Raw genomic sequence first — 144179 nt, forward strand, 5'->3', positions numbered from 1 at the left:
CATTTGGGGTTTTCTTGGCAAAGATTCTGGAGTAGTTTTCCATTTCTTCTCCAATTGCTCTTACAGATGAGGAAACTGAGGCAAAAAAAAGGATTTAGTGACTTGCCCAGGGCCACCAGGTCAGTAAGCATCTGAGACTGGATTTGAGCTGAGGTCTTCCTGATGCCAGACCTGATGCTCTATCCACTGTGTGCCACCCAGCTGCCTCAGATTTTTTTGTCATGGTCCTGAGCAATTCAGAACTTAATTGTAGATCTACATAGCTTGACCTGCCATACAGGCTTCTGTTCATTTCTCCCAGTGTCTCAATAATCAAGAGGCATGCACAACCAAACCCAGAAGGAAAAGCAAAGCCTCTACACCACTCCTCCCAATGTTACTTTGACATTTGCTCATATATTTTCCAATGCATTGTGTGGTGAATGGCACCAAAGGTCATCTTGTTTGACATCTGCCCACTGGTGCTATTCTTCAGTGCTGCACCCACCTCTCTCACTCATCAGGTGCAAGAAGAAGCTTCTGATCATAATTGTGACCTTCCACACTTGTTCCTAACAGTAGATAATGTGGGTAAATTCCAAAGGTGCCTAAGGCTTAGAATTGACAAAATACAAAGCAGAGTGGCATGATTGGTACCATGCTTCTTGACTCATGGATAAAAGTGACGACTCAGAATGTGGTCATTCTTTTTTTTTTTAATGGTCATTCATTTAGAAGTCTAAATTTATAGGCCCTTACATAATAGAGATTCTCTTAGCCCAGGCATGGGCCCCAATTCCCTCACAAATACATGCAGACAAAAGGAACCTCATTCTCCGGGAAATATTAAGGGTGGCACGCACACACTCTGGACCACTGCCAAAAACCTGGACTAGGACAATAGACAGAACCAGTGAGCATAATTTACAACCCTATGGATATGGGGGCAGATCACCTGATATTATAAAGTCCAGGTACTCTGGGAAGCTTGGTTCTGCAAGTCAGCTCTCTGACAGGTCACTACTTTACAGAAAATTCCTTGGCATCTAACCATTCTGGATTAGGATGTCTTTGCTTTGTTCCATGGATGATAGTCATTATTGCCACTCATGAAACACAGTGATGCTGTCCTATATTACAGGAAGGTGAAGGGAAAATTATTTTATTTTCATATATTTATCATACTAATATTATATTTGTTATTTATTAATTCTATTGTTTATAAATTGTTTAATTAATTATATAACAGATTATACTTACATACATTTATTATATTACATATTAGATAGCTCAAGAGGACAATTTATACATGCAAAAAAAGTCTAAAATGAAACTAAAACGTTTCACTAGTTTGGCACCATAAATAACAACCCTGCCTGTTGCTATTGACAGATATGTGGGTTTGGGGCTGAGGTTAAGGATGGAGAAAGAGTCTTGAGGTAACAGGAAGAGGACCCAAATCCAGCACTATATCTCCACCAGGCCACATTACTTCTCACATGGTATTTATGTATATATGCAAATTAAAAGGCAGGGTAATTTTGAGACAAGACTTTGTGTAGTCAGCAAAGGGAACATAATGTGAGTAAATTCAGCAGTGCTTTTTCTTGTGGGCAGAAAAAGAGTAGCTTTTTCTGGTTCTTTTGCATAACAGGAAGCCCATAATATAAGGCCAGGAAAACAATATATAATCAAGCAAGAAAAAAAAAGCAATACCTAGAGCAGTGGTTCTTAGGATCAGTAAACTTGGTGATAACTTTATTTCAATATGATTGCACCTTTTTGTATTACTTTATATTTTATTTTGTGCCTGTAAAAATAATGTTCTAAGAAGTTTTTAAAATAAATTTTAAAATAGGCTTTACTGGACTGCTAAAAGAGTCTATAACATAAATAGTTAAGAACATCTGGTAAGCGTGATGACAGTGAGGACCAATTATAGTTTGAGCTTTATAGCCTCCCAAACATTTTGGGTAGAAATCCTGTGTCTCATTTGTGGGAGCACATGAGAGAGTTTTACAAATAATGAACCTGCACAGATGGGTTGTAATCTCCATAGCTAGAAGGTCTACCTACAAGATCTTATAAGATCACAGGTCCATGAATTGTTAGGATATGTGTATCTCCACCAGCAGCAAAGAGAGTAGCCTCAGGATCTTATACACTTATTGAACTGATCAAATCCATACCTCGTTAGCCAGATTCATAATTATGTTCAAGTAAGTTTTCCTAAAACTACTGTAAAGATTTGTCTCATATTAATCCTCACAAAGTGCTCTGAAGGAAGATTTTTTTCATGAAAGTGATAAAAAATACCTCCTGTAATATATGAACATGACCTGAAGTCATCTCACAAATGAGTACTGAAGTCTTAATGACATAGCCATTATTGAAATTTTGGTTAATGTTATCAGACTCATAAGGCAATGCTTTAAATTATATTTTATAATGGTATGAATTTTATCATTCAGTCATCAAGCATTTAGAAACTATCTTTCTAGGTGCCAGGCACTGTGCTAGGTGATCCCCATAAATAAAACAAAATGTCCCTGCCCTCAAGGTACTTACATTCTCTCAAGGGAAAACAGCCTTAGTAAATACAAAATGATGTTCATCCTTCCTTTTCAAAGAGGACTAATGAAACCTGGGGCCATGTCTTGCCTTGAATGTGAATTGGATCTGAGTTAGAGTTGCACAGTCATCAGCCTTACTCTCTCTTTCAGCGTCATCCAAGTCCAGACAACTGGTAATGGCTCAGGATATACTAAATAACTTTGGTGTCTTGGTTATCTGACCAAGCTCTGCCCCTCCTGGTGCCTCCTCGTCCACCCTTTGGGATCTGCTTTTCCCCCATCTCTCACCTGTGGCTTCAAGGAGCTTTGCATGATTAACAGCCACATCCCTGGAAAATCATTTTGGCAGACGGACTAAACTAAGTTCAGGGTAACCACAGGTCTCAAACCCATCAGGGAATTAGGGAGATGTCTACTCCAAGCCTGTGTAGACTTCCCCCAGGGGAAGGAGCAGGGGGGGAACAATTTGTTTCAAAAGTCATGTCAGTTGGCTGAAATAGGGACTATGGAGCACTTTGAGAGGAAGCAATAGCAAATACATTCTAATTAAATATAAGGTAATTTGGAATATAAGTGGAAGGAGATCCTAACAGCTAGAGGAAATTGGGAAAGGCCTCAAGTGAGAATTTGTAGTTGATGTGAGCTTTGCAGGAAGTTAAGGATAATAAGAAATGGAAGTAAGGAGCATTTGTGTTGTAGGCATAGAGGACAGACTCCAAAGGTACAGCAAAGGAAAAGGGAACGGCCTTTAAAGAAAAGGAAGTAGTGGGACAGTTAGTTGACCCAGGGATTACAGAGGAAGGCATAGAGATTAGATGTCTTGGGTTCAAATCTGACCTCAGACACTTCCTACCTGTGTGGCCCCAAGCAAGTCACTTAACCCCCATTGCCTAGTCCTTTATCACTCTTCTGTCTTATTTCTATGATGGAAGATAAGAGGTTTAAAAAAAAAAAGAAAGCAGCAGTTAGTACAGCTTTGCTAGAGAGTTCAGAGTATGAAGGGGAGTAATATGTAATAAGTCTGGAAAGAAAATCTGTAGCAAAATGGTGAAAGGCCTTAAATGCCAAACTGAAGATCTTTGATCCTAGAGGAAAAAGAGAGCCACTGAAACTTCTTGAGTAGGGGAGTGAGTAATATCCTAACATGGGGAAGAGGAGTTGTGTATGGGGGAAAATGAAAGGAGACTATCTGGGAACGATTTACAAGGGCTTATAATTAATACGAGGATGCCAATATGAATATTAGACACATGTTCTATAGTAAGCCATCTAATATGTATATATCATGGCCAAACTGTAGAAATCTGCCAGTTCACAAATAGGGACACCATTCAAACCATTAACTGACTGAGCATAACAGAGTCTAGCTCTTATTCCTTTTCTCTGACTTCCAAAGTCAATAAATCATTGTTCTCAAAGCCTTTACCTTTTCACTGGATCTTGGGTTGGCATATTCTGGCATTTTCATTACCAATAACCCTCTTTGAAAACATGTTGATACTTCAGACAGAACTGAATAACCTAAAATGGTTGTCCAGTAACTTGAGCAGGATTCAAGCATATTAACAGTCACATTTTAATGAGAAGGGAAAATTCAGAAATAGATTAAGTATCTTCTTAATACTTCAATTTCTATAGCTGTTTATTAGTTTCTTGCCCTTTGCCTTTTTTTTTTCTTGCTCCCTGATGTTTCTCCTATAGGCCTAAAAAGTCACTTCTGTGGACCTTGCATAATAGAGGGCCCATAATGCAAAGCCCTAAACATAATATTTTTTTAAATTGGACACTGTGTGTAAATAGTTATTCGTCACACCAAAAGTCGTTTTTATTTGGCCTATTTCCCCCTAGTATGTAATATAATGTCCTGAAATTAACAGAACTCTAATAAATGTTTGAAATTAAAATGGAAATTGACTTGAATAATATTAAATGTGTGAAATATTTTTACTTATGTATATAATTATTATATTTATGCTTGTATATTTACTTATAAATATACTTTTTCAGTATAAAGAGTTTCATTAATCAATGGCCAGAGTGGCCCATTAACTAAATAAAATAAAAACTAATTTCATAAATTTGCTTATTTTTCTTTCCTGTTCCAACATTAGCCAGATAGTGATTGATAGAGAAAGAAACAAGTAAACATTAGCAAAGATCAATAGAAACTATATCAGCTAATTGCCTATTGTTCTTCCTTAATTTTACTAATGTAATTGGCCTCTGGTCTTGGAAATTCCTTTTGTTGTTGTTATTATTTTTTTTGTTTTTCACTTTAAATATTTTCTTTTTCCCAATTAGATATAAAAATTTTTAACTTTGTTTTTTTTTTTAATTTTGAATTCTAAATTCTCTTCATTGTCCCCTATTTGCCCCCTTCTTTGAGAAGGTAAGCAATTTGATATAGGTTATAGATGTACAGTCATGCAAAACATATTTCCATATTAGTCATATGGTGAAAGAAAATACAGACTAAAGCAAATGAAGAAAAATAAATAAAAAGAGCTGCTATAAATATTTTTAACATATAGGTCCTTTTCCTTTTTTTTTAATTCTCTTTGAGATACAGACCTAGTAGTTATATTATTGAATCAAAGGATATGCACAGTTTTATAGCCCTTTGGGCATAATTTCAAATTGCTCTCCAGAATTGTTGAATTTATTCACAACTCCACCAACAGTGAAATAGTGTCCCAATTTTCTCACATCCCCACTAACATTTGTCATTTTCCTTTTCTGTCACATTAGCCAATCTTATAGGTATGAGGTGGTACCTCAGAGTTTTTAAAATTTGCATTTCTCTAATCAATAGCAAATTAAAGATTTTTTTCATATGACTATGGATAGCTTTAATGTCTCTTTCTGAAACCTGCTTGTTCATATCCTTTGACCATTTGTAGGTCATTTATCAATTGGGAAATGATTCATGTTGGAGATTTGTTGATTAGTCTTATCTTATTCAAGTGCTACATCATAAAATCAGTGGCTACAATTGTGCCCAAAAAATTAAGGAAGACTTCTCAAAATGTAACATCAAGACCCAAATATAGGCAGAAAAATCTTGGAATGCAGCTACCAGATACATTATTGTCAAGTCAACAACAACTACAATAATATCTGACCTTTGTAAAACCCTTTAAAGTTTAAAGAGCACTTGCATACTTATTCTACTTGAATCTCCCAGAAACCCTGTGGGGTAGATGCTACAAGTATTGTGCTTGTTTTACAGATGAATAAAGTGGGACTCAGAGGAGTCCAATATCTGGCCAACAAAACTTTAAATTTATTTATCTGCATTATAATTTTTCCAGCTACCTTCACTAGACATTTCAAATGAAAGAGTACAACGTGCTATAGTGATTTGTGTTATGATTATGTTACTAGATGTCTAAGAAACTTAGAGTAAAATTATAATTATGTCCATATAATTAATTATACATAATAACTCTAGGCCTCATAGTTCAATGTATCCAGAATATAATAAACAAGGGACATATATTACATAAAATACATAGGATGTGTACATGTATTGTGTCAACATGGAAATCTAGAAGTCCCCAGTTTATTTAGTTTGAGGGTAGAAACCCCAGGTTTTGACCTTGTCACAGGAGAGGTTTCCCCCTGGGGGAAGGTCCCACTTCACATATTGGTGACAATATAAATATGCATACAAATATAAAATATATATAAAAATATAAATTTTCCATGTTGACAATATAAATATGCATACGAAGAACAAAATATTCCTTTAGGAAATGATTGCCTTTCAAAGAAAATCTTTGTTCACAGATTATATTTCAAGGGGTCCATTTTCTTCACATTTTTACAGAGGTAAAAGAATTTTTGCTGCATAGAAATATAAAAAGCATATCTCATTCTTAGAATCTATTAACCTTAGAATCTGGTTTTTCCAATTCAGTACATAGCATAGTTGTCCACTGTTAGTCTTTGAATCCAAGCCATGTACAAAAGTGTTTTCTGAGGCTTTGGTATGTTTGTTAACGGATGGTCAGGGGAAGAGGCATCCCTGCCAGCTCTGAAAACCAGTGCCTTCAGCTTCTATTCACGTGGGGCTCCTTGCCTAGAGTCTAAGAAGATAGACTTCCAAAGAGAGGCCAGGACTTGCCTGTCAGCCAAAGGCCAATGTCTAGAGAACATCAGTGTGTCAGTAGTTCAAGGAGCTGCCCCATTGAACCTGCTGTTAGCTAGAGCCCTTTGAATGTGCTATTAACTGCCAGACAGTGATATCTGGCATGAGTTCAGGGGGCATCTGTCCTGTACAATTCTAGGCAAAACTCTCCTTCACTCTCTTTCTCCCTGACTGCCACCAGCCACCCACCTCTTTCTTCAAGCAAAGCCTATCCTTGATTCAAATAGAAATTTAGGGTTCAAATAGCTCAGAAAACAAAACATGCTTTTATACAGTATTAATTCATTAACTCACTTATGTATATGTCTATTCTATCCAATAGCTACTTTTCAATATAATGACTTCTGTGGATTTACATTTTTCAAGGCTGGTACTGCATTAGTTTTATGATTAAACTTGTAAATGACTAGATTTGGGTTCATTTTGAAAAACACAGTGGCAACAACAACTGAGTACCTGACTCAGCTCACAACCAAAAAGAGACAGAGCATCAAATTTCCCAGTCCACTTAATTTGAAAGCCTGCCAAAATAGGTGAAAGACCTCATAAATATGGAAAACAGGAAGTTCAAATAACACAGTCATGTAAATTTCCAGTGATTGATGCACCTTCAAACATTTTTTTAAAAGAAAGATTACCAATAAAAGCAAAAGCCTTTTTAAGTGGCCCTCATCAAAGAAGTCCCCCAGAGTCCAAGCTGTGTGTTGTACTTGTAGGATGGTGTGTAATTGGGATTTGTAAAAAAAAAAAAAATATATATATATATATACACACACATATATATATATGTATGTATACATACATACATATACTTCCTGGGGGGGGGGGAGGCACGGTGGGAGGATCTAAAAAACTCATTGCCACAGCCATTTTGTTTGTGGGCAGCATGGTAGAATTCTGTCAGTCAGTATAAGGAGGGGTTTTTAAATAGAATTTATAGACCACAGATTATTCCTGCAATTTTTATGTGCCTAGTGAAATTAGTATGATTTTCATACCTTTACAAAGTAAGTAGTTGTATTCCTTAATCACTACAAAAAAAAAAAAATTATGGACCCGAAGCTTTCCGAAAGGAGTCGTAGATTTTGTTCAGGGTCGGAGGGCTTTTTTTAGGTGGACTAACAACGGTTGAATCTAAGACTCCTACAGGATGACTTTAGAATGACCATATTTATGTTCATGATTTAACAATAAAATATACATATTTTTTAAAAAAAAACACTTCCTTAAGAAAACCACATTGTCTTGGCAAGCCCCACCGTTTAAAAAAATATATATGTATATTATATATATATATATAAATCTGTTTCTTGAGGGCATGAGGAAAGTATTTTCCTGAGCAAGCAAGCCAGTCATTGAGAGCTATTGTTTTGCAGTGTCACTTAATATCGAGCCCAGACTTTTGTCATTTGGGTGGCTGTGCTTTTAAAAGCCCAGTGTAAAATGGCACACACACTGCATTTTTTTCCCAGGCTGCAGGAGGGGGGAGCGGGGGATAGTGCAGACTGTAGGGACACTGCCCTCCTAACCAATCAGAACACGCCTGTTTGCCATTGCAAAGTTGTTAACCCCAGAGTCTTCTGGCTGCTGGCTGCCTCCTCTGCTTTTAATCTTCTGTGGATATTGCTCCGATTTTTCCCAAACGCCCACAGATCCTGGGGGAAACCACCTCATGGAGCCACTGGTCGTGGAAGAAAGTATTACTTTTTATTTACCAAATATTTCTAAGATGTTTGAAGATCCATATGCTGCATGGAGGCTGTTGTTTCTAAGGGCACAAGTATCCAGCTTATATTGTTACAATTATTTTGCAAAGACTGACTGCTTTTCTTCCTACACTTATGGTAAGTTTGTAATTTTAAACATCTCTATTGTTGAATCTTCGGAATGAGCTACTAGATGAAAAGGATTGTCATTGTGTTTTTAATGAGCAAAACCAATCTTGGTGATTTTTTTTGTTTGTTTCTTTAGCTTTGGTCTTTGCATATTCCACCCAATCCTATCTGGTTAATTTTGACAATAAAAAATAAAATAGTTATTTCTATTGTTAAAAACAAAATATTTTTAAAATGTAGGTTAGACTTCAATTACCGTGAACTGTAAAAGAACTCAAATATTTCAAGATGGACTTGTTTTGTGCCAGAAATGCTGGCAATGCCAAATATGTGCATATCCTCCTTTATAAAAAATCTTGTATTACCTAATTTGTACACGACTAAATTATCGGCATGCATTACGGTTGTAGTTTAAACAATTTCTAAAAACAATTCCGGTTCCTCTTCATGAATTACTTCGACACAAAGTACAAAAAAAGCTGCCCTTGGTATAATGAAGGTGGAAATTGACATAACAGGGTTTATATTAAGTTATGGCTGTTACTAAATAGTGGATCTTTTATTTGCAGGGCAGATCTTTTGTAAGGCTACTCCTTGAAGGCGTTATTTCTCACTAGCTCTTCATTAAGCATCTTTCTCAGATATCTTGTTTGTTTCTGAAAAGGTACATTTGGGAGACATTTTGTAATTTTTGGCATTTTTCTAGATTTTTTTTTGCACACGGTGGGAGATCTTTTTTGTTTTGCATTGATCTGTGTTGGTGGCGCTGTAGTGCTCCTCAACAATTTATGTCAGTTTTCACTAAAAGAAAAAAGGAGAAAAAAAGAAAGAGGTGGGGCAAGATGGAATCTATTATCTTTTCTTTTCTTTTATCAGAGAAAGTTCCATTTGGGCAGAGGAAATTATTCCATTGCATTAGCCAACCTGTGTTTTCTGTGAACGCTGGACGAGAGCAGACATGTCGTCACAGCCCGTCCAGGAGATAGCAAGGATAGGCGTACAGTTTGCAGCTGTGTTTTAGAAGGGGCTCAATGTGATGTGTCAGGAGATCAGATTTCTCCAGCCATAGCCATTTCGGCTCCCACTTGCCCCTTCCCAATCGGCTTCAGCATTTATCTCATAGTCGAAAAATCATGCTGCATAAAATATTCATTAAGGCACCCCCAGGCCCTTCCAACTTACCAAAATGCCTGCCTTTTTTTTTTATTTGTGTATAATGGAACAGTTGTAGAAGTTTAATTTCGTGATTTCTTTTTCTTAAGGAACTGTTTGAAGTTTTCTCCATAGAATTATCTAATAGTTTGGTAGATATAACATTTACATTATTATTCATTTTCCTGGTTTTTTTAGTGAGATTGTTATTAAGTTTAAAAGTGTTGTCTTAATATATTTACACTGCCCTTCAATATAGCAAATATTTAGAGCTGGGATGAGCTTTTAGGTTTTTATGTACAGCTGTCTCTGACTTAACTGGCACTTGGACACATTTAACTAAGGGCAAAAATAGGTCTTCTCAACCCCTGTTCTTATTGGGAATTTTGCCTGGCTGGAGAATATGAGATCAGGCCAAAGCCTACTCTGAACAAAAATATGTAAGGATAAAAGATCGATTTTACTGATCTCTGCAAACATTTCTATTGTTTACAGAAGCACTAAACAGATCCCTCCTCTGAACTGAGAAAAGGAGAAATTGCCCAGAATGACCTAAAAGTACATTACTTTGCCAAATGAAAGAATTTTAAAATGATTGAAACAAGCTTCTCAATACACTTTGAGGCGTTATTAAAAAAATTTCTTTCTAGAGAGACTGAAACCTACAATTCCAAAAATAACATTGGCATGATTGTTGAGTGATTTGATTCCCTAGAAACTATACAAGTGCTCTTTTTCACTTATTTCATTTCATCAGTTAAAACATTTGAAGAATATTTGTGAAGAATGTTTTAAAATATTATTTTTGTTTTTTCTTAGAAAATCATGTCCCTGCTACACATATGGGGCTTTTCCCTTTGACTTTAAAAATAATTTTCTTTCAATGCCTATGTTGTGTTTGCATTTTAGAATATTCATCTTTTAAATAAGCCATATCTTTTATTTTAAGACTTCTAAATAGCTACATTGAATCCTTTTTGTAGACTGCTTATGAATGAAATACTGCATATTGATGTTTAAATCTCTGACATTCTTCTGGGGAGTTTAGCCTTCTGAAAGAAGTTTATCTACAGAATAGATTATGCTTTCTTTCAAGTTTATTTTCTAAGGATTTTGGTTACTCAATTGATAATATTTTCAGGCTTTTTCATCTGTGAAAAATCTCTGTGCTTGTCTAACCTTCCACCCTTTTAAAACAAACTGATGCTGTGAACTCCATATGTAGCTATGCAATGCTCTTTGTTCTCCTACATCATTGACTGTTAGTTACATCACTGATTAGGAAGTATCCAATACAGTTGCAGATTGATTTTGATCATATTCAACAGGCATTGTATTAATTGCCTACTGTATACAGAGTGCTGTGCTAGTTACCCAGGGGGATAAGTTTAGACTAGACTGCTCTGTATTTATATTTGCTTTATATGTATAAATTTGTAAACCCTCTATTTCGACTGAATGAGGGAGGCTTAAAAGGATATACCTACATACGTGTATATGTATACCTACACCACTGCTTTGCAACTGTTAGCATTTTATAAAACCCAATAGTTCATCATGCTTTACTTTCTCTTTTGAGTCACTGGAAATTTTTTAAAAATAAATTTTTAAATTGAATATGTTCTTTTTAAAGTCATTTTAAATGCTTTATTTTTGACTTGTACTATTGTAGTATTCATTAAGTATGATGATGTGGAAAGATTGAGATTTGGAAGGCATAGAGGTTCCAATTCTGCCTTATTAGCCATATGACCTTGACCTAGTCATTCTTCCTTTTGGAGCTTGTTTCTTCTTTGTTAAAAAGAGGTCATTGAAATGTAAAGATTCTTCCAACTCCAATAGTCAGTGATTCTATAAAGGGAAGCATATATAGACACATTCTTATTAGTATTTCTTGTTATATACAGTAGGAACTTAATATGGTTTACTTAAGGCAATTGAAATAAGCAGAAAAATCCAAAAATAATATTTGCCTCTATTAAAACACCTCCCCACTTCTTCTCAGCAGTCTTTGATGAGAACAGTTAACAAGTTCTGAAATACACAGGATTGACTTTCACCTTTAATGTCTCCCAGACCATCTAACTGAAGGACTAATGAGTATAATGACACAGCAACAAAAACAATGGACTTGAAATCATAGGACCTGTATTTGAGTCCTGACCCTGCCACTTATTGCCTGTGTGGCCTTGGGCAAGTCATATATAGAGCCTCTTTAGGCCACAGTTTCTTCATCTGTAAAATAAGGGAGTTGAATTAGATGATTAATCTCCAAAGTCCCTTCCAGCTCTAAATCCATGATCCAAAGAGAGAGAAATAACATCCTACTACATGGATAATCCATGATTCAAACAATTACCTCTAACAGCTGCGAGTTAACTGCCATTAGGTGAGTTGAACTTTGGTTTAAGAGTTGGTTAGAGTAGTGTTGGTAAATCTCAGGAATAATTTGATAGAAGAAGTACTTGAGTAACTGAAAAATAATACTAAATTAGGTACTGGGAAGAAAGTATAGGAATTAGCATGGTGGGAAACTAGTGAATATTCCAAGAAAATTTGACAAAAAGCTAAAAAATGAATTATCAGAGAAACTCAAATTGCCTAATATAAAATGTGTAAAATAAGCTCGAAAACATATCTAGAACACAGTGAAATAAAATAATTTAGAAGGGAAGATACTAGAAATAGGAGAGACTAGAAATTTTCCAGAAACAATCAAAAAATAGGAATATTCCATCAGATTCTCATCATTTGTTTGAAAAATCTGATCAGATAAGAAGAGAAAAGAAATGATGAGTAGTTCTAATGATAAAGATTTCTTGGGCCTATCATTGCTATTTGGGAGATTCCTATTTTCCCCAAGAGAGAATATAGATAAATTATTACATTTGGATTTTTTTCTGAAATCATAGATTGGATTTTGAAATGGGGAAGAATTGAATAGAAGATGGAATGGAGGAAATGGTGTTTGTGTTACATGATTTAAAGACAAAAACATCTTGGTACAACAAAGGGGCTTTAAATTTTAAATGCTGGTTTATTTATTTACAGAGTTAAAAAGAACTTATTTAATTTGTATTTTTCCAAGTGGGCTTGTTTTAAAGGCATTTTAATGCTAAGAATCTTAAGTATGTTAAATTCTCAGTTTCAGTGAGATCAGTCAATTAGGCTTTTGGGAGAGAAATTATAAATTCCATCTATTTTGCTTGAAAAAAGAAATTGAGAAGAGCCCAAGGCCCAGACTTCTGGCAGTCATTGGTTCATCTTTGGAAAATCTAAATAATAGACATTTTGTTTTCAAGAGTTTGATATGGGGCTACCTTGAGCAATTTGCTCACATTTGCAGAGGGGAAATGTAGAAATAAATCTAATCTATAAAGATAAGAAACAATGAAGAAATCATCTCTAGAATACTTTTCCAATGGCTCCATTCCCAATATATGCCCATTAGAATTTGTTTTTGAGGTATCTTTGAAATGAAAAGAAGTTCAATATTTATGAAGATTGCATAATAGGAAATTTCCCTATAATGGCCAAATACATGAATGCATAGACCAGGAAAGTAGGATTAGGAATATATGGATCAATTGGTTAGAATTTAAATATTCAACAAGGTGCTGTTTGCTATGATTTCTCCACATCGTCTCACATCAGGACGTAGGTATTCCCTGTTTGTTTCATAGGTCTTAGAGCTGGAAGAGAACTTGGAAATCCGTTCCAAACCTCTCATCTTGAAGACCAAGTAATGGATGTTCAAAGGGATAGAGCTACTAGGTAGCAGGTGGCAGACATGGGATTCAGACCCATCTCCAGAATTCAAACTTACTGTTTTTGTCACGATAACAAGATGCCTTAAAGAGAAGGTGCAGTCAGAGCTTCAGCAGAATTGTAACTGGTGAACTCATATATTAGACAGGCACGTCAGCCAGCTAAAATAGAGGATTTTTGTTAAGGTGACCTCAGGAATCATCCAATGAAAATATTTTTGCCTTACACACAGAGCCAAAGGTGAGGTGATCGACTTAGCCATAACTACTCAGGCATACACTAAAAAAAGCTTTCTGGACCAACATCAGAAGATGAACCCACAGATCAATTGTGAGTGAAGTGGAGAGATCTCAGGACTTGAACTACAAGGGACTAGGGGGTAAAGGATGGTGGGGAGATCTAGAGACACTATGAAGCTGCTTTTGTAGAAGAAATAAGGTGGGACCAAGGCAAGGAAGGGAGGAATTAGACTGCCCAGTAACTTTCTTTTATTATTCTTGCTTAGTAAATGCTCAGCTCCATTTTTACCTGACAAAGAAGTACAAATGCCAGTTCCCTCCACATTTTGGGAACCCTCATCACCCTGTTCTAGTTCCTAAGGTTCCCTGCAGGGTGCTGAAACTGAAAGTGTGCTAATAATACACCTACTTCTTCAACCTAAGTTAGCCAGGAGATTAAAAATAGGAAGCAATTGTTTGCTCCCCCATTTTGTATCCTCTTTTCATTAATGTTCTCCTTGATCCAGATTCGTATCCACTTCCAGAAATGGCCTTCCCAGCAGAGGGCTCATGATGTCCTTGGCTCCCCCAAAGGGTTTTTTTGTCTTGAAGTTTGAGGTTTCTCCCCAGATCTCCCTCCTCTTCCACCTGATGAAAAAGGCAGACTGTTCCACGTGTGTTTTGTATTTCTTGCCCTGGGCACCAGAATTGCTCCTTACTTCAATGCCTAATTCTTTCACACTGAATAGACACCCTGTGTCCTGACTCTGTGCCTCTGTGCTGACTAGAATGCCCTCCTTTTTCACCTCTGCCTCTAGGCCTCCTTGACTTCCTTCAAGACAACCCCAAACCCACCTTCTTCTAGAGTTCTTTCTTAGTCCCTCATTCTGCTACTTCCTTCCCTCTACGATTACCTCCCCTCTACTTTATCTTTATATTCCAGGTACATAGTTATTTACATGTTGTATCTCCCATTGTGGGCAGCTAGGTGGCGCAGCAGATTGAGTGCCAGACTTGAAGGCAGGAAGACATCTTTCTGAGTTCAAATCTGGCCTCAGGCACTTATTAACTATGTGACTCTGGGCAAGTCACTTAACCGTGTCTGCCTCAGTTTCCCCCCCTGTAAAATGAGCTAGAGAAGGAAATGGTAAACCACCCCAGTATCTCTGCCAAGAAAAACATCAAATTGGTCATGAAGAGTCAGAAACAACCGTGTCTGCCTCAGTTTCCCCCCCCTGTAAAATGAGCTAGAGAAGGAAATGGTAAACCACCCCAGTATCTCTGCCAAGAAAAACACCAAATTGGTCATGAAGTCAGAAACTAAAATGACTGAACAGTAACAAAAATCCTCCATAAGATGTAAGCTTCTTGAAGGCAAGGACACAGTTTTCCTTTAAGTGATTATAAATGTTAATTGAGTGGTTGATGGATGAATGCATGTTTTAAGTATTTTCTCATTCTGATTTCTGTGATAAGTGACCTGCCCCAAGGGAAGTGTCAAGAAGGGTATTTGACTGGTGCCATACATTGGTCAAACTGTAAGGCAGATGTCCTTAGATGAGTGCAAGTGGGACAGAAACTTGCTGCTTGAGAAGAACAAAAATTCACTTGATGTTGATATTCAGTATGAATACAAACCAGGGAAACATGAAGAGAGGTAATGTTGCCTAGTAGACAGAGAGCCAAGGTCAACATCAGGTAGACCTGAATTCATCTGTAGCTTGTGACACCTTCTGACCTTATGATCTTGAGTAAGTCAAGTGTCTATGTGCCTCCAGACTAGGAAACTATCAGTTGCAGAATAATTGCTGATTTTTACTAGCAAGGAGATGTTTCTTCCTCTACAAGTTCATTTTATTAAGGAAATCACAGACCTGGGCCCCAAAAATTCAGACACCATAAAATAAAGATGAGTTCTTCATTTTAACAACTAATTTCTCAAATATTTTATTATCAAAATTAATACTTTAAAATTAAATGGGAATAAATAAGTGATTTACTCTGCAATTGCTTTGGACAAGCCATCCTGAGACATGACACATTTATAATCAATTATTTTTATATTAGGCTATTAGCATACCTCATTTTATATAATAAGTATGTTCACTAATGTATGTAAATATAATTACATCTAAATGCATTGGGGAGCCCTCTAAAGACATTTTATTTAATTATTTTATGAATTATATTTTGAGAAATCTTAATATTTATATATTGGGCTACTTAACTCAGTGTGCCTATACCATAACTATATTCTTCTGGAATTTTTCCTGAAATATTTAGAGACAAAAATTTGCAGAAAAGAATTGATTGTGGAAAGAGTACCAATCTCAGGACTGGGAAAATAGATTCTAGTTTCAGTTCTGCCGTTAACAAGCTGCATTACCTTGGCATAATTATTTAACTTCTTGGAGCACCAATTTTCCCATTTGTAAAATAAAGAGGTTAGAATAGATGATCTCTAAAATCTCTTTGAGACTATAAATTCTATTTTTCTGTTTTTTTAATTTTAGGACTTGATTTTCTTAGACTAGAAATTAGAAATGCACTTTGACTTTAAGTGAACTTAATGAGGTGAATGTCATAAAACTGACCCAGGAACTTAAGGAACAGCAACCTCTGATGTTAGTTGAATTATCCCAACTCAGTGAAGATTTGGCAAAAGCTTAGAGGCCATTATTGGCTAAAAGTTTTACTTTTCACACAGGAGGCAATAGTTGGAGAACTACTAAAAGCCTTTCTTGTATACCCAGTAAAGCATGGAAGTAATGAAAGCAAAATGAGACAGATATTACCTGGCTGTGGCTCTAAAAAACAACTGATGCCCTTTTGTTTTTACATCACCCTCATTTCCAAATATACCCCTGTCTCTCTCCCTGTGCAAAAAGATATCCCTGGTTAAAAAGATTAAAATACAAAAGGAAAAAAAAATAGCTGTTTGGGAAAACCAACCAATGCATCAACCACAATGTATAGTATTTTATGACCATAGTCTTCCCCTTCTACAGTGAAGGGAAGAAAGTACATTTTCTCAGTTCCTTTTCAGGGCCAAGTTGGGCTATTATAATCACACAACATTTATTTAACTATTTTCACCTTCTTTCCTTCTTTCATCTTTGGCCATGATTCTTCTTGTGTGTGGAAAGTTTTCAGTTACTGCTATTTGAAGGCAGAAATCATTGTTTCTATAATAGCTGTAGAAAGTGATAACTATAAGAGAAAATGCCACAATGACAAAGTGATGAATGTTCTACTTACCAATAGACCTGAACTGACCAGTTTAGAAAGGTAAGGAGGGAGATCCAGTAGTAAGAAAGGATCAGGGAAGGGCTACTGGTTAGGAGAGGCAGCATAATGAGACTATAGCTTGGTATTTGAACCATAGTTCAGAATATTGAAGAGTACATAGCATAAGATCAGAAGAAACGCAGTCCCAGATCAGTAACCAGCAACCAGGCCTTTGTTCAGCTCATTTTTCCAAAATAGAGTCAAAGAAAATTTTATTCCTCATAATGCTATATTCAGAAATATAGGATAGTTAATCCAGTAAAACCATTACTAGGTCCATATCCCAAAGAGACTTAAAAAAAATAAAACAAGGAAAGTACTATTTGTACAAAAATATTTATAGCAGCTCTTTTTGTGGTGGTAAAGAATTAGAAACTAAAGGGATGTCCCTCAATTGGAAGATGGCTGAACAAATTGTGGTGTATGGTGGTGATGGAATACTCTTGTGCTGTAAGAAATGAGGAAAAGGATGATTTCAGAAAGAGCTGGAAAGACCTCCATGAACTGATGCAGAATGAAATAAGCAGAACCAGAAAAATATTGTACATTGTAACAGCAGTATTATATGATGATCAACTGTGAAAGACTTAGCTACTCTCATCAATACATCCAGAACAGTATTAAGGGACAAATGACAAAGAAATCTATCCATATTCAGAAAAAGAATTGTTGGAGTCAGAATGCAGATCAAAGCATACAATTTTTAACTTTAGTTTATTTGTATCTTTATTTTGGGGTTTTGGTTTTATATAAGTATTCTCTTGCAAAAATGAACAATATGGAAATAAGTTTTGTATGATAATACATGTATAACCCAGATCAAGGTGCTTACCATCTCTGGGAAGGGGGAGAGAAGGGAGGGAAGGAGACAATTTGGATCATAACTTAAGAAAATTTATGTGGAAAATTATTACATGAAATTTATAAAATAAAACATTTTTATTTAAAAGAAAGAAATTTAGGGTAAACCCCAATAATCTTAACTTCTATTTATTAACCCATCTTTGGTTATTAAACCTAATCATCTTTAAAATGTAGAAAGGTAATATGGCACAATTGGGTCATTATAGAACATGAAGTGGAATGGAGCATTTCTTCAATCTGTATGCCCAGGGGTATGCCATTTATCTGCTGTAAGCCTTAATTTCATCATATGCAACATGAAAGGGTTGGACTTGGGCTTGATGTTCCCATCTAGCCCTACATCTCTAATATATCTTATCATTTATTTAAAGTCCTTTTAGTCCTCTAGGTGGTTCAGTGGATAAGAATCTGGATCTGGATCTGGAAGATTCATCTTCTTTTGGAAATTTTATTTAATTAATTAATTTAGAATACTTTTCCATGGTTACAAGATTCATGCTCTTTCCCTTCCCTCCCCCCATCCCATTCCTGTAGCTCACCTGTAATTCCACTGGGTTTTACATGTGTGGAAAACTCATCTTCTTGAGTACAAATCTAGCCTCAGACACGTATTAGCTGTGTGGACCCTGGGCCAGTCACTGTTTGCCTCCATTCCTCAAAACCCTCTCAGAGAGACACTGAAACTTTCTGAGGAGGGAAAAGTCTTTTCCCAAAGATCTATTTCTCTTGCTGTTTTCCTCTGGTGTTTGGGAAATAACTTGAGGAACCTTTATCTCATCTCTAGTAAAAGTGAGGATGTTTGAGAATCACTTCCTCTTCATGGTTGGCCATGTAACTAGGAAGACTAGGAAGTCAGCCCTACCTCTGACATCTCCCGACTGTATGGCCTTGGCCAGATAACTTACCTTTTACTGGTAGGTCAGCAAGGTCAAACTCAAACAGAAATGGGCCCTTATTGGCTGCATTTTTATTTATTCTGTATTTATTTTGTACTATTATTGTATTTGTTTATTTATTCTACCAATCATTTAATCTGGTCGGGGCTTCCACCACTTGGGACCCATCCATTGGACATGTCTGCCAAATCTCTAAAACTATAAGTTCCTGGGAAGGTGATGATCTGCATTGATGGAAGGAGTTCCCCATCCCTATGCAGTCACAGGCCCAAGAACCGAGTCCCTATTTCTGCCTCACTTTTAATTCTAGGACTTATTGGAAGAAAAATCTGTCCGGCGAGTGGCCTTTTGCCTTTGCTCTCAGCCTTCTGTTTCCAGAAGCCAGTTTTGTTTCAAACAATTGGCAATAGGGAAGAGATGATGGGAGGCTCCTAGCGGTACACACCTGCCTCCGTCACCCCTCAGTGCCTAGTCTGTGAAGCACCCTAGAGAGGCCATCCTAGTGGTAAAGCCACCCTGGGGTTTCCCTTATATTCTGGGGTGGACCTGGGGTTTGATTTGAGCTAGTAAGGCGGCAATGAGCCCCCTAAAATAAACCTAAAACCAGGGGAGTCCCTGCAAACCTTGTCTGAAATGTCTTTGGGTCCTTCAGAGGAGGACGAGTAGAGCATCTCCAAAGAGCAGACTGGCGATGCCCAGCCTCCAGCCAGTGTCTCTTTGGGCCCAGAGGAGAAAGAGCCCCGGACACCTTTATTCCAGACCCAGCTCTACCATGACATCACCCCAATCTTGGGCACCTTCCCCTCTTGGGGCTCGATTTCTCCATTTGTGGGATTAGACAGAATCATCGCAAACATTCCTCCCCTCCTTAACATTCTACTCCTCTGCCCCACAGTTTAACAGGCAGGCACCCAACAGCTCACTAGGACAATCTAAATGTATACCGGGGTAATGTCGGCTCAGGTAAGGGCGTCCATACCACCTTTATTTATTTATTTATTTATACTGGAAAGGTGTGGAAGCAAACATCCATTTTGTACTTAGTCCACCCAAAGGACAACCTCACCAATGCTGACTCCATTCCCAGAATTAATTCTGTGCTTTTTCTACAGTAAAGAGTAACCTTACAAGTAATCAGTGGGGCAGTACAAAGAATTGGATTCTGGGGACTTCAGTTGGAGGTGCACAGCTATTACTCACCCATCTGTGCAAGTCATTTAATCTCTTGGATGACTCAGTTTCCTCATCTGTCCCATGGGAGGGGGGATGGACTAGATGCTTTCTAAGACAGATTTCCAGGTCATCCTCTGTAAGTACAAAGAGTGATCCAGAACCCAGAAATGTCATTCTGTTTCCTTCCCCAAATGTTTATACCCCTCAGGTACTACTATTAGAGATCCTTTCCTTTGTGCTAATCAGTGCTCTCTTCACATACCCTCCATTAAGATGCAAACAGTTCTGGAAGTGGTTCTACTAAGCCAGAATTTTCTAACCTGCATTCCATAGAATCTTGATATGAATAAGAGTTCCATGAAAAAAAATGTCATTGTTAGTGATACTTTTCACTCTCTGATCTAGCATTCCTTTAAGGACTCCAGTGTTACAGAGGGACAATTCCTCAATGACATGATAGGTAATCTTCAAAAATTCCTATGGAAAAAAAACAAACAAACTTGTGATGTTTTCTTATTTTCATCATTATCATTGTCGTAGAGGGTTAAACCTGGAAGACATCTCAGAGATCATCTTGTTTAAATCTTTCATTTTACAGATGAGAAAACAGGCTTGGAGAAGGTAAGTCATTTACCCAAAGAGTTCCAGCAACCATAGCAGATCTAAGGCTAAGAACAATTTCTTAATTATAAAATCACAATGCTTAAGAATTGGAAGAGACTCCAGCGCCATCGTAATGGAAAAATAATTCCTAACACAACAAATCTTAACAAGTATTTATCCAGCCTTTAGTGAGGGTAAACCAGTTACCTCCCAAGATATCTCATTCTGCTTTTGGTTAGCTCCAATTGTTAGAAAATATCTGCTTACATCAAAGCTAAATTGCTTCTATTTACTTGCTATAACCACAATAGTATTTATATTTGATAGGATTAATATGAATGACTGTATCTTGCATAATGTAAATATAAGGGGGCAAAGGGTAAACCTCTCCCCGTCCTGGATATTTTGTTCTAATGAATAGACTATTGTTGGCCAGTCCCATTCTACACCCCCATATAAATAAGGGAATAAAGCATTAATTTTTTTAAACCACTTGTGGCTGACTATAGAAACACAAGATGACTTAATTTTTAAAATTTAACTCTTTGTTTCAATTAATAAAAATCTATTTTCTTTCCCTCTCACTTTCCCCTATTAAAAAGAAAAGAAAACTTTTGTAATAAATATTCATGATAAAACAAAATAAAGTTCCTACATTAGCCATGTCCCATAATGTAGGTCATTCTGTCTCCTGAATCCTTTGCTTTTCTGCCAGGAGATGAGAATTTTGCATTAGTTTTGGCCCCTTGGAATCATGATTGATCATTGTATCGATCAGAATTCTTAAATCTTTCAAAGTACATGACTTTTAAAGACTTCTACAATATCGTTAACCCTTTCAAGTACAAAATGATATGTGAAATTCTTTACTTTCAAGATAAAAAGACAGGATTTTTTCAATTAATAATAGAAAAAGATAAGACTAAAAGAATTTGTAAATCTTAAGTAGAAATTAAATATATACTGACAAAGAAATTGTGCTATTCAGATAAAAAAGTCTAGATTGGAGCAATACACAGATAGATCATCCAAGCTTGGTACCTACAAGGAATTAGGCTTCAGAGAGCACCTTATTTTTCTCAAATAACTTTTTTTCTTTTCCCCAGATATTTTCATTCAAAAGTCTATGGGGATCGTGTCAGCAATTAACCCCAAATCCGCCATCCCCTCAGAATAGTGCAAAATATTTCTACCAAAGGTAACTGATATATGTGCATGAATAGTTTATATAGGCACATAATATAAAATTGTTTTCAGTGTGATTTATAGGCAGCAAAATTTACATTTAGGATTGCCTTTCTTTCCAGATTTTAGGTTTGAGTTGGCACATTTTTGCTCAAGTGGGAGAGAATGTACAACTATCACCCTATCAGTTTATTGCTCAGCTAGAGTTAGGAAGTACTTTGCTTCTTGTCTGGCCTATTCAGTGACCAGTCACCATAGTTCACAGCCAGCTGGGACCTTGGGCAAGTCACTTACCCTTGTTTGCCTCAGTTTTTTCATCTATAAAATGAGCTGGAGAAGGAAATAGCAAACCCCTCCAGTTTTTGGCCAAGGAAACTCCACAAAAGGTCACAAAGTGTTGGACATGACTGAACAAAAATATGATTATCTCTATCCTTTTCAGTTCACTTCTGTTATTTTCTTTGATGGTGCAAGGATATAACCCTCAAGGAAACACATTCCTTTCTTTAATAATAGTAATAATGTGACAGGACAGTTTGGCTGATCTGATCTCTGATTAGCCAGAGCTTCAATGTTTTCAGACCATTTTAACAGTGCAAGCTTGCCAGTAGAGACTGACTCATAATAGTTCCTCTTTTAAGAGGGAAGAATAAATTCCCTGCAGGGGTAGAGTCCCAGTCCATTTCTGTAGACCATCTGAATTTCTGCCTATCTAGATATTGCTCAGACCTAAGTAATCTTGAATAGATGCCTTTATACCATTTTTACTTTATACAAATACTCATCTGATCATTGCTTGCTTGAGTTTAGTTCCAGGAAGGATTTTGTTTCTGTAGATGAATTATTACGTTATTTTTGTCATCAAGGAAAAAAAAAAAGAAAACCCTGTGACCCCTAGGGCATTTCAGAAAATTATTGGCCAAATAATCTGGTTGATTCTGGGGTCCGAAAACATCTATTCCTGTTTCCTTTAGAGGAGTTCTTTTCTCTTTTCTCTTGAATTACCTTGTCTCATATAGATAATACTTTACTTTTGTAGAGACCTTTACACCTTTTTATACTCTTTTGACATATATCATCTCAGTTATCAGATCCAGGCAGAAAATCTAGCATATGCTTGCATTGCCTAAATTAGGCTAACATCAGGAAGGAAATAGAGTTTGAGGCCTGAGTCTTACCATTATTACACCAGAAAAATTAAATTATATTTAATTAAAAGTTTTTTTTAATAGAATGTAAACTTCTTGGAGGGCTTGGACCTGCCTTATCCAACTTTGTATATTGCAAAACATATACCTAGCATGAATACCTTATATATATATAATAGTTGTTTAATAGGCATTTGAATGTGGAGACATAATTTTTAAATGATCACACAATACTTATCTACAGCCCTTCTCCGATGCCTCATCAGGAGGGAGGTTGTCTTCAGTTCCCTTAAGACTGTGCCATAAACCCAGGTGTTTCTTCTCAGACTAAAAAGATTTTGAATATGGACCTGATGAGGACCCAACTGGCTCAGTTCAAAGAAGGTCAGCCTCTGGTTGGCAAGAAGTTGATCATCTTTCCAAGTCATAGTAACATATAGTCTTTGTGTCTATCCCAGACATAGAGGGAGCACTGACAGGGAGGAAATCACAGCATCTTAAAGAATGAAAGAAAATAATTTTTAAATAATTCAAAATAATTTAAATACTATATACCAAAATGTATAACATGAGCCACACTGAATCTGCTGTCATTAAGTCATAGAATTTTAGAATCAGAATTAGTCTCGTTTTGTCATTGCAGGTCCAATGTAATGGAAAGGAATTTTTTTTTTTATCTAGAAGCTAATCATTGAACTATTAGAAGACTTGAATTTGGTTCATCACTCTTTCCAAGTCATTTCTGCAACTTAAATACCTCAAAATCTCCCCGATTGCCCCCAAAATATTCATTCTCTGTTTACAAATGGGAAGATATGGAAGAAAGAGTGCTGAATTTATTTCAGAAGATATGGGTTTGAATCTCAGGTCCATTATTTACTATCTTGTGATCTTGGAAAAACCAGTTTGCTGAGGCTCCCTAAGCCTCAGCTTCCTTGTCTATAAAATGAGAGAATTGGACTATGTGGCCCCAAAGGCCCCTGTCAGCTCTAAAGTTTGATCCTATGACAGTGGGGAAATGAATCTCATCTCTGTACTCTTCCCCCCCACCCCCAGAATCTGCCCTGAAGTCAAGTGCCAGGGGGAGTGCTTTGGCTTGTATGTAGGTGGGCACCACTCTTCATGTTGGGCCAGGTGAGTAACAAAGTGCCCTGGCAGGCAAGGAAATAGAGGAGTGGCTCCATATTCTTCTCTGTTTTTGACTGTGGATACCTGTGTACTGCTTCTATTTTTCTATGTGTTGCATTAAAATTTTTGAACCATTAATAATCAACACTTTAGTAGATAATAGCTTTGGTAATATCCATTCTCAACCTAATTTTGAATATTGTTATTATATCCCTGATGGGTATTGCCTTCACTAGGGACTTATAAATAAAAATTGAACTTCTTCAACTTGGTAAAATTTTACTTAGGTTTATAAAACAAAGTGTAGAGTGACTTAGTGGATTGAGAATCAGGCTTAAAGATGGGAGGTCCTGGATTCAAATGTGATCCCAGACATTTCCTAGCTGTGTGACTCTAAGCAATTTAATTAATCCCCATTAATACCCTACCTCTTTTCTGCCTTAGAACCAATATACTGTATTGATTCTAAGATGGAGGGTAAAGGTTAAAAAAAAAAGACTAAATGTGGGATTCTATAAATACTCCCTTTTTATGTGCTAAAGTTCCTAATGTTGAAAATGAAATAAACTAAGGCTTATGTGTAATATCCTATTTGAGACTTAATAATACCATGTAATGTAAAACCTACTTGGATGTTAATTAACAATAGTTCTTACATATGTAGGCCAAATTTCTTTATGCTAAACTTCAAAGACTTCTGCATTTTTCTTATATTGAATATCATTTGGCATAAGCGGATTTTTATTTTAATGGCATTTGTAATAATGAGATCTGATATTTAATTTTATTCTCAAAACAATCTTGTCATGGGTAGGGCTAGGACTATCTTGCCCATATTACTTAGGTGGAGCCTAGGTTTCTAGGGAGTTAATTAAAGTTTATGATTAATAATGATAATGATCCTAAGCCTACCTCTCTTTAACAGTGACAATAACCCTAGAATGTAATTATCCCATACAACTGTCAATTTAAGAAATGGAACACTGGCTCATAGACTTAACTGGGCACACATTTTTGCATTTGATTCATCCAGCATTGATGAAATATTTGCTATATATGAGACAAAAGCAAATTTGACATGAACTCTTTAGAGTCTAATGGGGGGAAACAAATGCCAATTAAAAAAGAAAAAATATGTAGCAAATAATGTTTCTTCAAGAAGAATGAGATAAGTGCAAAGGAGTAGCCCAAGTAAAATGTTCTAAGGAATTTGGCAAGAGAGGTCACTTTTTCCCCAGGTAGGGCTCAGAAAAAGCTCAGTATCTTCATATAGGAAGTGTTACTTAAGGTGGACCTTAAGAGAGAGAAGATATTTCAACAGAGACATAGTACAAAGGCTTTTCTAGTCATGAAGAACAATATAATCAAAGGTATAAAGTTGGGAGTGAGGAGGACGGGAATATAAGAGAGGAGGCTGGTTTCAGTTTTGCTTTTGCTGGCACTTTATAATACATGTTTAATACATGCTTTTGGATTGATTGATATGTTAAATTAGCCCAAATAATATTTGTAATACAAGTTCTATCTACTGCCTCCACAAATCTCTATTTTGAATGTTCTATATCTCTATTGAAAAGCTTTCCAGTAATTACCCATTGCCTGGAGTAGAAACATCTGATGGATGGCAGGACCCTGGCATAAACCTGGGAGATAAGTTGGAGTTAGAGTGTCAAAGGAAGGAAATGGGTCATAAGTAAAAGTTTTTGTAGATGTATGGAATGTTCAGAACAGAGTATTAGAAGTATTATTTGGGCACAGAAACTGGCAAGGCCATATAAGAACTGATGCAGAGCAAAGTGAGTAGAACCAAGAGAACAATTTATACTTCAACTTAACATATTGTAAAAAATGAACAATTCTGAAAGTCTTAGAAACTTTGATCAACTCAATGATCAATCCTGATTCCAGAAGACCAATGATGAAAGAATGTTGCTCACCTCATGACAGAGAAGCAATGTACCAATGTAGAGTAAGATATATACATTTTTAAACATGGCCAATATGAGAATTTGTTTTCCTTGACTATGTTTATTCATTACAAAGATTTTCTTTTTTTATTCCCAGTGGGATGGAGGAAGATGAGTGAGGGAAAAATAAATATTTCATTATTTTAAAAAATAAATTAAAAACTATTACATAGGCTAAGGTAATATATCTGTCAATCAATCAAAAAAGCATTAATTAAATGCTTCCTGTGTGCTGAGCACTATATTAAAGTGATAGAGATTCAAAGGCAAAAATGAGATTCTCTTTGCACTAATTGTATTATGGTAGACCCAAGTTCACACTTAAGTATATACAAAATCTATTAAAAAATAAATAGGAGGTAATTGGTAGGGGAGGCATAAGTAGTTGGGGAGATGAATAAAAGCCTCATATAGGTAACTGTGTCTTGAACGGACTCAGTCCCTTTGTACTTTAAAGAGCTCAAAAATCACATGTCCTTTTTCCTTTTCAGTATTTCCTATGATTAAGTGTAGATCACCAGCAGATGCTAAGACATCAGTATTTGTTTTACAAAACTTTCTAGGGAGTATTTTGGGGTCATTTTGGGAGCCAGGATGATTGGGTTGTATATAATTACTTGCTCCATTTCCATTAGATCTAGTTTTGTTATCGTAGGGACATTTGTGACATGAAAAAGGAGCAGACTGATTTTGTGTGATCATAAATGAAATTATTCTCCCCAAACTGATGCCATATGTTTTCAGAAATTCACTTTTTCTACTCAAATCAAATAAGGGGGATTCGAGTTTAAAGGATATACTGTATCTATCTTTAATAATTATATCATACTGTACCAATATTATACCAGGCTGTATCAGATTAGGCTATACTGTACTAATGATCAGTCAACACATTGCTTAAACTGGTATTAGGATAAGTAGCAGAGAGCCTTTTTCATAATTTAAACTTGCTACATTATTATAAGGAAGGTGATTTGATTCCCAAGTTCACAGAATATCGTGACACTGATTAGAAATTATTTTCCTACTTAAGCCCTAGATATCAAAATATATCATTACCGTCTTTCTCAAACCCTTTCTCCCAGTCCTAATCTTAACCCTACCTTTACTCTTCTGAAAAGGCTAGACCAAACCTTCCTCTAGGATTAGAAGATCTGGATTTGGAAGGGATCTTGGTGATGATCTAGCTCATGAATGATTAACCCCTGTTTTCATTACATAGCCATTCGATTTGCATTCTAAGTTTGTGCCTTTGCTGATGTACATCTTAGAAAAAGTAATTTGCAGGGGTTTCATGTGTATCTGTTAAAGATGTTAAGTTTCATAGGAAAATGTTATCTTTAAATGACTCATATAGCCTCATCCCTCTTCTGCCTCTGTCAGTTGTCTGGCCATCTAGAGAATGACTCTGTCTTCCTAGCTAGAATTTTCTTCTACTGATTCCCTTCTCAGGGCAAACTGGATTGCTCTTTGCCCTGTGCAGAAGCTCTCCACTTTTCCACCTCTCTTCTTTTATTCCTAATGTTCTCTATCCCCGAAATTCCCTCCCTCTTTTTTCTCTTAAACTTCATGAGTTGAAAAATCTACCTCCGATATTACCTCAGTGTGGTAGAATAGCAAAAGCCTTAGGTCTCCAGTCAAAGGAGTGGGATTTGAATCTCAGCCCCACCACTTCTTTACCCATGTGTCCATTGCTAAATCAATTTGCCTCAGTTTCCCTCATTTGCACAGCAAGGGAGATGAATTAGGGGATCCCTCCCTCAGGTGCCTGAACTCTAGCTCCTGTGATAAAGCATTCCTGAATGCCCTTCCTTTTGTAATACGTTCCCCCCATTTAGCACTGTTTTGTAACCCATCACCTCTCATATATTCATTCATTCATTCAAATATTCAATACAATATTCCTATTGTAGCGTTATGTTATAGTGCCTGGTACTTCATAAAGGCTTAATAAATGCTTATTTGATTTTTATTTGTGCTGTTGTCTTCACCCCTGCTCAAAGCACTCCAGATCCCATGAGGGCACCCTGGCATCTGCCCCTTCATCGAGCTTGGGCTGGTTCACTTAATAAATTACTTGCTGTCTTCAGCTGAAAGAGGAGTGTGATCATATCATTGCCCTGTGCGCTAGTCAGATCACATATGTAGTATTATTTTAGGTAAAAGCAAGATATCTTCAGAAGGATATGGATAAGCAGGAATGGGTCCAGAAGAATGGGACTAGATTGGATGGGGGAATGCAAAACCATACAATATAAGGATGAATTTATTAAATCTTAAGAAGTGAAGAATTAGGAGTACTGGAGAACTGTCCTTAAGCATTTAAGACCTGTCAGAGGCCTGAGGCATTGAACTTGCTTTTTTTGGTCCCAGAGGGAAGAACTGGAGTGGAATTTGTAGGGAGGTGGATTTCATGGACACGCAGCAGGAAATTACCTAATAATTAGAATATACCAAAAGTGGAATTGGTCTCTTTTCCTTTAGTCAAAGCTGCCAAAATATTCTGCCTATGGCACAGATCTGATCATGTTACTCCCCTGCTTGACAAACTTCAGTGGCTCCCTGTTACCTCTAAGATAAAGAACCCATGACCTGGCTTTTAAGGTATTCTGCAATCCAGTTTCAACATATCCTTACAGCTCCATTTTATGTTATGCTCTTTCATGTACTCTAGTTCCTGTGAAAAAGGACAATGCGAATGAGACATTGCAGCTCTTCCCCCATTGCAGCCTTCTTTCACAATCATTCTCTTCCTTCAAGGTTTACCACCTAAAACAAAGGTTCTTGATATTGATGGGGGGGGGGGAGAAGATGGACTCCCCATGGAATTCATGGACAGATTTCAGGGGAGTCTCATGAGTTTGGATGGAGAAAAATAAATCCTTATTTTCACTAACCTGCAATTGAAATTTAGTGTTTCCTTCCATCATAATTTATAAAAAAAAAATTTTAAGAATGGGTCAGTAAGCTTCACTAGATTGCCAAGGAAGATCATTCCCCAAAAAAGGTTAAAAACTTCTGATCTAGAGCTACAGCTCTGTGAAACATCCCCTTATCCCCAATTGGAAGTATTCTCTTCTCAGATTTTCCCAATTATTTTGGATCTTTCTTTTCCTACTTATTATCATGAGCTGGGGTGCATGGGAAGAATGGTGTGAGAGCTGGCCAACAGGGGGCATGTGTACCCTAGATGTGGGAAAATTTTCCCAGGCAGAATGAGAATAATTTGTTCCAACAGCCATGAAGGCAATGGAAGCAGATGCTGGGGAACACTTAGAACTTGATTGGACAATGGAAGAAGCCAAGGTGGTCCACAGCATCCCAAGCCATCACCAGCAGTCCCGATTTTGGTCTTGCCACTAAACTTGGATGACTAGAAGAGAAGGCGAGGCTGACAACTTTGTGCACTCTGCCTCGCTGAAATCCAATTTAGGAGCAAAGCAAAAGCCATCACCTGATGTCATTTGGGTCCTCTTCCAGTAAGAAGGACAACAAACTGGCAGCTAACAACATGCCATCACCTGCTGCCTGTGCACTGGCTCCATCCCTTCCTGGCTGCTCTGCCACTCCTCCGGTGAAAGGAGTTTTTTGCTCGTTGAGAATTAAATCTTGCTATACATAAAATAGGGGCTTAATAAAGATTTGTCATATCAACTTCTTGGTAGGAAGTCTGATGACCATCGCTGGCTTCAGTGATAGAATACTGTTGCTGCTCTTCCTCCTACCATTTCCATGCAGGAAATTTTTTTTCCCAGCCCTGAAGTCTATTCTGAGTTTTTGCCACCTCAAACTTAACATACTTGAATGAAGCTTCTTATCTTTCCCACTCAATGTGCTCCTCCTTTTGTTTTCACTTGGCCAATCAATTCAACAGTGTGGCATCAGCATTCTCCTAGCCTTTGATCTTTGAAAACTTTGGTTCTTCCCCTGCCCTCCCCGCTGATGTCTGGCCATGTCCTGCATCTCTCCAATTCCACCTGCACACCTTCGCCTGCTGTGCCCACAGCTACTATATGGACTCATTCATTTTCCTGGGAGTCTGTATCCAGTTCTGCCTCCCAATGGGTCTTCTCGCATCTGTGTCCTCCTCTTCTCCGATTCATGCTTTCTATTGCTGCTAGACCGATCTTTCTTGGGCCAAAAAATAAACCAGTCATGTCACTCCTCTGCTCAAAAATCTTTGGTGACTTCTCAGACCTCCGAATTTATTCAGGCGAACGCTCTTATTTATAAGTGAGGAAACCGAGGACTCGTTAGGTTAATCACCTTGGTTGGTTAAAGGCCACACTGGAAGCAAAGAAACGTGGCAGGCAGGATTTGAATCCCAACCCCCTGATCCAGGAGCTAGAATTCTTTCTATAAGCAAAGTTCATGTTTATTTTTCTGTCAGTTCAAGGACCTCCACAATCTTATCTCTACTTTTCTGTATTAATTACTCCCCGAAACACATTCCAAACTCCAGATGAAGTACATAATTCTCTGCTTCCAAACCTACCTGGCATTTTCTTGCTTTCATACTTTTATTCACACTCATCTGGAAAACTTTCCTTTGACTCTTCATCTGTGATATCCGCTCAAATCCAGATACCACCTTTTCCAAGAAACTTTTCTGATGTCCCTTTTCAACAGTAACCATCTTCTTGGACCTCTGTTTTGTGCCTCTATAATGTACTTGCTAGGTAAGTTCGATGTGTTATAGTCATTGATGTTAGCGGTTCATCCCATAGTATGCTACTAATTCTGCGAGGTCAGGGACAGTGTCTTATATGAGCTTTATCTCTCCTGTGCTAAGCATTGGGCTCTGTACAGAGTAGGTGCTTAATAAATGTGTGCTAAATGAACGACTCCTGAAGTCCCTGCCAACTCTGAGATTGAGTAAGTCTTTGATTTTTGAAAATGGAGATAGTGTCCTTCAGTTTCTTCATATTTAATGCCTGTCCAATCTAGTGGCCTGCAAACAGGAGACTCTCGATACATGTTGTCAATTGATATTAATCCAAGATAATATAATTATATATTCATTATAATATTTTTAAATGTGCCTACTAATATTCCTGATTTTGAATCATTTAGCCTTTTAGATTTATTTTTAATACATTAACCTTTGGAATTAAAAACTTTTAAAAACTCATTAAATAGCCCTTTTTTATTAAGAACCAACCAAAGCATTGCTAAGAGAGACATGGTGATGAATTTAGGGGCAAGGGATTATGACCATGAGCAAGTAAAATCATTGTTTGGCCTCAGTTTTCTCCTCTGTAAAATGAGATAATTGGCCTTAGATGGCCTCTAAGGTCCTTTTGGCTCTAAAGTTATGATCTATGACAAGTTTCAACCAAAATATCGTAATGCTCTCCTACCACCACTTAATTAATTTTTCATAAAAGTCAGCAATACTTTAAACTTTTAGTTTCACTTAGCAGACAAACAGACACGTAGGTCACAACAAAAACCAAGACTATTTTTACTAATTGAGTAATACCATCATCTCAGTCAATTTTCACTTGTGGAGTTATTTTAATGTTTCAAATTACTGACTGTATATCTCACTATTCCCTCTCTTCATCAACTACCCCTAGAAATAGCACCATTAAGCATTGCTACACTGGTCTTAGCCTCTATTAAGCTTTCTTTTCATCAGTTTCCTGCCAGTCTATTAAGACAATGATGGTCAGTTTGCCAGTTTGGGAGTTAAAGAAACGAAGTTTAGTCCTAGAAGTAGTAGAAAATACCCAGTCACTTCTGATTTATTGGTCTAAATTTTAGTGAAGCTCTTCTCACTGGTTTTTAACTTCACAGAAAACTTTAGTCTTCAAATGATACAAAAGAAAGTCCTGTGTTTTTATAGAGCTTTTTATCTTAAAGAAGCTCAAAGTATTTTATTGATATTAACAATTAATATGGATACTCGTAGCCATCCCATGTGGGAGGTAGATTTTTTTTCTTAAGAAAATTAAAAGGTGGCAGCTGGATGGCTCAGTGGATTAACAGCCAGGCCTAGAGATAGGAGATCATAGGTTCAAATCTGGCCTCAGGTACTTCCTAGCTATGTGATCCTGGGCAAGTCACTTAACCCCCATTGCCCAGCCCTTACCACACTTCTGCCTTGGAACCAATACACAGTGTTGATTCTAAGATGGAAGATAAGAAAGAATTAAAAAAAAATTTTTTTTAATGACCCAGAGAACTGAATGATTTTTCCATGGTCACATTGGAGATTTAACTGTGATTGAAATTTCTTGGACCAAAGTGATCCTTTTAATATTTTCAGGAAATTCTGGTTTGGGTACTTTTATTTGTTTTGATTTCTTTTACCACTTTATAAATAAATTGTGACACTTAATTTAACTGCCCTTCTTTAAATAAGAACTTATTATATTAGAGTCCTTTATGACTTAAGTGTTTTTTACAACTAAAGTACAATATTAACTTATTAATTTTAGGAGCATTCATTTAAGAACCTTTTTTTTGGAGGTGGGAGGGAGAAATCTTCATTTTTTACCCACTAATCTATTATGGGATTTTAAGGATGAAAGAATTTAGATTATTATTATTTTAAAAAATATATCCTAATATTTTAAGATCTTATTTTCCATCAACTAGGATTTTACCAGTGGTAATAACATTTAAGGTGTGTATATATACACATATTTATATTTATATATATGCAAACCAATCTGTTGACAATCATTTAGCAAATGGCTGGTGTGTACTCAGCATTGTGCTAGACATTTTGCTAGAATATAAAAAACAGGGAAAACACGATGCCTGCCCTCAAGAAGTCTACTAATTCTAGTTGCATAGGTAAGTCTAACCTAAAACAACTAATGAAGTTTTGTAGAACCTACTCTACAAGTAATCGGAATCCAGAGAAATAAAGGATTATCAGTCTCGTTGAATTTTTAGAGCTGAAAGAAATCTAGGAGATGCAGTCTAACCTTCTGATACAGATGGAGGGACTGAGGTCCAAGAAAAGTCATTAGTTTGCAGTAGAGGTTAGACTTGAAATGGGCAAGAAGCCTTTTGGAAGGAAACCCAGGAAGAAAGGATGGGGAATTGCCAGAGGTGAGAACGAGCATAGCCTTTGTCAAGAGCAGGGAACAGATTGTCCTGACAAGAGAGGACGGTAGCTTTGGGGAGTCATGAAACTAATGTTGGACCAAAGGGCAGGATGTCGGTGGGAAGCCCGTGGTAGGTATTTGATCTGAGAAAGGATGACAAAAAAAGTATTTGAGGAATGTTAGATTGCAACAGTGTTGTTGGATGGGTTGGCCAGAGGATACCTTAGGGATTGGGAAAACAGGCAGTCCATTCTTCACTCAGTGGGATGGCAGGGGGACAGGAGAGAATGAATTGAATTGTAGATACAGTTTCAAGAAGTAAGTGACAAGACTTGGTAACAGGTGTGTGTAGAAGTGTTGTTAGTATACTTACATGCATATATATATATATATATATAATATTCCATTCTTTAAGTTCTTTTGCTTTGATTCTTCTTGGCTTTCCTTGCTAAATGTGCATTTAATGTAAGCAGAAATCCCAAATTGGAATAGACTCCGTGTTTGAGATTTTAAAAATAATTTCATACTTTATCAGGATTATCACTTAATCATCTGACTTTTCCTGTCCATTCTCAGAGCTAGGAACTGAAAACTGACCCTTATTATCTCATGCCTGGACTATTAGTCTCCCAACTGTTTTCCCTTGAAGTCTCCCTTACCTTTGGAATCAGCCATAGATCTTCAGTGGGTTGCTCTGTGTGTGTGTGTGTGTGTGTGTGTGTGTGTGTTTTAAGGGATTTTTACCTGACTTAAAGAATTGTCACTTTTATTTTCCTAGGAGGGAGGATTTTTGTACAAAGTTCAGGAAAGCCTGTCTACATTCAGAAGTTTGTTGAATCCATACTTAATTTTGGCATTCTTGTGTTGGAGGGAAGTAGCAGATATTCCTGTCACCTGGATGGACTAGAGCTAACCCAAGCTGACAAGTATTAATTTGTCCATTTGCCTTAAGCAAAGCCTTCCCTATTCTAGTAGTTAATGATACTGATCATATTTATTTTTGTTATGTGATACGGGTTGTGGACTTTGGGGAAATGAATAAATGAAACATTTCAGGATTTTTCTGCAAACATCAATCAATTCTTCCTAGACCGGTTTTTAAAAACATCTCAGTGGAAGGAATTCTTGGAGTACCATTTCGTGTCTGGCAAGACCCTTAAATGACAAGCTTGCCTTTGGGTCCCATCTCAGTCGTTCCTGCTAATAATTAAACGCTTTGCATGTTCTTGTTCTTTTAGTTGGAGAACTTACAGTTTGCCCCAACCTCCTCACAGCTAATATTTAATGCTTATAAAATGTTTTAGAAGAAAGATGCCCAAGTAGTAAGACTATCAAACCCCAGCTACTTGGGAAGCAGCATTTTCTTCTACCACCAAGAAGATAACTGTGCTTGACAATAAAGCTTTAAGCACCAGAAAGGGGTGGGGGTGGGGGGTAGAATTGAGAGGGGGAGGCATGGTGTGAAGTTGCTTTTGCAGAGGGAAAATTCTTTCAGATTATCATTTTTTTAGGGTGACAATAATTCCTTTTCCTTCATACTGTCCCGGGGCGAGGGGGTGGAATAGCTATCTATCTATAAACGTGAAATAAAATAAAACCTTGCTATTTTGGAGCCAAGTGTTTAATATTTATGCCATAAGCCTAGTGGCTGGGGAAATGATGCTGAAGTACACTGTGCTTGGTGCAGTAACTTGTTAAAACTATCCCAATTTATTAGTATCTTCCTTGTTGGTTGTTTGCTTCTTGTTTCCCCATTCGATTGTGAGCTTCTTAAGGACGTGGTTGTTTTTGCTTTTCTCTGTAGCTCCGGGGTTTGGCATCCAGCAGGCGCTTAATACATGCTTGCAGACTTGACTGACTTCACGACCGTTTCTTTTCCGAAAAACTTAAGTGTTGGCGCGCGCGCCCGTGTGAGTGTGATCCCCGTAGGAGAGCCTGAGTGTTAGTGTATGTGTGTGTTGATCGTTTCGCCACCTGGGGACTACTAGCTTTTCTCCCCGAGGCCCCCCAAAGTTCCTCGCCGGCAGAGAGGAGCGAGCCCCAGCGCCCCGGTCGCTCGGAACATTCGAGCCTTTGGAGGCTGCCCGCCCGTGGCCCCGGCAGTCTCGCTCTCTCGCAGCCGGCGGCCGGGGAGCTCGGGGGTCGCCGGGGCTGGAGAAGCCGCCGAGATGGCAGGGAGTCCCCCGAGCCCGGCGGCGGCCCGACCGAGCGCCTCCGCCCCCGCGGCTCTCTGGGACACCCAGGCGGAGAGCGGGGAGCGGGGAGCGGAGAGCAGGGCCGTGGGTAACCGGGAGAGGGGTGTGTGGCAAGCTGGAGGCGGGGGAGCCCAGGGTCCTGGCAGCACGGTCGTCCCCTCCGGGCCGCTTCGGGAGGGAGCGGGGCCGGGGCGGGGGAGGGTTAAGGGGAGGGCTAGGCGGCAGCGGCAGCGGCAGCGGCAGCCAGGGAGCCAGGGAGCCGGAGCCGGAGTCGAAGCCGGAGCCAGAGCCGGAGCCAGCGAGGGAGCAGGGGGTTGGCGGGGGCGCGCGCAGCCCGTGCCGGCGCCCAGCCTCGAGCCCGCGCTCCCCCCCTCCGCCGCGTGCCCGCGCCGCTGCGCGATGCAGTGTGGGGAATGGCTGGGGTTGGCTGAAGAGCGCACAGTGGAGTTTTAATGTCCGCCATGTTGGCCATGGCGTATTGAAGAGAGCGAGTGAGAGCGGAGCGGAGCGGCACAGGCACCCACCCTCCCGGCTGCTGTGAGGGCCCGGACGGCGGGCTCCACGCTCCGCCCCTCAAGTCCCCGGCAGCGGCAGGCGAGGGGGAACCGAACCCCGGGTTCTCCATGATCCCGCTGGCCGGGGCCGTTTCCCCAGAGCGGAGAGGTATCTGCTGCGCCTGAGATGAGTAAATTGTCGTTTCGGGCGCGGGCGCTGGACGCCTCGAAGCCGCTGCCGGTCTTCCGCTGTGAGGATCTGCCCGATCTGCACGAATACGCCTCGATAAACCGGGCCGTGCCGCAGATGCCCACCGGAATGGAGAAGGAAGAGGAGTCGGTACGTGTAAACTCCCCTGCCCGACCCACCGCCAGGCCCCGCTCCCCCTGCTGCCTGCGGCGGCGACGGAGCAGCCAGCCCCACACAAAATGGCCGCCATCTTCTCTTCCCCGCCGACATTCAGTCGCCGGCCCGGCCCTTACCCCGACTCCCTCGGCCTCGACCCCCGGCCCGCCGCGGCCCCGCTGGGCCCGCACCAGCGCTGCCCACCACCCCCGGCCGCTTCTACCCGGGACCCTCCGAGTTCGGGGGCCCGAAAGGCACAAAGGGGGTCACGTGACGAAGCGGCCGGCAGCCATTTTGTGGTCTTTAGTTCTTGGGTTGGGCCTTGTGCAGCGAGAGGGGAACGGGTTGGGTGGGGGGGCGGTGGCGGCGGGGGGGAGCGGGGTAGGAGCGCCCGCTTGCAGGCCTCCTGGCTCGCCGCTGGGTGGCGCCGTCAGGTCGTCGGGGCCCTCGCGCCGCTGCCGGCGCTCGGGCTGCACGCTAGGGGATTTGGCTTCGCTGCTTTGACCGGGAAAGCATTTCCGTTTCTAGGCAGCTCCCACGTGGGGTCTCGCCGAGGCCCGTGTTTACTGCAGGCCACCGGAGCTCCTGTTTATTCTCAGGACCGACTGCGCCCCGCCACATCCTGTCTGTGAGAGCCCCTTGGAGAGGCCGCGGGCTAGCCTAGCCTAGCTTAGCCTGGCCGGAGGCGGTTAGGGTCGAGCTCGGGACCCCGGCCCAGGCTCACCTCTTCCCTCCCCAATTCCGGGAGCGCTGCAGCGGGTAAAAGCCTTTCCCGTCCTCCGTCGAGCCTTGAGGAGGAATGGGTCACGGGTTTGTTGGGGCCGTAGGGCTTCCTGCTCCTGCTCCTGAGCAGGGGGCTTGCCACTCCGGAGCCCCAGCTGAGGCACCCCCCGCGGGAGGGACTGGCCCAGGGGAGGAAGGACGAGGGTTTGATAATTGTGGCACCCCCCCCCCCAGGACCGCGGATGAGCTCCGTGGAGCGAATGTCTGGGTTTAGAGCCTCCTACTTTCTGCTGCCTACCTATTTTTCGTTGTTATAGGCTTAAGTTGAAGTACAGGCCGAGCAGAAACTGTTCTTGAATAAGTTGGGTTCTGATGGGAGGCCCCTTAGACTTTCCATATCTGGTCTCAACCTCTTCTTCCTCCTACTCCCCCACCCCACCCCCTTTCACCACATAATTCGATGATTTCTAATCCTAAGGAATTGCATACCTTGGTTTTCAGGTACAGCCCACTTAAAACAGGGTGCAGTGTTTTGACAATTCCAGAAAATCAACGAAGCACACATACAACAGTTTGTGGAACATTTACCCAATTAGAACACAGTGCTCTTAACAGACTTGTGTATGATTGTATTGTAATGCTTTTTTTTTTTTTGGTACTGTAATATAAAGGATTTAAATTGTATAGTAGTGATTACACATTGTAATGTTACTCAAAAAATAAAAACTGATTAAATTGTTTTGATTGCTTAGCATATTAAAGTAAACTAGTTGTCTCAGTTGAATGTTAACTTTTTTTGAAAGGAAGTAGTGTCTTAAATCCCTCAAATTTTCGTATACACTGAAGGATTCAAGTGTAGTGTAAGGCATCAAGCGCTCAGTGACTTTCAGCACCTTTTATGTGAGACAGTACCTCCTTAATTTTTACTTGTGTTAACTTTAGAGTAGAATAGTGTAATTTTTGTTTTTGATGAGTGATTTAAAAAAAATTAAAGTACTTGTGACTGCAGTATCTTGTCTTTTTGTTTTATTTTTATTTGAACGTAGGTTTTGCAAACAATCCATTGTGGGGAAAGGGTAATAGATATACACTATTTTAGATATGAGTAGCTCTGTGATGGAACTAAGAAGAGAGCGTTAATTGCTTAATTTGCTCCATAAGTAATAATGGTTTTAGGAATGTGTCATTGAGTGAAGTCTTATGAATTAAATTTAAATATTCCCAGGAGTGTCTAAATTTTGCTTGTCCCGAAGGTAATGCTTGTGAAATTGGCAAATATATTTCATTTTACATTTAAAGCTTTAGATTTGAGGGAAATGACATTGATTGCAACATAACCAATTCTGTATATTTGATGTATTTACAACATATGCAGAGTTGAAGGCAAATTTCTTTTTACCTTTTAAAATTTTTTTCCATTTTCAATTCAAAATTTGCCTGTTTTCATGAATTAGAGAATATATACTTATATATGTTTACAATTATGCTGTATAGCATATATTTATAATTAGAAGACAAAGGGAGAATAATAGCTATTAAATGAAATTGTACACTGGACAACATCTTCACATCTGAGTAGTTGGTTTCCATATTAAACCTCTAGACCAAACACTAAGTGATAAGCATTTATCAAAAGATGAAAGATTTTTTCAAGCTACAACATAATTTGCTGAAATTTCTTATACCACAGAGGACTTTTAAGTCCCTTTAAAATATGAGGAAATAAGAAAATCTCTTTTCATTGACATCTAATTTTAGGGTCTCATCCTACAGGTTGAATTGAATTGGGGCCCTCCAATTTTATGTTCGTGATATGTTAAATGAAACAATATATTAATGTATACTTGGAAGGTTTTATTTCCCAATAAGCCAATAAAAAGTCTGTATTTTACACTTGAAACATAATGCTGCTGCTGTAAATGTAAGCAAAATTATTCTAGCAAATAGAGGTCAATTAAATACACTAATATATAGAAATGCTCATTTTTAACAAGTGATATTCAGTGGGGGTAAAGGACCTGGAAATTTGTCTTAAGTTAGCCTGGTCTCTTTATCAAGAGAAATATGGTCATAGGGATTCTTCTTTTAATTATGATAGACTTGAAAAGGAGCCCCAGTTTGTAAAGGACTTGGTTTCAAAGGATGTGACTGAGTCATCAGGGGTGGACCAAAATGACAGGATTTGGAATTGGATTTATTACATAATCATCAACAGGATAGAAATATGGGAACAAATGAAGTAGTACTTTTAGGTAGGGAGTTTGGTGTGGTTTGTTTTAAAATCAATAATATGGACAGGTAAATGGTTTTGTATTTATGGGATCTTTTTTCAGTTTATAAAAACTAGTATTTTGTGTGAAAACAATAATTAAAACTGAATATTTGAACTCTAAAAAAATAAAGTTAAAAATCAAGTCTTTCATACTCTATTAAGAAGCCAACTTTATCTTCCGGAGTTTAAATAAGGACAGTAAAATTAGTACTGCAGAGGATTTGGACAGAGAATAAGAATAATTGTTTTCCCAATGAAGTTCAAGAATGCTATTTTAAAACTAAACTATTTTACAGTGGCAATTCTAATTCTAGATCATGGAGTCATAATGACATTTTAGCACAGGAAGAAACCTTAGAGATTATCTCCTAGATACTTAACATACCCTAAATCTTCCCATTTTAAAGATAGAGAAACTGAGGTCCAGAAAGATTAAATTACTTATTCAAGGTCATATAAATAGCTAATATTGTTGATTTCCTATCCAGTGCTCTTCAACATATAACAAATCTGAAAAATAAACTTCCTCACCTACAAAGTATTCTAAAAAAGTTATGCAAATTCATTCCTAGTAAGAATTAGTATGATTTGGGAAGTATAACTTTCTGAATTTTTATTTCCTTTTTAATTGGATTTTTCTCATAATCTATTGTAGCTAAGCTTAATATAGGGTCAAGAAAGAGAGAAATAACATCCCCTTGTACTGCATTGGGTCGGTTTGGGTTTGTAGGATGGCAATGGTAATGTCACTTTTGTCCTAACTAGTGCACCTTTACATAACATCTTCACTAAGATTCTTCACTAAGACAATGTCTTCACTAAGACAATTAAGTTCCAAATAATAATGTCCCCAACCTTTGGCATGCTTATAATACTCTTCTCCAGCATAAAAATTTAATTGTTTCACAAAGATCACAACTTAGAATAAGGGGAAGAAATGGAAAAAAAATCTCTCTTCTGTTAAAGTATCCTTAATTTACAAGTGGCCTGCTCTTTCATTTTTGAGAAAAAGGAGAAGAATTTTTTGAGGGTAGAAGTGAAAAGCAAGTCCTGGTCCTATGTACCTTTGCTAAAAGAAAAAACTTGTTATATGTACGTGATTACAATTTTGTAAGTAGTAACTTGGTCTGGCATTAAATACTATTCATAATCTGGAATCACCCTATATTGTCTGCTTTATCTCATACTCTTCCTATACATGAATTATATTCTTCTCACATACATACCATTTCCTGTGCCTAGAATGTTTTTCCTCCCATTTCCATATACTTGTCATCTTTAAGGTGCTCTATTTTGTTATACATATTTTAATTTATTAAAATCAAGTTCCATCAAACATTTAAAATTATTAAATTTTGGCAATTCTTAAGACTCTTGTTTTAAAAATTCTTTTTATTTGTTTTAAAAACATTTATTCTTAAGTTTTGTTCTGCCATAACAGACTCCTGAACAAGTTCCTTCTATGAAGTACATTCCCTAAAATTAGTCTTGATAAACTTGATTGACAATCATTTGGTTTTATATCACATTCCTTTTTTAATATATTCTTCCCCATTTCCTTTACCCACTCTTCTATCCCTTCTAATAAAGAATAAAAAAGAAAGGGAGGTCAGTTAAGGAAAACTAGTCAAAGCATCACTTAACAGATGAAATGTTCTACATGTCCAGTCCTTCACTTTTGCTCAGCAGAGAGCGAGGTTAGGGACCAATCTGTTTGTTATAATTTTACGGCTTTCAGTTTCTCTTTTTTTGTATGTTTAGATGATTGTAGTTGTCATATGTTGTTTTTCCTAGGTCTGCTTTACCAGTTGACAGGAATCTTCCCATGCTTCTCTGAATTTTTCATATTTATAATTTTATGGGACAGTAATATTTTGAAGTTTTAACTGTTCCCTGTTGACAAGCATCTACTATTTTGTCCAACAGTTTTATGCTGTCACAATAGCAAATATCACAAAAAGTGCTGCTGTGAATATTTTTTTATTAATGGGACCTATGTGTTTGCCCTTTTGGGGGTGTATGACTAAGCCTTGGGATCTCTAGGTAAAAAGGTAGCACATCTTGGTCACTTTCTTAGAATAATAATGTTTTCCAAAATAAAACCATTTTACACTTCTACCAACCATGCATTAGTGGTCCTGGTCTTCCCACTATCCCTCTTACATACACTATTCCCATCTTATTGGCACCTATGCAGATTTGCTGGATGTGAGGTGAAACTTCAGAGTAGTTTTATTTTTTACTTCTCAGTGATTAGGAGCACTTTTTCATATGGTTGGGTTGTTAATTTTTTGGAAGTTCTTGAGAACTGTTTATGTCTTTTGTCTACTTATCCTAGGATGAATGACTCTTGGTTTTCCATATGTGTGTTGGTTCCTTTAGGAGGTCTGTAATTTTAGATTTGTACCAGATGCTGGAGGGTGGGGGGAAACAGTTGAGAGTATTTCTTCTTGGGGCATTAAAATTGTGCAAAAGCTTTTCAATTTCTTGAAATTGAACTTACTACTATTTCATCTTTTATTCACTTCTATCCTTTGGTTAAGACATATCCTCCTAGCCACAGCTGTGAAAGGTGTTTGATCTGATTTTTTTTTTTTATGGCAGGGCTTTTTATATTGATATTAAATATCAATTTGTTGATAGCAAAGGAGGGATGTGTCCTTTATTTTTGGTGGCATCATAACATTGACATATATGTTTGTATGTGTATATGTGTGCATATGTATACACACATGTGTGTGTGTATATATATATAGTTCCCTATGTAATATATTTCATTACATCAAAATACCAGAATTTGAGCACACATTTTGTTTTTATTATTCCACATAATTCTATCATTTTTGTACTTATGGCTCTTTGTGTTATCTGTAATTTCTTTTGGCATATGTAGTTCATAGCCGTGAAATTTGAGTCTTTCATAGTTCCAAACTTTTTCAGAATGGTTGAACCAAATCGCAGTTGCAAATAGTGCTTTGACTTCTGAAAGCCCCTCCACATTGAATTTTCCGGTTCTTAATAAATTTATGACAATGAGGGATTCTCAGGGATGTTATCTGTATGTCTCTTCACATTCGTTGATTTTGGATAGTTTCAGATAATTATTGATAATAGTTTTAATTTATTTTGAAAATTTTTTATAACCTTTGATCTTGTCTATTGAAGTCTTTGTTAGATGTCAGACTTTAACTCAAATAGTTAATTCACAAGTTTTAAATTTTTATAGAATTATGATTTTATATTTTTATGACATATAAATTCTTCCCTTAACTGTTACTGTGAAAACTGAAACTCTGCATTCTTGTATTTTTTTTTTTTAGGTATGACTGCTTTACATAGTTTGTCCATTTGGACATTGCGTTGATATTTTGTATAAAAAACTGACCTGAAGCTGATTTTCTGGCAGATTGCTTTTCATTTGCTTCAGGGTTTTTAGGGGGTTTTTTTGAGGGAGGGGAATGAATCCCTTAGGTTTTTATTTGTTTGGGGGTTTGAAGAATCCATTATGCATTTGTTTCTAGGACTTGCTCATCAAGAGCTGTTTTCCAATGACAAACTTTTTTCATCTGATTGATTTGATGTTTACTGCTTTATTATATGACTTGAGATTCTCCTATACTTGTTTTAAAACTCAACTGCAATATTGCTTTCTGATTCTCAACATGGATACACCTGCTCTAAATTTCCCCTGACTCAGATCTTTCTACATTTCTTAGGTACTTATGTATTATTCTGTATTTAGTGTAGAGGTATGAAAAAAAAATAACCTTGTAGACTGGGGTAGGGGGTGGGTTGGCACTGGGCGAGGAATGTGTGTACTGTACAGATAGTTAAACAAAGTAGTATCAGTGTAGGAAGTGGGCCCTGATATAGGCTTCAAAAGAATATTAAGATTCTATGGGGCAGGTGAAATTAAAGTTGAATCCCAAATGTGGGAGAGCCCAAAGAGGCAGCATAGTGTGGGTCTTAGGGCTTTGGATTTGTAGTCATGAAAACCTTGGTTTGGATCCCACCCACCTCAGACACTTAGCAGTTGTGATATTGTGGTCAAGCCACTTAAGCTGAGCCTCAGTTTCCTCACCTGTAAAATGAGAGGACTGAACCCAGTGGCTTCATGAGGCAGCTCTCAATTAGTCAATTGCCCTTGCAAAAGATTGGAGACAGAATGTTGTCTCCTGGCCACAGTTAGCAAATTGGTGTGATGGACTAGAGTGTGAGAAGAGTAGTAATATAAAATAAAACTCCAAAGGCAGCTGTTTGAAGTCCAGTTGTGGCAGGTAATTAAGACCATATTGAAGGATTTTGTTTTATTGTAGCAAAAATTTGAGACTTTAAAATCTTTTAGTGGTGGGATTATGTTGTTAGAGAAGTGATCTAAGAACATCACTTTGGCAGATGTTTGGAGGATAGATTAGAAGCAAGGAGGTCAGTCAGAACCTAGGTGGAGATTTGTCAGTAAAGAGAAAGAGATAAATGAAAAAATAATTACAATATTTTAATTTTGTAAAGTGAGTTTGAGATTGGTAGTATGAGTCTGTAAACTTTCTCATCTAAATTTTATTATGTTCTAGTGCTTACATAGCATGGTTCTCTGCACACAGTTGGCACTTAAAAGCTTTAAAGGATTACTATCAGCATGTTTATTAACTTTATATTTTGCTGCTTTATACCAAGGATATTTAGTGATGATAATATGGCAACTGCATATTTAAAATGTAAGGATTCAGGGCATCCTTGGCATAAAGTTTTACACAAAATTTTCATCAGTGGTTCAGTGAATAGTTGGTATGTCACTAATCTTCCATTTGTGCACAAAAATTCTTACTCATAAGTTGAGTAATTAGTAAATACTAAAAGAGTAAAGCAGCAGAGGATTTATTAAAAAGAAATGTAATATTTTAATGTCAGTGAAAATAGTATACCTAAACTTAGCTTGCTTGGCTCTGAAAGACAGTTTGTTTTATTGATCTCTACAAGTTACTTAAAGCATAGCAGGAGCAATAGCACAACTCCAGTATTCAAAACCAGTAGAGTAGCTAGAATAAAAACTAACTGTAGTGTTAATTAACATGAATTCCACAAGCTTACTGATTGCTTCTCATTCTTACTTTTACACAGATGAGTAAATATAGCATATACACAATGGAGGGGGACAGAAGAAAGCATTTATTTAGTCCTTGTCAGGGACAGTAGAGTAGGAGCTCAGGATGCAAATACAAATAAGCAAAACTATCTGCCTTCAGGAAGCTTACATTCTGAATGGGGAAGGCAACATATAAAAGGGGAGGGTTTGTGGGGTTCCTATGTTAATGTCATGATCTGGAGGTGGCAAGGCCTGATTCAGGACAAAGATATGGCACATATCCAAAAGTGCATGGGGGTAAGGAGGGGGGGGAAAGGACAATGTGCAATGTATACATAGCTTGGTGTATGGAGTGAGGAAACAGATCAAGGTAGGAAACAAGCATTTATTAAGTACCTCCTATATGCCCTAACTATTTTATAAATATTTCATTTGATAACACTGTGATGATCTTTGGAAGTAGGTGCTATTGTAATCCCCATTTTATGATGGAAGAAATTGAATCCTTTTCCCAAGGCCACACTGCTACTAAGTGTCTGAGCTTAGTCCTCTTCCCTCTATTCCCTGGGACTGCCTAGAAAAAAATAGGAAAGGGGGCAGCTAGGTGGCTCAATGGATTGAGAGCCAGGCCCAAAGACCGGAGGTCCTGGGTTCAAATATGAATTCAGACACTTCTTAACTGTGTGCCTCTGGGCAATTGTTCTATTGCCTAGCCCTTACCACTCTTCTGCTTTGGAACCAGCTCGTATTATTGATTCCAAGATGAAAGGGAAGGGTTTAAAAAAAGAAAGAGAAAAAAGGAGGAAAAGCCCTATTAAGGTAGGTGGTGTGGCTTTTTTTTGACTTGAACTTTTGAAGAGAGCTAAGGGGTCTAAGAAATGAAGCTTTGGTAGATAATTCTGGGAATGGGGGGTGGGGGTTAGGAGAGGGGGGTGCAGCCTGTGTATGGACATGGTCCATACACATACAAAATGTTGTGTGCTGGGTAATAAGTAGGCTAGTTTGACTGGAGAGTAAAGTGTGTAGAGGGTTAGAAGAGTAATATGTAATTAGTTTGAAAACCCAGATTATGAAGGATTTTAAAGGCCAAAACATAGAGAATTTGTTTTATCCGGAAGGCAATGAGTATAGAGCTTCTTCCTGAGTAGGGGAGTTACAGGATTTTAGGACTATCAGGCACCTTGTGTGGTGGATAGATTGAAGAGGAAAGACACTGCCAAGGAAGACCAAATCAGACACTATTCTGGTAGTTCAGAGAAGAGGTAATGAATCCTAAAGAACTAGATGTGGTTATGTAAGTGGAGGTAAGGTGATGTATTTGAGAAATGTTGGGGAGATGGAGTTGATGTGTTAGCAGCTTATGAGATATAGAGGAAATGAGGATAACTTTTTTAAAAACCCTCATCTGTCTTGGAATCAATACTCTTGGTTCCAAAGCAGTAGAGTGGTAAGGGCTAGGCAGTGAGGGTCAAGTGACTTGTCCAGGGTCACATAGCTAGGAAGTGTCTATGGTTATATTTGAACCCAGGACTTCCCATCTCTAGGCCTGGCTCTCAATCCACTGAGCCACATAGCTGCCCCCAGGATAACTTCTAAGTTATGACTGTGGATGATCAGTGATACTCCTGACAATAAGGAAGTTAGTAGGTTTAGGGGGAAAGATGAGTTCTGTTTTGGATATGTATTTACCATGGCTATGAGGTATCCAAATGGGAGGTGCCTAATAAATAGTTGGCTATACAGGTCTGAAACCCAGGAGAGAAGTGGATGCTTAGATTCATATACTTGGGAAGTCATCTGAGATAAAAAGGATAGTTGAATTTACAGGTGCTTGATGAAATCATCAGGAGAGTAGAATATAAAGGGAACCACCTACATAGACTATGGATAATTTATTTCACTTGCAAGTGAGATCAATAAGGGCTGGTCCCTGAAAGGTAGTTTCATAAAAAGTACCAGGAGAAAAAAATAATCTTAGAACAAGACTTTCTAAGATTCCCAAATTTGTTGTTATAGGAGGAGGGGGATGATTAGAAGCATCAGATGAAGGCTCATCAGATTTAGCAATAAAAAAGAGGGAGAAGAAGGAGCAATATTAGAGGAAGTGGTGCATTGGAAGCCAAATTGGGGTGGTAAGTGACTATAGAATTTGAGGAAGTGGTAGCAAGGAGTATAGATGACTTTTTCTGTAAGTATGACTGAACAGAAATCATGGGGATGGTATTTATGGTAAAGTGCACAGTTTAAAAACTGAAGTTAAGCAAGATACTTCATTTTGTTCTTTAAAACTCAAATTCTCAAGTGTGATAATGGTTGATGACTCCTGAAATAAACCTTACTGTCAGGTCTCCAAACTTTTAATAGAAATAAATGGAGATAATATGACAACATTTAAGAGTCCTAAAACAAATGTTCAAAATGCTTTTCTTGGAAAACTAAGGTAAAATTTTCCATAACTTTTAAAGCACATTTACAAATTTAACAATTTGAAGCCCTGTAGTTCACAAGTAATACTTTAATGTTTAGTTCTTTTTCGTTCATTTTTAACTTATAATGATATGCACTGTACCTGGGGGAATAATTTACTACTATACTCGGAAAATAGATTCAACTAGTGATTTGCCATATTGTATTTTTTAAGTATAGGAAGGGAAATAAATCTATTTATTCTCTGAATAAGTAGTCTCTCCTTTTGTACGTTTTTGTGGTAGTTGGTTTTTTACATACTTGATATTTGGGTTGGTAAACTTTATTATTACAGCAGTGTTTCCATGTCTGAATTTTTATATACTTATGTAACAACTTTAAGGAAATAAAAAGTCAATTTAGTTGTCTACAATAATGAAGGTATAACAGAAGTCACTTGGTTAAGTTTTGATATGCCATTTCTACTTCTTGCAAATTAACAAATAATATTTTTGCAGCAGATTTTTAAAACTAGTGTACCTTCATTGAGTAAACATCTATAAGAAGAAAGAGGGAGCGACATTAAAAGGCATTTTTATGCCTAATTGGAAGGCATTAAAAGTAGAAATTGATACCTAGTAACTTCTTTATCTCAGTGTTGGATATATGTTTTGAATGTCCAGTTGCTTGTCAACTCATAGAGGGGAGGGAGACAATGCATATCATATAACTTTGCAAACTTATGTGTAAATTTGTTATTGAATTAAAATAAAGATAAAAATCTGTGTTGGATATATACCCTCCAGTGATACAGATCTTCTGACCTATGAGATTATTGTCCTCCATAAATACTTCCATAGAAGAATTGCCCAAAGCACTGAAAGCCATCTTTCAGAGCTTTTAAAAGAAATTATTCTATGGGAAACAAGGAAGTATTCTGGTTGTTTTTCCATGAACCTTTGTCAGTTACAGGGAGAATTACTTTTTATATAGTGTTTATTTAGGAAGAACATGTTGGAATGATTTGCAGTTTCCAGATGGAATAATAACACCAAATGTGCATTTTTCAGGAAAATGTACCATAACCACAAGACGTGAATTTTGAATACCACATGGTATATGAAACTCAACAAATATTTATTAAGACACTGCCAGAAACTAGATATGGTAACTTTCTACTGGAGGAACCTATATAATATGTATATATTGTGTTGTTCGGTTGTTTTTAACTCTTTGTGGTCCCATGGATATTTATATATAGAGAAGAAGACCTTAAACAGAACCTAGAGGGACTGACTACCCTCTGAAAGAGAATATAAAGTTATTTGTCAAGCACATGGCCCCCACACTTTCTATTGTAACCTAAAATAAGATTCAAATTTAATTGGGAAATATTTAATAAAATAAGTAAAAACATAGATAATGTTACATTTTAAAACTGTCAGCATGCATCAGCAGGGATCTTTATATACTGGTTTAGTGACTGCTCATTTCTCTTTGGGTTTGACACCATAGTTATTAGGTGATTGAGATTAAGAGAGCAAACTGATAGGAAGAGAAGTAGGAGAGAGTAGTGTCTTGGAGCACTAAAAGGGAGGGGAGAGGGTGATTAATGTGTCTGATGCAGCTCAAGCAATAGGGCACCATACTTGGAATCAAGCACAGTCTAATTCATATCCAGCCTCAGGCATGTTAGTTGAGTGGCCCTGGACAAGTCATTCAGCCTTTGTCTACTGTTTCCTTGCCTGTAAAATGAAGTTGTTAATTCCTACATCCTTACAGGGTTGTGAGGATAAAATAATATTTGTAAACCGCTTTGCAAATGTTAAAGTACCATATAAATGCTATTTATTAACAAGCATTCTGACAAAAGACAATCAGATTTGGTGATATGTCGTTGGTAACTTGAAGAGAACATTTTTAGTTCAGCCAGATTTTACAGTCTTAAGTGAGAGAGGAGACAAGTAGAGGCAGGAATTTCAAGGAGTTTGAGGAGAGGGAGGAGTGATATACTTAAGGGGATGATAGCATCTAATGAAGGTTTTCTTTAGGATTGGGAAAATTTGGTTATATTTTAAGTCCAATAGGGAAGTAGGCAATTATCTAAAGAGATAATTGAGGATACAGTCTGTTGGATAAGATTGGAGGGAGTGGGAATAAGTATACTCTAAAGGGCTTTAGCAAGAATCTATTTGTCAGAGACTAGGAGTAAGAAGAGTGAAAAATGATGACATGGGGTTCTTTATGACAGAAAAGAGCTCACATTAAATATCCTCAATTATTTTCAGTAAAGTAAGAGGTACAGTCTTCAGTAGAGGTGGTATTGGGCCTAAGAAGGTAAAAAGAGCTTGGCAGTAGCCTCTGAGGATAATGAGCTAGAGCAGTGATGGCAAATCTATGGCATGGGTGTCAAAGATGGCACAGAGAGCTGCTCCTTTTCCCCTCTCTACAGTTCCTGGTGACATTTTTTCACATCCTCCATCCCTCTGCCCAGCAGCCCAATGGGAATACACAGGGGGTGGGGGGGCCTAAGGTGGGTGGCTCACAGGTGGCAGAAGCTTGAGGGGAGAAGAGTGCTTGGGCCATTCCCCTCCTCTTCTCTACACTCACTGAGGATATTTCTCACTTCACCCACTCCTCTGACCAGCCCAATGGAAGCACTTTCTCCCTCCCCTGGGTAGGGTTAGGGGAGGGCAGGGCACCCTCCCATTCTGTCTATAAAAGGTTCACCTGAGATAGGGAATTGCTTAGGGAAGAGTAAATAGCCCTGAGGGCTTTGAGTTGAAGTTGGATAACTTTAATTTGTAATGTAGCCTGTTAGCACTGTTGTCTTTGAGGAGGTGGGTGGTGAAGTATTCTAGAATCTAACTTTGTCAAGATAAAAGATGTGATGGGACCTACTAAGTAGATAATAATAGTAGCAATAACTAAATAGAAGATAATTTTTAGGAGAAAAGAGAGCATTTATTAGTCTGGAGTGGCTGAATGAAAGAGCAGCACAGAGGAAGTAGAACCTAATTTTTGAGCCTTGAAGAAAAGCTTTAGGATCTTGGATGAAGATTCTGAGAGATGTTAATTAGGAAACTGGTGGCATTGTGAAAAGAGCCTTGGTTTTGGAATTAGGGAACCTTAATCCTAATTCTGCCTTTGCCACTAAATACTTAGGCAATTTTGGATAAAGTACTTAACCCCAAGGCCTCATTCTCCTTTTGTAAAATAGTGTAGATTCAGTAGACTCTAACTAAGGTCACTTCCAGTTCTAGATTTATGATTCTATGTAGACAGAGTATATTCCAGGTATGGAGACGGTCTACTGTGCAAATGCATGGAGGTGGGAGATGGTAGAAATGAGTGAGTTACTAGATAGTTTTTGTTGGAAGACAGTGATATGAAATAAGGCTGATAGAGGTAGGTTTGGTCATATAGATTTTTTTTAAACATAATATTATTTGGTCATTTCCAAGCATTATTCATTGGAGACAAAGATCATCCCCCCCCCCCCATCCCATAGCCCACGCGCGCGTTTCCACTGAGTATCACAAGTGTTCTTGATTCGAACCCATTTTCATGTTGTTGGTGTTTGCACCAGTGTTCATTTAGAGTGTCTCCTCAGTCATATCCCCTCAACCCCTGTAGTCTAGCAGTTGGTTTTCCTCGGTGTTTTTACTTCCACAGTTTGTCCTCTGCTTGTGGATAGTGTTTTTTCTCCTAGATCCCTGCAGATTGTTCAGGGACATTGCATTGACACTAATAGAGAAGTCCATTACGTTCGATTGTACCACAGTATGTCAGTCTCTGTGTACAATGATTTCCTGGTTCTTCTCCTTTTGCTCTGCATCACTTCCTGGAGGTTGTTCCAGTCTCCATGGAATTCCTCCACCTTATTATTCCTTTTAGCACAATAGAATTCCAATTTGTTCAGCCATTCCCCAATTGAAGGGCATCCCTTCATTTTCCAATTTTTGTCCACCACAAAGAGTGCTGCTATGAATATTCTTGTACAAGTCTTTTTCCTTATTATCTCTTTGGGGTACAAGCCCAGCAGTGCTATGGCTGGATCATAGGGCAGGCAGTCTTTTATCGCCCTTTGGGCATAGTTCCAAATTGCCCTCCAGAATGGTTGGATCAGTTCACAACCCCACCAGCAGTGAATTAGTGTCCCTACTTTGCCACATCCCCTCCAGCATTCATTACTTTCCTTTGCTGTCATGTTAGCCAATCTGCTAGGTGTGAGGTGATACCTCAGAGTTGTTTTGATTTGCATCTCTCTGATTATAAGAGATTGAGAACACTTTCTCATGTGCTTATTAATAGTTTTTATTTCTTTATCTGAAAACTGCCTATTCATGTCCCTTGCCCATTTATCAATTGGAGAATGGCTTGATTTTTTGTACAATTGATTTAGCTCTTTGTAAATTTGAGTAATTAAACCTTTTTATGAGGATTGTTTCCCAATTTATTGATTTCCTTCTGATTTTGGTTACATTGGTTTTGTTTGTACAAAAGCTTTTTAATTTGATGTAGTCGAAATTATTTATTTTGCATTTTGTGACTCTTTCTAAGTCTTGCTTGGTTTTAAGGGTCATATAGATCTTTAAATACCAGGAAATGAGGAATTTTCATTTTATCCTTAAAACAATTGGTAACCTGAAAATTCGTATTTGATTGTATCAGATGTACTTGTCCTTCAGAACTTAAGTTTTGAAAATGAGATTTGTGAACATATATGTTCTGCATTTTCATATGTATGTAGTACATTTGAGTATTGTATATTAAATTGTCTTACAGAATTATTGGCTATTTAATAAATAAAAGAAATATCTGTTAAATGATCAGCATAGAGGGCATGAAGAGTTTGGTTGCTTGGGATGGGTTTAGGTAAGCAAGGCTTTTTTGGTTGCAAGGAAAGTTCTAAGGGACTTAAGGGCTATCCCTGTATGAATTAGTTTTTAGAAAATCTTTTCCTGTTTCTGTCATTGAGAGAATGGGGAGGTAGGGGGGAGTGCATGTATAGAGAAGGGAAGAGGATTTTGATTATTAATTGTTTAAGACTAGAGAGGAATTTTGTGATTGTTCCTTTAGCCAACTGTAGCCTTTTAATGTGGGGCATGATAAAGTCCAAAGGACTTGATTTCATCCTTCTCTCTTGCAGTTGATATCTCCCTTTTCTTGAAAAATCTTCCTCCCTTCTATAAAAACCTTCATAAGATCATTCCATTTTCCTTACTGGATTAAGAATATATTTGTTTGTTTGTTAATTAAGAAGAAACCAGTTCTTTATTCCTATTTACTCTAGTTCCTGCAGATTGGAAATGTGATTTTTCTTTGAAGCCATATGATCCCTTTATCAGATTTTTATGCCAGCAAGCATTAGTAAGCTTACTATGTATGGCTGACATGGTAAAAGCTCTGGAGATCAAAGAAAAGTCAAGAACCAGTCCCTACCCAGTAGATGCTTAAAGAGACAGCATAACTAGAAACCCAGAATATATTTACAAAGTATATCAAAGGTAAAATGAGAAGGGAAGACTCTAGCATCTAAAGACCACCCTACCCAACGTGAGATTTAAAGTCTTAGGACTAGATATCACAAAATTATTCAGGTGTCCGTTTTTTATTTTACTCTTTTTTTCCCCACTGTTGTCTCTTATGATAATTCCATTGTTATGTTGTTTGAGGCACAACTTAAATATCATTATGATTTTGTTTATAGTTTAAAGATAATGCTTTGTCAAATCTTGAATAGACTTCTGATTTAAAAAATATTTTGGTTTTTCAGATAATGTTTTTGGAAAATCTATACATTAACAATTAATGTAAATTTTAATATTTTTTTTACCTGTTTCATCAGACAACATGATATTCTGGAAAGAGTTTGGATGTGAAATCAGAAGGCTTGATATAGCCTTTGTAGGCATTTAATGTTTCTGTTGAACTGTGAGTTCCAATTCAGAGGCCAGGTCTACCTGGTGTTTTCCATCATTTAATAGATACAACATTGGGCTAGTTACTTAACCCATAATCAATCAATAATTGGCAAACATTTATTAAGCATTCTACTATGTCCTAGGCAGAGGAATGCAAGGGAAAATGAAAATAGTCCTTGCCCTCAAAGAGTTTTCTAGTTTGGCTTGGAAGACACATACATATATAGGTATAGACAAGGTGATTTCCAGACTAAGTATTAAGGAAGTAAAAGGAAGAGCATTTATAGCCTGTACATGGAGACAGGAAGTAGAATGTCATGTGGGAGGAACAGCAAGAAGACTGATCTTGCCAGGGAAGAATATTATATCAATTGGGGCTAAAGGCAAACAGGAGTTTATATTTGATCCTGGTGGTTAGTAGAGTCCTTGGAGTTTTAACAAAATCATTCAATTTGTGCTTTAAGGAAAATTAGTTTGGTAGCTGTCATTGGTTGAATTAGAGAAGGAACAGAAACTTGAGATAGGGAGACCATTTAGGAAGCTGTTCCAGTGATCTAGGAGAGAAGTGATTGTGACTGAATTAAAGTGGGTTGTGTGACTGATATGATAGGACAGATGTGAGAATCAATAAAATGAGGTAAAGAATCTCCTTATCTCAAAGTGGCATTATAGAGATCAAGTAAGACTACTATATGTTATATATATATATATATATATATATATATATATATATATATAACCTAAAGTGTTCCTTGTGTTTTTTATTGCCCAGAAGTGAAATTTAAAAGTTATTAAAAATTATTAGTAAGGCCTGCTTCTAAAAGGAAATTATTTAATTTAATATTTTTAACATTTAGTTAAGCCCTTTGTTAGGTAAAGCCCCTTTCTCTTTACTTGTGTTTTGAACATTGGTATTTAGTAAATGAATACATCTAAAGTTGAATAATTTATGTTTATATATCTATAACTTAATTTTAGACCAAATATATTACATAATAACAAACCCTTTAGGAAAAATTTATAATGATTAAGTAGTGGGCTATAAGTTTTTTAAGAGGGTCTGGCAGCAGAATATAGGCTTGTAAGAGAAATGCCACTCATGTATTTTCTCAGTACATTCTCCTTGGGAATAGAATTATAGCCTCAAAATAAAAAGGCCATTAAGAAAAAATAATTTTTATTGTAGTTTTAAAACATTTTGGATTTAACAGTTAAAAACTGAAATAAATGAAATGTTATAGCTCAGAATTTGTTCTTTACACTTAGTTATTCATTGCTGTTCCTTATACAAGAAATACATCTCTGATCTCTGAGTGTTTTCAGTGACTATCCCCTAATACCTGGAATTCCTTCATTATCTACCCTCATAGTTTCCCTGAGTTTTTTCAAATTTCCCCTAAAATCATGTCTTCTACTGGAAGCCTTTCCTCCTGTCTTTTATTTCTATTGCCTTTCCACTGTTGAATATCTCCAATTTTTCTTGTCTATTTACATACTTTGTTCCCTATTGAGACTTGAGCTCCTTGGGAGTAGAGATTGCCTTTAGCCTTTTTTTTTTAATCCCTACCAGTGCTTAGCATAGGTCTTGGCACATAGTAAACACTCAGTAAATATTTATTGGCTGACAGTCTAGCTGAAGAGGAAAAAATTTCAAAATACCTTTTGGATCATTGATCTGTGAGGTCACATGTTAAGTCCAAATGAGTGTTGGAGGCTACAAGGAAAGGTTTAAGAGTAAGTATACTGTGAGCAGAAATAGTCAGTTGATGTTCAAACTGAGTTTCAAAAGAAGAGGAAGGATACTTAAACCAAAAGGGAAAAGGGAGAGGTCATTTTAGAATATCTTTGATGTTATTTCACTAGGCAAGAATGGGCTGGTGAATCTCTTTGAAAAGACTGTTTGTATAGTTAGCAAGTGTTGATTATTGAGGTTCTTGCACTGTCTGGCTTGAGTTTAGATTTCCCTATAGATAATAAAGAAACATTGGAGAATTTTGAGCATCAGTGTAATATACACAAGATATTTCTATGACACCAGGGACAGTGAATAGGAGAGATTAGAAGGAAAGGTAAAGGCAAGGGAATCCTTTTAGATTATTTCCATTAGTAAGGACCAGTAGGTCCTTAGGAATGAAAAAGCAGTAGGAATGAAAAGAAAGACATGGATTTCAGTTGTGTATAATTTAATGTCCTACTAAAGCCTTACTCTGATGCCTTATGGTATGGCATATTGGTGACCTATCCAAAACTCCTGAAAATTGTTCAAGTAGAGTAGGGCATACTGGGAGGGTTTAGGTTACATACCTGGTGATTGACTTTAATTGGTTTTACCCACAGATGACAAACATAAACCCAGAAAAGTGCTTCACCAAAGGGGATATTTTTTTACCTCTTCACTGCAGAATTCTTAACAAAATTTGGGGTGTATCATTGGAAAGAACCCCAACTCTGTAGAGTCTAAGGACCTAGATTCAATTCCGCTTCTGACTCTTCCTTACCTTATAAATGTGGGCAAATTTCTTAAACTCTTGGAATCGGTTTCCTCATCTGTAAGATTAAGGCAGGGTTGGTTTAGATAGTTTCTGAGTTCTTTTTCAATCCTACATCTGTTGTTCTTTGAAAACTGCCTAGTAAGGCATGAAGGATGTAACCCCCCCTCCATGTCAGTCTTTGGAAAGGTTGAAGTAATGCTGATAACTGGGAATAGGATTGATATCCATCTTTATGCTAACTATTTATGTGGATTTTCACTTAGGTATTCTTTCACATGCTCTTAATTTAACCATTTTAAATTTAAATTAATGTAAATCTTATTGCAGATAGGCTGTGGTATAGGGAAAGTCTAGACATGAGTGAAGATTCATGGACACAACTGCCTCTACTGCTCAATTTCTTCTTCATTTATAAAATGGGAATGATATTTGTACTGCCTACTTCAGAAGGCTGTAATGAAGAAAGAGCATAGGTAAATACAGATTTAATTTGATGTGTTTTGATACCTCAATTCCTATTAAACCTAAAATTACAGAGGAACCAAATTGCAAGTAGCCACTTGAAAATATTGATATGTTGTGTGGCAATTAATAATCATTATAATATATTATATAGAGAATAGTAAGGTAGCTGAAAATTTATGAAGGAAAGGAAAAATCAGTTTTAACTTTTGAGAAATTATGTTTTTCATGGCTAGTACAATAAGTAAATAAAGAAAAAATATTTAGCTAAACAACAAACATTGAGGTCTTTAAACTCCCAAGTGTTTGTGTATGTGCTGATGTACAAAAAGTGAATGCATATCTACATATGAATAAGTGGATAACCAGTATTTCAGCATTGCTGTGCATCATAACAGGTAAACAAACCAGTACCTTGTGTAAGGGGTAAATTTAGGGTTTTTTTTAACTGAATATAAATAGTTGGTTGCCAGGGATTAATTCAAATCCCAATAAAAATACTCAAGGCAGTTTGGGAATTTTATAGTGGTTTAATTAATATAGAGGGAAGGAATTAAGAAGAGAGAGAAAAAGAGGTATAAGAATTTTCCGGCCTAGCGTAAGCTAAGGGAAGTTCAGAGACCACAGCCACGAGGTCTCCTCCAAGATTAAAAATAACTCGGCTTCCAGCCACGAGGTCTACTCTTAGATGAGGGGCCTCCTAAGAGGATAGAGCTTTTGAAGGTAAAGGAAAAAAGGAATCAGTCTAAACTCATTCACCTAGCACACTCACGCCAAGCCTTGACAAGAGCTGCAAGCACGCCAAGATGCCCAGCACACTGCCACAAGCCACATCTCCACCACGAAAGAGAGCCAGAGCCACCTCTCCACGAAAAGAGGTTGGAGAGAGGAAGTGACACGAAATATATAGGCAGTTTTTTTACATCACTAACTGCGTCTCACATGTACCAATGGTAGCTTAAGCTTGACTTTGGACAGCCCAGGAGGCCTGTCAGTTGTTTCTGATTTGTCATTTGCTAGCACATCTGTCATAGGCCATCCTTCTCAACACTTAATCCTTAAGTAGGGGTGCATACATTCCTGATTGCTAGACTAAGCAGGGTAGAATAAATATAAAATTCACACTTGTTAATCTTTTTTGTATTCATAGGGTCAAAAATGTGGAGCTGGAATCTATAGATAGCTTGGAAGCTACATAATACAACCTTTATTTTATAGATGAGGAAACTGAGGCCCACGAAGGTTTACTATTTTGTCCAGGGCCACACTGGTAGTAAGTGGTTCATCTTCTCCGTACTTTCTACCTTGGTGATTTTATTTCTACTCTCCAGCCCTTCTAGACTTTATGTTGGGCATCATCTGGACATTCTACAGACATCTTGAACTTTTCATCTCTCTGACCCTCCAGGATTCCATATTTCTTTTGATGCTACATTGTTCTCCTAATCAATCAGGTTTGAAACCATAGAGTAAAAGGTGATTCTAACCTCTCCCTTATTCTTAATCTTCTAGGCTATTTATTCTACTCAACAACATCTGCATTTGTCCATCGCTTTGCTTCCTACTTCCAGCTGTCTCTTTTCAGGCCTGTCTTCCCCCTTTCCAGTTCTTGACTCATCTATTTTAATAGCCTCCTTGTCTATCTCTGGCTGTGTTGTCTCCCATCTACAATAGATCCTTCACACAGTTATCAAAATTACCTTGTGGAGAAATAGGTCTGACTATGTTAATCTACTGATCAAAAATCTTGATTGCTTTTGGCTCTAGGTTATAAAACAAATCTCTCCACAAATGACTGAATCTAACTTTCTGGCCTTATTTTATATTATTCCTTTAAGCTCTTCCAGCTGAATTGGACTACTAGCTCTTCACTATATTACAAATATCTCTACCATTGACATATTTATACTTACCTGAAACCTAGAATTTCCACCTTTCCAGAACCTTTTCTTCAAAGCTTGGTGCAGTTATCACTTTCTTCTGTTATTTCTCTAGTCCCCCATCTCTTCTAGAACATTTTGTTAGGATGTTAGTCATTTGTCCCTCATTACTCATTACCTTGATTTTAATATATATTTATCTTTCCCAAATTGTTTTTCTTTTTTTTAAAACATTTTGATAGCAAGGGTGATTTTCATACAGTAAGTATGTAATAAATATTGAATTAAGTTAAATGAACGGAATGAATTAGAAATTGTTACTCCGTTATGCATCCTTTGAAAAGAAAACTTATGAAAAAATGTACCTCACATTTGACTATTTAATCATATAATGACATTAAAGCAAGTCAGTTAGATTGATGGTAGCTTACATTACCTCTTTCAAAACAAAGAGTTCACACAAAGAACACATCTGAATGAAGGCATAACATTTTATGTATGCTGTTTTCTATTCATGACATTTTCTATTGCCTTTTTTACTATATAGTGTTTTATGATATGGTTTAATACCCACTTAGGCATGGAATGAGCATATTTTAAAACGTATCATAGTGATGTTGCTTTTTTTTCCCCTAGAAATCTTGACCTAAGACATGGAAACATGCTATGTTTTCTGACTTAAACAAGAGAAAATCCAATCTTTTAATGTATAAAATGAAATACAGAGTAAACCAATTATATTGAAATCTTTTTAAAAACAAGTTTACCCAATTTAAGACCTATTAAAAAAGGAAAGTGATGATTTGATTTAGTCAGGTGATCCAAATTCAATTATGGGTTGACACTTTTATTTATTATGTGTAAACTTGGGTGAGTCACTGAACCTTTTTAAGCCTCCCCTTGCAAGAGAGGTTGGACTAGCTAACCCAAGAAAACTTTCTGCTCTAAATCTATGGTTCTATGTCCTAGGGCAAGAGGCCACCATTCCCATCCTGAAAATGAGGAGGATTGGTTGAGATTATAGCTAGGAGCCATTCTAATGCCAGATCATGTTTCTGTGTCTTTGTAGAAGAGCTTGGGGCTATTGTATAGTTGCAGTTTCCATCCTATAGAAACTTAGCATTTCATACATCTGGGCTAACATTTTTTTTCCAGCTCTGCAACATAAATGCTTTAGAAGCAATGCCAGATTGTTTATTTGTAGTCTTAAGCACGGATTTTTTTTTTTAATTTTTTCCTCAACTGTGGTTTGCTATCAGAAAGCATCTCTGATTGAAAGAATAGCATTAAATTTACAGTGAAGTACTACCAAAATGGTAATTCCATTGTATGCTACCTTTAAAAAAATGCATTTCCTTTTCCTTTATAAAGTTAAAAAAAAATACCTGAAGAAGCTAATATGTTTTATTTCCTTGTTCTTATAACTGTATATATACCTTTAGTTTGGAGAAATGAAATTCCTTTTTAAATTCTGACAGGATTTTACATAGCATGTTTGTATACTTTTGTTATTAGGTTGTTATTAGGAATTGAGGAAATATTCGTTTTAAAAAAATATATTTTGGGCAAGCATTATTAATGATTTAATTCCATGAAAGTTCTGTAATCATATTTTTAAAAGCCCAAGAAAACAGAAATAGTTGTGATAATACTGCATTATATTTGAAATTCTGAAACTACTAGATATAGCATAGAATTGGTCTTTGTGAAATGTTCCCACCGTCCTCTGTCCCTACCTCTCTTCCCTATATACACATGCATAATACCAGTGAATGTTACTTTTAACTGAAAAGGTTATGATTTAAAAATTTTTAACATTATAGAAAAAAGCAATATCAGTAATAGACTGTTCAGGTCACTTTGCCAGAGATTAATTTCCCTTGGAGGGTTTTGGTTTGTTTGTTTGTTGCAAAAGTTCTGTATGTTCTTAATTCTTTTTCCAAGCTATCTGGAATGGTGACTGATCCTGGGAATGTTCTTCATTAGGTAACAACCAGGATACAATTACATGTGGCAATTACCTAGGAAAAAGAGGTCCACCTATTCTCACACTTAAGTCATTTTTACTTCCACTTCTGTTGCAGGAAGATCCTGTGAGTTTACAGATAAAAAATTAAAGGGGATTTATTAGTTGATGTGTCTATATGTTTATATTATTAGGAAATCATAATAATTAGAAAATCACTTGTAAAAACAAATGGAATAAATAGAATTGTCTTCAAGACATAAAACTGTTCTATGAAATTTTTTTTACTATGACTTTAGTAATAATGTATTTTAGAACTTTAACCATGTCATTTTGGGCATGAAATTCAATAAATATTTGTGGAATGAATAAAATTTGTCCCACTTTTTTTTGTTAAACTTTTGGTTTCTTCCTTTTTATCTTTCATTCTTTTTGTAAGATGACTTGAAGATTGATTGTCTAAAGGAAATTCTTTGAATAGATGTTATTGCTATTTGCTTCCCACCTTGTCCCTTAACTTTTTTTTTTAAATCTTGTGTATAGGTTCAAAGTCAGAAGAGTGATATGGGGCTAGGTATTGGGGATTGAGTTATTTGCCCAGGTTCACACATCTAGGAAGTATCTGAGGCCAAATTTGAACCCAGGACCTCCCATCAGTAGGCCTGGCTCCCAATCCACTGAGCTACCTAAGCTGCCTTGTCTCATAACCTCTGCTAGGTTTGACACTAATAGAAATTCATCTTGGCTCCCATCACAGTTTCCTGACTTCCCTAACTCTGACTGATTCATAAGATCCTTTTAATTTTTCTCATCTTTTAACGGGTATTCCTTCCCCAAGACTCTTTCTTACCTTTGGCTGTCTGTTCTTTCTCAACATTCCTTTTAGGAACTCCTTTTACTTTCAGCTATTATCATTTCTCCTTATGACTTATCTACAGCACTAGCCCTCAGATCTAATTCCTTATTTCTAGATGTTTACAGAATATCTTTGCTCACTTCATACTGTTTCAAAGCCAAATACTTCAGATGAAAATGTATTTATTAAATACATTCCATTGCAAAACAGTGTGCCAGTTGCCTAGGATACAAAGCAAAATAAATAAACAGCACTTGCCCACAAGGAGCTTATAATCTACTGAGGTATAGAACATTTAGGCAGGCTGGTATTATGAGAGGAATACTGGCCCTGAGGTCAAAGTCCAGCTTTGCTACTTACTATTTCTATGTCTTGAGCAAGTCAATCTCTCAGCCTTGTTTTCCTCATCTGTACAAGGAGAGGATTGAATTACAGGACCCCTGGAATCACTGAGCTCTAGAATGAAGTATAAAAAAGATGAGATCATCTCTCTCACCCCCTGAAGATATTTCTTTGCTCTACCTTGCCCATTTTCCTTTCTATGAGTAGCATCACTATTTCTTTATGTCTCTGCTTTCTCACAACACTTTCAGATTTATTTTTATTAAAACTCTTAACTTTCTTACTATCAGTTCTAAGACAGAATAGCAGCAAGGGCTAAGCAATAGGGCTTAAGTGACCTGTCCAGGGTCCTATAGCTATGAAGTATCTGACTCCAGATTTGAACCCAGGACCTCCTGACTTCAGGCCTGGCTCTCAATCCACTGTACTACCTAGCTGCCCCAAGTTTAATTTTTGAAAACTAGTTCCCCTAGTTAAGTCCAAATTCTTCAGCTTGGTGTTTCAGTTTGTTCACTGGATTCTAACTTGTCTGTTGGCCTTACCTCTCCCAAAATGTCTTCCACACATAACTTGTTTATTCCTGTTTCTATATTTTTTACCTGGAGTATACTTTATTGAAATGTGAAGCATTTATAAGTAGGTTTTAAAAATAAACCCTCCTATCAATTCAAAATTGACACTCATTATAATTGACCTAAAAGATAAAAAAAAATAAAAATAAAAAATTTAATGTTGTGCAGTATTCTAAGGGCTAGGGACACAGAAAGATAGACAGAAAAGTCCCAGTTCTTTGGGAAGCCCAGATTAAGACACTTTCCTTTAAGAAGCCATCCCTGGTTACTTGAGCCCAGACTGTCTTTATTTTTCCTAAAGTCCCATAGCATTGAGAGTTGTCATCACACAAATTCTTGATTATTTTATTCAGTCTTTTGCTATTCTTCAATTTTGAGAGTTATCACACAAACTCTTGATTATTATATTCAGTCTTTTGCTGTTCAGTTTTTTAAATATATGTAATATAGATATGTTAAAGACACACACACACACACATATATCATCTCTTTGGTTCGTAGATTTAGAGCTGGGAAAGACCTTATTTTGACTTTCATCTAGTTTAACCTTATTTTAGGAACATTTTCAGAGACTAAGTGACTGCCACAAGTTACCTAAATTTGTTGTTCATTTGTTTACATCGTGTCCAACTCTTTGTGGCCTCATTTGGGGTTTTCTTGTTAAGATATAATAGAGTGGTTTGCCATTTCCTTCTCCAACTCATTTTGTAGACAGGAATTGAGACAGATAGGGTTAGGTGACTTGCCCAGGGTCATACAACTGGCAAGTGTCTGAGAACAGATTCGAACTCGGGAAGAGAGGTCTTCCTGACTCCAAATTTGACACATTATTGTTGCTTCTATGTAGCTAATAAGTGGCAAAATTAAGATGGCAAGCACATTGAAAACAAGATCTATGTTTACCAGATGTTTTTGTATCTGTTTCACAGGGCTTAGTAGTGTTGAACACAGATATTTCATATTTGATATTAAACATTTCAAAAAACCCAGATTCTGATACATGAAAGAGTAAGCCTACTGAGTCATTATAATGGGCATAAAGAATCCCTGTAACACAGTCTTGGGATACAGCCTGAAAATACCTCAACCATATAACAAATTTAGTTCATTTAAAGCATAATTATTAAATCAGTGATGGTATGGATTTTTAGATGTTTGGAATACTTAGGTTATTAATCTTATGAAGGAAAGAAATTTAATTTTAATCCAGGGATCTCTTTAGATATTTTAGATCAAGTCTTTATTCTTTTGACATGGGAATGGGTAGCAGCTTCCCCTAGGTAATACCACCACCACCTCAAAAAGCTGCTGCTGTGTAAGTTGGCTCAGCTGTTTGCACAGGCAGAGTCAGGACCCAGGTCACAAAATACTTGGATACAGGGGAGAAGAGAATGATGAAAACTTTATTCCCCTGAAACATGCTCTATTTATTTACTCTGTGACTGAACGCTTCACTAAAGACCAGTTTTATAAACATAGTAATCCCTTACAAATCCTGTTACCTGTCATTTTATCATGATGGCTTCGTGGGACTGAGGGGAAAGAGAGGCTTTTTTCCCCTCTCTTCGTAGGATTTCTTTAAAATGGACCTACTCTTCAAAATACCTTTGTCATTTATTAAACACTATACAGGGTAGGGGCTACTCAACAAAGTAGCTATGATCCATAATGAGAACAATAGGTTGTTGGAGTAAGGCTAGAGAAAATGACCTGGGTAAGTGACTGTTCTATTAAGAGAGTAAAAAGGGGTGCAAATAAGAGGGAAATGAAAGATTGCCAAAATCAAAATTCAATTTTATATAAGGTCATGCTATATAAAATCACTTCTTACTTGGACATATGCTATAGATGGCCAATCCCTGTTAAATGACCTTGTTCAAATAGATCTAGTGACAGTATAAATAAATGGAAACAGTTACTAATTATTTCCCAGGGAAAGCATTAAAGATGAGTGGTTTTGATCAATAGACTGACAATTTTACAAATGTGAGACACTCTAGAAAAATAATTAGGATGAAAAAGTGATGTTGAGTTAGGTTTCAAATAAAACTAGGAAGAAATTATTCCTAGCTGATGACATGAAATGAATTAAACAATCCACTGGAAGTAATTTCATAACAGCTTATGATGGGAGGGGAACAGTTAGGTGGTTCAGTGAGTAAATTACCAGGCCTAGAGTTGGGAGAACCTCATTTCCTAGTTATATGACTCTGGGGCTAGTCACTTAACTCCAATAGCCTAGTCCCTTACTGTACTGCACTGGCCTCTCCATTATTCTCCATGCTTTTGCACTGACCTGTTCTCACTAGTATTGATAGAGGAGGTAATTTTCATGATTTAGAAGCCATTCATGAACCAGAACATCTTTTATTCAACTAAGCATTTGAGTATAGCAAGAGAAATAAATAACATTTGGCCCCTTTACATTTTGTTGTAGGGTTTAAATGTTTATATATAAAGTCATGACTCACTTTTTTTGTGAATACACTGACAGTCAAGACACTTAAAATAGTTGTCAATAGTCAGTGTAGGATACCATCTACTAATTAGAAGACAGATTCTTTTTTATATTTAAATTTTTTAATATAATGAAAACAAATTCATTGAGCAGTTTATAAACAATCAAAGAGAGGTTTTTAAAGTAATTTAACATATTACTTTAAAAACTGTTCTGCTTATCTTATTCCTTCCTGTTTTCCCTCTGTTCTATAGAAACATGTATATGATCCTTTTTTTAAAATATCCTCATTCCCTTACTTTCCTCTGTCTCTCACTTTGCTCCACAATTGAGAAAATAAAAATTTTAAATTCCAGTTGGCTGTGTCCAAAAACATTTGACCATTATTCTACCACCTGAGTTGATCTCCCCACTATTGGGAGATGAGTAGCATACTTCATCATAAGTCCTCTGAAATTAGTTGAAGGGCGGGCTTTCTACCCAGTCACTCAAATCCTATCCCTTTTCCTACCCATTTCCTGTCCTGTCTATACTGTCTTTGCAGTATTCCTGTAGTTCAGTCTCACTAGGTTTTCTGTTTGCCAGATCTAACATGCCTTACAGTGTACTCCACATTATTATATACTTAGAGATGGCTGTTTGACTTGCATTCATCACTGACTGAGAATCTGTCATGTTCATTTGTTCCCTTACCACAAAACACCATTTGAAGTAAAGGGAACAGAACTTTAAGCCCTTCTCTACTTCAGTCACATCTAAAGGTGTCATCAGGGAAACGAAATCTGGGAAGACTATATCATTCCAATGTTTGAATTAAAACTTTGGGACTGATTTTCCTGCAAGTTTCCATATATTTGATATTTGCTGGTAACTGGTAAACACTTAAGATTCCTACTCTCTGTTATTCAGAGCCATCATCTGCAAATCCTTTTTTCAAGCTACCTTCAAACTCATTTTCTCTCTACTCTCAGCTGTGTTGTCATTTCAGTCATATCCAATTCTTCATGACCCCATTTGAGGTTTTCTTGGAAAAGATATTGGATTGGTTTACCACCTCATCTATGTATCTTTAATTTCCTGTTCCCCTTTTAGTCATGGCAATGACTGAAACCTGGCTTTTAAAAACTGCTTCTCTTGCCTTCATCTCTAATACTAACTGTTCCTTCTTTTGTGATAGGCACAAGAGCCCTGGGAGTAGCAGCTCTTCCCAGACCACTCATGTTTCCAGCCCAACTTTCACAAGCATCTTTACCAACTCATAGGGCAAGCAAGCAGATCTAGCAGAAGCAACAACACATTCCTAAAGAAGTTAGAATGTGTCAGGCATGTCAAACCACCACTACCACCTTCTCCGCATAGATATTGATGGAGACAACTCATGATGCTGAGCCTTGGGAATAGCCATACTTCCCATATTATCCAGTGCCCCAGCCATCATCCAGGGAAATGTTAAATTTATTTGTGGTTGGACTCTGAATATATAATAGGTGGTCGCCAGGGAGTTAATTTTCTAAATCCCAAGTGAATTACTAAAGTAAAATGAATTTATGGTAGTTTATTTACAGAAGAGGGAGAGAGAGAGGGAGAGGGAGGGAGAAAAGAGAGAGAACGAGAGAACGAACGAATGAACTCTGGCTTCCTCTGAGCCAGGGAAGAGAGAGTCTCAAGACAATGGGCCTTATTTATAAATATACACTATTGAAAAAGAAAAAGGAAAAAGATATAGCCCTTGTTATATATTATGTGCTATTTCAATACCCTTGTGCAACCCATTTTTATGCAACTATTCTAACTTTGAAGTTTGTCATTTGTTGCCTGTTCACATCCTTATTTTGATCAGTTATCAACTTCTAGAACATTTTCCTACTTTCCTCAATGTCATTAGCACTCAACTTCTTACTTTGACTTTTTACTCCAATGCCAGCAATCATTCTTGGTGACTTCATTACCACTTCCATCTGCCTCTTATAGCCCCATTCCTGATAGACTAAGCACTGCTAGAGGAATTCATGAAAGCAGTCTGACAGGTCCACTAAAGAGTCATGCTGTCTGACCTCAGCTGGGCCCTCATGGTTATGTTGCATTTTAAAAATTCATTTGTGGTAGATTCCCAACATGCTCATTTTTAGGTGCCACATTTTAGAAAGTAAATTGACAGACTGGAGAGTAGAGAAGATGAAGGGACTGAACTTATTGTACTTCATGAAAATCAGTAGAGGGAAATGGAAATTATTGGGTTTAAGAAGAAATGACCTAGGATATGATAGCTGTCCTCAGGTATTTGAAGAGTTTTCAAGTGAAAGAGGAACAGACTGGTAAATTGATACTCTTTGACCACAAAGAACTAAAGAAATAGGAGCAATAAAAGGAAATTGTAGAAGGACAGATTTAGGCTTAATGTAAAGAAAAATTTTCTATTAGCACTATCCAAAAATTCTGTTATGGGACATGATGGATTTCTGCTTTCTTTGGGATCATTGAGCAAAGGCTTTGTTGGATGATTACTTGTTAGGGATATTGTAAAGGATTCTTGTTTAGGGACATGTTTAACTACATGTATCCTAAGTCTGAGTGTCTTTGATCCCTATAGAACAGTGATGGAAAAACTTTTAGAGGTGGGGAAGGAGGAAGCACTCCCATTGGGCTGCTGGTCAGGGGGATAGGTGATGAGAGGCACCTTTGGAGAGAGGGAAGAGGGTGACTGAGCTCTCCACTTCCCTCTAACTGCTCCCCTCCATCTCTGTGCCATGCTGTGAGCTATGCTCTCCTTAAACCTAGCACCTCTCCCTAAGAATCACCTTCACCACGTGAGAATCAACGGGCTGCTGCACCCTCACACAGCCTGTGAGCCCTAAGTCTCTCTGACTTTCTAGTAACAAACTCTGGCAGGCAACTATAGACAATGCCCATAGAGAAGGATCTATGTGCCCTTTTTGGCAAACGTGTCATAGGCTCACCATAACTGCTCTTGAAGATGATTGAAACCACTTTTCTCTTAAAGCCCAAAGTTCTGCCCTCATCTACTTTACTTACCTGTGGTTTTCCAAATCAACATACATTTTAATGGCCCTGTTTCTGTATGAGTTTGACAACAGTGTAGAAGTATACTAATCCATGCCTTGACAGTTGATTTTAGGTGGGAAATGAGAAAGAATGAAAAATAAAAATGAAATTTGGGGCCTAGGTGACTATGGAATGGTGGTACTTTAAACACAAATAACCAAATTTGAAGAATAGAGTTTTGGGGAAGATGACATGTCCAGTTTTGAATGTGTGGAGTTTGATGTATCAAAATATGAATTTTATCTAGCTCATATGCTGCTTCCTCTATGAAGCCTTCCCTGAGCCTTTGCTTCCCCTCCCCCCTTAAAGATGATCTTTCATTCAAATAATTTTCTTGGAGAATATTGTGTCTCTCATGCCTTTAATGATATTCTAGTTGTAGCATTCTTGTATATATGCATATCACATTCTCACATTAGATTATAATGCCCTTAAGAATAGGGACTATGCTGCTTTTCTAGTCTTGGGGCTTAGCCTACACATGATATATAAGGTTTGTTGAACTGAGAAAAAAATGAATGTTATAGGTAGGATAAGAATCATAGAAAAGAAAAACTGCAATTAAGATAAGAGTGAGGAAGTGAACAAAAAAAAAAGTGAAGTTATTGAACAGGAGAAAATTAGAGGGTAAATTGAAGATGGAGAAGTAAGCTAAGCATAGATAGCTAGGTTTGGAAGAAAGAAATGTTTAGGTGGAAGAGAGAAAATAATTTTGCTTAAGTAGAAATAGATGAGTAATGATGATGATGATGATGACGACGACGATAATAGTCACTAGCATTTTATATAGCCAGAGTGCAAATCTAGATTTGAACACAAGTTCTCCTGACTTCAGACCTAGTACTCTACCTTATGCTACATGGCTGCCTGATTAAAACAGGCCAAATGATCAATAGTAGAGGATAGGGAGATAAAAGGTGAATATGATAAGAAAGGAATTTATCAAAGGAGAAAGGAAATACAGAGAAAAAGGCTACAAAATATAACTGATGGAGCTTCCTGACCTGTTGTTAGTGCATGTAATCTTTGAAGGTTAGACTTGTAAAAGAAGTACAGCCTTCATTGTGCCTTTTATAATTATCCTTGATAATACAATCCAATATGAAGAAATATTATATCCTATTTAGGCTGTATTTTGGGTAATAATGGTGTTGAGTCTTCTTTTTTGTTTCTACCCTGATAATATTGTTAAATTTGAATTTGTTAGCAAAAGAGTCATTTAAATTGTTGTTGCCTTGATATATGTTGGGCATGGTGACTGGGCCTGTGAGTTCATTAGTGTAGAACATTCCATGATAAGGAAATTCCCTTTACCAGTGTAGGATAGCACCTTCTCTGAAATAGTTACCTAGAGCAACAAAACACAGGGGCCAGGGGGTGAGGTGGGGGTATCAACCACAATAAACTACAAGTGGGAAGTCTTTGATAAAACTAGACATACACTATTTTAAGGTGACACCACTTACCCAGGTTTACACAGTATTTATTAGAGTTTGGGATTTCAGCTCAGTGGATAGAGTACTGGGACTAGAATCAGGAAGATTCCTCTTCATTTGGCCTCAGATTACTTCCTAGCTGTGTGACCCTGGAAAAGATTCGTAATCTTTGTTTGCCTTGGTTCCTCATTTGTAAAATGAGCTGGAGAAAGAAATGGCAAGCCACACTTATATTTTTGCCAAGAAAATCTCAAACAGAGTCATAAAGAGTTGGACACAACTGAAAAACTTCTGAATCTTGGTGCCAGCTCTCTCTTAACAGCCACAATGTTAAGCTACATAAACCTTATAATATTAACTCTAAGAATCATAAACACTGTTTGTTTATGGTGCCAGAAACTAGCTTTAATAATCAAGTTAAAAATATCTTTAATTGGTCATTTTAACATAAGTTAGCTTCTTCCTAATTATGGGATACTTTTGTTGAAAATTACATGGTCTTTATTTATATTGAGTTCACATTTATAATACTGAGTGTTTTTAAAAATGGGGGAGGGGGGGCAGCTGGGTGGCTCAGTGGATTGAGAGCCAGGCCCAGAGACGGTAGACCCCAGGTTCAAATATGACCTTAGACACTTCCTAGCTGTGTGACCCTGGGCAAGTCACTTAACCTCCTTTGTCTAGCCCTTACCACCCTTCTGCCTTAGAACCAATATACAGTATTTATTCTAAGATGGAAGGTAAGGGTTTTTAAAAATAAAATAAAATTAAATAAAATACTGAGTGTTACACTAGATATGCCTGTAAACCTACCTCATCTTCATCTTAATTAGAATTAAATTGAACAACAGTTAATAACTTATTAGTAAGTTTAATTTTCCCAAATCTTAACAATAATTTTGATGGTGGAATGATTTTTCATAGAATAAGTTAGGTAGATAGTAAATCAAGCCCAGCTCTTAGGTATGGTTGGAATCTATACCTAATGAATTAATTTCCTCATCTTTTCATATATACATATTTATGTATATATATACAAGAATGGTCTTACATTTATTTTGGTTCTAGAATCATTAAGCCTAGCACATAATTCAAAGTAGAAATCCCTCCTTATATAAAAACTAAGGTTATTTCATAGAACTCCTCATCTGCTTTTATGCTTCTATCCATCCTGGCCCTGTTTGCTACCCCTGACCCCCAGTCAGCAGAATGCAGTACTTCCCCTCTACTACTTAGAACTTTTAGCTTCCTTTATGGCTCTGTTAAGGTATCAGCATCTTATTGAGAAGCCTTTCTCTTTACCCTGGTTAGTTGTTCTCAACTTTCTCCTCCCCTCTTCAAGGTAACAAGCTACTGGTTCTGATATAAAATAGAGTTTCCCTGACGCCAAACATTATCTAATGTAAGGAAAAGTAGTTTGATTCTTAAGGGCTTCCCTGTTAAGGTGGTATGTAGAAGGAAAAGTAAAACCTGGTACCAATTAAGTAATGTGAGTAATGAGAAGGTATAGTCAAGACTGTGCATGCTTTGTGCCATCAAACCTTGAGGAATCTTAGAGTATGCTCAAACTTGACAAGTAAGTCATCTTCCCTATCTGCCCAGCTCATATGAGCTACATTGTGGACAATCCCAACAGGCATTCAGAAGTTGGCTGTTCAGTTTCAAGATTCATTTTCTATATTATTATATTCCGCTCTGACTTGAACATCTTAGCTCTATTTAAAGTAGCTACCAAAATCGCAGGCTTTCGGTATGCTTTCTTCATATGTGCTTTACTTTCTATTTTTCACTTTTGCTTTTAGGAACATCATCTCCAGAGGGCTATTTCAGCACAGCAGGTATACGGAGAGAAGAGGGATAACATGGTTATTCCCGTCCCAGAGGCAGAAAGTAATATTGCTTACTATGAATCTATATATCCTGGGGAGTTTAAGATGCCAAAGCAGCTAATTCACATACAGCGTAAGTAATAATTCTGTTATGATTGCCCAAAAAAAACCTATCTGCAAAAAAATTTTCACTTATTGTTGTTGTGTTTTTGTTCCTTTTTGACATTTTTCAGTACTTGGTTCATAATTCTGATATTAAACTCATGATTGGGGGGGGGATTCATTTTCTTAAGTCATTGGAGATTTTTTCCTATACAAAGGTGGTTTTGTTGATAATTATTCCCATAACTATGTTGAAATGCTTAAAATATTTGACCACCAAGGTTAACATATAATTTTCAGTTTCTAAAGCAATTTTTCCATATTGAATAGGATGCTTATGAACAGTAACAATTTAAAGTAGTTTTAATAAAAGAAATGTTAGCCACATTGGGTTTCTGGTTATAAAATCATGGCTTTTGGCTACTTGATAAGACCAAAATGCTCTGTCTTCTGAATAATAAATTAATCATATTATAGAATGAAAGAAGCCATAGTTCTTGATCTGAGTTTATAGTATGGAAATCTTAAAAGACTTGACAAAAAGAAATTCAAAGTGATGGTGATATTAGACGTTTCAAATTCTAATGAATAGTCTTTGATTTTTGAAATAGATACATTATTTAGGTATTCTCACATATAGCAGTGAATAATTTCCTATGGTGGTTTTAACTGGAGTTATATTGTTTCTAGATAGTCTGAATATTTCTTTGGAAACTTGGAACACCTAGACAACATGGTAGGGAGCACTTTACTTTTGAAAATTGCATATAAAAGGGGGAAATGGTGATGGAAGAGCTACTGAATTTATGTAATCCGATATTGTCCTAATCTTTTTTTTTTTAAGTTGGAAAAATGTATATTACAACTTTTTTTGTATTGTAGGCTAAATAAATTTTCCGCTATTTGGCACATTAGATATTATTAGATATTATTTATCATATCTATTGTTTCTGAGCATCTGTAGGTTATGATTTAATTGGAAAAGTTGTGTATCTCATGACTAGGTAGATCAGTCTCCTAATTCCCTTTTTCCTGTCTCAGTTCAGAGGAGGCTTTCAGATTCTTCTTTGACTTTGTTTCTGGCTTTCTTTCTACTCCCACACATAACTCCTTGATTTGTCATATGTCTGTTAAGTTTTATTCACATAGACTAGCCATTCTCTTCATTTCCACTACCAACACCAACTACATAAGTAGATCCCAAGTATTAAACATAAAAACAATGCCGTGTAACAGGAAAAGTAGTAGACTTAGTGTGAGTACAGAGAGCTGGATTTGAATTCATACAGAGGATGAATTCCACCCTTTTATTTTATTTTATTTTCCTAATAAGATAATAATAGACTCCTTTTTCTAGTTAGTAAAGAATATATAATAATACTTGTATTCACTACTTCTCAGGGCTGTAGAAAAGATCAAATGAAACAATGAATAAAAAGCATGTTATAAAACCTTAAAGCGATAAATACAGGGAACTCTCTCCTACTCTAGTTTGGCCCTTAATTAGAACTAGACAGATAGAACTTGACCAGGATCATAATACTGCAGATGGAGTACTTGAACCTAAGGCCAGTGCTTTTTCCATTATTCTACGAAGCCTCTCTGTAAATCTTAAAACTAATGTTGCCTGGTACTCATGTTATGTCCACAGTCTTTAGGCTAACATATAGTAAGACCATGTGTATGTCCCTACGATTCAATCAGCAGTGATTTCCAGTTTCTTAGAGAATACAGTTCAAAATGGTAGCCCAGCATTAAGATCTCTTTATAGTATGCACCTAGCCTATCTTTCCAGCCATGACTCCTGGTGCTCTTCAATACTAACAATATGCTCAACTTTAACTGGACCATTAGCCATTCTCCAGATGTTACAGTAATCTTTCTTTTTGCCTGTGGCTGTCATATTCCTTCTGTCTGAATATCTCTCTACCAGGCTTGGCTTATTCATATTCTAACCCTTATTAAGTCCAACTCTGAGGCCTTCAAAGAACTTCTGCTTGTTACTCTTATATGTTGTTGTTATTTATTTGTTTCATTTATATCCTATTCTTTGTGACCCCATTTGGAATTTTCTTGGAATGGTTTGCCATTTCCTTCTCTAGCTCATTTTATGGATAAGGAAACTGAGGCAAATGGGTAAGTGACTTGCCCAGGGTCACAGGATGTGTCTGGGAATCAGATTTGAACCCAGGACTTTTCATACCTAGTTCTGTCTCTATCCAAGATGCCTAGCTGCCCTTGTGCATACTCTTAATCCATCTTTTCCAACAAATTGCTCCTTCTCTTATCACCCAACCTCATAGCCAGGTTGCCTTAACTCTTGAGAGAAGACAGTACAGGTTGCTTCTTTTATACATCAACAGTATATTGAAGCAAAAGGAAATAAATTAGTTTAATTATTTTGTGTCTGGCCTGTGAACTTTATTGAAAAAGCTAGGAAGAAATCTCTTCTGGCAGCCACAGTGTCTCTTTTTATCAAGAAGAGAGGAAAAGTGGCTCAGTGGATAGGAGAGCCAGGCCTGGAAATGGGAGGTCCTGTGTTCAGAAGTGGCCCAGCTTCCTAGCTGTGCCACCTTGGGCAAGTCACTTAACTTCAGATGCTTAGTGTTTACTGCAGTTTTCACTTGGAACCAATACATAATTCAATTCTAAGACAGAAGGTAATGATTTTCAAAAAAAAAGTGGCAGGAGAAAGGGGAAATTGATGAATGTATGCAGTAAGAATATTCTTGTAGATTTTTCCTCTGAGAACTGTATTGATTGGTATAATGCCTGAGAGAAAATACAAGGAAATGTCATTGAAAAAATTTTTGATGTAGAATATTTCTTTAGATCACAAATTAGAAAAATAAATAATTCAGTCTTTCCTCTTGACTTTTACCTCTCCTGCCCATACCTTTTCAATTGAATCTGATATCTGAGATTGATGAAATAATCTTGGCTCAATGAGTCCATTTTCTCATGTGTACCCAGAGTTACCTGTTAGCTCTGGCAGTGACTTAAAATGGAAACCATTTGTTATTAGATTTATAAAGAAAAGTATCAGGACCTACAATAATAATAATTCAGAAAATGCATTTGAACTTACAAAGTTTCACCAAGTTTAAATACATTTGGTATTTATGAAAGCGATATTATGAATTAAAATAGCCTCAGTTGTATTTTGACAGAGATGCATAAAAATAGTCACATTGCCGCCCAGATAGGATAGAATTGAATGATGTCCATTATGGCTCGTTATTTGAGCGTGATTTTTTTTTTAGCTTTTCTTTTTGAAGTGGCTTAAGCAATCTGCCACAAATTGGGTCCCTCCTTGTTCAGGACTTCAAGGGTCCTCAGCTAGGTGTGGCAATGAAGGCATAAGTGAGTGATGGAAGACGGCTATGTATGTCAACCTGAGGCCAAGCGTTGCATGGAACTGCTTCCCCTAGGCCCAGGGTTGGTTTTATTTTTATACCCCCAAGGATTACATACTTTTTTGGCACACAGCTACATTATTCAACATGCATTCAAATGCAGATAATTGATACATTAACTTTTAACAAATCATCTGATTAGCATTCTGTGATCTATATACTTATATTGTTATATTGTTACTATTGACAGCATAAACAAAGCTTTTGCAAAAGATAAATGGTTTCGTCACAGGCTGCTAGAGGTAGCTAGAGGTCAGTTTTTTCATTAACCTCTGAGGTGCTTGGACTTGCGTACAATCAAAAAAACATTTGTTACTTTTGGTAAAAATAAATATTCAATCAAGTTCTAGAAGACAATCGACAAACACTGCAGCCAAGTTGAGGGATCAAAGGGGTAATAGAAACACAATTTAATTTTAATATTAGACTAATCATTTTTCAGTGTTTCATGGGGAGTTTCCAAGATGAATTTCAGTTGGTAAATCAAGTCACTGAGGCATGGTGTGCTAGCCTCTCCCTAAAGTGATTGATGTACTGGCTTAGGAAAATTTGTTCTGTTCATAGGAGTGGAGAATTTCTGAGCACAGTTTTGTTAGAGGTTATATGCATAAGCAGAAGTCTTTTAGGCTTAGTTTTGTAAGTATGATCTTTTGGTGGTATTCTGGGAGGATAATGTGGAGCCATTAGTATTAGTCCTGCAAGTAATTTGCTCTCATTTTTCATAAAGCTAGGGATCATTATAACAATTCCAATAGTAAGGGATGTTAGTGAGAGAAGGAGGGGGTGGCGCGCTAAGTGGGTATCTCCATCCTTCCAAGGAGCCACTTTGTGATCTCCTGGTTTCCACAAGTGACCATTTCAAAACATTGTGGTTTGATGGCCCTCAGAAGCAATCTATGTTAAACCTTAACACTTAAGTACACACCACCAAATTAGAAAACAATAAAAGAAAATGAAGATTATTTCTTTTTGTGGCTCTATCTCAATTATAAACTGCCTTTAGCACTGGTTTTTAACCACATCATTCACAATCACTCTTGTCTTTTATAAATAAGGATGGTAGAAAAAACAACTTTGAAAAAACCTTCACTTCTCATCTACTGGCTACAGATTGGACAGGCGAGGAAGGTCTTATTATTTATATTATCATAAATTATTACTACTAATTCACATAATAATTATGTGATTTTATATTTAATCTCAGGAAACATTTAACCTCTCTAGGGCTCCTCTCTTCTTTAAGTAATCTGGTTATCTCAGTTCTCTAAGGTTCCTTCTAGCTCCATGATCACAGAATAACAGATATTTTAAATTCTAACTCATTGGCATAATGAGGAGCTCTCAGAGAGAAACTTTCTCTAGAGATTAGTACCTGCTGTGCATTTGACAGTTGTAGAGAATGTCTTGTGGCACTGACAAGTTAAATGATTGCCTAAATTCTCCCAGACCTAGTTTTAACTGGCACTCTATCCATTTCTCATACTGCCTCGTTAATGTCTTAAAATTAAAATTTTTATATTTATTGATCTTCAACTGGCAATGGCTTTTTACTTTTCAGCCCAGTTGTTCCTCTCCATTCTCTCTGAGATAGTATAATATATTTACAAAAATATAAATATTTTATAATAATGTTTTTATAACCTTGAACCCTTTTATAAAATCAAGATTCTATAAATAATGCTCAGTTTATTTGTATTATAAGTCCTGTTTCCTGGAAACAGGTTATTTATCCCTGAAAGTTTTTGCATTAATCTTATGTATACATTAAAAATGTATCATAATACTTTAAAATTGAATCTTTAATACTTTAACTTTTTTTTAATACTTTAATACTTTAAAATTGAATGCATATTGTCATCTAGATTTTTTATGGTTTCTTATGTGAAATTTTAGTCTTAAGACTGTTCACATACCTAAATAATTTTATTGTTTAAAGAGTAAATTAATGGTCACTTAAGATTTCCATTATGTTCTTAGCTTTTAGTTTGGATGCTGAGCAGCCTGATTATGATTTGGATTCTGAAGATGAAGCCTTTGTGAATAAGCTGAAAAAGAAAATGGACATCTCTCCTTTGCAGTTTGAAGAGATGATTGACCGGCTAGAAAAAGGCAGTGGCCAACAGGTACAGTTCTATAGCAAATTCAGTTTAAAAATGTAAGTACAATCAGCATATCCATGGATGTATGCACATATAAAAATGACACTGTGGATTTTACCTTTAGCCAGTCAGTCTGCAGGAGGCCAAACTGCTGCTGAAAGAAGATGATGAATTGATTAAAGAAGTGTACGAATACTGGATTAGGAAGAGGAAAAACTGTCGAGGTCCATCTCTTATCCCAACAGTAAAACAAGAGAAGAGGGATGGCTCCAGCACAAATGATCCTTATGTGGCTTTCAGAAGACGTACTGAAAAAATGCAGACTCGAAAAGTAAGTCATTTTGATAGCATCTTTGTTGAGAGGGAAAATTCTCTTATTACTGTAAGTCTGAACTACAGTATTTGTGTGTGTGTTTAACCTTTATTAAGGTTGTTTAGAAGTTGCAGAAGTAAAGCAAAATCCTACTTTATTCTTTAAAGATTATGGATATTTTTTTTCTACTTTAATTTACCTGAGAGTTATATATCAGGTTAGTTCTCTGGTAATTAGAATCCCTTTTACATTTAACAAACATAAAAATTTATGCAGTTCCAATATGTATTCTTTAAAGCACACTTTTCTTGAAATAAAACCATTTACAACTGAATGAAACTAACAAGCTGTTTCATATTTACAGAACCGTAAAAATGATGAAGCTTCATATGAAAAAATGCTTAAATTGCGTAGAGATCTGAGTCGGGCTGTTACTATTCTAGAGATGATAAAAAGAAGAGAAAAAAGTAAACGGGAACTATTACATTTAACACTGGAAATTATGGAGAAAAGGTAAAGTATTGTTTTCTGTTCTAAATTACCTTGTAATTATCCATAATTCTTTCAACTATCATTTAAATTTTCATTTGTACAATTATGTACTTGTTAATGTATTCATATATATTTCCAAAATGGCCACTTCAAGAAAAAGTACACTTGATATTTTCCTCTTGTTTTTGGAACTATGGTCTTATGCTTAAAACATAAATATTCCACTGTGTTTAATTTGACTTTAGTTACCAGTTTTAACCTTCTTCAACAGATTTTCATTACACTTGCAGGTTTAATTGATTTTAACTTCTATTTCCCTCTCATATCTATCCTTTTTTGAAGAATAAATATAGTTAAATAATAAAATAGCCAAATAAGAGAAGGATAAAAAAGATAAAAGAACTGAGTAAATTCACACTTTAAGCAATTAGCCAGTGAGTGATCAATAGTTGCTTTTAACCTTTTACATGATTCTAATGAATTAGAGTTTATTGGCTAATTTTTGCTTAATTTTACATTGATATCATGATAATGGGATGTGATGGCACTAGACCTAATATTTAGAAGTTTAGAACTTTTCTTCCAGGCTCTGTTCTTCCATGAACTTAATTGAACTTGTTTATCTATAAAACAATGATGCTAGTTGAGATGGCTCTTAAAGTCCTTTTCACTTCTAATGTCTTGCCTGTGATATATAGCCCTTCTCTGAAATTGTACTCTAACCATTTGTAAAGTGATTATCAAGTCGAGTATTTACAAAATTAACCTTCAGAAATATTTTTCTTTGTGATTATTTCAGGTATAATTTGGGTGACTACAATGGAGAGATCATGTCTGAGGTTATGGCACAAAGACAGCCAATGAAACCTACTTATGCCATCCCCATCATTCCTATTAGTAATAGCAATCAATTTAAACATCAGGAAGCAATGGATGTTAAGGAATTCAAAGTTAATAAGGTAAACTATATACCTTTATTTGTTCTTTCAACTTACACTACTAATTTTTACTTATATGCATATCTCATTCATCTCTACCAGAATGTAAGCTCCTTGGAGACAGAGGCATTATTCAGCTGACATTTTGACAAATATTACGTGTCTTCAAAGAACTTACATTGTACTGTCCCCTTTACCTAGTAGGATACTCTAACTTGTTTTTTTGTATATATTTAAATTCTTGGTTGAGTTAAAACAGATTCTATATTCTAGCATTTTGTGAACAAACTCATGATTATTTTATCTTTTCATGGTTTTATTATTTAATGGCATATATCCTTTTATCTTGAAGCTCTTGCTGTCAAATTGAAGGCTCTCACCTCTGCCCTATTCTAGAAATGTGAGCTGTCCATAGAAAATGCTTCAAATTCTTCCAAATCTAAGTCAAGATTTTGCTAACCAGATTTACTTTACTTATTTATAAGATATAAAATTATATCTCAAGTAATTCTCTTTCAAAGTACATATGTAAGACTTCACAAAATAAGACAAACCAAGCCTTTAAGTTGTGCCTGGAAAACAAAGTGTTAGAATTGATAGGAAATCAGCACTCCTCTTTCAGAATTAACTGTCTTGATATGTCTATCCATGTTGTTTCTCTATCCCTATTCTTTAAATGTTTCCCTATGACCTAACAAAGTTCACATTCAGCCCAGCATTCAAAGCCAATTTAACATTAACTTCCCTTTTGTTAAATTTAATTGTGGTTGGACTCTGAATATTTATATAGATGGTCGCCAGGAATTTTAATTTCTAATACCCAAAATGAATTACTAAAGTAAATGAAATTTATGGTAGTTTATTTACAATAGAGGGAAGATATTAAGGAAGAGAGAAAAGGGGAGAGAGAGAGTTAGAGCTCTGGCTTCCACTGATACCAGTTAGAATTTCTAAGCCCCAGCCAGGGGAAGAGAGTCTAAAGACGGTGGGCCTTTCTCAGAGGTTTAGACCTCCAAGAAAGGCAGGGTCATTAAGTCAGCTTTTCACTCATCAATGGAGACCATCTAAAATGGAAAAGCAGTCTGAGGTCTCGTGCATGAGTTCCTCCAGTCCAACTCTGAGTCAGAGAATCCTCCTTTCTGAATCTCCAATGGAATATCTTCTTCTGCCCTCTGGTCCTCTTTTTAAAGATCTTTTTCTCTTGTGTCACCTCCCCTAAATTTCACATCTACCAATCACAGCAGACGCTTTTTTCCAGGACTGCCCTTTCTTTAGTTCTTACCTTCTTTGGTTAGATTATACCTTTTTGAGTTACTTAACACCTTTTTGTTGTTAAAATGGGTAGATCTACTTAAAATACTGAGTATTAAAATCTAAAAATAGATTGTGAATTACATTTTAATCTTCACAATAAAGGAAGAGCTAAGTATCTTCATTGTTACAATCAGGAGATAGCTAAATCCAATCTTCACACTTTCCAGTTTCCTCCTTGAGCAGACCCACTCAGTGTTCTGTATTTATTTATGCTGTCCACTATATTTAGAATACTTTCTTTCTTTTGAATTCCTACCAGTCCTTTCAAGTTTAACTCAAATGTCACCTCTTCCTGATGTCTTCCTTAATCTCCAGTGTTTGGTAGTGACCTTAGTCTGTCCTTGTACCTCACACATCAGTTTTCTCATACTTTTCATACCTATTTTGTATTATTTGTGTTAGTGACTTACATTATTAGATTGAACTCTTGAACACAAGAATTGTCTTATCCAAACTTTATATATGTCTCTACCTAGAGTGGAGAGATATATTCTACACATAACAATAACAGCTCACTGGTTTTCTAAATGAATTATTGTTTAGTTTATTGAACTGTTTAGTCATAAAAATGTATTTCTCTATTTTATGTTTACATTATCATTCTCCTAGTATTCAGTTCAACCAGCATTAATTTATCCTTCATAATTCTGTTAAAAAGTCTCCTCATCTAGAAAGACATAATACTGAACAAATACTTGATTCTGGTCTCTCTTAGCCCATAATACTCAATTTTCACTGTACTGCTTTGTCCCTGTTAAATCTTTCTTATAAATTTTCTCACTCTCTCAATGACATTCTCTGAAGACAAAGACCATTTCTGTTATTTTTTTATCCTCTTCTATTTTGTAATCAAATGTAGCTGACTGTATCCTATGTTATATTTTATAAGATGGAAAATTTCATAGCACTAAACAGGATAGAGTATTATGAGTCTTATTTGTGTGACAGGCCAGACTGATCTCTTGAGACTCACTGCCATCAAATATGAGAGGCTTTCTTCAGCCAGTCTTACTTTTAGGGGATTAAAAACTACAAAATGTGTCAGTTTTCCTTTTCCAATAGACTTTTCAGAAAACTTCAGCTTAGTTAAAAATGGCTTCATTGGTTCACTTGTAACTTATGATTTTATTGTAGCAAGAAAAAGCTGATCTTATACGACCGAAAAGGAAATATGAGAAAAAGCCCAAAGTCTTAGCTTCGTCTGCTGCTGCTGCTGCTCCACAACAGACGAGCCCTGCTGCACTGCCAGTCTTTAATGCTAAAGATTTAAATCAGTATGACTTTCCCAGCTCAGATGAAGATCCTCTCTCCCAGGTAAGACTTACTAACATCTTTGTGATTAGGATCAAAGAGAAACATAGTATAGTTGTCATGGTTTGACCCCTCTTTATTTGGTGTGTTTAAAGGTTTTATCTGGTTCTTCTGAAGCTGAGGAAGAGAATGATCCTGATGGCCCTTTTGCTTTCCGTAGGAAAGCTGGCTGTCAGTACTATGCTGTAAGTGGACGACTTTTCTTTTCAGTTAATAATTTAAATCTGTCAGCATGAGCTTAAAAATACTAAGTTTGTATTATTTGTCTTTTAGCCTCACTTAGACCAAACTGGCAATTGGCCATGGACTAGCCCTAAAGATGGAGGATTAGGAGACGTGCGCTATAGATACTGCTTAACTACCCTCACTATACCCCAGAGGTGTATTGGGTTTGCACGAAGACGGGTTGGGCGTGGTGGAAGGTAAGATGCTATTGTAATTATTAATGGTTATTAATATGTTTATAGGACCATTTTAGATGATGTTAGAATGTCTATATTTCAATTTTTAAGTCATGATGCACCTAGGTATTATATTCAGTTTGTTCTCTAACTGCCTGAAATAACTATCATTTACCACCTTGTTCTTGTACTTTTATAAGTCTGCAATTTATAGCATAAGCAAAACTAGCAAGACCAGAAATAGAAGGCAGACTTTTAAAACAATTTTTTCCCCTTTTTTGGAATAAGATATCTCATTCATTTGTATTCAGTAGGTAAATAATGAGAAAAGTAAGCTAAATATAAGAACAAACCTGAGTCCAAGGCACAAATGCAAGGGAGGATAAATCATTCATAGCAGAAAGTAGATCAGTTTTTCTATAGTATAAAATTTGTAAAAGGGAATGATTATCATAAGATCACAGATTTAGAGTTAGAAGTGATATCACAGATCATCTAACCCTCTCTATATAAGGGAACCAAATTCCAAAGAAACAGAGAACCTACACAAGGTCACCTAAGGTAATAAAAGCAAAGCTGGATTTGGAGCCCAGCTCCTTTGACTCCAAATCTTAACGCACTCTATTGAACACTGGGTTAAGGAATTTAATTGCTTAGGTAGTCAGTCAAGAGCCTCTGAGTTTTTGAGTTTAGGAATGACTGGCCAGATACGTACACTAAGAAAAAAATTAAGTTAAAAGTAGTGTGAAGTCTGGATTAGAAGAGGCAAAGACTAGGTTCAACCTGCCCATGAGAAGTCTTCTAGGGACCATATTGTAATTGCTAATTTTCAAGGAAATGGCCATAATTGGATTATTTCTATCTTTATCTAGGCTAATGGAAGGGGAATCACATAGAACTGTTTTTCAGTATCCTTAGCAAACTGCATTTCTTTAACACCAGACATTCTATAAGAGAAAGTAGCATATATGAGAAACTGAGTAAAGCCTATGGAATTGTGAAATAAGCCTCTTTTCTCAATAGCAGGCTAAGAAGATATTAAGCTATTGAAGATTTATTTTGTAGTTGTAGTTATATTTCATTTAATTATATTTACTTAGGGGACATTTAAATAGAAGTGAAAGTATAAGGATTCTTTAAAATTGAATGAATTTATTTCTAGAAAACATTCTTTTTCCCTAAACGGGAAACATTTAAAACTCATAATGGCATGTCAATCCCCTGATCAGAAAATTCCAGTAATTCGTTATCGATTTTTACAGTAAAATAGCAACTGTTTTGTTTAGCATTTAAAGTCCCATACAATCTGGCCCCATTTCCTTTCCAGCTTTATTATACTTTACTCACACGCTATGTGATCCAGCCAAATTTACTTTCTTTTGTTGTTCACACAATACTCTGTCTATTACCTCCATGCCTTGCTCAGAGCCGCCGCCCCCACCCTCCCCCCCACTTCCCCACTCTCACTCCGGTTTACTCCCTCGCCTCTACTTTGTTTTCTTCAAAACTCAGAATATTGCCTTCTATAGAAGGTTCTCTTCAGCTGCTAATGCCTCCCATCTTATACCTTCCCCCCATTTATAGTGTATTTAAATATTTTTAAAAGAGCCAACTAGATGACAGTGGGTAGAGTGCCAAGCCTGCAGTCAGGAAGGCATGAGATAAATATCAGCCCCAGATGACCAACTGAGTGACTGTAGGCAAGTCATTTAACCCTGGTTTACCTCAGTTTCCCCATCTATAGACTAGAGGTAGTAATAGCACCTACCTCCAAAGGCTATTATGGAAATCAAATGTGGTCATAATTGTAAAGCACTTAGCTCAGTTCCTCAAACATACTAAGTGCTGTACAAATGTTAGGTAATATTATTTATACATAAATAGTATCTCCAATGAGAGGCCTGGAAACTCTTAGAGGGCAGGAATAATTTCAGTTTTGCTTTTGTATAATGCTTGGCACAGAATTAGGTAATTGATGATTTGTTGATGAATTGACAGTGCCAATGAGTCCTTTGTTGTGGAAACTTTTGTGTGTGTGTGGAAAATTTTTTTAAAAGTTTCTTAATTACAACATTTTGGTAATCTGAGGTAGAATCATACAGAAAGGAATCTTTTTGTTAATGTAAAATATATTTCCTAAAGCCTGGGACACAAAGTCTCCTGGCCCTCATTGCTCCCCATTTTCCATTATTTATTCCCAAGGCAACTTTCCTTCCTGCCTCCCCCTCAAATATAAAATCTTGTTTTGTTTTGGTTTTTCTAAATAAACAAGGTGGATATATTTTGAAAATGTGTTGTTGCTTTTTAATGGAAATCAGAATACAGTGGAAAATTATACATTTTAAAAAAGAAAACACTGGCCAGAAGCTGTTGTTGCCTGTGAAGTAGTTGGAGGGGTTTCATACAGTTAGGTGGGCTTTAGTGAGTTGAAAAGGCTGCTCTACTACCGTCGCCATGCCACTCTCCACTGCCTTGTTTAAAGCAAGTGAAAAACCCTTGGGGAAAATGTTGAACCAAGCAGGGAAAAGTTACACCTTCAACACCAAAAGAAGCTATTTAGAGAGAAATTGGTCTTTCTGCATTATGACCCAATTGTGAACAGACAGGTCCTATTTGTGGGAAAGAATAAAATGTGCTTCATCTAAAATGAATTTGACTGATAAATGAGGAAGACTCTTGGGGGGGAAATACTAATTCTGAAATCCAACATAGAGCAACCAAAGGAAAAGGAAGTGACTTGGAATCACTATCTCCTGTGATTTGAAGGCAATGGTGAAGGAATACAATGCATCGAAAGAAAATTCCTCACTTTAGGACATTGATTACTGCATCAACCTTTATTTTATATTTCTGGTTATTTTTACAACCCTCAATAAAAAATATCAGCAGAAAAGAAAGAAATGAAACACTGCACATGTTTTTAAATAACTTAGATTTTTGGGCCAGGTCAGAGAGTAAATACATGGAGACTCACTACTCTATAATAAGTGCTCTCTCTCTCTCTTACATATATACACACACACATGTATATTTTAATTGTGAAATTACATATACAAAAAATAAATGTTAGCATGAAGTTGAATTTTCATAAGTCAAAGAAAACTTTTACACAAGATGTAAGGAAAATTAGGACATGTACCAAGTTGCAACCAAAAAATTAAATATAACAGTTTTTGACAGTAACTTCTAAATGTGTGGTTTTTTTCATAGTTAATAAAAAGTTGTTCCCCTTTGGTTATTAAGTAGTTATTAATTTATGCTTTGATTTTAGGGTATTACTGGACAGAACTCACTCAGACTATGACAGTATGTTTCGCCAGCTGGATTTGGAAATGCTTTCTTCCCCACAACACTCTCCAATCAATCAATTTGCCAATACCTCAGAAACAAATACCTCGGACAAATCTTTCTCTAAAGACCTCAGTCAGATACTAGTCAATATCAAATCATGTAGATGGCGGCATTTTAGGCCTCGGACACCATCCCTACATGACAGTGACAATGATGAGCTCTCCTGTAGGAAATTATATAGGAGTATAAATCGGACAGGCACAGCACAACCTGGGACCCAGACCTGCAGTACCTCCACACAAAGTAAAAGTAGCAGTGCATCAGCACACTTTGGTATGTTTGTTTTAATACATGTTTCTGTTGAAATGTAAAGTTCAACGTAGACCCTTTAAAATATGCTCATCAATTTTATTATTTTTTTGTGGTCTCTGTCCAAGGTAAATCTTAGCTTTCGCTAAGCCATTGAAAAATTACTTGGGATCTAGTTTTTATTTTGAACATTTTGTATAGTTTATTTACAAAGGCAATTTGTCACTTTTTATTTTTTTATGTATAAAATTCCTCTCTAGAATGCACTTGATGGACTATGAGATAAATAAACTATTTTAATTTTATGTCAAAAGTCACCCTTCTGTGTTCTCTAAACTGTTACTCTTTATACTTGGGAAATTTTCCAGACTTTCACTGTCTAGCTGTAGGTAGAGATCAGTAATGACTTTTATAGCCTACTTTATTGAGGTTGGGCAAAAAGATAGGAATAACAGTAATTTGGAAAAGGGCAGCAATATAATTTTTAGATGATGGAATATTTCTAACCAAAAGGTTACTTCCATTTTTCTTTTCAGATTACATCTAATTTATGGCTAATAATACATCATTGTAAAATATATCTGAAACAAGTTCTCTCCTCCTAAACTATTCATTTATTCATAAATTATTTCTAAAATTTATTCATAATTTGAAACAAATAGAACATAGAAACTCAGCAAAAAGGAATGTCACCACAAATGAATTCAAATATAGAACAAAAGATGCCCAAAATTGGGCTAACTCATCCCTTTCACAACTTCCAGGATTATATTTAAACCTTCCCAGAAACATCAATATTTAGTTTTTCTTAAATCTCTCAAGAAAAATTTATTCTACAAAGTCCCCCAATAATTAATCCCAGTGTTTTTAATGACCTTTTCTGTGAAGAAGTGTGAACTTTTAGGAGAAGTTTGCTACTGTCAGCCATTAAAAACACTTTCAGGGGGCAGCTCTGTGGATTGAGAGCCAGGCCTAGAGACAGGAGGTCCCAGGTTCAAATTTGGCCTTAGACATTTTCTAGCTGTGTGACACTGGGCAAGACACTTTAACTCACATTGCCTAGCCCTTATCACTCTTCTGCCTTGGAACCATTACCAAGTATTGATTCTAAGATGGAAGGTAAGGGTTTAAAAAAACACACACACACTTTCAAAAGTCCACTAGTAATAATTGAAACCAACATTTGAAGTCACCCTGCTTCAAAGGCAATAGTTTTTCAAATCTGGCCTCAGATACTTCCTATCTGTGTGACCCTAGGCAAATCACTTAACCCCAGTTGTCTATCCCTTACTATTCTTCTGCCTTGAAACAATGCTTAGTATCTCTTCTAAGACAGAAAGTAAGATGTTTTTGTTTTTTTAAAGGAGGGTGTATTTATATCATTTCAGTCTTGACCTAACAGTCCCACTTTTAATTTGCCAGTAAATGTTTATTTGCTTGTACAATTCTATTCAATTTAACATTGATACTACTGAACTATTTTGCTTCCTCTTTAGTTCAAAAATTAAATTGGGATCATTTGTAGAATGAGTTACACTGTAGGTTAAGTCCCTTTTCATATTTTTCCTGAGATGACAAATCCATTATTATTTTTCTTGATTATTAGTATTTCTAATTTTTTAAAGATATATATTTTTAGATTACTCTGTTTTTTGTTTTGTTTTTACAAAAAAGTCACATATATCATGTGAAAGAAAACCTTCCTCATCAAGATAGAAGAATTAAAATTGGTAGTTGTGTCCCTTGTAATATTGTATTTGGTGTAAACAGTTTTTAACATGCTACTAAAGTAGCATTAGTGTTCTATAAATAATCTACTGGATAATTCTTTTGTGCTTTTCTGGTAAATATTGAAAAGGTTAGCACTAGGTTATTGTATCAAAAAGAGACTATAAAATCTTTAGTAGTTGCCTTAAAAATGAAGATTAGAGTCCTCTTTTTAGGAGTGTGCTTCATTTACATATATAATTTTAAGGGACTAGCTAGCAATAACATTTTTTCTTCTGTATTTTCATCTGTGTTGTATATGGCTGTATTATATATTCTTTAACTCTTGCCTAGGGCTCATAGTATATTTAAAACAATTATGTCATGGGTATCAATTCTACAATAATGCTTCATTTGTCTGGTATTATTTAGGAATGAATTGTTCTAAAAATAAATATTCTAACTACCTGGGGCTTTACTCCTTTCACAATGAAACTATCATTTCAATCATATTTGATGGAAATCTTTTACAACTATTAGAGACACTCCCCTTGTCTTCTTAAAATATAGGGAAGATAATTTCATTTCCCATATATTTGTGTGAAAAACTCCTAGGGAATGTCATACTGTTTACTCCTTTACTAAAAGACCCCAAACTGCTTTTTGAGGTTTTTCTTTCCTTCCCTTGCTATGAAAATGAAATGTCACTTCTTGCTGCTGTCTAAATGCCTTATTTGTATGTGTACCACTCACCTACCCTCACCCCATCCCATTTGTGTTGTTACTAATCAGTGGGCTGACAAACTGGATAATCTTTTTTAGAACATATAGGTAATAAAAGGGGGAAAATAAGTATCTGAAGGTCTCTCCTGTGACCAAGGTACATAGTCTTGTCTGTTTTAGCTTCTTAGCATTTTTCCTCCTAGGTAATAATTCCTGGTATCTTTATTTTTCTGCATAGGTGAGACTGCCAGATAAGTGAACTGTGGATAAGCAAGGTGTTACTATTTTTATTTATATGATGCCATAATTTTAACTAGTATTAAAGGAAATTGGAGAAAGGCTTATTTGGTCTGTATCCAGAACTATTGAGAGAGAACTGTTAGTTCCTCATAGATGAGGGATAACTTTGGTCTCTTTAAGTTAAAAGCTTGATGTAGGTTTCTTTGTAACTATCCAGGGGGTTTTGTTATCTTGTCAGTGGTATAAAATCACTGATTTAAATTAGTTTCTAATAGTAGTCTGACTATCAATGTGTATCTGTAAACTCGGCTCAAACTTTTACAAGATTACCGATATTGAGATTCTAGCCTATAATCCCCAAAGAAGTCTTCCAGATTATATTTTCATCATCCTCAAAACAACAAATGTTAAACTATATTCTGTAGGGGAAAGGAAATGGATATCCCATTATTAATAATATTTACTTCAATATCTTGCTGGCATAGGTAGCAAGCAATCTTTACTGAGAAGTATTTATAGAATTATTATTATTTTTTTTTTTACTTTTTAAAAAACCTTTACCTTCTGTTTTGGAATCAATACTGTGTATTGGTTCCAAGGCAGAAGTGTGGTAAGGGCTAGGCAATGGAGGTTAAGTGACTTGCCCAGGGTCACACAACTGAGAAGTGTCTGAGGCCAGATTTGAACCAAGGACCTCCTGTCTCTAGGCCTGGCTCTCAATTCACTGAGTTGTCCCTCTGCTTATAGAAAATTAGTGTGTTTTCTTTTGAACTCTGAAATAGATTTTGATTTATATTCACAGTATGTGTCTGTATATAGACATATATTAGCTTGTCATGTACCACTGTGTAATAAATCTCTTTCGAGACTGGATTACCCTCTCTTGCTCAAGTTGAGGAAGTTTGGTGGCCTTTTCTGTTCCTAAACCCACTACCAGTAGGCACAGAAGCTTTGACCTGTGCCATTTCCAAATTGGGCTGGTTCACTCCTCTTGAGGCAGCCTGATAAACTCCCTGCTCTAAGGCTTATTTTACATTATTGGTGCCAGATTTGGTATAGATACCTGATTGGCTTTAGCTCTGCCAGAATTCATAGCTTCTGATGTCTAGCAGCCCACCAACCAGCCTCAGCTTACTCTGGTACCAAAGATTACAGGTGCTTTCACAGCCAGCAAAATCAATCTTATTTTAGGTGATATTTTATGTAGAAATCACAAAATGCATTAGGAGGGTGGCAAGAAAGCATTTATAATAGAATAATGACTTTTAGAAGATATGGGTTCTTGATTTCATCATCATTTTAGATATATGTACTCTAAGCTTCATATCTTGATTAAAGTTTTGATTGTTTTCATGAAATAATAAAATTTGTGACTGGAATGATGTATTCCAAATCTGAATTGCTGGAGACTTAATATCTAACCACTGATGGAAATGTCTTCATTTTCAGTGATGGGATTTTATATTTATGGAAATTAATGAGTAGACTTAGACAAAATTAGGTCAAACAGGTCATGGAAATTTAAATTTAAAATAGAATTTAATATTAAAAAAAATAGACATTTTGACCCCTGACCTCACCTTAATATACTATGTTGGCTTTGCCTAATTCTTCATTATAGAGTTTCGTAATTTTATATTATTTGGTTGTATTTGGTTCATTCCTAATTATAAATCTTAGTAATATTTCTAACTAGCTTTAAAACAAAAAACTATATGAATAACAGTCTAGACTCATGTTAGGACATAGCATATGATTGCACTATATCTTATGGTCATAAAGGGAGGGACTAGGTAGTGTTATCTGAAATTGTAAACCACATAACAGTGATCCACAAGTGGTCATTCTAATACTATAAGAAAGCATAACTAAACTTATATTCAAATTAATTAAATTTTAATTGGTGCCATTAACAGAATTTTCTGAATAACCCAAGAAGCCTAGAGCTTTCTAGGTGTCATGTCAGCGTGGATCAATTTGAACCATTATAGCAAAGTAGTAGTATACTTTACATTTTATGTCACCTAGACTAGATTTCTGTTTTGGGAGTTCATGAAGCCCAAAACATTGTAACATAAAATGTTAATTGGGAAAAATAATTCCAAAAAGCACTGACTTTTTTTTAGTAGCCATATTCTTTGAGCATGTGTCCCTAAAGCAAAAGTTTTGGCATAACAACTCCCCCCCCCCCCCAATTAAATAGAAGCTAAAAACATTTTGGTAAATTATCTTTTAAAATCTTTTGTTTTAAACTTCCTAAAAATTTTTTTATTCTTTTTTTTTTAATTTATAAGTTCCTAGGATATAGATAGAGAGCCAAAAGTCCCTGGATTCAGATGAGACCTCTGTCTGGCGCTTCCTAATTTGCGACCCTGGACAAATCACTTAACTCCAATTACCTGTCCCTTATTGCTCTTCTGCCTTGGAACTGATACCTGGTATCAATTCTCAGACAGAAGGTAAGGGTGTGTATGTGTGTGTGTATTGTTTAAAATCTGTAAGTGCTTACAAAAAGCATTCTGGTTCAGAAGTACTTTCTCCTGCTTGGTTTTTGCCTCGAGTAACAGCTGTTGGTGCTTTAGCTGCAAATCTCTTCTTGGCAATGATTTTTAAATCTTTTTTTAAATAAACATTTAATATTAAAACATTGAATCAGGCCTTGGTGCATCTAGCCCAAGATTATGTCTCTGACAGTAATAATGAATAACAATTTGTGAGAGGACAAAATTGTCTATCTGAATTTCAAACTCCAAAAAGATGTGCCCCTTTGTCATCCTCCTTTCCCTTGCTGCCTCTATGGTTTGTCATCCATGAATTTATTGGAGCCTATTTACAATTTCAGCTTTATACCACTTCTTGATATAAATATGGTATAATACTATATAAATTAGTACTTACCTGTGTTTGTTCCAAATTGATTTCTCATATTTTAAACCTTAGTCCTAATATTCTATGTTCATTTTATCCATACCTTTCATAAGATCATAGACCCTGATAATTTTCTTTGCTAAGTTTTACTATTGCATACTGAATATATACAAATTTTTGGTATCTGCAGCAACTATTTTCTCTTTTCCTCAAATCTCTTGAACCTCTTAGTCATTCTTCTGCAGGCCTACATTGTCTGCCTTAAGATAGAGCAGTATAATGTTCCAAATTCAGGTATATCATGGGTTTTGGTCCAAAAGTGTAGAATCTTTGAATCTTGAAGTTGGAAAAAAGTATATCATACGCCATCTCGTCTTCCCAACTGGTTAAACAAAAAGGTGGAGGGGAACAGGGTACTTCACTAACATCCCTTACAGATGAGGAGTCTGTGGCTTCACCTCTCTGTCAAACAAGCTACAAATGTTAGCTAATTCTTTCTCTTATTGAGCCAAAATTTCCTTGAAACTTCTCACTAATACTTGTTCGGCTCTCTGGAGCAAGAAAGGTTATCTGTTCTTGAAGTTTCCCAAGTCAACCCTTAAGATATTTGAAAACAGAAATCATGATTTTTTTTCTTTCCTTCCACTATTTCACATGAAGTGCTGTCATGTGATTTCTTTCCCAATTTCAATTTGTATTATTTTTGGTTTTTAAATCCCAGAGTAGAACGTAACATTTTAAAATTCAGTCTTAACTGGTTTATAGCTATCATTGCAGCCTGCATAAAAACACCTTATATATTGATTCTTTGAGCTATATAACATATGCTCCTAGTTTTGTGTATATTTGAATACTAGACCTTCTTTTTAGTATATTGCTCAAGGCAGAACTTAAAATCTACCCCCCCCCCCCAAAAAAGCTCTAAACATCTTTTTAAATCAATAGAAGGTAAAGATTTTTTGGCAAATTATCTGAAAGGGTCTTTTATTTTACTTTTATAAAAAAGATATTTTTTAAAATCATAAACTTTTCCACATAATCTTGGAGTTTTGGAAGATGCATCAGAGATCATCAGAGAGTCATCACATCCCCAAGTTTTCATCCAGTTTACACTTGAAGAAGTCTAGTGATAAGGAATTTACTACTTTTCAGGGCAGCTCATTTTACTTTTAAACAACTTTAATGGTTAGACATTTTATATTTAGCTAAAATCTTTTTCCTTGAAGTTTTTATCCAATGATATATTAATTAAGCCCTCTGGAGCCAAGTAGAAAAATGTCTAATACCATTTTCAAATGCCCTACTGTCCAAAAGTAACTTAAAAAAGGAACTTATATTACATCCCCACTCAAAAGTATTTTGACTAGGTTAAGCATCCCTAATTCCTTCAATTTATCATGGTATGGATGATATTGTTTTAAGTCCTGCTATTACATACCATTATAAACGATCCAATTTGTCAGTTTCCCTTCTAAAATGTGGTTGTCTAGAGATCATCTGACCCAAAGCAGAATACACTTATACCTACTAAAGTTGTTCTTAGATTGGACCATCTTTCTAGGTGCCTTTTTTGGATTTCTGTTTTTTTGTTTTGTTTTGTTTTTTTTATGTTCTCTCCTCCAGCTTGACATTCACAAAGGTCATAATCACACAATAATTGGGTGTCTTTAGACGTTTCCTGTGGATCCCAACAAATTTTCCTCTGTCACAATTTGGAGAGCTTATCATTCAAATACCTAAAAGTATTATCTTACTTTTGCACACGATAAAATTCGTCTACTATTTTCTGCTGAGTTATATAGTACTGACAGTATTGTTGTCAGAGTTTAATTCTTTTCACGAGATTTGTAACTAGGAGGTCTTAGAGATCATCTATAAAATGAGAAAATTACAGTCCAGAGAAGTGAAATAAAACAGGACATATAGAGCTGGAATTCTAGAGCTTTGATCCAGTAATTTTTGTGGTCACAAAATACTAGAATTTTCTAGTTAGAAAGACCCTTGGAGATCACTTAGTCCAGTACCATCAAATTTTGACTAAGAAAGGAAAGTTGAGACCAAGACAAGCATAACTCCTCACTGGGGTTTATATCTCTCCCTTTAAACTCTTATAAAAACTATACAGCCATCTACTCCAATCTGATATCAAATTTTTTTTTTTCTTGAGGCATCAGACTTCTGATTCCTTAAACAAAAACAAAAAAAAAACTTAGCTTCTCATATCCATTTTACTTATTTACCCACCTTCCATAGATTATGAGTTCTTTTACAGAATTTACAATTGTTAAATTCCTTCCAGTAAGGAGGTTTCTTTTTTATTTACAAATTCCACCAAGCCTGCCCTAGTTTGGAGGTGAGCCTCAAGTTTACCTGTGATGCTTCCCTGTTCTGTAATCCCTCTTATGGAGATACAGATTTGGAATTAAAATTTTAATTTTGACAATTCCAGCATTAACTGAAAATAGGTATTACTATCATACAGATGGTTCCTGTGGATCAAATGCATATTGTGCTTTTATTTCCAAATCTACAGCATTTGTAGAAAATCACTGTTTTAAGCAGTTAAAACATAAAGAACTCATACAGGTATATCTTGCTAAATTGAGATTTGGACAGTGTCCAATGAATGTGGGAATAATGGATTTCTATTTCCCTTATTTAAATAGGACAAAAATAATATTGAAATTTAAAGCAGTCTTGATTTGAGGCTTCTTATTTATTATGTTACATTTAGGTACTATTTAGAAATAATGTTGACAAATTTAAAAAAAAATTAATAAATAATTATCATTGAAAAGGGTCTCATAATTTATTAACTTTCATAGAAAAGTAATGAGTTAATCTTTAAGAGCCATAATGTAAATATGAAGTGGTCCTTTACTAGGAAGTAAAACTTGTTGTTTTAATTAAGAAATTCAGGTGTACCCCTTTTTTTACTTAAAATGTAACATTAAGGATTTGAGAATACCTTATTTTAAGTATATTTATGTGCTTTTTTAGTTAATAATAGAAATAACCCATAATCTTTATTTACATCTCTAAACTCTTCACTAATTTGTTTTTTTATAAACCTTGTTGAGCCCTCACAACCCATTTCATAAAGCTATGTCATTAGTCATGTCGAATAGAGAACTACTTATCTGCTAATATTAAGGGATAAAACAAGACCAAAAACTCTACTTATGAAAGTTCAAATACAAAGAAAATGTTAAGGAAGGGAAATCATTCAAAGATGTATTATATAAAAGTTAGTCAGTACAAATGGATAATAACAGAAATTTTTTCCCGTATTGTTTTTCCCTTAACTATACAGATGTAGTTCAGTTAAGTTACAAGTCAGACACATACATCAAATGGCCAGAGATTTAACATACCTGTCTGTTGCTTCCTAATCCCATCAAAAGATGATAGAATTTATACTCAAGTAAGAGTAACTTATCACTATTTGCTAGATTGGAACTATATCTTGGGGGAGAAGAGAGATAGATCCTTTATGAGTTACATTTGAGGAACTTCAAATTTGATGGAATAATATTTGGCTAACTATCAAAATGAAATTATGCTATTTTTATTTTCATTTTTTTAGTTTTAAAAAACCGTATTTTGAAAACATATTAACCTTTGGATTCAGGAAATCTGCATGAAATACAGATTCCCTGCAATCCCTAAATATAAATGCATGATTACTTTTTTGTTTTCAAACTCTTACCCGAAATTACAGACTTCTTAAAGAAGCCTTTAAGCCTGATGTATTGTGAATGTATGTGCTTTTTTTCCTTCCTTTTTTTTAATTGGCAAGAAAGGTTTCCTTTAAAAATTGCACACACCCTTTTTGGGGGGTAATAAATGAAAATTTTTTTGTTTGTTTTTTTTAGAACTGAGCTCTCCATAGACAAACATAAGTAGCATAACACAGTGTCTTTCCTCAGACATCATTCTGTACAGTAAATCAACATAAACAACTCCGTTCTTATTGACTGGATTTTTTCCAGGTGGGTTAATTGGGTGGGGAAAATTGGGTAATTGACCTTTACTTTTGGAGCCTCCTTTCCTCCTGTTATATTTAGAGGATGAATTCTTTAAAAAAAAAAACAACAACAAAACAAACCAACAACCTTGTATCCTTCATATGGAGGGAATTTGTGTGATAAGTTAAATTGGAAACAATGTAAAATGATAAATATCAGAACTGTTAGGGGTCATCCAATGCATTGGAAATGTAATGCGGATGAAATAGAAACTGGTTTTTGTGAACAAATTTATTGTTGTTAAGCTCTTGAAAATTTAAATCCAAACCTGTGGGTGTGAAAGCTGGTGTTGACCTTTTACACTGTCTAGCAAAGTGTCACCGCTTTACAGAAATAATTGTGTGGAACCTGGGAAGTGAGCATTTCACTTTCCTAGGGTTAGGTCAGGAAGTTATTTTGATTCAAGTCACTCTTGTAAAATGTTACAGGGTGCTTCTCAACTGTAGCAAACAGATAAATTTAGCAGGATCAGGAACCATTTAGGGACTCTGATCTTATACACGAAGGCTTTTTTGTGATGTTGGAATCTTTTTTGTTTTAGGATTTCAAAATTTTTATAACTTTTTTGATGCAATGCTTTCTCATTTTGTATTTTTGTTCAGCATTTACAGCCGAACAATACCAGCAACATCAGCAGCAGCTGGCACTCATGCAGAAACAGCAGCTTGCACAAATCCATCAGCAGCAAGCAAATAGTCATTCCTCTACCAACACTCCACAGGTGAGGGATTTGTCTGTCTTATGATTATCCCTCATTGTTTCCCGCCAGAGTTCATCTCTAATTGTCACCTGTTGTCATAGAACCTTGCATCTAACCAGCAGCAAAGTGGCTTTCACCTGAATCTGCATCATAGCCATTGTGTACAGGGTTTAGAAGGGACTCTACAGGTGAGTGTAGCAGGCATTGGCTCTGCTCCCTCCTTTAAAAAAAACAAAACTTTAAGAACACAGTTAAATAAGGGGGAGCTTTGTCTCCAAATTAGTGAAACTGGTCCACTAATATACCTCTTAAAAGAACTTCACATATCATTTATCAAAAGCATTTTAAAAGTTTTATCATAGATAGGCAATATAGGCTTTACTAGTTTATTTTGAATCATACCATCTCTGCTGTAAAGGAAATTATTTTTAAACCTACAACTGAATAAATCCTGATTATTTAAACATGTCATAGGTTTAATTTCTAAAAACTGAGGTTTCAGTCTTTAGGTCCTTATTGCACTAAAAATGGCAATACATTTTGAAGTCTTTGGCCCATGAAAATCAGCATCTTACAAGAACTATTCCTTTTTTTGTTTTTTGTGAGTCTCTCTTCCAGTATACCTGAGCTAATCTTACAAAGGCTATTATCATTGAGTAAAATCTCTAAGTACCTACTATGTGCAAAACATTTTGCTAGATGCTAGAGAGAGCTATTCCTCTCACCCTATTCATACCTCCAAAAAGTCCCCTATAAGCTCTACTGTCAAGATGCTTATCTCATTTTTAGATACTCAGAGAAAGGACCTTTAGAAGTACATTTGGGAAAGGCAATAAGGAAGAAAGTGGAAATGGGGAGGTATTGACTTTATCTCTAAAGTTGGAGGATTTCTTAATCATTTATTTGTGGGTTTTATTTTTTTAAATAATTTTAATAACTTTTCTACTTATTTCTTATAAAGCCCTTTGAAATGATCTAATGCTGATTTCATTTACCATTTAAGGATACTCAAGATTCATTGGGTCATTAACTGGAATAGATTTTTATTAATTCAGATAATAGAATAAAATTAATACCTCTTAAGTTTTTCCAAACAATACTGTTATGTCGTTAATTTTTTGGTGAATGTCAAAAGGCATTTACTAGTTTACCAGGTTGAGTTTTTTTTTTACCTAACTTTGGTTCTCCTGTCCCATGCAGATTTATGTATACACTAGCAGTAACTAAATGGTACAATAATTTATGCCCTTTTTTTTAAGGGTTTTGTTTCCAAGACATTGGATTCCGTTAGTGCTCAGTTTGCTGCTTCTGCTTTGGTGACATCAGAACAACTGATGGGATTCAAGATGAAGGATGATGTGGTGCTTGGAATTGGAATGAATGGCATCTTTCAAGCCTCAGGTACAATGATGTGGACATTTTAGTTGATATTCCCCATTTAAAAATGCATTTCTGCATTAGACACAGCAAAGTTCATATTTTCTGAATTCTTAATTTTGTTTCTTTATAGGAGTATATAAGGGCTTACACCTCAGTAGTACTACACCAACAGCACTTGTACATACAAGTCCATCATCAACAGCAGGTTCAACCTTGTTACAGCCTTCTAATATAACACAGACTTCAAGTTCCCACAGTGCACTGAGTCATCAAGTGACTGCTGCCAATTCTGCAACAACTCAGGTTCTGATTGGGAACAATATTCGATTAACTGTGCCCTCTTCAGTCGCCACTGTAAACTCTATCACCACATTAAATGCACGACATATACCTAGGACTATAAGTGCTGTTCCATCGTCTGCCTTAAAGCTGTCTGCAGCAGCAAATTGTCAGGTGCCCAAGGTCCCATCTTCATCCTCTGTAGATACAGTTCCAAGGTGAGTAGAGAATGCATGTTCTGCCTTTTGTTCATTTTGTCTTACAGAATACCAGTTGTTGGTGCTCCCAAAGGCAACTCATTTCTATATATAATCTTGCCCCCTAACAGGGACAATCTTTTTTTTTTTCTTAAGCGTTAAAATCGGTTCCTCATTTAGTTTAGCAATTAAACTGTGGAAAATTATGGTATTCTGTTTTGGATTTTGAGTCAATATCCTGAGTTTTTTTATATGTGTGTGCATATATATATGCACATATATATCTCACATATATAATTTCCTTTGTTTCATCCAAATATTCACCACCTTCTAAGAATCCCTATCACCCTAATGGAGTCTTTCTGCCATTCCTTTTTCTTAACAGCTAATAGTAGTCCTTAGGAGGGTACATTTCTTGGATTTGTTCCTTCTCGCTATAGCAATTAGCATAGGTAAGCCAACTGTTTTAATACTGGGATGATTTGCATATTATAGTCTCCTCCTCTCATTTTTTTCTTGAAGTTTGGGACATTTGTTTTTCTCCAATTTTGAGGTACTGTTTCCATTGGTGACTTAGCAATAATATTTACAAGTTAGCAAATTAGATAATATTTGTGAAGTGCTTATTAGCACAGAACTTAGCACATAGAAGACACCATATCAATGTTTATTCCCTTTTCTTCTCTTATTTCAGTAGTATCAAGATGCTTTCCTTGCAACAACTTGTGGTTGATAATGTTTTATAGTCAGTGTTCGTCAGCAAGTCCAAAATGTTTGTTCACATAAGTCTGACTATGGTTGAAAGTGGCAAATATTTATTGCACTATGGACCCTAGGTGCTTGGTATTATGCTAAACATTTGGTGGGATATTAAGAATTGTAAGGCACTATATTATTAGGAGTTTAGTTGTGAAAATAAGACAAAAGCCAAAAATATTCATTAAAAAATTTAAGTAGATTAATATTTGAAGAAATTTCTTAAAATGACTGCTATGATTTGCAAAATGAATTGTACAATAAATACCTACCACATGAATGCAAAGAAAGAGCCTTTATTTTAGTCTTGGGGTAAAGAGAGGGACAGGGGAATATTTATAAAGGAGATTCAATTTGATCTTTTTCTTGAAAGGTTATTAAAATTATACCTGATATTTATTTAGTGCTTTAAGATTTGCCAAGTGTTTTTTATATATTTTAGCCTGACACAATCCCTATAAAATAGGAAAGGATACAGGTGAAGAAACTGAAGCCAAGAAAGATTATATGAATTGTGTATAATCAGACAGCTAATAAATGTGTGGCAGGGTTTGAACTCAGATTTTTCTTACTCCCTGTCTAGTGCTATATCCACACAATTACTTCATTATTAGGTAAGTGGAGAGAAAGGGGAGGAAGATATTTTGGGAAGGTGGAGCAACTGGTAAAAAAAATGCAGAAATGAGAAAACATGTGAAAATATTTTTAATAATCAGTGAGTAAATTTGTCTGACTCCAGTTGGAGGATTTGGGAAGGTGAGTAGCCAGAAATAAGGCTACTGCAGTTGACTGACAGGAAAAGTATCTAGTTAGCACAGTTGTAATATTTCAGATGTGAGGCGATAGGAATCTGGTATTTGAATGACAACTATGGTACAATTCTGTGACTTGGAACAAGTAGAGTGGAGGGATTAGACTCCCTAAGATTCCTTTTAGCTCTAGGGCAGTAGCAGTGGAAATGGAGAATGGGGTAGGGAAGAGAGATTCCAAAAAAATTGACAGGAGCTGATGAAATATGGCTCAAAGAGTAGTAGATACAAATTTTATTTTAAAAACTTTTTTGACTTTAAAGTACTTTCAATTAGTCCATCTTCTTGATTCTTGGTAAGAATTCCCATATCTATTCTAGGTGATTTAGGAGAGAGAAATATAAAGGATCAAATCAGCCTGAAGACTAGCTCTTTGTTTCCCTCAATTTCCTGATCTGTAAAATTGGAATAATAATAGAACCAACCTCACAGGGTTGTTTTGTGAGGATCAAGTAAAGATAATAATTGTAATCGCATTTGTGCCTGGCACATACATAATAAGTGCTATATAAATTAATAATAGCAGTGGTTGTTTTTATTTTCATTATTACTTCACATATGTCTAGACCTTACAATCAAGGAATTATTGCTTATAACTAATCTAAATTTGCTCAGAACTCAATTCCACTTCTACTACAAGCTGATAAGAATAGATGTTATGCATAACTCACATTCAGAAAAAATTAAGAAGTTGGCAGAACTGATTCTCAGGTTTGTGATGAATCAAAAAGTAGATTATATGCATATATATATATACACATATATATAAACATATATATACACACACACATACATATATATATATATATATATACACACACATACTATTATATAGCATTACTGTTAAAAAGCAGCAGTTTGGGGGCAGCTGGGTAGCTCAGTAGATTGAGATCCAGACCTAGAGATGGGAGGTCCTGAGTCCAAATCTGACCTCAGACACTTCCCAGCTATGTGACCCTGGGCAAGTTACTTCCCCCCATTGCTTAGCCCTTACCACTCTTCTGCCTTGGAACTAATACATAGTATTGGTTCCAAAACAGAAAGTAAGGGTTTAAAAAAAAAAGCAGCAGTTCATCTTTAAAAGAGCAAAAATGGTGTGAGTAATAGTTGAATTCTTCCCTTTTCTCATGATCAGGACTGCCTTCACTGGCTCCCACATTGACACTGACAAGTCTCCCTCCAGTTTGTTTTCTCCTTATCCCACAAGAGTAGTTTTTACTCTGTTCATGTCAATCTTGACAGACAATAGCTTACTTTGCCTTAGGGCTTTCACCATCACTCCCTAAGAGGGTGAATTAAATCTCTCTTGGCATGGAGGCTGTGTTGCCATCTTATTTTTAAATGATTTAGATTGTTGTTGCTTTAATAAATTTTTAGAGCTGGAAAGGGATCTTAGGGATTTTCTAGGGCAATCCTATCAGTTTTGTAAATGAGGAAAACTGAAGGTCATAGAGGTCAAGTGGTATGTCCAAAGATTCAGAACTAGCAGAGCCAAGAATTAAAAAGATCCAAGCTTTTGGGATCCCCCTTCAGTTGAGTTGTTTTCTATAAAGCCCATGACTTACAGATTCTCTGAAAAAAATAATCTGCCCATTTTAGAAGAAAAAAGCCTTTTTCTCTGAACCTGTCAATGTAAGATATTTGAAACAAGTATGTAACATGCATGTTAGAAATAAATTAATTTAGAGTGTATGTATGGTAAGCTTTAATAAAAATGTTAAATCTGACCCCCAAATGTAACTTAAAATTTTTTTTGAATTTTTTTTATTCAAAGATATTTTATTTTCCCAATTACATGTAAAAGCAATTTTCAACATACCTTTTCTGAAATTATAAGAAATAGGATCCACATTATTTCCTTCCCTCCCCCCTCTCAGAAATAGTAAGCACCAAATGTAACTTTAATTTCATCGCATGTACTGTAGACTCCCATTCTTTAATTCTGAATGCTTGGAGACTAGTGAACATTTTCAAAACTCCATTATTACATAAAATTCTTAATTTCTCTAAAATCCATCTTTAAATAGGCTTAGCTATTTGCTTAGAAGCAATTTTTTCAATTACTTTCAATTTCAATTCAAATTTCAATTCGATTTTTTCAAATACAATTTTCAAATTACAATTTTTCAATTACTTAATGACACTCCTTACTGAAGTCAAAATGAAGAAAATGTTTAGGGTAAATTTAGGGTTGAGACTGAATATAAATTTAGTTGGTTGCCAGGGATTTAATTTCTAAACCCCAATGAAGCACTTAAGTCAGAATGGAATTTTATGGTGGTTTATTTTCAATAGGAGGAAGAAATTAAGAAGGGGGGGTGGGGAGAATTTAAACTGCTCCAGCTTGGGGTGAGCCAGCCAGGAGTTTAGAGGGGCCTCCCCAGAAAGCCAAGGGATAGGGGAGTCAGTCTTATCACTCACCACGTGACCATCTCAAGTAAGCAGTCTGAGGAGCTCCTCCAGGCCAACTCCACCAAAGCTCCCCTCCTCACAGGAAGTGACGCAAAATATAAAGGCAGTTCTTTCCTGTGTCTCATATGTGCCAATGGTGACTTAAGATTGGCTTAGGACAGCCCAGGGGTCAGTCAGTTGGTTCTGCTTTGTCACTTGCTAGCACATGCCAGTCATAGACCTTCCTCCCTGACATTTAATCCTTAAGGTTGGGTGTATACATTCCTGGGTGCTAGACTAAGCAAAATGGAGAAAATCTAAAATTCACAAATATTAAACAATTTAGTTTTGTGCCATTTAGCAATTTCTAAAGGTTTTGTAGAAAATGAATTAAAACTTAAATATTTTAGTAGATTTCTATAAGTTATCAAAGCATTTTATTACCAGCAATATTGTTGACAAGTTTCATAGGAGATTAGATATTGGATGCTGATTATTAATAGATACTTATATAATTAACCTTGATAGTAGTTAGCATTAGTATAACTTTCTGAGATAATCAGCTTTGTGTCATTTCTTTCTCTTCTTTTTTTGCAAAATAAATTAGAACTTTAACAGACATTGGTGAAAAATGAATTGGTATTTTGCTTTTTTTGTGTGTTACATAACAAGTAAATAATGCACTTTCCTTTTAACAGGGAAAACCACGAAGCAGAAAAGCCGGCACTGAACAGCCTCGCGGACACTACAGTAGCGATGGAGGTGACGTAGCTCCTATGGGATGGAGCTGCAGCCTTGGGGACTCGATTAGGTGCTGTGCATCAGGAGCGTTCTGAATGCAGGGGATGGTGGAATGCAACACATGCGTTTCCGTGGCAGCTGTGGGGACTAGACAGCAATGCACATCTCTCATGCTTTGATTTTCTTTTCTTACTGTTAATAGGAAAGAATCAACATCTGTAAATTTAAGAAGACAGCAATTACCTGTACAGTACTGCATATTTGTAATACCCTTGTATATATGTTACTTGAATACAGAAATGTTCATTTGTGATGCTTTGCACTTGGGGGGGGAGGGGGGAGGGAAACCAATTGCAACAAAGAGTGTGAGATGTGAGATTGTATAGAGATGAAGTGTCATCACATCATGTGCATGGTGCGGAACCTGCTGTTTTATCTATTTATTGTGCCGTGTTTACAGTTTTTTGTACACTGTACCTTCATTGGTTCCTGTGCTGTAGTAAATGTGTTAGGTAGCTGTGGACTCCTTGGTATTTTGTAAATGGTATAACATAACTTGGTTCCCCTCTGGGTCCCTGAGTTTTCTGTGTATCATGTGAAAAAAAATGGTGACATACATACAGAATTAAACAAAAAAAGGCATCAGTTTAAAATGGGGAATGTACTATTAAATGGGGATCTTCCTGGTCTACTATCATTAAGACAAGTAACAAGCTAAAGATGAAGTCTCTTGAATCTTCCCATCCCCACTCACCCACAAAGCTGTGGGTGGTCTCTGGTACTGAAAGCACTAAGGTTATGTTGCTGCTCCACAAACAGCCCAGTAGTCCCATTTCCTTCCACACCAAAAAGTGTTAAATCAAGTATGCAAATGGAGTCCTTACAACTGGAGTTTATGTTGTCTTGCCCTTTTTTTTAGCACACAAAATTGTATTTTTTTTAATTGTCGAATTGTTTAAAAGACTTCATTCTTTACTTGTTCTTTAGAAAAAGGATATAAGGGAGAAGAATGCAGTAATTGCTGTACGTGTATCATCATTCCAGTTTCTAAAAACAGCCAGCCAGCTTTTTTCCTTTTAAGATTCTCCAGAAGGCTGCAAGGCCAGAACCACAACTATCGGGTGCCTTCCTTTGGAAATATTGACCTCTCTTCTGTGAAGAGAATGGTACTTAACAGACGACTACTAGACTAGTGCTTTGTCAGTACCGAAGTCTGAATGCCCAGGCCAACGGCATACACTATCCTTAAGGTTTTTAATCCCACCTGGAAAAATTGTGACAGAACTCTCACAAAATAAACCCAGGGCATTACATGTTGGCTAATGTGTGGTGGTGTTCAGTTTTCTTTTAGATATAAATGCTGTTATGTGATTGATTTAAAATCAGTGACTAATAAAAAGGAGGGAGGCTGGGGATGGATCACCTTTTCATCATTACATCATTACATCATGGTATAAAATAGAGATCATTGTTGTGGGGTGGCTGGGATTTCAGTTCTTCACCAGTACTGAGAAGTGACTGAAAGTGACAGATTTCCAAGATGACCAACTCTAGCTTTCCCTAAAGTATTTTAGGTCCCTGTCAGACTCACCTATCTCATCTCACTATCTCACTTCTTCCCTCTTGGACTAATCCAAACCTCTGATCCTTTAGAAATTCCATCCTGGTCTTTGTGGCTGTTGAGGTGGAGACCCTTCTCCTTTGATTTTGGCCTATCATGATTTCTGAAAGACTCAGACCCTTTTAGAGTAGTGCATAGAACCGATTTACCCTGAGGCCATCGCTAAACATGATTGCTCACTCTGTCACTGGCTATAAGGCTTTTCACCACAAATAGGTATGCTTGTAGCTCTAAGTGCTAAGTTTATCAGGCAGCAGTAGCCCTCTGCCAAGAGATGGATGCTTGGTAGTCACTGATGGTTCTCAGGTGACTGATACTCATTTCCCAGCACCAGTGTTTGAAGTCTCATACTCAACTTCTACCTACTCATTGACCCCCCTCTCAAATGGACCCCATAGCAGGGAATTAGGGTTCTGGCTTTCAGATACTGCTTGTGGCCTCTGCCCTAGAGAACCAATGATGTCAATCCCCAGTGGTTCTGTATGTTTGGCAAAATTAAAGTACACCTGAAGAAAGAGCAGGCTTTCCTTAAAGGTCTCCCTAAAGACCATTGCATTGACCATTGTGACCAAATTGAATAATGGGACAAATGGCCACACAAAACTTGCATTTAATGTGACTAGAACATATGCTCTGCTCTTAAAAGGGTGCACTAAATAGCATGCCTAAACAAATAAAAATAAGAAGAAAAATATATTCTCGAAATTACAAGCAACATGAAAACTTTTCATTTCTATAAACTTTGTAGATTGTAGGATTATTTTAGAATCATATGCTTAATGCTGAAAAGGGAAGGTAGAATTCATCTAGTCCAGTCCCCTCCTTTTACAGATGAAGAAACAGACCCAGAAAGACTTGTCCAAATTTATACAGGTAAGTGGAAGAGCTAATGATGGAATCCAATCCTCCAACACCAGATCTAGCACCTTTGAGATAGATAAATATTCACCCTTGCTAAAGTTTGTTTGAGACTCTTACCCTGTGGAGATGATTTGAAACAAACAAAAAAAAATCTTTGCACTATATTTTCTGATAGTGAGCAGAGACCTGGCTTTGGATAGATACATATAGTTATTTAAGACCAAAATAATAATAATAATGTCATTCTTAAAGGATAATATGCTGTCAAATGCAGCCCATGGGAAGGAGTTGTAGATATCATTTGAGATTGTTCTCATAAGATAGATAATTGTGTAAACAAAACATCTTCCCCTCATGCAAGTGTGTGTGTGTGTGTGTGTGTATGCATGCCAAATGCAGTTTTAGCTGTATATCTTGGGATACAGAATCATTCTTTATCTTTTCCATTCTATTTACTAAACATTTATTAAGCACCTATTATATGTTATATGCATTAAGGTAGGGCCTGGGATAAGAGACTCCTTGCCCTCTAGTAACTTTATTCCAGGGAATGGAAGAGAGAAAAGTAGGTACTTTGTAGTCTTGTATCTTGTAATTTCTAGCAGGGCCCTAGCAACTCATATCCCTGCCACTAGGCTTTGAATTCCAAGTTTTCATACCTTGGTTGATTTAGGTTGCCAAAAGTTCTTAGCCAAGGGTAATCTGAGGAATGAAAAAGGGTTGCATTTCAATAGCCTCAACGTGACTGGAGTTCTAAAGACTTAAAAGCTATGTTGAGGGCAAAGGGATTGATAAGTACCAAGATTATACTTGGGGTGGGGTACAGGACTGCTTTTGGGGAAGGTAGAAGAGAAGCAATATGGTATAACATGCTTAATTTTGAAGTCAAAATAGCTCAGTCACTTGTAACCAGTGTGCCCTCAGTTTCCTCATCTGCAAAAGCAGGAAGTTGATTAGTTGTCTATAATGTCTCATGTAGATATCTTCAAATGCTAACAGGCTATGGTCTTTGGACTGAAAAGGAGAGAACAAATTAATTTAAAAGGGAACTGAAATGAGTTGAGAGCATCTAGAATCTCTCGAATTCTAATCTAGAACAGTTCCAGGAGATATAATGGCAGAACCCCTCAGTTTGTTGCTTTTTAACAGTTCCCAAGAATAGGAATGGGCTTCCTCCAGGCCTTTTGAAGGAAGGATTGGATGAATTGTGAGGTTCCTTTCAACTCCAGATTCCATGTATCTAGTTGAAAACAAAAATGGCTGCTTTTTATTCATAAAAATAACCACTTTTTTTTTTCTCCTGAAACTCAGTGGCTCTTAGAAAAAAAAAGATACTTCCTCACTTCTGTTTTAGAGTCTAGAAAATATCTATAAAATAGAAAAACTTCAAGTATATATATACAGAATATATAACTGGAAGGACTTAGTCTTCTCATTTTATAGGTAAGAAAAGTGAAACATTAAATGATTTTCCTAAAGTCCCCTAGAATACTGCTCTTTGCACATACATGTATATGACTTATTGAGCACCTACTATGTATGTATTGTGTATAAATATATTTTATATACCTGCTTATAATATATTTTCACTTATATACATACTCAGGTTAATATCAAGTATATTCTTTCTGTGTTTAGTGATCATTCAAAATCCCAGTCTCAGGAAGTAATTTAAAGTTAGAAAAGTTTCTTGTAATTCCAACTATCTCTTGGATCATGAACCTAGACTAGAATCTTGGGAAACCCCTACAGGAGGCATGGTGTGGATGACTCAAAAGGCTGCTGAGAAGAGCAGTCAGGTAGGAAGTGAACCTGGAAAGAACAGTGCTACAGAAACCTGGAGGAAAAAGAGTATCCAGGAGAGAGTGAGAGAGTGTTCAACAGTATCAAATGCAGCAGGTGAGACGAACAATGGAAAAAGACTAGCAGATTTAGCCACTAAGCAATCTGTGGTAATGAGAGATCAGTTTCAGTTGAGTGATAAATCAGAAGCCAGAGTGCAAAGGGTAAGGAGTGAGAGTAGAGGAAGTATAGGCAGCAAGTGTAGACAGATTTTTTAGGGTTTTGAAAAAAGGAGAGAGAATAGTAGATGTAACCATGAGGGGAAGGTTGAGGCATATTTGAAGGCCATTGGCTGGGAGAAATTGAAGATGCCAGGGAAGATAGGGGAGGGTAGTTGATAAAGGATGCAATTTTCCAGAGGTGAGAGGAGATGGGAAAAATCTTACATGTAGTTGAATCAACCTTGACAAAACAGGGTTACTTTGAGATTGGGAGTAGGGAGGGCAATGAGAAGAGAATGAAAGATCTCAAAAGGTTTTGAGATAAAGAGAATGAGAAGAGATAGACTTTACTGAATGTTCTGTTTTCCTAGGGAAGTAAGAAGTGAGGTCTTCAAATAAGAATGGGTTAATGAAGATATGAGAGGTTTGAGGAAGGAAGAGAATGCTTAGAATAGTTCCTGTGGAGAGTGAGATGAGGAATCTGGGAAGAATAAAAGGACCCATTTGTTGCCCTGAGAGCCCATTTGAGATGGTATGACATGGTTTTGTAATGCATTCAGTCAACATGGTTGTGAGGCTTCTGGATGAAATCAGTAGAGCCCAAGTAGAAGTGGGATAGTGGGGTGGCAGGTGGTGGTTCCAAGGCTGAGATTGCAGAGAGATAAGCACCTTTGCCACATAGACAAATTCAATAGAGGAGATGGTGTTGAGATAAATGGCTATTGTCTTAAGATTGGAAGGAAGATTTGAGTCACACCTGAGAGTTTTAAAAGTCACACATATATACGTACAGTCTGTGAGGGAGCCAACTTAAAGGAGGGAGCAGAGAGCATCTCTGAGGTACTGATTCAGAGGGCAATCATCAATAGAAGAAACCAAAAGGAAAAGCAAAAAGAGGACAGAGCTGCGACAGAGAAGGAAGAGACAGAGTCCCTACCAGCATCTCAGAATAGAAAACTTAGACTGAAACTAAAAGTGGTACTTGCCTCTTCAAGAAGTGAAGGAAGATCTGATCCTTCCCCAGTCACCCTCTCTAGTAACAATTACTTGTTGTATATTGTGCTTTTTTGTTTTATCTAAATGTTTACTGCATCCTGATTTTAGCTCAAACCAGAGGTTACCTGGAGATACACAAACATATAAATTAGGGCAAAGAGCTGAACATTTGTTCCATGTTGGGAGTTTTCCTAACTAGGGGCTCTGAGCTATTGTGTGTGACTAACTTTTCATTTTATAGTTATAAACTCCATAAAACAGCAGAGGAGGGCAATACATGGACCTAAGGGTCATTATATTGTCATTGTCCCTAGGCTGAAAAGTAAACTGTTGTAACAGATGAAATCCGCCCCCTACCCCACTGCAGTATTGTAGGGAATAGAGGAAAGTGGCCAAAGAAAAGATCATGCCCTAAATTACCTCCTCCCTCTCTCCACCCAAGAAAGAAACCCCACCAGAAGTGCTAGTCCTCCCTAAACACCCCATATATCCCATAAGTATACAATGCACATAGACATAAATGTGAAGTAAAGACAAGACAGTTTGGGGGAATTGTGAAAGGCTTTCTGCTTGAGCTGTATCTTAAGTAAGGGAAGAAAGGAGCTCCATGAGTCAGGGCCAAGGAAGGGAGTACCATCCTTGAATAGGGAATGGTCAGCGCTAAGGGATAGGGTGGCATAGGAACCTCATGCCTGGATCCCCACAAGCAAGCTGAACTCTTGCTAAATCAGGATGAGGGTAACCCACAGCCTCAAAAATATTAAGGACTTAGGGGGCCATCCATGCCAAGCCTATGAAGACTTCCCCTGGTGGAATGAATGAATGAGAACAATTTGTTCCAATTACAGGTGCTTTTAGAGCGCTTAGAGCTTGGTCTGACATAGAATCTTAAGATCATCCAATGCATCCTGGGCATCACCAGTGATTCTAACTTTTGTCCTACCACTGGACTTCAATGACTTTGGCAGAGAGGGTAGGGCTGATGACTTTGTGCAATTTTATCTCACTTAAATCCAATTCAGATTCAAGTCAAGACATCACCCTGAGATGTCACTGATCCTCCTCGAAAATGAAGAATGAACAACATCTATTTATGCTACGTCTATTTATCTATTTATTTGTTGTCTTCCCTATTTGAATACAAGTTGAAAGTAGGGATTGTTTCATTCTTTGATTTTGAGTCACCTAGCTCAGTGCCTGGTACATAGTAGGAACACTTGCTTGATTTTCAGACTCACTTGCCAGCCAGAACTCATTGACACCTCTACTTCCATCTCAGTGTTTGTAGTAACAATGGGTAGGAGCTGATAACAGGGATATAGCATGTAGTCATCCCTGAGAGATTAGAAACCTCTATCAGCTAGTTCCTCCTCTTTTAAAATTTAATTTAATTTAAATTTTTAAAAATCCTTTTCACTTGCTACCTCTCCTCTTGCTTTCACATCTATCCACCTCAGACCTCCTGCAGAGTTATCTACTCACTTCTACTCTCTGGACCTCATGCTTTACTATGAAGAATCTTGCCTCCAATCTAGATATCTTCATTTCACATTCTTTCTATCTTCTGATGTTCATGGAAATTTGTCTCTCAGGGACAGCTAGGGAGCTCAGTGGATAGAGACCTAGGCTTGGAGTGGGGAGGTTCTGGGTTCAAGTGTGGCCTTGGATACTTCCTATCTATGTGACCCTGGACAAGTCACTTAACCCCAATTGCCTAGCCCTTATTGTTCTTCGGTCTTGAAACTGATCCTTAGTATATATTCTAAAACAGAAGGTAGGGGTTTAAAAAAGAAAGAAAGAGAAATTTGTTTCTCTTAAGAAGAAAAATGTTCATCCCTGACCATTGTATCCATACTTTGTTGCCACTGTCAGATCCTCTAGCTAATGTCTTCTTTTCTCTTGAGGATTTTTTAAAAAATCTATTCAAACTGGACACTCAGAGCCCAAGGTCAACTCTAGACCTGTCCGCACAGAGGGAGTTTCATTGATTTCAGCCCATTTTTCTTATATTTCTGGTATTAGTACATAGTAAGCACTTATCCAATGCTTTTTTCCTCCATTCATTGCTCATTCATATGAATGAGTTCATATGAGAAACCTTATTCCTTCTATACATATAATCTCTCTGAATTACGTTATCTAATTCACTGGTTTCCTGCTCTGATAATTGCCTATATTGCTTTGTCATACCACAAGCCTATGTTTACAGAAATACATCTGAGAAGATACATCACTGCCTTTTTATCCTTTGCCCCTCTAAAAATCACAGAAAATACCATGATTATATATACAGTGCCTCCTCTGATGTCACTCCACTTACATTCTGACTCACATGTTGGGGTCTTCAGAGGGTTGGTTGGCCACTACTTACAAATGGTTCATTAGGTAACCCTAAGGAACTCAATTTATAGTATTGAGACTCCTCTAATGGTGAGCCCCCATTAGCACTAAATAAGATGAACTCCATTAGCTCTGAGAAAAGGATTTACTGAGAAGTTATAATGAAAATGATAGTTATATTTTAAAAGAGCAAAAACATTCCTTCCAAACAAGTTCCTGGGGAAAGTGATCTCAGAATATAATGGTAGTATAATGGTTGGATAATAACTTTATGAAATTATGTGGTCACCAATATATTATATTTTGAGTCAGACATTTATTCACAAATATTTACAAATAGAGAGAAAAATAATAATAAAGAGAAATGTGAGGGGAAGGGCAACCTAAAGCTCTCAATCAGGAAGGCTGGTGAGGAATAACCACACAGCCTCCTCCAAGACAGAAGCTAGTCTCTTAGGAAACTAGGAAAGGAGTCAGCCTTTGGCTCACCCAAGGAAGTAGTCCAAGAGTCAGAGTCTAAATTGAAGCCCTGATCCAAGCCAGTCTCCAGAAACTCCCTTGAAGACTCTCCCAGTTAGAAGACTATCTCCAGAAGACAATATCTTCAGACATTCTTCTCCGAGACTATCTCCCCAGACTGAGTTCAGGGCTTGATTTTATGGTGACTCCTTGTTTCTGCCCTCTTCACAGGGGCCAATCAGAGTTTCCAAAATTGTATAGCACTGTCCAGGGGGTTCACAGTTTCTGAGGGTCTGAACAAGTTACTGATGGATTAAGTTTCTGAGAGTGTGAACTCTCTTGTGAATTTTTTTTAAACCCTTACCTTCCATCTTGGAGTCAATACTGTGTATTGGCTCCAAGGCAGAAGAATGGTAAGGGCTAGGCAATGAAGGTTCAGTGACTTGCCCAGGGTCGCACAGCTAGGAAGTGTCTGAGACCAGATTTGAACCTAGGACCTCCCATCTCTAGGCCTGGCTCTCCATCCACTGAGCTACACCAATGCCCCTGAATTCTTAAAAGAAGAAGTTTCTGACTGAGTTTTAAAAAAAAGGAAAGGGGTGGAGCTCTTCCAAGTATCTTGCTGGCTTCTCACCTAGTACTAAGTATGGTATGAATTCACTAAGTCATTTTTGAGCTCCTCCACCTAGTTCAAGCTTGTGTTGATTCGATCAAAAGGTAGACAAAAGAGAGATTATCCTGTCTTCACAATCTAGTGAGGTACTAAGTAGGGGTACTTAAGTTATTGTTAACCAAAGTGTTAGCTCCAAGAGAACAAAGAATTCCTTTTTACAGTAGTGAGGTTATGAATGTCAAAGGTAATTCAGATTCTTCCTGGTTACTAGAGTCCTTTTCTCTCCTCACACACTACCCATCAAGTTTGAGTAGTTTAGGACATTGGTGAGGGACTTGCTAAAGCATACTGGTTCTTCCCAGGGCACAGAGTCATGGCTGGATGGGTCAGCCTGCTGCTGAGATGGGTCAAGCACTGAACCACCAGATTCCTCACTAGACTTGGTTGCTGATATGCCCAGCTACTCCATGCTCACATCCTGCAATTTCTCCAGATTTTGCATTTCGCACAAAGTCATGCCTGGGCACATCCATTTCAAGACTGCTACTTAGTGCCTTTCCTATTCTATGTAACTATTGTTTTCAACTCCAGGGGACTTGCTATCAACTCCAGGTGCTAGCCAGCCCTCCAAAGGACATCTGGATCTTGCCTATTCATGTTGACATGACAAGGTTCCTACCTCAGAAAGTTGATAAGAATTCTATCTCAGAACACACACACACACACACACACACACACACACACACACACACACACACACACAGAGGTACCATGTACTACAGATACAAGAGAATGCAGGCATCTCTCTCTTTTCAATTTAGCCCCTCAAAGTGTTTCTCCTGACTCCAAATTAACAAGAAAATGAATGAGAGATTGGGGGAAGGGGAAAAAGGGAATTGCACCTTTTTAAAATTTATACTCAGTTCTGGATTAATAATTTTTGAATCCTCAATTCTTCATATTCAATAGTCAATTAGAAGACTTTTTATCAATACAGTACCAACCCTGAGTCATCAGAGTCAGAAACAAGCTCCTAAATTTCCATATATACTGGCAGCAGGTAGAGAATATCTGCACTTAGAAATGAGACAACTGAGGTCTCAGTTAAGTGGATTCTAAAGAAGACAATCAATGCCAAAGCTGGGATTACAACCTCCATCCTCTGATTCCACACCCAAGGTTCTTCCACTGTACCATGCTGCTGCCTAGAGGTATACCTTAATATGGAACAAACAAGGTTTGGTCCCAGATGCCCAATCAGGGTGGGATAAAATGTTCTCAGAATTTTCTCTGATCCTCACAACCTCTAAAATTTCTCCAAAATAGGGAGTTTCTCCATTGTATTCCTAGTCTAGGATGCCAAAAACCCATATAAAATAAAACATTCATATCTTGTCATCTATAATTACATATTAAGTTTGGTGGGAGGAAAGGAAAGACAGTCAAAACTCAGTATGTCCAAAACAGAACTTACTATCTTTCCTCTCCAAACCTTTTCCTTTTCTCACCTTTCCTATTACTGTTGTGAGCACTACCATCCTCAAAGTCATGCAGACTCACAACCTCTTTGCCATCCTCAATTCCTCTCTCAAACTTGCCCACTCCAATGCAGGTCTCTCCATTCTTGAACCATTTCAATGGCCTGCTGGATGGTCTCCTAACTCAAGTTATCTTTCCATTCTAATCCATCCTCCCCTCAACTGTCAAAGTGATTTTCTCAAAGTGCAGTTCTGGTCACGTTTCTTCCTTACTAAGTTAAATTCCAAGGGTTTCCCTTTGCCTCTAGGATCAAATATAAAATCCTCTCTTTGGTGTTTAAAGTCCTTCAAAAAATATGGCTTGTTTCTAGTTCTATTTCCACCTATTTCCGAAAGCCAGATTCAGCATGAAGTTGGCTGGTGCCAGATGTTTTCTTGTTTTCAGTGATTAAATTGCTAATTCAGGCTCCAGCTGCAAAATGTTTACCATGATTTTCCCCTCAAATGAGACAACTTCCATTGAAGGGAAGACTGCCAGATGCAACATCCCATTAAAAAAAGTGTTCCAATTCATTTAAAACTCTTACTTTCAGTCTTAGAATTAATAGTAAGTATCAGTTCCAAAGCAGAAGACTGTTAGGATTAGGCAATTGAGATTAAATTACTTCTCTATGGTCATACAGTTAAGTAGTGTCTGAGGCTAAATTTGAACCCAGGACTTCTGACTCCAGGTCCAACATTTTAATCCACTGTGTCACCTAGATTCCCCTTAATACCATTTTACAAATAAGGAAATAGATACTTAGAGAGATTAAATAACTTGCCCATGACCACATAGCTAGTAAGGCAAGGTTCAAACCCAGATCTCTTGATTATAATTCTAATCACTATCAAGTATACCAACCCTCATGAGAACATCAGGTTATCATAAATTGGATGCAGAAACCATCTAATCCATCTCTCTCCTTTTAAAAATGAGCCCAATAAAGACTGCCAGCAATACCAACTTTGGGCATGAACTTGGTAGAACCAGTGTTTAAGTAGGAATTAAGCTGCATCATAAACCTATTTCTACTCAACTCCCTCTCTGCCCTCAACCTCTACCAAAGACCAAGTTAGTATAGGAGGATTATGCCCCCCAGGAATTGGGGAAAATGTCTGCTCATTTGTTCTTACTATATATTAAAATCTCGGTAACTACTCTTTGGGTTCAACCAGTCCCAAATTTATCTCATATTATCATCTAGCTCACATCTCGCCATGTTTTCCATAATAATAACATGAGAGTCTCTAGCAAATCCTTTGCTCAGATCCATAGCTCTCTCTTACTACACCACTTTAGCAGTACTGTCAAGAAAGTAAATAAGGTTCGTCTGACAGGACCTGTTCTTAATATAGCTACGATAGTTCATACTGACCACTGCTTCCTTTTGTTGAGTTATTCATGATCCATCTTTTTAAATTACACATTCTATAATTTTGTGAAGAATATCAGTCAAATTCACTAGGCAATAATTAGATGCATCCATTTTTTCCCCTTTTTGATAATTCTCTACCTGCTGTCAATATATATGGAAATTTGGGAGCTTGTTTCTTGATTAGGAAATGACTGAACAAGTTGTATATAATTGTGATGAAATACTATTGTGCTATAAGAAATGATGAGCAGGATGATTTCAGAAAAAGCTGGAAAGATTTAAATGACCTGATGCAAAGTGAATGGAGCTGAACCAGAACTTTGAATACTTAAACAGCAGCATTGTAACAATCATCAACAAGGTGTAAAAGACTTGGCCACTATGATCAATAAAATGTTCTGACAGTTTTGAAGGTCTTATGATAAAAAATGCTACCCATCTCCAGAAAGAGAACTACTGAACTCTGAGTGCAGACTGAACATAATTTTTTTCACTTTATTTTTCTTGGTTTGTTTGCTTTTATAACATGGCTAATATGGAAATATTTTGCATGATTTCACATGTATTATTAGCATCATATTCCTTGCCTTCTCAATAGAAGGGATGGGGAAAGGAGAGAGGGAAAGAATTCAGAACTCAAATTTTTAAAAATTAATGTTAAGAATAAATAATATATACATTTTAAAATTTTGAACATTTATTCTTCTCTAGACCTGTAATACTTCTAATGTTCTACATCATCTTTTGTATATCACTGTTAGTGTCTCACCGAACATATCCACTAATTCCTTTAGTATCAGAGAAGTACCTCTCCTGGATCAGGTGACTTGAATTTACTAAGGGCAGCCAGGTACTCTCCTAGTACCATCTTATTTATTTTGGCTATCAGCTCCAAATTAACCACCATTAATAGTCTGTTCTGTCCCTTCAAGTACAAAGAACACTTTTCTTGCCAAAGAAAATGAACAAATACAAATTGAGCAAGTCCACCTTCTCTCCGTCATCAATTCCTATGGTTCCATCCACCTAAAGCAATAGCCACAGCCCTTCTTTGATCCACTCTTTTTTCCCTGTTATAACTAAAACCCTTTCTTTGTTGTTGTTCTCTTTCTTTGCTAGCTTTAGTTCATTCTGAGCTTTCACACTCCTGTCACTTTTTTTTTACAGGATCATTTCATGCCTTCATATTCATCCTCTGTTACCTGCCCTTGCTTCCTTGTTTAGCATATGTATTTTTGGAAAGTAGAAATGTCTCTGTAATCTTGTGAGTTTGTTTGCTCCTCAAATATCTACCTGATACCTTTACAAAGTATTCCTCCCCATTTTCTCAAGGAGCTTGTCCCTTTGATATGCCCTATCTCTTTAGAAGTTCCTGTTTTCTCAGTTCACTTGTTCTTCCCCTACTGCCTACAAACAAGTTCAGATCCCTTGTCCTCACTACCATCCTCCTTCTGTCCCTTATCTTCAATCTCCCCATCTCCTGGCTGTTTTCCTGTTGCCTACAAACGAACTCATGTTGCCCCCATCCTTAAAAAACTCTCATTTGATCCAACCATCTTTGCAGACTATTATCTTCAACCTGACTTCCGATCTATCATTTAACTGAAACTGCTATCACTAAAATTATCAATGATCTCTTTATTTCCAAATCTAATTAGAATTTATCCACAAGTGTCCAAGTACTCAAAGAAAAAAAATATAATGACTTTCCCTCAATCTTTATCCTATTTAACCTATCAGCAACCTTTGACACTGTGGATCACTAGTTCTTCCACAATATTCTCTACTCTTTAGATTTTTATGACATTGTTCATTCCTGTGTCTTCTAGGTATCTGATCATTCCTTTTCAATGCCCTTTGCTTGATGTTGAACTAGGTAATGCAAACTAACCATGGGTATCCTACAAGGTTCTGTTCTGGGGTCTTACCTCTTCTTTCTCGTCATCTTGCTTGGTTATTTCATCAACTTCATTGGATTCCGCTATCATCTCTTTGAAGATGGTCCCCAGACCTATATAGATAGTTCTAGTACCCTCAAAACACTAACATCTAATGACACTGGCCTCCTTGCTTTTCTTTGTACAAGACAGTCGATCTTCTAATTCTCTTTCTTTCCACTGACCGCCTATCACCTTTGGAAGGTTTGCCTTTTCCCTTCTTTGCCTTCCTTTGAGACTCAGAGAAAGAAAAGGAGACAGACAGACAGACAGAGAGATAAAGGGGGGGAAGGAAGGAAGGAAGGAAGGAAGGAAGGAAGGAAGGAAGGAAGGAAGGAAGGAAGGAAGGAAGGAAGGAAGGAAGGAAGGAAGGAAGGAAGGAAGGAAGGAAGGAAGGAAAGAGAAGAATAAAAGGAAAAAATCCTCTACTTTTCTCTGCCTTTTCCTCAAGTGAATTACTCCCAGAAAAAACTTTGTTTACCCATTACCTCCAGTTTGTCACATACTACTCACTTCTCAACTTCCTTGCAATCTGACTTCTGACCCCACCATTCAACTGAAACTGGGTTGTCGGAGGTTATAATTTTTAATCACTCTATGAATCATAATTTTTGATTGACTTATTCCATTTATGCCTTACCACCCCTAACCCTAGCCTTCAACCTCATCTTGACCTCTGAGTCATTAAGTCTCCTGTAGCTATATTCTAATCTCTTCACAAGCTTGGCCTCTTGGAGAACCAGTTCAATTCTATCCTATACTCTTAGACCACTCCAACATTCAATTACCTGCTCACACTTTGCCAGTCCTGGATTAAGCCCACTGACTACCTCTGTGGCTCTTATTCATAAAATGCTGAATGGAGCTAGAGGAAGCCACAAAACCAAATGAACTGGGTCCACTTCAAATTTATATTATCCAGTGTCAACTGGTATGGAGTCATAAGACCAACAAAATGGAAGACTCAGAATTTTCTCTGATCCTCACAACCTCTAAAATTTCTCCAAAATAGGGAGTTTCTCCATTGTATTCCTAGTCTAGGATGCCAGAAACCCATATAAAATAAAACATTCATATCTTGTCATCTATAATTACATATTAAGTTTGGTGGGAGGAAAGGAAAGGCAGTCAAAACTCAGTATGTCCAAAACAGAACTTACTATCTTTCCTCTCCAAACCTTTCCCTTTTCTCTCCTTTCCTATTACTGTTGTGAGCACTACTATCCTCAGTTATGCACACTCACAACCTCTTTGCCATCCTCAATTCCTCTCTCAAACAAAATGCAGGTCTCTCCATTCTTGAATCATTTCAATGGCCTGCTGGATGGTCTCCTAACTCAAGTATCTTTCCATTCTAATCCATCCTCCCCTCAACTGTCAAAGTGATTTTCCCAAAGTGCAGTTCTGGTCTCATTTCTTCCTTACTCAGTTAAATTCCAAGGGTTTCCCTTTGCCTCTAGGATCAAATATAAAATCCTCTTTTTGGTGTTTAAAGTCCTTTAAAAAGAAACCATTTTAGATTCTTACATTTGACTGCTCTCCACATAATCTACAATCCAGATATACTGAACCATATGCTGTTGTTCTCTCATGACATTCCATCTTCTGATTCCATGACATTGAACTCACTGTTGCTCACATCTAGAACATATGTCTTGTACATATCACAACACTCACACTAAAGTACTGGGACTACCCTCCTGAGTTTTTTGCTTCTTCATTCCCATGTATATATGGAGTAAAGAATGGAGTGTTGGACTTGGAATCAAGATGACCTGAGCTTGGATCATGACTCAGACACTATCTGTACAACCCTGAGCAAGTAATTTAACCTTTTAGTGCCTCAGTTTCCTCATTTGTAAAATAATGGGCTTAGACTTGATGGCCTCTAAGATTCCTTCCAGCTCTAAAATTTTAATGTCCCATTGCTACTCTGCATCAAATATGAGTCTCATCCTGTTCTTCACAGTTTTGTGGTAAATTTACCCTTTGTTCAAGTGCCTTTTAGGATTCTAGAGCTTGCATGGTGTTATGGGCTGATCCTGACTCAGGTCAGTGCCATAGAAGCTTAGATTCAATGGTGGAACAAAATGACACACTCATAAATCATTCAACAGTGAACAAAGAGGGTTTTACTTAATTGTGGCAGGAGAAAGACATTCAATAAGAATAGGCATTGAAGACATTTTAAATAGATTCAACTGAAGGAAGGCCCTTTGCCTAAGCTGTCAGTCATTTTCAAACAGCCAACTATCAGAGAGGGCTCCTGGAGCTCCTTATGTTTATTTTGTATTCAGTGTCCAAAAAGTCATATCATCAGTCTAAGCCATTAATTTCTGGAGCCAATCAAGTCTCATGACTTTCTCTCTCTCTCTCCTCTCTCTCTCTCTCTCTCTCTCTCTCTCTCTCTCTCTCTCTCTCTCTCTCTCTCTCTCTCTCTGTGTGTGTGTGTGTGTGTGTCTCAAATATATATGTATGTATACATACATTCATATATGTATTAATATATATATGAAGGCTAGAAATGAACCAAAGTGAGAGGCTGCTAAAAAAGTTGTGGTTAAGGGCAAACCAAATCATACTGATTTTAGACCCAAGATTGAACCTGGTTCATCTGACAAGAAAGGAGAGGTCTAGAAGTCTCACTTGACACACACGTTATATCTATTTCATTGACATATATGGTCATTTATGTATGATTATGGCTAAGGCTATAGATGGGACCTACAACTACAATGTTCTAGGAAACTCCTAGACAAGGAAATTCCCTCAGTTAATGAGGTTGGTACCTTCTCTGCAACTTAAAATTCAAGAAAGTTGCCTAGAACACTGAGAAAATAAGGGACTTGGCAGGGGTCAAACATCTAATATATTTCAAAGATACCATTTCAACTCAGGTTTCCTTGGTACCAAGGACAGCTATCTATCTAAGGCAAAGCAGCCTCTTAACATGATCATATATCGGGTAAAAATTGCTAGAACAACTGGAAAATAGTATGGCAGAGACTAGGTTATCTTCTATGGTGCAGGGAGGGGAGGGAAGGGCTGAGATACTTGGGAATAAATTCTATGAAATAAAATTTTAAAATTAAAAAAGAGATTTAAAAATAAGAAAGAAATGAGGGGGGAATAAAGTCCAAGGAAATGAATCAAAAATTATGAATGAATAAATGACTTAAACAGATATGAAATCATCAGCTAAATCCATACTAAAAAAGTTAGGTCTATATCTACCTATGACATCTAAGCAGAAAATGCAGTGATAAAAAAGATTCCTCCATAATTACACTGAAATAAATACTTGTATATTAGCTTGGAACATAGGAAAGAGATTTAGTAAAAAAAAATTCTTTTTTAATGCTAAGAGTGAAATAAATGAATGTGGGAATAAATAGATAACTTATTCCTACCTTGAAAAACTCGACATAGAAAAAATAAGAATATATCCAAAATTGATATTCATTTAATATTAATTCTATTACATATTCAATTGATATTTCAATACTAATTATTATTATAAAAATAAAGTATATGTAAATATTAATATATAATATATCCATTAACTATGCAATGGAATTTTACAAATTGATAGTAAAATTCATATGGAGAAATACCAAAAAGTATATCAAAAAGTCAACTTATGAATGATACATGAGATCTTTCAGTTTTTAAAATATTGTAACTTGCTAATCATCAAAATGACATTGGTTTGAAACCAAAAGAGTAAACAGTAAAATGGAGATCCAGAAATAAGCATAAACTATTATAGAACTTAATATAAGACAAACCAGAAGTAAAAGTAGTGAAGAAAATGAATCTTAATTTGATATAAATTGTTGAAGCCATTAAATGATAGTGTAAAGAATTAACTTGGGTCCCTACCTCAGACCATACTCTGTAGTAAATTCCAGATTAACCAAACAGTTAAACAAATTTGTTTTTAACTAGAAAAAACAGAATAGCATATTTTCCCCAGCTGCAGAAGGAAAAGAAAATTCATGACTGTGGAAGAAGTGGATAGTATCATTAATGACAAGATGCTTGTGTTTGAATATACACAATTAAAAACATTTGCATATTGAAAAAAATATCAAAAGAAAAGCAACAGGGTGGGTAGAACACATGTATATGACAAAGATAACTGATTAAAAACTTATTGTTCAAATTACATAAAATGATAGAAACATGTAAGCGAATACAAGACTATTCACTAAGTATTGATCATTTCCTGTTTGGAAACAATCCATTTCATTCATTATAATGTTTGGTACCTATCATATCTAGCATCTTCCAATTTTTTTCTTAAAGAAAGTCTTTATAATGAACAGATGTGGAATACTGAATATTTGGCAAGCCTTTGATCTTCTTCTTTCTGAATCACCAATATATTTTTTGCCATTCTCTCCTGTGTTTTCCTTAGCATTGAAGTCTCAAAATATGATATTAAAGTATATGTTGACATATGCTACAATCCAACCAAATTGGTCTTACTATTTTTCATTCACAACAATTTATCTTCTGTTTCTGCCTTTGTGCTAGACATCCTCCATTCTTGGAATGCACTCCCTCCCAACTTCCACTTTCTTAGATTCCTACTGCTTTCAAACCACTGTTCAAGGACCACTTTCTAGATGAAGACAACATATATTTGATATTCCAAGCTGCTAATACTTCTCCTCATTATCTTGTATCTATTTTGTATCTATTATTGTATATACTATTAACATTACATATTATAGGACTCTGGACAAGTCATTAAATCTGTTTGCCTCAGTTTCCTCAACTGTAAAATGGGGATAATAATAGCACCTCTCTAAAGTTGGTATGCAATGAGGTCCAAATGAGATATTTGTAAAGTACATTTCAAATATTTAAGTGCTATATAAATGCCAGTTATTATTATTGTTGTTGTTCTTTCTTGTTTTTCAAAAAGGACCAATGACATTGCAGGGTAATGTTTTGACTTGCTTGTGAATTGGATTGAAGTGAGGCAGAATTGCACAAAGTTGTCAGCCTCACTGTCTTTCAAAGTTAACAAAGTCTAGAAATCAAAATGATTGGCGATGGCTGGAATGCAGTAGGTGACCTTGGCATCTTCCATGTCTGATCAAACTCTAGGTTCTCCACAGCTCCTGCTTCATGACCATTGGAACAAATGGTTCTCATCTAACCATTCCACTGGGGAAGTCTTCTCATGCTTGGGGTAGACATCCCTCTAACTCACTGATAAATTTGAGGCATGTTGATTACCCTCAACCTGTTTTAGCCTGTCTGCCTGGATTGTTTTACTGAGGTGTGAGGTGTGACCCCTGGACATGCTACCGCTTCTTGGAGCCCCAGTGAAAGGTAGACACCAAAGGTGGATGAACAACCCTGAAAAGGGCAGGGCAAGCCCTCACACCAGAGGCACATGCTACAATCCAACCAAGCTAGTCTTATTTGTACTTACTTGGTGCTAGTCCTCCAAGAATACCCCATATACCCCTTAACAGATGTTTGTTGATTGATTGATTGTCCTGGTTTGAAAGATTTTTTCAATTTCTTCCCAAAATTCCCCTACTTCACCCTCTACAATGGATGTTGGTACAGGAGCTGCAATTATTCAACGTTTGTCGACTGATTGATAATGATAGTGCCTGGCACACAGTAGAAACAGTTTATTGATAATGCTGATGATGTTCATGGTGTTCCCATATTAATCATGAGATGACCAAGCATCCCATTAAAATGATGTATTGTGTTGCACTTGGACTCACAATGAGATCAACTCCACCTTTACTCCTTTCTCCAAGAAGGTCTTATGAGCATTTCTTTCATTTAACTGCAACTTCTTGATATCTTCTGGTTTTATTTATAACAGAGTTACTAGAGCTACAAAGGCTGGAATGTTTGGAGTGTGAAGTCTAGGAGGGTCTTTTTTCATGAAAAGGAAAATTCATCACTAAAAATGCCAACCAGCTGCTGCACTTGGTAAAAATGAAGTAGTCGCAGCCCTTCAAGGGCTTGTACGATGCTACATTACAAGCATTCTTAAAACAAGAGGAATCTGAGTTGAAGTTGGGATGTAGGATGAAAATCATACTTATACAACACTTTCAAGAGCATCATAGAATTTTTGATCTAAAGGGAACTTTGTCTAGTAAAATTCCTTCATTCAAAAGAAAAAGTTGTTCTAAGAGAAAGGGGAGGAGCGCATATGTACAGAAGCAAATCAATTTAATAAATGTGTATTAAGGAGCCTACTCTGTACCAGGCACTGTGCTAAGTGCTGGAAACACAAATAAGAAAAAAAATGGTCCCTGCCCTCAAGGAGCTTTCAATATAACAGGCAAAGCCAATACAGAAAAGGAAAATGAAAGGGGCGGGGTGGTAGAGAAGGTATCCAGTGTTTCCTTGGCATGACGATAGAAGAGTCAAATCCAAGAAGTGTAGCTGGTGAGAAATGGTCTGGCTGTGAGCCCTCTTCAAATGCAGCATTCAAGAGCAATGAGAGCAGCTCTTTTTCTTTCTTTTTTTTTTAATAAAGAACTAGAAACAAAAGATGAGTCCATCATTTGGGGAATGACTGGAAGAGGAATAGTTTATAAATGAAATATATTCCTATTGCACTTTAAAAAATGAGAAAAGGAATGGTTTCAGATCAGAAGAATTGTATGAACTGATACAGAATGAAATGAATGGGATATAAAGAACAATTTCTGCAGTAACAACATTAAAATGAAAAAGAACTTTGAATGACAAGAACTTTCTTTGATCCAGTGATGAAACACTGCTATACTCCCACTACTCCCACTTAGGGGTAATAAATTCAAAGCACAGAATGAGATATAATTTGACACTATTTGTTTTGTATATTGGTTACAAAGATGGGGTAAAAGGATGGAGCTGGAGTAGAGCTATAAAGTAATCAACAGAAAAATGCAAAAGAAAGGAAAGAGGGTCATTGAAACATTTTTTAACCACATAGAAGAGAATAGAAAGGAGGTCAGAAGGAAAGACAGACAAAGGAAGACAGGTTTGAATGTTGAATTCATTATTTACTGAAAAAGAAAAATACAACATATTTAATAGAAATTCATGGTTTCATGTACAAACTTTTTTTCTAGTCTATTTTTTATACAGAAATGTTCATTGTGTTAGGTGTTGAGTCCTGAAATACTACTATATCTATCTATCTTCACACACGTATGTATGTACACACACAGGCATATATATGTATATGTGTAATATATGCATGGCCCCTTATTACAAAAGAAAAAGAAACCCTATTTCATCATTTGTTCACCAGGACCAAGACTGATTATTGCAATTAGCCAGCTTCCTTTTAGTATTTTTTTCATTTACAATATTGTATTCATTGTGCATGTCTCTCTCTCCTGGTTCTGCTTTCTTCACTCTGCATCAATTCATGTCTTCCTTTGTTTCTCTGAATGCATCATATTTATCATTTTCATGACAAAATAATATTCCATTGCATTCAACACCACAATGTGTTCAACTACTCTCCAACTGATAAGCTTCCAATTAAAAAAAATTCTCTGATACCATAAAAATGTTGTTATTTGTCATATATATGACTTTTCTTTCTGTCTTTGCCCTCCTAAGGATCTAGCAAAAGAGTAACTGAATCAAAGGAATAAGCTTAGTGAATAATTTATTAACTTTTCTTTTATAATTCCACATTGTTTTCTAGAATGATTAGTCCAATATACAGTTCCACCAACAATGTACTGTAAGGTACTCTAGCATTGACTATTTCCAGCTTTGTTAAGTCACTTCACTTTATAGATGAGGAAACTAAAGCCCAGGGAGTCATGATTTCCAAGGTAACATCAATAAGCTGGTAATAGAGTTTGGAACTCAGCCAGTTGGCTTAGCACTACTACAAATGGAAAAATTCACAAGTTCAGGTGACTTGATCAGACTTTCATTTAATTCAACTCTATTGGGGCTTACAAACAAAAGAGGAAAAAAATGGCTATCTTAATTAATACTAAGCCATTTCTATCTTCCCAGAGAAAAATAGCTTGTATATGAGGGTGGAAGAAGAGGGGAAGGAAGGATGAGAGTTGACCCTATAGTCTATTCCAAGATTCTTATTTTGATCTGCTTTAGATGTTAGAAGGACTAAACTGGGTTATTTTTTAAAATTTAACTTTAAATATGCCAAACTAAGCCCAAATATAAGGAGAAAATAGGCTAGATTTTATCTTTTTGTTGTTGTTCAGTTGTTTCAATGGTGTCTGACCCCATTTGGGAGTTTCTTGACAAAAATACTGGAGTGATTTTCCATTCCTTCTCTGGCTCATTTTGCAGATGAGGAAACTGAGGCCAATGGGATTTAGTGACTTGCCCAGGGTCACACAGCTAACCTGACTGCCAGATTTTAACTCAAATCTTCCCAATTCCAGGCCAGTTCTCAATCCTCTGCACCAATCTTTCTGCCCCCATGTTATCTTTACACCTCTAATTTAACTATCTATTCATCCTTTTTCAATGGTTTCTTTAAGCAATTGAAGACAATCACATCAACAACAGATGAATACATAATAATGTGAATATAAAAATGCCTTGTTAAAGTAGAGCTTCCTAAACATTTCTTGCTTCTACAAAAGCAATACGGTAACCAAAAAAGGCTGGGATGCTACGTGACCCAGTGGCTAGAGTACCTGCCTTAGATTCAAGAAGACCATCAAGACAGCTCATTCCCACTTAAAAGGTACAGCTTCCAAGAATAAGCTAGTGATAGACCTATTCTATTTTACACTGATCAGACTCAGCCCAAAACGTTGTATTCTCTTCTGGGTGCCACCATTTTGGAAGGACATTGAGAAGTAGGAGAATTTCCAGATCTGGATGGGCAGGATGGTGAAAGGTTATGTCATATTCAGGACAGTTGACTGGAGATATTTAACATTTAGATACGAAGATTGGAAATGATTGCTTGATTTAAGTATTTGAAGGATTTTCACAGGAACAAAAGATGAGGCTTGTTCTACTTGACTAACTTCAGAGAGCAGAACCAGGAATGGTAGAAACAGCAAAGATGCCCATTTAAGATGAAGATGAAGAAAAACTATCTCATAATGAATGCTAAGAAAAGGAGAATGGGCTGATTGGCAGTTATTGGATTCTCCTCACTGGAAGACTTCAATCACCCGTCTCCTTTTGTTGGAGGTCTTTAAGCAGAGGTTGAATAAGCTCTTTTCAAGTTTATTGTAAGAGGGATTCTTTGAACTAGATTAGATGGCCACTGATGTCCCTCTAACTCTAAAAATCTAGGCACTTGAAGGCAAATGCAATCGACTCTTAGAAAGGGATTCCTGGAAAGCTGAATCAGAAAACGGTGTTCCCATTCCACAGTATACAGAAAACTGTCATTGGGAGGGAGGGAGTCTGGTTTCAGTTTACAATAGCATGTTTATCTTCTTTCTCCTTTTCAGACTTGTTTCAGTTTTATTCTCTGTAACTATTTTAAATGGCGTATCTCTTACTATCTTTTCCTGCAGGATTTCGTTAGTGATGTATAGAAATGCTGATGACACAGGTGACTTTATTTTATGTCCTTCTTTCCTAAAATTATTGATTGCTTCAACTAATTTTTCATTGAATCTCTAGGATTATATATATAGCCTAAAGTGGGGAGAAGAGCCCTAAAGACTCAGACCAGGGGCTGAGAATCCCTTAGGAAGGAGGGAGAAATAAAAGACCAGACAGATTAGAATTTGGGGGAGTCAGAAAAACTGCAGAGCTGGTAGCTACTGTCAGCAAAGTTTATTGACTAGGGGAAGGGTTTATAAAGGCAAAAAAACACAGGAATGAAGGAGCAAGGGGAGCATTAAGTATATGTGGGGTTCAGCAAGTTCATGGTTAAATGGGTACAAAAACATATTCTTTCTCAAGAGTTTTTCTGGCCGATTGAGCAGCAACTTCCGGTCAAGATGGCGGTGTAGAAGCAGTGAAAGTTCAGACCTCGGAAACCCTTCCTTACCGATCGCAAACAGAGTGCTCCTAGGCCACTGAAATTCAAGCTGAACAACAGGATAGACCTGGGGAAACCTCCTCCTGGACCTGGATCAAAAGGCACCCCAAAAGCCAGAACCCTAGATCACTCGGATCTAAGGGGTAGACAGAAAGAAGGTCCCAGGACCCATCCCCCCCAACCCAGAGTGCTGAGCCCACGGCAGCAGCAGGAACCTCAGGGCTCTGAGGACTCACCTTGAAAGCAACCTGAGCCAGTCTCCAGGGCGTCCAACACAGACGGCAGGGAAACATAGAGAGAAGGGGGAAGCCTATAGCCCCCTGGCTGGGTCCTTCCATCTGAGTCTCAAGGGAGATCCCAGATTTAGGGCACCAGCTGAACCCAATCCCATCAGGAGCCCTCAGAGCTACTGAAAGGACAGAAAACTCAGGGCTGGCAAAGGGGTTGCGCCGAAGAGCTTACCTTGAAAGTAACCCGGGCCAGTCTCCGGGCATTCAACACAGACTGTGGAGGAGGAGGTTGCTTTTTTTTTCTTCCTTTTTTTGGCTCTGGGATCATTTGGCCTACACCACCTGAACCTAATTCCATCAGGAGCCCTCAGAGCTTCTGAAAGAACAAAAACCTCAGGGCCGGTGAACCTTGAAAACAACCTGGGCCAGTCTCCGGGCATTCAACACAGATTGTGGAGGAGGAGGTTTTTTGCATCAGGGCTCATCTGGCCCAAACCAGGTGAACCTAATCCCATCAGGAGCCCTCAGAGCCCAGGCAAGCCACGACCCCTCCCCCCTTAGAGAGCAGGGTCTTCTGAAAAAACAGAAACCTAGAGGGGAAGTCAAGATGGCAGCCTAGAAGGAGCATAGACCTAGCAGCCTGGCCAGAGCTTTGGAGATCCTCTATATCTGCTCCAGCCATCCAGGAAGTTTAAAACTCAGAGTAAACCCAGCCCAACTAAGCTGAACTCAATCCCATCAAAAGTCTCCAGAACACAGGGAAGCCCAGGCTCCCCATCCATCCTCATTGACTGCTGGACTTTAAGCCAATCAAAAGCCTCCAGAGGACAGGAAAGCTCAAACCCCCAACAACCCTCCCCCAGAGATTAAACCAAGAGATCTTCTGTTAAAACTCCAAGAGGGGAGACTGATAGAAGTCCCCAAAAAACAAAAAAATGAGAGGAAAAAGAGCACAGACAAATATGGGGAGTGAAGAGGGGGTGAATTTGAACAAACAACAGAAACAGAAGAAAGAAACTACAATAGGCAGCTACTACTCACCAAATGGAACAGAGGGGGAGAGATCAGCAAACGATAAACCAGAAATCCCAGCGAATTGGATACAGGCTGTGGAAGAGCTCAAAACACAACCAAGAGAGGCTGAAGACAATTGGGAAAAGAACTTAAAAATTAAGATAAGTCATCTGGAAACAGAGGCACTTGAACTAAAACAAGAAAATAGTGACCTGAAAGCCAAAATCATCCAGCTGGAAAATGAGGCAAAGGAGATGAAAGATGAGGCAAAGGAGATGAAACACGAGATAAAGAGGATGAAAGACGATCTTCAAAGAAAATCAGACCAGAAGGAAAAAGACGACCAAAAAGCCAGAGATGAAATCCAATCTTTAAGAACCAGAGTAAAACAACTAGAATCAAGTGACATCACAAGGCAGCAGGACACTATAAAACAAAACAAAAAGAATGAAACAATTGAGGAAAATGTGAAGTATCTCATTCACAAAACAGATGATTTAGAAAATCATTCAAGAAAAGACAATTTAAGAATAATTGGACTACCAGAAGACCACGACAAAAGAAAAAGCCTGGACATAATACTAAAGGAAATTATCCAGGAAAACTGTCCCGAGATCCTAGAACAAGAGGGGAAAGTGGAGATTGAAAGAATCCACAGATCACCCCCTGTATTTAATCCCCAACTGACAACACCAAGAAATGTTATAGCCAAATTCAAAAACAATCAGATAAAAGAACAGGTATTACAAGCTGCCAAGAAGAAGCCATTCAGATACCATGGAAACATGGTGAGGATAACACAGGATCTGTCTGCATCCACACTGAAGGACCGAAAGGCATGGAATACAATATTCCGGAAAGCAAGGGAACTAGGCCTACAGCCAAGAATAAAATTACCATCAAAACTGACTATATTCTTACAGGGGAAAGTATGGTCATTTAACACAACAGAAGAGTTCCAAGCATTCATAAATAAAAGACCAGACCTGAACAGAAAATTTGAAGTCCAACCACAGAACTCAAGAGAATCATCAAAAGGTAATTAAAAAAGAGGGGAAAAACAACAACAACAACAACAACAATTTTTTTAAGAGACTCAACAAGTTAAAATGATATGTATCCCTATAAGAAAAGAGGTCATTGGCAACTCTTAAAAACTGTTGCTATCACCTAAGCAGCTAGAAGAACTACACTCAGAGGGAACAGTGACAAACTGTATAGGATGAAAGGACAAGACATAAATAGGTATATAGATATATGCATGCATAAATACATATACATGTGTATGTATATATATATATATACATGACTAAAGCTAAAAAAGAAAAGAGGTTATGACTAAAAGAAATGGGAAAAGAAACAAATGGGGGTAAATTTATATGTCACAAAGAAGCTCATTGTGGGAGGGGGGAGAACATCGATACCCTGGAAGGGTAAAGAGGTTGGAGATAGGAAATACTCAACTCTTACATACTTTGAAACTAACCCAAAGAGGGAAGAACAATCCAATCCATTGGGGAAGAGAATAGATTTGCGCCCTATAGGGGAGTGGAAGGGTAAAAAACAGACTGGTGGGGAGGGAAGCAGTACAAGGGAGGGAGAGGGTGGGGGGGAAATTTCAAAAAGACTACAGGGGAAAATAAGGGAGGGGGGGGTAGAAAGGGAAGTACAGGGGGGGACTGATTTAAAGTAAATCACTGGACTAAAAGGTAGAGCTGAAGAAGAAAGGTTAATTAGGGAAGGATATCAAAATGCCAGGGAGTCCACAAGTGACAGTCATAACTTTGAACATGAATGGGATGAACTCACCCATAAAACGTAGATGAATAGCAGAATGGATTAGAATCCAAAACCCTACCATATGTTGTCTTCAAGAAACACACATGAGGCGGGTTGACACCCACAAGGTCAGAATTAAAGGATGGAGTAAGACCTTCTGGGCCTCAACTGACAGAAAGAAGGCAGGAGTGGCAATCATGATATCTGATAAAGCCAAAGCAAAAATAGACCTGATCAAAAGGGATAGGGAAGGTAATTATATTTTGTTAAAAGGGACTTTAGATAATGAGGAAATATCACTAATCAACATGTATGCACCAAATAATATAGCACCCAAATTTCTAATGGAGAAACTAGGAGAATTGAAGGAAGAAATAGACAGTAAAACCATATTAGTGGGAGACTTGAACCAACCATTATCAAATTTAGATAAATCAAATCAAAAAATAAATAAGAAAGAGGTAAAAGAAGTGAATGAAATCTTAGAAAAATTAGAATTAATAGACATATGGAGAAAAATAAATAGGGATAAAAAGGAATACACCTTCTTCTCAGCAGCACACGGCACATTCACAAAGATTGACCATACATTAGGTCACAGAAACATGGCACACAAATGCAGAAAAGCAGAAATAATAAATGCAGCCTTTTCAGACCACAAGGCAATAAAAATAATGATCAGTAATGGTACATGGAAAACCAAATCAAAAACTAATTGGAAACTAAACAATATGATAGTCCAAAATCGTTTAGTTAGAGAAGAAATCATAGAAACAATTAACAATTTCATCGAGGAAAATGACAATGGCGAGACATCCTTTCAAACCTTTTGGGATGCAGCCAAAGCGGTAATCAGAGGTAAATTCATATCCCTGAGTGCATATATTAACAAACTAGGGAGAGCAGAGATCAATCAATTGGAAATGCAAATTAAAAAACTCGAAAGCAACCAAATTAAAACCCCCCAGCAGAAAACCAAACTAGAAATCCTAAAAATTAAGGGAGAAATTAATAAAATCGAAAGTGATAGAACTATTGATTTAATAAATAAGACAAGAAGCTGGTACTTTGAAAAAACAAACAAAATAGACAAAGTATTGGTCAATCTAATTAAAAAAAGGAAGGAAGAAAAGCAAATTAACAGCATCAAAGATGAAAAGGGGGACATCACCTCTGATGAAGAGGAAATTAAGGCAATCATTAAAAATTACTATATGGCAATAAACACACCAATTTAAGTGATATGAATGAATATATACAAAAATACAAACTGCCTAGACTAACAGAAGAAGAAATAGGATTCTTAAATAATCCCATATCAGAAAATGAAATCCAACAGGCCATCAAAGAACTTCCTAAGAAAAAATCCCCAGGGCCTGATGGATTCACCAGTGAATTCTATAAAACATTTAGAGAACAGTTAATCCCAATACTATACAAACTATTTGACATAATAAGCAAAGAGGGAGTTCTACCAAACTCCTTTTATGACACAAACATGGTACTTATTCCAAAACCAGGCAGGCCAAAAACAGAGAAAGAAAACTATAGACCAATCTCCCTAATGAATATAGATGCAAAAATCTTAAATAGGATACTAGCAAAAAGACTCCAGCAAGTGATCAGAAGGGTCATCCACCATGATCAAGTAGGATTTATACCAGGGATGCAGGGCTGGTTCAATATTAGGAAAATCATTCAGATAATTGACCACATTAACAAGCAAACCAACAAGAACAACATGATTATCTCAATAGACGCAGAAAAAGCCTTTGATAAAATACGACACCCATTCCTATTAAAAACACTAGAAATCATAGGAATAGAAGGGTCTTTCCTAAAAATAAATAGTATATATCTAAAACCATCAGCTAATATCATCTGCAATGGGGATAAACTAGACGCATTCCCAATAAGATCAGGAGTGAAACAAGGATGCCCATTATCACCTCTACTATTTGACATTGTACTAGAAACACTAGCAGTAGCAATTAGAGAAGAAAAAGAAATTGAAGGCATCAAAATAGGCAAGGAGGAGACCAAGTTATCACTCTGTGCAGATGACATGATGGTCTACTTAAAGAATCCTAGAGATTCAACCAAAAAGCTAATTGAAATAATCAACAACTTTAGCAAAGTTGCAGGATACAAAATAAACCCACATAAGTCATCAGCATTTCTATATATCTCCAACACAGCTCAGCAGCAAAAACTAGAAAGAGAAATCCCATTCAAAATCACCTTAGACAAAATAAAATACTTAGGAATCTACCTCCCGAGACAAACACAGGAACTATATGAACACAACTATAAAACACTCGCCACACAACTAAAACTAGACTTGAGCAATTGGAAAAACATTAACTGCTCATGGATAGGACGAGCCAATATAATAAAAATGACCATCCTACCCAAACTTATTTATCTATTTAGTGCCAAACCCATGGAACTCCCAAAAAATTTCTTTACTGATTTAGAAAAAAGCATAACAAAGTTCATTTGGAATAACAAAAGATCAAGGATATCCAGGGAAATAATGGAAAAAAAACCACAAATGAGGGGGGCCTTGCAGTCCCAGACCTCAAACTATATTACAAAGCAGCAGTCATCAAAACAATTTGGTACTGGCTAAGAGACAGAAAGGAGGATTAGTGGAATAGACTGGGGGCAAGCGACCTCAGCAAGACAGTATATGATAAACCCAAAGATCCCAGCTTTTGGGACAAAAATCCACTATTCGATAAAAACTGCTGGGAAAATTGGAAGACAGTGTGGGAGAAATTAGGAATTGATCAACACCTCACACCCTACACCAAGATAAATTCAAAATGGGTGAGTGACTTAAACATAAAGAAGGAAACCATAAGTAAATTGGGTAAACACAGAATAGTATACATGTCAGACCTTTGGGAGGGGAAAGACTTTAAAACCAAGCAATACATAGAAAGAATCACAAAATGTAAAATAAATAATTTCGACTACATCAAATTAAAAAGCTTTAGTACAAACAAAACCAATGTAACTAAAATCAGAAGGAAAACAATAAATTGGGAAAAAATCTTCATAAAAACCTCTGACAAAGGTTTAATTACTCAAATTTATAAAGAGCTAAACCAGTTGTACAAAAAATCAAGGCATTTTCCAATTGAAAATTGAGCAAGGGACATGAATAGGCAATTTTAGTTTAAAAAATCAAAACTATTAATAAGCACATGAAAACGTGTTCTAAATCTCTTATAATCAGAGAGATGCAAATCAAAACAACTCTGAGGTATCACCTCACACCAAGCAGACTGGCTAACATGTTAGCAAAGGAAAGTAATGAATGCTGGAGGGGATGTGGCAAAGTAAGGACATTAATTCATTGCTGGTGGAGTTGTGAACTGATCCAACCATTCTGGAGGGCAATTTGGAACTATGCCCAAAGGGCAATAAAAGAATGTCTACCCTTTGATCCAGCCATAGCACTGCTGGGTCTGTACCCCAAAGAGATAATGGACACAAAGACTTGTACAAAAATATTCATAGCTGCGCTCTTTGTGGTGGCCCAAAACTGGAAAACGAGGGGATGCCCATCAATTGGGGAATGGCTGAACAAATTGTGGTATATGTTGGTGATTGAATACTATTGTGCTAAAAGGAATAATAAAGTGGAGGAATTCCATGGAGACTGGAACAACCTCCAGGAATTGATGCAGAGCGAGAGGAGCAGAACCAGGAGAACATTGTACACAGAGACTAATACACTGTGGTATAATCGAACGTAATGGACTTCTCCATTAGTGGCGGTGTAATGTCCCTGAACAATCTGCAGGGATCCAGGAGAAAAAACACTAGCCACAAGCAGAGGACAAACTATGGGAGTAGAAACACCGAGGAAAAGCAACTGCTTGACTACAGCGGTTGAGGGGACATGACAGAGGAGAGACTCTAAACGAACACTCTAATGCAAATATTAACAACATAGCAATGGGTTTGAATCAAGAACACATGTGATACCCAGTGGAATCACGCATCGGCTACGGGGGGTGAGGAGGAGGAAAAGAAAATGATCTTTGTCTTTAATGAATAATGCATGGAAATGATCAAATAAAATACTATAAAATTAAAAAAAAAAAGAAAACAGCAGCAGCAACAACAACAATAAAAAAGAGTTTGTCTGGCCATCTGTGCCACTTCCTATGATATTTAGTCTACTGGGATAGGGGAGATATTCACGTTCCAATCTTTGTCCTTAGACCTAGAATATCATTTCCAAAGTTTGAACCTTTGCTTAATTTCTTAGGCCTCCAACTTGGTTAGTCTCTGTCAAATATATATATATATATATATATATATATATGACATTATATCATATATGACATATATGTGTGTATATGTGTGTGTGTATATATATATATATATATATATATATATATATATATATAACATATCATCTGTGAAAGGAGATAGTTTGGGGACAGATAGGTTGCCCAATGGATAGGGAGCCAGACCTGGAGACAAGAGGTTCTGGGTTCAAATTTGAGCTCAGACACTTCCTCCCTGTGTGGCCCTGGGCAAGTCTTGACCCCATTTGCCTAGCCCTTATTGCTCTTCTGGCTCAGAATTGCTCCTTCGATTTCTTTTTCTTGTTTCATACTATTGCTAGCATTTCTAATACTATATTGAATAGCATTGGTATTAATGGGCATCTTTGATTTGTTTTCTTCCAGCCAAAGGAGAACGGGGCAGCTAGGTGGAGCAGTGCATAGGGAGTCAAGTCTGGAGTCAAGTCTGGAGTCAAGAAGGCTCATCTTACCAAGTTCGAATCCAACCTCACACCCTTTCAAGCTGTGTGACTCTTGGCGAGTCACTTTGCTCTGTCTGCCTCAGTTTCTTCATCTGTAAAATGATCTGGAAAAGGAAATTCAAACCACTCCAGCACCACCTTAGCCAATAAAATCCCAAATGGGGTCACGACTAATTAGACAAGACTGAAACAATTGAACACCAACATAGGAGAACAACCATTTCTCCTGTTGGTAGAGTGGGACTCCTAACCAAATAACAGGATTCATTTCGTTTCTAATTCAAGCAACTGTTGATTGGCTTGTCTTTGCAAATCAGTATTCTATTCACAGTGCTGCAAATGCTTGCTAATGAATATGACTTGAGCAGATGTTAAAATAATGTTTTGTGTAACTAGGGTTCTTGGTGATCAAGGTTAGTGTGTCTCTAATTACAATCATCTCTCACTCACACACACACACACACACACACACACACACACACACACACACACCTGACATTCATTTTTGCTAATTGCAACTGTTTGATTTCATTTGCCATAAACATTCCTTATATGGTTAATGCAGCATGAAATTATCCCACGTGAAGCAAAACATAATATACAATAAACACTGGCAAAACCAGGGGAGAAGAGAGTGCTCTTTTGCATATGTTAACATGGGAGGCAGATTTTGCTTGACATATGTTGTGAATTACTCTTCTTTCTCTCTCTTCTCTGAATGCATCCCCAAATAAGCAATGTGTACTTCATGTCTTTGATGAGGAAAACCAAAGAAATGAATACCATGGCTGCTTTCCAAATTTTCTCTGATGGCCCTTGAGGGTCAGAGTCTTCCTTCCTCTTCAGAAGGTGGTTTTAGCTCCCCGTCTCAGTGTGTTCCTGGAAGTTCAAAGACTTCCAGAAGGTATACTGGGATTTAGAGCCAATACTCAACTGCATTTGGATATAGAAAAATGAGATCATTTAGATCAGAAATGTTGAACTCACCACTGCACATGCTGCCACAAAACTCATCCCCCCCTCCAAAAAAACAAACAAACACAAATTAAAATGTAATTAGGAAAGGTTTTTTTTTTTTTAACAAAGCAAATAAAAATACAAGGTAACATAGTGTTAATTTGTGGTTTGCTAAGTCAATATGGAAGTAGCTAGATGGCTGGTGGATGAGTGCCAGACTGAAATCAGGAAGACTCAGCTCCCTGAGTTAAATTTAGCTTCAGACACTTACTATCTGAATGACCCTAGGCAAGTCACTGTTGGCCTCTGTTTCCTCATCTGTAAAATGAACTGGAGAAGGAAATAGAAAGCCACTCCAGTATGTGCCTTAAGAAAACTTCAAATGGGGTTCAAAAGAGTCAGGCACAAGCGAATGACTGAACAACAACAAAGTCAGTATGAATCCTGCAGGAATTCTTGTTCACAGTTAATAGCTCTCTTTTTCTTTTTGAGTTTGACATTGATGCAATGGACCTTAGGTCACCCTAGTTAGGCTCAGGCAGCAAGTGGATCTTAGAGACCAGTTGGTTTGGCATTTTTTTTAGACAACAAAACCAGCCAGGTCTCAAACTCTTCCCCATCATAACTCTCTTAGTAAATTTATTTTTAAAAAATTTTCAAATCCTTATCTTTTTTTCTTAGAATTGATAATAAGTATCACTTCCAAGACAGAAGAGCAGTAAGAATTAGGCATTTAGGGTTAAGTGATTTGCCCAGAGTCACACATCTAGGAAGTGCCTGAGATTGATTTGAACCCAGAATTTCCCATCTCTAGACCTGGCTTTCAATTCACTGAGCCCCCTAACTGCCCCATGATAAATCCATCCCTGTATCCAAAACTGAAGAAGCCATTGAACAGTCTAGGGCTAAGGATAGAACCTTGACATATGTCACAAGAAACTTTATTGAATGCTTTTTTTTTTAACCCTTAACTTCTGCCTTAGTATCAATTCCAAGACAGAAGGGCAAGGGTTAGTCTAACAGAGTTAAGACCCTTTGTCTACACAGCTAGTAAATATTTAAAAGTTTGGATTTGAACTCATGTCTTCAGGACTGCAAGGCTCAATGCTCTATCCTAACTTGTACCCCCTAACTGCATCAATGAGATTTTCTCCAGGCATTTTATTTTAATAACAAATACATGGAGAATTTCAGAGCTGCCTAGACAAAGGGGTCCAGTTCTCATTCACACCTTCAAATCCTAATCTCCCATTCTTTCCTACTCCCAGAAGTTAGACCCTGCCTACCAGATCCTCTCAGGAGTCCCTTCTCTCTTGGTAATAAAAAGACAACACCCATTTCTCTTATGCCTGTGCCCAAAGGGAGATACACAAACCAACTGAAGGGGCCAAAAAGGGGATGAAAAAACCATAGACATTCTTGTAGAAGTTTTTCAAAAGCATAAGGTATAAGGCACAAGGGAGCAGGCAGCTGAGTGGCTCAATGAACTGAGAGCCAGGCTTAGAGATGGGAAGTCCTGGGTTCAATTCTGATATCAGATACTTCCTAGCTGTGTGACCCTGGGCAGATCACTTAACCCCCATTACCTAGTCCTTACCATTTTTTTTCGTTGGAGCCAATACTTATTTATTGAGTCTAAAATGTAAAGTCTTTTTTTAAAATGCACAAGCCTCCTAGCCTTAGAATCACAAACAATGTTCACCTTTTGGAAGAGGCTGATCAAAACAACTAATTCAGACAAATTCCCAACCCACTCCAGGAAAGGAAGAGGTCTTTTAAGAAATCGCTGATCCAGAGGAAGAACTGTTGGCGTCGTCTTTCACATCAGTGTATCTTTGGTTTTATTTTAGGGTTTTGGTTATATATGAGTTTTCTCTTATGACAATGTCCTACATGACAGTATGTTTTGGATGACAATAAAAAAGGAAAAGGGGGAAAAATAAATCATTGAACTTTCAAGATAGCCCCACAGCTGCCCTTTTGGTGACCAAGCTGACTGAAAGACTTAGATTGTTGTTTTTGCAGGACTGAGTCTATGGAATACCATCTAACCCTAACTCCTTCATCTTATAGATAAGGGAACCTGAGGCTTAAGGTTAAAAAAGTAAGCATAAGTGACTTGCCCAAGATCATACAGGTAAAGTCTCACAGGTGGGATTTTAACCATTTGACTATAGTCACCATTCATTCCATTTATCTCTTTAGAACTGTGCTTCCAATACTTCAGGGAACCTTTCTTTTGGCAGCAGAGACACTGATGTGAAATTGGGCTGGCATGCTTGTTCTGAAAATTCAATAATTCTAGCTACTGGTGGTGGATGTTTCCCTTCATACGGATGCTTAGGAGACATCTTCTTAATAATCTAACAGTCATGGAATTTCAAACAGATATCAACATCAAGTCCTATGGTCTATGCTTTGTGGAATCTACTGTTGTCCCCTATTTTGAAAATCTAGGATTTGTCCCATTTTTCAGTGGTGACACCTTTCCCATTCCCATGATGCCCCCCAAAATTACAAAAGCATTTCAGAAAACTGATCTGCAAGGGTCTTTTGGTTTGCTTCATTTTGTTTTTCTAAAAAGTATTTAATTAATTAGTTATATTATTAATGTTATTTATTTTATCTGCATCTGGATGGGAAGTCTTCAAGTGGCTTCAATGTTTAGAGCATCAGAAGTCTTTCTCTCTAAATGGAGCTTCAGATCCTCCAACATATATTTGTTGATGGCAGGAAAAGTAGGACAGAGCTGGAGTGGAATTTCCAGATGTTATATATGGCATCCAGGAAGGCCGGGCAACAAAGGTAGCCTTTAAATCTGGTTAGCTGACATAGGGGCAACCAGCCTTCTTTTCTCTTCCATTATTTCCATGGTTTACTTCGAAGTCAGGAAGAGCTCTGTTTAAGTCTTGTTTCTGAAACATTCTGACTATGTGACCATGGGCAAAGCATTTAACTTTATGGTGCGCCAGGAAATTCTCCAAGACTATAGGTTGTAGAACAATTGATCTATCTATCTATCTATCTATCTATCTATCTATCTATCTATCTATCTATCTATCATCTATCTATCTATCTATCCATCCATCCATCTATCTATCTATCTATCTATCTATCTATCTATCCATCCATCCATCTATCTATCTATCTATCTATCATCTATCGATCTATCCATCTATTTATTTTTAAACCCTTACCTTCCATCTTAGAACTGTGTATTGGCTCCAAGGCAGAAGAGTGGTAAGGGCTAGGCAATGGGGGTTAAGTTACTTGCCCAGAGTCACACAGCTAGCAAGTATCTGAGGTCAAATTTGAACCCAGGACCTCCCATTTCTGAGCCACCCAACTGCCCCCTGCAGAATACTTTGTGATCAACATGAGTGAAGGGAGTTTCTTCACTTTAAGTTAGTACCCTGCAGAGGGAGTTTTCTCCAAGAGTCGACATCCTCCACCAACAAAATCATAGTCCAGGCATAAATAAAATAGTAAACTAATTTTTATCTAAAGCCCCTCTTTGTGGGAAGAGAGACAGAGACAGAAAAAGAGCCAGAGAGAGAGAGCTTTAATACATACTCACAGTTAAGCCTAGGTTATGGGTCTAATGGCTCTCCTTTATCCTTTCCCATAGTGTGGTCCACTCATTTATAGCAAGCACTCATTCAGAATACAATAGCATCAGGTTATCTTTATCTGGAAACAATATCTATTATAAAAGTACAGATGGGAAATGTGCAAAATTTAAAGAGAGCAGGAAACTCTTGAGGGTAGATGACACCAGATGTTTTTGAGGTAGGGAAGGGGGATGGAAAGAAGAGGGGATAAATTCATTAGGTCCCAGTGGGACAGTAAACTCCATACAGGCAGATCATTCCTCAAGGCAGTCGCTACTTAAGACAAGGCTCCAAGTGTTCATGGTTATATTTAGTTGGGGATGGGCAGCATCTTTTCCTTACAAATGCCTTCCTCTGTTCCACATGACTTTTAGATGCCCTGTTCCTTCCAGCATGAAATAACTATACTTTCCTTAGATCCTCCAATAAGGGAGGATGGAAAATTAGGAAAGACAGAAAAAAATGAATGAATAAAGAAGTATTTATTCATTGTTTAAGGTGTTCTGCACTTTGCTAAGCACTAGTGAATTCAGGATTATATGAAAACAAACCCAAATATGTGGAAAGAGCAGTGGATTTGGAATCAGAGAAACTAGATTCAAATCCCTATGTAACTTTAGTCAAGTTAATTGCCTCTCTGAAAAAAATAAACAAACAAACAACAAATCCAGTCCCTGGTCTTGAGGAATTCATGGGCTAATTGAAGAATAAAATATAAAAATGAGCATTCATTTGAAGGATGGTTGCTGTTTAATGGATTTTAAAGTCAAGAAACCAAGCTGACTGGGTGCACTACAAATTTATGTTAAATGATTGTAAATGGGTCTTCATTTCATCAGAGCTATCTTTTAGCACCTTCCTAGTCTACGCATTATCCACTCATCACAACTGCTCTACTAAACCTTTTCCTCTTCCCACCAGCTTCCCACAATGCCCTTCAGCCCACATTCTCTACTTTGGATGATGCCTCATACTTCACTGAAAAAAAACAACCCAGTCCACTGAAATCACCCTTTCCCCCTCTTCCTCATCTCACATCATTCAGATGTTTCCGTCCTAACCCCAAACCTAAGGTTTACAAAATGCTTTTCCCACTAAAGCCTATGTCAAGCAGTATCTTCAAGCAAAGTATTCTAGGATCTAAGTGTTTCAGGGCCATTGTCGTGTCAGTATTTATTATTCCTTCTGGTTATTCAAATTCTAGATAGTTGGGAGTTTTTTTTGTGTGTGTTAAATGTTTAGAGAATAGTGTCTGTTTCTGTGAAATTTATTTTTCATTGATTACTGATTTATAGTGAAGAGTTATGTTCATCATAACCATTGTAATCAGAGGCTAAGATTTAGAGTATTATTACAAGGCTAATGCCCAACTCCCAAGTAGTGGGAAAGAAAGGTGGATAAAGGATGATATAATTGGATCACAAGATGTTTTCCTAGGACTGGTCTCCATTGATATAGGGAATGGTAGATAAGGAGCTTGTGGAGAATGTTACAGGGCGATGACTCATTCTATGCTCCCTCCAGTACACCATATCCTCTGGAAGATCTCTAGACCAGGAGGGTAATGGGAGGTGGGGGTGGGGGGGAGCTAGCTGCCATGAGGTCTTCTAAGAGGATGCTGGCCAAATTGGGGATTTCTGGTTGCTATGATGGCTTTAGACCTTTGGTGAGATGATCAGAGAGAATAATTAAGAACCAATCACAATCTTAGTTAAGTATATATCACTGGACCAAACTGCATAAACAAGCTGCTCCGACTGTGGGAGGGGTCTTTGGTTCCTGAGGGTCCAATGACCTCTCATATTGGTAACTGCTAAACTTGGTAATAAATGGACCTTTTCTGCCTCCGTTTCTCATGATCACAGATTTATTGTGATATATGGCACTTTGATTTTTTTTAATAAGGCTTACTTATTATAAGTAGCATGCCACTTTTTCTAGTAATAAGAGGCAAATTATTAAATTCAACTAAAATCATAAAATATACATCAAACACATGTGTCCTCCCAGTCCTTCTATGTTTCCCACAAAACTAAATAGGGAAAATGTTGATTTTTAGCACAGAGCATAGATGTTATACAGAAACTTGAGACGTGTTGCTCAAAAGGAAAGCAAGAATGATGCCACTTTCTTATTCTACTTGAATATGGAGAATCACATCCTTTTTATTTATTTCCTCAGATAATCTCATTCTTTAAAAAAATCCTAATTGTTATTCAACACTCTCATATTTCAAAAAATTTCTTTTAAATATTTGATTCATCGGGGGCAGCTGGGTAGCTCAGTGGATTGAAAGCCAGGCCTAGAGATGGGAGGTCCTGGGTTCAAATCTGACCTCAGACACTTCCCAGGTGTGTGACCCTGGGCAAGTCACTTAACCCCCATTGCCTAGCCCTTAGCACTCTTCTGCCTTGGAGCCAATACACAGTATTGACTCCAAGATGGAAGGTAAGGGTTTAAAAAATATATATTTGATTCATCAATGGAATGATTTTTCTGCTATCAGTGACCTAGGATCATAGGTAAAAGATATCTCATAGCTGTGTGACCTTGAGCAAGTCACTTAACACCAATTGCCTAGCCCTTCCACTTGTTGGCCTTGGAACCATCACTAGTATCAATTCTAGGACAGAAGGCAGGGGTTTAAAAATTGTAAAAGAAACTTCAGTGGTCATCTAGACCAACCCCATATGGATGAGCAAATTGAGACTCAAAGAGGGAATTGCCTTGCCCGCACATGACTTGTCTTATATGTACCAAGTGGCAAGGTTGGGTTTTGAATCCAGTTCCTCTTATTTCAAATCCACTGCTCTTTCCACATATTTGCGTTTGCTTTAATGCAAACATGGATATTTCCTGGAATTCTATATTTCATAAAACAAAAACAATTCATTGTGCTGAAATAGCCTTTGTGGTTCCAAGGTCACTTCCATGCAATGATAAGGCATCAAAATAGAACTCCTGTGCATATTCTTTTTATTTTTAGACTCCTTAGAGTTCCCTGGGCAATTCCATTTTATTTCTCACTGGCAAAAACAAACAAACTAGCATTAAGGTACCATCATACATCTATTAAATGAGCAAGAAAAAAAATGCTCTAATGCTGGCAGGGATAAGGGGAGCCAGGCACACATTAATTTATTCATATATTTCTTTACTGAAAATAGGTCCAGGATTTTTAGAGAGCAATCTGGAAATATGTTACCAAGACTTGAAATCTTCCATACCTCTTGACTTAAAAAATCCTCTCCAGTGAGCATGCTCCAAGGACATAAACCTAGAGGAAAAAAGTGGTACCTTAGACTACAGCCATATAGAATTGCTATTTATTATGACCAAAAATCATGGGTGAAAAAGACAAATATCAATATCTAAGCTACCATCACAAGAAGCAAATAATATTATATATTAACTTGATGGGATACATGTCATGACAATTATATGAATTACATAAATATGTGGGTATGCTTATATGAAATAAATGAAAAAATCAGAATGCAAAATCATGTATATCCTTTTTATAGGTCAATCGAGACAGACAGACATACAGATAGATGAATAGACAGACAGGTACACAGCTAGATAGATAAACTGATAAACAGATAAACAGACTGATAGACAGACAGACAGACAGATAGATAGATAGATAGACAGACAGACAGACTGATAGATAAATAGACTGATAGACAGACAGACAGACAGACAGACAGATAGATAGATAGATAGATAGATAGATAGATAGATAGATAGATAGATAGATAGACAGACAGACAGGCATGCAAGGGGAGGCAGAATGGTGTGGTAATGGTCATAGTGTTGTTATTCAGTCATCTGACTCTTCCTGACCCTATTTTGGGGTTTTCTTGGCAAAAATACTGGAGTGGTTTGCCATTCATTCTCCAGCTCATTTTATAGATGAGGAAACTGAGGCAAACAGGGGAAAGTGATTTACCTAGAGTGACACTGCTTATACATTATCTGAGACCAAATTTGAACTCAGATCTCTCTGACTCCAGTTCCATTGTACCACCTAGCTGTCCAATAGTGATACAGTTAACATTTACCAAGTCCTTTGAGGTTTACAAAGCCCTTTACAAATATTATATCACTTGATCCTCAAAAATAACCCTATTAATTTGGGACAGTCCTGAAAGACTTAGGATGGGGAATGCTATCCACCTCTAGAGAAATAACTATTTGAGGTCACCTTTCACATCGTTCACATCATGTGGTTTTATTTGGGGAGTTTGGTTATATATGAGTGTGCTCTTACAACAATGACCAACCAATATGGTAGTACATTTTACATGATGATAAAATAAATTTAAAATAAAAAACCCTGTGAGATAGATGATATTATTGTCCCCTTTTTCAGATAAGGAAACTAAGAAGACTAAGAGATTAAATGACTCCCCCAGGACCACACAGCTAATAAGTGTTTAAGGTAGGATTTGAATTCAGGTCTTCCTTTTTTTGTTTTTTTTTTGTTTTGTTTTTTTAATTTGGAAACTTTTATTTAATTAATTTTTCCATGGTTATAAGATTCATGTTCTTTCCCTCCCATTCTCTCCCTCCCATAGCCAAAGAGCAATTCCACTGGGTTTTACATTGATCAAGACCTATATCCATATTATTGATATTTGCACTAGGGTGATCATTTAGAGTCTACATCCCCAATCATATCCCCATCAAACCATGTGATCGATCATATGTTTTTCTTCTGTGTTTCTATTCCCACAGATCTTCCTCTGACTGTAGATAGCATTCTTTCTCCTAAGTCCCTCAGAATTGTCCTGGGTCATTGCATTACTACTAATGGAGAAGTCCATTACGTTCGATTGAACCACAGTGTATCAGTCTCTGTGTACAATGTTTTCCTGGTTCTGCTCCTTTCACTCTGCATCACTTCCTGGAGGTTGTTCCAGTCTCCATGGAATTCCTCCACTTTATTATTCCTTTGAGCACAATAGTATTCCATATCCAACATATACCACAATTTGTTCAGCCATTCCCCAATCGAAGGGCATCCCCTCATTTTCCAATTTTTGGCCACCACAAAGAGCGCAGCTATGAATATTCTTGTACAAGTCTTTTCCCTTATTATCTCTTTGGGGTACAAACCCAGCAGTGCTATGGCTGGATCAAAGGGCAGACAATATTTTAGCGCCCTTTGGGTACATGACCAAGTCCAACATCCAATCAGAAAGTCAGTTCCAGGACCCACAATGGCCACATATTAGCAGTGCAACCCTGAGTAATACACCCAACTTCTCAGTGCTTTAGACTATAAATTTCAGGTAAGATGGAAGGAGTTGCAATGAAATCACAGGTTCAGCCCCTACCCCTATGTGTATATGCACATTAACAAAAATCAATAAATGGGTTAGAACGAAATAGCTTAGAATTTCAAATGAGTTTATTTTTTTCCATAAAGCATATATTACTAATATAAATGGATAAGAGAATAAATAGCTAGATTAGATTTTTTTTTTCAGTTGCAGGAAACCCTCCCTCCCAGGTAGGGTGGGGTGAGCGAGGTTAGGCACCAAATTAGAAGAGTCTGAGTTCCATCAGCCTATCACTAGAGGGCAACATAAACACATCCTCTCCATTCCAGAGAGTTGAGGCTATAGTCCTTGCTCTTAGGAGAAGGGAAGGAATCTTAAAGGGAACCTGGTTCAAGCTCTTCCCTCTCTCCCTCTCAGTCCCTCTTTCCCTCCCTCCTCTCTCTCCCTCCCTCCGTCTCTGTCTGTCTGTCTGTCTATCTCTGTCTCTGTCTGTCTCTGTCTCTGTCTCTGTCTCTGTCTCTGTCTCTCTCTTCCTCTCCCTCTCTCTCTCCCTCCCCCCCCCCTTTTTAATAGATAAAGCTGAGAACCTTAGAGTTGTGACTTGCCCAGTGCCAAACAGGTAAGAGAACGAGCTGGGATTTGAACCCAGGATTGTTGCTACCTGAGCTGGAAGTCTCTGGGCTGGACCACATTGTCCCTGAACTGCTGACTTTGAACACTGCTTTTTAGTTAATAAAACACTTTCCCCTGACATGATCTCATTCGATCCTCAAAACCATTCCTCCAAACAGACAGAAGAACAGGCTCCAGGATCCCCATTTTGCAGATGAGGATCATGAATTTAAATTCAGATAGAAAGGAACCCTAAAAGCTACTGAATCCTATTCCATTCCTTCTTCCCATCCCTCCCCCCATCTTGCTATTTATTAATAAAGGTCTTTCAAACCTTCAGAATATGAGAATTTTGACAGGAAGGCATCCTCTCCTGCCTCAGTATAGAAGGTCTCTGACTAAGATTTTGGGGCCATGCAGTATAATATGTATTTACTAAAAAGAAAGAAAGAGAATATCAAATGTGGTCTCAGACACTTCCTAGCTGTGTGACCCTGGGCAAGTCACTTGACCCCCATTGCCTAGCCCTTATATTTACTATTGATTCTAAGCAGAAGGTAAGGAATTTTTAAAAAATGAAATAGTACAGAGAGGTTTATTGAAAATACATAATCTATTGAAATATGTGAGTTATTTCACTTCTAAAGATGGTAACTTTTGTGCCTTTTGCACACTTTTCCCTTCTTTTCTATGTTTTCATAATATGCATACATATGTGTGTGCATACATGCTTACACACATGTGTGTAGATTATTTCTGCACTAAGATTTTGGGGACATGTAATATGTAAATAGTATAGACATGTTTACTGAAAGCATATGGTATGTATACATGCTTCCATATATATAAATGTCTATACTAATAGATACAGTATAAAAACCATATATGCAGAGATATCTATACTAATACTGATACTGATAATAATATGTATACAGCACTTCTGTGCTCAGTGCTTTCCAATTATTATCTCTTTTGATCTTCACAGTGCCCCTAGGATGCTGTCCCTGGACCCATTTTACAGATAAGGAAAGGAGGCAGGCAGAGGTCAAGTGACTTGCCCAGGGTCATGCAACTAGTGCCTAAGGACAGATGTGATGTCAGGTCACCTGGAATCTAGACTCAACACTGTCCAGTGGGCACCTGGTTGCCTCATGCATGCATGCGTGTGCATGTATGTGTGTGTGTGCACTGACAGACTTGAGGGAAATGCACTCTGTATCGTACCAGTGTGTCAAAATAGGCAAGTGAAGTATCCCTGGAGGGCATCCTGAAGGTGGGAAGAAAGGAACATTTTAGGCACATTTAATCCGATTTCTTCATTAATGCCAACCATCCTGGTTGGCTCCTATTGCTGGTGACTGACAATGGCCAGTTCAGTAAAAATCATTTAAATGCTTCTTGGCTTTCTTTAAAGGGGACCAGGGGGTTGGGGGGGGAGATGTTATCTTTGGAGTCAGAAGGGCAGCCTGCAGGTCTGAGCTCTGACATTTACTAGCAGGGTGACCATCGGGTGGACATTTAACCCCTCTGAGCCTCAGATGTCTTTATCTGTAAAGTGGGCATAATAATAACTGTAGCACCCATATCCCATGGTTT

At 36.9% G+C, this 144179-nt stretch overlaps 1 protein-coding gene across 5 annotated transcripts; it reads left to right on the top strand.

The window, feature by feature from the left end:
• Positions 1-8236: 8236 nt before the first annotated feature.
• EPC1 (enhancer of polycomb homolog 1) lies at positions 8237-101913 on the top strand. Of its 5 annotated transcripts, none has more exons than XM_056800045.1 (15): positions 8237-8546; positions 69764-69923; positions 75286-75431; positions 75532-75738; positions 76085-76233; positions 77012-77171; positions 79599-79778; positions 79871-79960; positions 80049-80197; positions 83448-83800; positions 93945-94063; positions 94144-94230; positions 95302-95443; positions 95553-95919; positions 100553-101913. In XM_056800045.1, the coding sequence occupies exons 1-15, from the start codon at positions 8544-8546 to the stop codon at positions 100623-100625; spliced, it is 2385 nt and encodes a 794-aa protein (XP_056656023.1). In that variant the 5' UTR covers positions 8237-8543; the 3' UTR covers positions 100626-101913. The 5 variants fall into 5 exon arrangements, with proteins under 5 accessions (XP_056656023.1, XP_056656026.1, XP_056656025.1 ...); XM_056800047.1 differs by lacking the exon at positions 8237-8546 and adding an exon at positions 20347-20517; XM_001366625.4 differs by lacking the exon at positions 8237-8546 and adding an exon at positions 35566-36017.
• Positions 101914-144179: the final 42266 nt, after the last annotated feature.

The sequence above is a fragment of the Monodelphis domestica genome, chromosome 5 (assembly GCF_027887165.1).
Source record: "Monodelphis domestica isolate mMonDom1 chromosome 5, mMonDom1.pri, whole genome shotgun sequence".
In the NCBI taxonomy this organism is placed as follows: domain Eukaryota; kingdom Metazoa; phylum Chordata; class Mammalia; order Didelphimorphia; family Didelphidae; genus Monodelphis; species Monodelphis domestica.

Coding starts and splice junctions, on each gene's coding strand:
- EPC1 (XM_001366625.4), top strand. CDS start 35,865: ATGAGTAAATTGTCGTTTCGGGCGCGGGCGCTGGACGCCTCGAAGCCG. Junction 75,432..75,531: donor AAAAAGGCAGTGGCCAACAG/GTACAGTTCTAT, acceptor TTTTACCTTTAG/CCAGTCAGTCTGCAGGAGGC. Junction 95,920..100,552: donor TCTGTAGATACAGTTCCAAG/GTGAGTAGAGAA, acceptor TCCTTTTAACAG/GGAAAACCACGAAGCAGAAA.